This window comes from Rhinichthys klamathensis, unplaced genomic scaffold (genome assembly GCF_029890125.1).
Source record: "Rhinichthys klamathensis goyatoka isolate OS25496 unplaced genomic scaffold, OSU_Roscu_1.1 h1tg000386l_1, whole genome shotgun sequence".
Classification (NCBI taxonomy): domain Eukaryota; kingdom Metazoa; phylum Chordata; class Actinopteri; order Cypriniformes; family Leuciscidae; genus Rhinichthys; species Rhinichthys klamathensis.
In genome coordinates, this window is record NW_026606890.1 from 1,425,039 (window position 1) to 1,546,000 (window position 120,962).

Sequence of the window (120,962 nt, forward strand, 5' to 3'; positions counted from 1 at the left end):
AGATAAAACAATCTAAAAGCTCAAATCCTTCATTTAAATCTTAGATACATACTAATTTCCTAATTTATTCTCTTGACAACTGTCATTTTTATATAAGAACATGGATAGCATGGATACGTAATTTATGGAAAAGCCATGTAAATTTATAAAATCTTAAGTCATTTTGTTTTATATGGAATATAACTGGAGTATGATAAAATATTGTAAAATATTTACCTTGTACAAATTTTTGTGAGCCAAAAACCATTTTTAAAAAGTACCAACAGTTGGTTATAAACTAATTTTGGTTATTAGAAAAATGGAATTTAATTATTTTAAGTTTTATTAAAAACAAATGAACTATATTGCTATTGTAATAAACACATTTTGGTTATTAGAATTATGGAATTTAATTGTTTTAAGTTTTATATATTTTTAACTATATTGATGGTAATGAACTAATTTTGGTTATTAGAATTATGGAATTTAATTATTATACATTTTTATCATTTGTTTTAAGCATATTGCCATTGGTATTAAGCTAATTTTGTTTATTAGAACTATGGAAATTCTTTATATTAAGTTTTTTTTTTTTTTTTTTTACTATATTGGCATTATGTAAATAAACTTTGTCATTTTAGAAGTATCAGAGATAGATTGAGGGGCCTTCAGATATTATCTAAGACAAATATATAAGACAAAATCATAAGGCCGATAGTTTAATACTTGAGTCGCACCGCAATTAATATGCAATTAAGTTTTTGAAAAGATTACATTCAGTTTGCACTGAAGTATATTTCCAAACTCTTTTAAAAAGTATGCTACAAAGTGTACTTATTTCTTCACAAGGGTAATCTTAATACAAAATGATTATTATTATTTTTTTACTATACATTTCAAATATAGGTAGCCTATATACACTCACCGGCCACTTTATTAGGTACCCCATGCTAGTAACGGGTTGGACCCCCTTTTGCCTTCAGAGCTGCCTCAATTCTTCGTGGCATAGATTCAACAAGGTGCTGGAAGCATTCCTCAGGGACTTTGGTCCATATTGACATGATGGCATCACACAGTTGCCGCAGATTTGTCGGCTGCACATCCATGATGCGAATCTCCCGTTCCACCACATCCCAAAGATGCTCTATTGGGTTGAGATCTGGTGACTGTGGAGGCCATTTTAGTACAGTGAACTCATTGTCATGTTCAAGAAACCAATTTGAAATGATTAGAGCTTTGTGACATGGTGAAAGTAGCCATCAGAGGATGGGTACATGGTGGCCATAAAGGGATGGACATGGTCAGAAACAATGCTCAGGTAGGCCGTGGCATTTAAACGATGCCCAATTGGCACTAAGGGGCCTAAAGTGTGCCAGGAAAACATCCCCCACACCATTACACCATTACACCACCACCACCAGCCTGCACAGTGGTAACAAGGCATGATGGTTCCATGTTCTCATTCTGTTTACGCCAAATTCTGACTCTAACATCTGAATGTCTCAACAGAAATCGAGACTCATCAGACCAGGCAACATTTTTCCAGTCTTCAACTGTTCAATTTTGGTGAGCTCTTGCAAATTGTAGCCTCTTTTTCCTATTTGTAGTGGAGATGAGTGGTACCCGGTGGAGTCTTCTGCTGTTGTAGCCCATCCGCCTCAAGGTTGTGCGTGTTGTGGCTTCACAAATGCTTTGCTGCATACCTCGGTTGTAACGAGTGTTTATTTTAGTCACTGTTGCCCTTCTATGAGCTCGAACCAGTCTGGCCATTCTCCTCTGACCCCTGGCATCAACAAGGCATTTCCGCCCACAGAACTGCCGCTCACTGGATGTTTTTTCTTTTTCGGACCATTCTCTGTAAACCCTAGAGATGGTTGTGCGTGAAAATCCCAGTAGATTAGCTGTTTCTGAAATACTCAGACCAGCCCTTCTGGCACCAACAATCATGCCACGTTCAAAGTCACTCAAATCAACTTTCTTCCCCATACTGATGCTCGGTTTGAACTGCAGGAGATTGTCTTGACCATGTCTACATGCCTAAATGCACTGAGTTGCCGCCATGTGATTGGCTGCTTAGAAATTAAGTGTTAACGAGCAGTTGGACAGGTGTACCTAATAAAGTGGCCGGTGAGTGTATGTTCCAACCAGTGTGTCTCCTCAGCTCTATTGTGTTTAAATGACCTGCATCTGATCAATACATTGTGATTCATACATTCATGAGCTTCAGCAAAACAGAGATGAAGATAAAACAAACTCTATTTCTCTTGCAGAACGTGTGCTTGAACATCCCCTTCACAGGCCTGCCAGAGTCAGACAGCCTCTATATTTCAAGACTAGATGCAGTAAAACTGAGACAAGGATTAATGACAGGTTGTCTTTGGAGGTTATGGGAAAATATACATAATTAAGCTAGAAGTTTATGTTTGCTTATAGTAAGCCATCTACTGCTAAATTCTATCTAAAATGTTCTGTTGATTCACTTATGGTAGTTAAATCATGATACATTTATTGTGGAGATTGAAATGAAATTGAAAATGATAACAAACAGTGCACCAAAAACTATTACCAATCACCAAAGAACCGTGTAAATATTTCCACCCAAGTCATGAATATAATCATTCAATACCATGCATTACATTATGATGGTTAAGAATGGAGATTTGTTTAATGAACACCATCTGCCAATCAGCTTCAAGCGTGTGCAGCACATTGACCAATCACAGCACTGACACATTTACAGAAGCAGATGAATGTTAATTACACTGCCGCGGCACCAGAGGTCAGATCACACGTGTGACGTCACAGCGCCACCTACTGGAACATCTCATGTATCGCAGGGTGATGAGAAAACTTAAGTGCACTTTGTATTAATAAAATACAAAATCTACTTTTAAAGGAGGAAATGTTACGTAGCTTCGTCATTTTTTTAAAATAGCCTAGGCCTATACAATATTTATTTGTTTAAGAAAATTATTCTTTATTTCTCGTCATAGCCTACATACTTTGTATGAACCCTGTATACTTGTAGCTGGAAGACTAATAATAATCAAATAAATAAAAGAGAGGAAGCGGTTTGTAAACATGATCTAAATAGCATACTTTGCTCTGCATTTTCCCACGAGAAGGTCTTAGATTATTCATCAGCTATTTTCATTATTATCAGCATGACGGAAGAGCTTGTTAGTCCTAACCACATTATAAACAAACATTTGAGAGATCTCTGTTTGTGCTGTTGAGTCCAGAGCTCATCTCAAAGATGTGTCTCTCATCAACAATTCAGCTGATATATGTGGGACACATTCCGCACACAAAACTGGCCTACAAATAAACTGGGGGGAAAATAGGGCCAGATTATTTATTTATGAGACATTAACTCAACAAACTTCTAAAAAACATTTCCAACATGCTGAAAACCTAATTATCATAATTATGACAATAATTAGTTTATAAAAAAAATCTCCAAAATCTATTATTTATTTTAAATCTATTTATAATTTATCAATTAAAAATTTTAATGCATTTTTGTATATATTATATTAATTTACAAATACTTATTATTAATTCAAGAATTATAGTAGTCTAGACTGCATTAATAATATATTTAGGGCTAAAACAAATAACAATCTAATATTAATATATTTAAATGAAATATAATTCTACAAAATTTATATTATATTTAAAATATATAATAATACTAATATATATATATATATATACACACACACACACACACACACACACACACACAACCGTTATATAACGTATAATTCTACCAAAAACATTTCCAGAACGCTAAACACCAAAAGCCTCATTCTCATCAATAATTATAATGATAATATTTATTTAGCCTATACATAGGCCTAATGAATTTGCAAAGATCAATGATAGGCTATAATGACTCATGACGACTCTATTGGATCACTATGAGTTCGTGGCTGGTTTCTAAACGCTTCGCAGTGGCTGCTGCTGTTATTTGCAGTGTTTTGTCAGCGGTCGAGATGTTTTCCTGAGGACTACAGCGGAATTCCCACCACAGGAGTTTATTTTAGGACACCGGTGTCGCTCGGGCGCGTTTGGAGACGCTTCGGCCCCGCCGTGACTGACACAGACCCGGACCTCAACAGCAGCTGCTGTCATCCACATCACTATTGATCAAGAGTTCAGAGAGTCACGAGCTTCGCTTTCACATTCCCACACCTTCTGTCTGTCTGTCTGTCTGTCTGACTGTCTGACTGTCTGTCTGACCGACGCGCTCGACTCCAGAGTAGAACACGCAGAGTCTCCAAAGCGGAGTTCAGGTAAGACGCGCATCTGAAATTATTCATGGGATTATTGCATTTCATCTATGATGGTGTTAAATATGTTCTAGAGCGGGTTGGCTTCAAGCTGTGCTGGTTAAATCAGAATCTGCTATTTGCGCGCGAAAGTGTTTGGAATCTTATTACGCCGCAAACATTAGCCATAAAAAGATCAGCAGTTACACATTCAATTACAAACATCTAAAGATGCGAATGTTTGAATATCAACCTATCACTTCTTAAGCATCATGCACTATTGTTAGTTAGTGAAAAGTGCACAAGAAAATTGTGCGAGTATTCAAATCAAACTGATTCCAGTATTCAAAAAAGTGTGTTGCACCTTCTCAACCTTTTAATGTATTTACTGATTCAGTTAAACTCATAAAATCGATTATTGTAAAGGACAGAACATATTTTAGCTTATTATAATTATTATATTGCTTTAGTTCGATTTTACGTTTGTTATATTCTAAATGGTTAAACGCTGTCAGTGTCATTGTCACAGTTTGCCAACTGAGTGACTAATAAAAAGTGAATGAAAGCGTGCTGATGATATTTGGGCACATGAGTGTTTGGTTTTGAGCTGGAGGTCCTGACAGGAGGAACGGTTAAAGTGTCCTGCAGTGAAGGCTCAGAAATAGCCTCTCGCTGACATGAGCAGCACAGGTGGACAGAAGATCGGCTCAGGTTCTCAGCCTCATCACTCACTGCAGGGCTTTTACCTGCTGCTGCAGTGTGTGTGTGTGTGTGTGTGTGTGTGAAGTTCATTAAAGATCATGTTTACATAAAGTCAGTTTGCATCAGGGTTCATTTCTGGGTCAAAAATTACTCTTCATCCGGACAAAGTTCCTGAAAAACTAGAGAGAGAGAGATTAAAACATGTTTGGTTAACAGAAATTGGAACCATTTATATGTATCTAACAGATTTACAGTAGAAACATAATAATCAGACAATCTGCTTTTTTTTATATTTTTACATGCAATGTAAAAGGCAATTAAATAAGAAGCAAACTGATGTCATACAGATGATTTATGTGATTCAAACATTAAAAGCATTGTAAATAGATGGACTGTGATGATGCGTTTCTACAATTAGTTATATTGTAAATCCATTTTAATATTTTTTTTTTAATTAATTAATGCATATTAACAACACTGTACTTTGTATATTATGTATGTTCTATTACCTTGGCATAAAATAGAAAGAAAAAAACTACACTTAAAAATAAATGTTCTTTATTGGCATCAATGGTTCCATAATGAACCTTTGACATCCGTGGAACATTTTAATTCCACAAAAGGTTCTTTATTGTGGAAAAAAGTTTCTTTTAATTATTCAAATGTTCTTTACACTAAGAAAATATGTTGTTGTTGTTTTTTTTAGAACTGTTCATGGAAAGGTTATTTGGGGAAACGAAAATGATGAAAAATTTTGAAAACCTCTTTTGGAACATTTATTTTTATCGGGAGTGACAATGAATTTGACATATTTTCTCTTTTCTAACCCTTGTAATAAATCTCTTGATATTTTTTTCTTCTCTTTTTGAAACTCATGGAAACACTATCATGGATTTTAACTTTTTGCAAAAATGATATTTGCGGCCATCTCTCATTCTCCATTATAAAAGTTCGATGCTTCTGAGAACCACAGAAATGTGAAAATGGTCCATTGTTAAAAAGAAATGATGTTAATCTATTAATCATGACGAGGAGATATTTATCAAAAACAACCTCATTATCCCCCCTAAACATCTTAGCATATTTCAGTATCAAAATGCTTGAGGTTTACATAAATGTTCCTCATTGGTTCTGTGTAGCATTTTAGTTTCAAATAACCCTCTTCTGATCAAGAACCATTTTTGGGGAGCTTGAGTTGGTTATTGGTTCTTTAGAGAATACAAATCCCCTGATTTGGATAATTCTTCAGATCCATGTTTTGGTTTTGAGGCATGATAGTTTTCATAAGAAACAAGATTGAAACGTTATTTTTGGAACTCAATAGTTTCTCTTATTGCATCAAGCCATAAAACCCTTTATCCACTGTAAAGAAATTATATGACCAATAAGTTACGACAACATGTTATTAGATCGCTTTAATTCATCAAAATAAGTTAAGCAATTTTCAACTTTTTTTTAAGTTTTACAAGATTCAACTACATTTTTAAAGGGTTAGTTCGCTCAAAAATGAACGGTCAATGAAAATTCTGTCAGTAATTACTCTCCCTCGTGTTTTTCCAACCCCGTAAGACTTTCGTTCATCTTCGGAACACAAATTAAGATATTTAAAAAGCGCTTCTGTTGTACGTCACACGCATTACACACATGACCAGCGTCGGCCAATAGTGAGCCTACATTCTGACAACACAGAAGCGCTGCGCTGTTACACTACGTCAACTCACTCGAGGCCCACAGAGAAGAATATGAATAGTTGAATAGTCGTTTTGTTTTTGTTTTGTTTTTGCACAAAAAGTATTCTCGTCGCTTGATAAACTTAAGGTTGAGCCACTGTCGTCACTCTGACTATTTTAACAATGTCTTTAATAACTTTTCTGGGCCGGCAAGTTTCAATCCCTTAAGAAGCCTATGGAGGAGTGAGCCAGCTCTCAGATTTAATAAAAAATATCTTAATTTGCGTTCCGAAGATGAACGAAAGTCTTACGGGGTTGAACAACATGAGGTAGAGTAATTACTGACAGAGTTTTCATTTTTGGGTGAACTAACCCTTTAAGTCAGTTTAAATGTAATTTAAGTTGAAACGACTTAAACATCCAAGTTGATTATATACTTGAAAAAAGCCAGGCAGAAACTTCTTTTTTTTTACAGTGCAGTTCTAATCGCAATGCTTATTTATTTACAATAAATGACCCAGAATGAAGCCTGATTGTTTATACAGAATTCCATCCTAAAAAAGAGCAGAGAGAAGCGCTTCAGACGCTCAAACGCACCAGTGATCCTGCAGTGAGTTTGAAGCTTCATCACAATGCTTCGCTGTAGTCAGTAAAACCAGAAAATGCCTTGTGTGTTTGTCTGTGAAGACGCTTGTTTGTTTATGACACAGTGAAGGTACATTACACACTAATGTGTCTTCAGAGCCTCATCTCTTTTCCCGGAGAGAGCGCTTCTGTCCGGGATAATGGCGATTGATCGCTCTTGTGTGCCGTTTGCTTCTTTTACCTATTTCGTGTCAGCAACGTCTCTCCCGTTGTTCCTTCTTGCTCTCAGCTATGATGGGAACAGAATACTAGCCTTCTGCTTACTGCACAGTATGCTGTATACTATTTTTAAAAAGAGTTATGCAACATTTTCAAATAGTAGTATACATGCTGAAATCATGCTGTCATTTCATACGTTTGGCATCCAGATATCATGTAGGAAGTCCATGCTTTGCTTGTATAAAAATGTCTTAACTTTCATTAGTCAAATTAAGAAAGAGATATTAAAATGCATGCAAAAATTTGCACATAACATGCACAGGTATTCGTACACTATACTGTAGAAATACTGCCTTTCTGAACATAGGCCGCATCTGAAATCGCATCCTATATAGTAGGTGAAAAACAGTATGTGACAAAAGAACCATGTCTAAATTCATAGTGCTCATAAAAGAGCAGGGAAAAGACCCAGATGATGTACTACTTTCTGTGAAATATGCTGGACATTATCCCATGACACCACGAAGAGGATTTGTGAATGGAGGGGAAGTGACGCAGCTTATACTAAAGAACATACTTTTTTTAGCGCTCGCAAAGTAATTACTTATTCAAAATAAGTACGTACTCAAAAGAATATGTGATTTCGTCGTAGTCTCTTGTTATTAATTAGCCTGGGAAAACCCAGACAACTTCCGGCAAATTTAGATTTGCTCTGAAAGTTAGTCTGGCAAAGAGCTCATTCAAGCCCATTTCCAATCCGTTGAAATCGAGGCACCAATCAGAAACGTTGGGCCGGGCTTTACACGATGACGACAGCGCTGGGATTTTGAAGCAGATTTTGTAGCCTACATTACAAAGATGGATGCCGCCATCGAACATCACTCGTTCGAATCAGCTATCGCGTCTGTTTTAAGCGATTTGAACGTTTCCTTTTAGTTAAAAACTGAGCAAAGAACAACACTCGGAGATGTTTCTCCGCCGCTCTGCATACGTCATCTCCTTCATCGCTCTGACTGGGTTTAGGTCTATCTGCGACGTCCGTTGGTGACGCCCCTCTGGAAATGATTTGTCTATGACGCTTTGCCAAACCATAACTCAGTTACAACGGTTTTAACCAGGCTAGTTATTAGTAAAACAGGAGGCAGTTTGTGTGGGACTAGTGCATCTAAAACAAAGAGGCAGCTAAACAAATACAAATGACATGATACAAAAATGTAAAGACTTCAAATACAAACATAAACAGCAGATTTACAGCCTGGTTTCACAGATAAACCAAACTAAAACACTAATCTGAAGACCCAATAAAGAACACATGAAATGTCATGAACTGTTAAATCGCAAGATATGGTTTTTCAATGTTTTTGAAAGTGTGTCTTCTGCTCAGCAAGGCTGCATTTATTTAATGAAAAAAATTCTGTAAAATTGTGAAATATTATTACAATTTAAAAGAACTGTTTTCTATTTGAATATATTTTCAAATATAATTTATTCCTGTGATCAAAGCTGATCAGCATCATTCTTCAGCGTCACATGATCCTTCAGAAACCACTGTGATATTTGCTGCCAAAGAAACATTTATTATTATTATCAATGTTGAGAAAGTTCAAATGAACTGTGTGTGTAACATTATAAATGTCTTTACACTTTTGATCAATTGAATGCATCCTTGATGAGAAAGAAAGCAGTAATGTAGCACATTAAGAACCTCATACTGACAAAATGCATCCAATCATTCTCTATTCTGCTTCTCCGATGTACAGTCGCATCAGCGTCTCAGATCAAATTCATCACATATATACAGACAAAGTTGTTCTTGATAATAAGAGGTTCTTGTGTTGGAAAAGAAGAAAATGTAGAGGGACAAAAACATCAGTGATAATCAGCCACAGCTACCTCAAAAATATTGATTTAAAGGCACAATATGTAGGTTTTTTTCGCCACAAGAGGGCGCAGTTTCCAACAATAACAAAGGCGTAGGTTGATGACGCAGTGATGAGCTGAATGATGGGACTTGCTGTCAAGCTGATGGATCTAATAATGTTTATGGATGAGTGCAAACATTCATGTTTTTTAACATTGCAGTGGTATGAAGTAGGCCGCGATTGCTAAAGAGACAGATATCACACGCGAGTCCCGCGGATATAAAGGAATAAGGACATTTAATTCTACCGAACTACCAGCAAGTGCTGGATTACTCACACAGCCAGTTTATTAGACGAATTAAACTTGTGAGGGAACGCAGCGCTGCTTCACTTGGTCTAACGTTACACTATCACACTAAACGGCATTTAAATGTGTGTTGAAAGTTATAATGTTATACTACGTGTTAGTTCGTTTCCTATACGAAACTAGCAGTGAGCTAGATCAACATTAGAATAACATACTGACCATATTCTAACATTTCATCATCTTGAGCTAACGTTATATAACATTAATTTGTTTTATGTACATTTGCTCACCTGTCTAATAAAGCTGTCAAGTCGTGACTCGTGAAAATCTGTCGAGTCCAAGTTAGTCACGGACGCTAGCTCTCGACATCTCAAAAACCCCACGCTGATATTGATCCTCATTTTAGTTCACCTTGTTTGTCCCAAAGTCTGCTTGCCATGGTCTATGTTTGAAAGAAACAAGAACTGCGTGCCGCTAAACGTTACGCACTACGCAGTTGTCCACGTCTGTCGCCATGGTTACGTCATGGCTATGGCAGTATGAACGGAAACCGAGGATAGCGCGGATATTGCGTCATTGACAGGCGACATTTTTTTCCGGGACGGCCACTTATTTAAAATTGGAATTTCTCTGAAATAAAAAATCTTTGGAGACTTTTGGGATATTGTAAGTACACAACTGCAGGAAATATTTCACACTGCGCAAGTGATTTTTGGATATTTTATTACAAAATTCTTACATATTGTACCTTTAATTGCAAATTAATTTCTCACGGTTGTGGGAATTCTTTATCAAGAAACCGAACAGCTTTATTTAGATAAACACCCTTAAAACTGACTTGAAGTAACTAAGTTATACATAGTGAGAAAACAGCACAACACTAAACCAAACGACAGCATAGTGTATCATCTCGAAGAAAAATGCAAGACAAGATGAGAGGAGAATAAAATGTTCCCCTGGAGGCTGTTAGATCTTCTGTAAATAAATGATAGTGAAGCTTCATTATATAACAGGATAAAGCGAAGGTTTATCATGACACGTGTGCAGCTGAAGTTTGAGTTGTGAGAATAAGTATCATGGCAGACTGCGATATTTAGACTTGGCTTTCTCTTCAGCTGTTCACATGTTGCTTTTGCTGGACTAGGATTTTTTTTAAATTGTCATATATTATTCCATATGATCCTGCCAGTTTAACGATGTTATTTGCCTGTGTCTATGAACATATTCTGCTGCAGTGGTGGTTTGAGAGTCATTGTTTCTTGAGCAAGAACATAGATGACCAAACGTCAGAAAACAACCTATTAGTATAAGTGGAAAAAAAGTTGGATTATGAAATGTTTAAGGAAACTTTTTACACACTCAACACTGCTGTGAGAGTATGAATAGTCTGCTGCTTTGATTGGTCTGTTGAGTAAAGAGGACCTATTAGAGGACTATTTTTTTTACATGTTCATCTTTCTTTAGTGTGTAATGTTGCTGTTTGAGCATACAAAAAAGTGTTATTCTCTATATCAGTGTCAGTGTTTCTGACCTCCCTGAAACGTCTCCATTGTAGTCTTGAGTTTCTTCCGGGAACGAACATGTCACAATATTCCTCATTTAAATAATTAATACGCAGAATAAATGGGCGGGGCCTGGTTGAGTTAGTTAGTAGTGTGTTAAACTGGCAGTTATAGTAAGGGGTGGGGCATTTCCCAAACACACTCGAAGCGCTTGACCAATCACAACACACCGGTCCAGCCGACCAATCAGAGCACAGTGTGCTTTTCAGAAGGAGGGGCTTCATAGAGACAGGAACTAAACAGAGCGTTACTGACAGACGGGGGAGAGAGGAGCTGCAACAATGGAGAATATGAGGAAAATTTCACAATCGGCTTTTTCATTATAATTGTTTGCCACAATCTACTAAACAGAGCTCCACAAATCAGAATTATCTATCAATTTCCCTATGAAGAAATGCCAGCAGTTCTTCAGCTGTTCTTGTCTTCATGTCGGCGGTATGAATGCGGTTGAGCAGTGAAGGTGGCGTCTGAGAGCGGCTCAGCTGTTCATCTCTGTTTGTTCTCGTGTACGCAGCTGTAGATCCGTCAGTATACAGACACTCAGCACTGTCTGGGGTCACAGGGACCAGCAAAGAGCATCATGGGCACATTAATATGCGAATGAAAAGTGAAAATGATCCGAGAACATGAAATGAGCCCAAAGGCGGTTCTGGAATGGGCTGAATTTACAAATTAAGCAGTTAGACACTTGAGGCTGTGCTGTATTGTGTGTCCAGTCACGACTAAAGGGCATGACATGCAGCGCAGTGACTTATATCATATATTTTAGTTATGTTCAGCACATATTCTGTACATAAATTAAGTTATCAGCCAATGAAATTCCAGTCAATTTATACTGCAGTAGTTGCTGTAAGTTCAAAGACAGAACTAAAGCGTTTTCTTTGGCGGGGCTCTCGGGAAGGAGTTCATAACATTTGCCTTCAGATACAGGGAAGCGGAAGATGACATCCCATGATAGCATCTACAAGTCGTTCTGAAGGAGAAGGACAGCAGTATTTAAGTGTGGAAGCAAATATAAGACTAACTGTAAATAAAAGACACAGAACAACCGAGCAGTAACGAAACATTCAATTTCCCTCCAAAAAACTGGACTACGAAATAATGAGAATGAATTCCAGTTTTAAATTCCAGTTCAGTTACTCGATTTTGAAATGAGGCGGCAAACGCGACGCAAAGTTGCATTCTGATTTAGAATGTGAAGTAGGAGATTTGAAATAAATTGGAATTCAAATCAATTCATGTAACTGTCATTTTTAACAAGAAAAGGCTATGAATGTTGGTTTGACAAAGGTCTTGTCAACACCTCTGCATCTTTTTCTCCCCGTTTTGGCCTTCCGTCCACAGTTGTTTTGGTTTTTAGCAACGAGAGCTTTTAGAAAACACTCTCCAAAGTGGATACTTTTGAAAACTCTGTTTTCGCGTTGTAGTGTGGACTGTCAAAACGGAGGTATTTGAAAACAATGCCGTAAGTTTAGTCATGTGACCCATATTGAACCCATAGGTATTCATGTTTATACCGGTATTGTTATGTGCTAATCACTTTTTACACAGTTGCTAAAATATGTTACTTTGCACACTCTTCATATCACAGTCCTGAAAAGATGACAGAAAATCCACTCGCATCTGCTGTCCTGTGGCAAAACATAAGAGCAGTCGCGTTTTAGACCAAACATATAATGGTGAGTGAGTGCGACCTGAACGCATCAGTGAATGCTGAGATTTTTTGCTAAATAAAATGATGAATTGCGTGATAACTTGATTATGTCTTGTTTTGTATCTATATCTCAGTGAGCTTTTGTGAGAGTTTACTCGTGCTCTGTAAGGTGAATTGAGTGTTTTCCGGCGTTTCAGTGTGGATGAGAAACTTTTGGAAAACGCTAGTGTGGACGGAGAGCATTTTTAAATGAAAACTAAATATTTGTACATTTTCAAAACCCTGGCTTAATATTTTCTCAATGTTAAAGTAATAATAATCAGATTTGAGATGTTTTAACATTCCTTTATGCTCAGGGAAAATCTCAAAACTAAACCTCAGACGACACCAAATCCCAGAATGCCACACAACCACATGTGGATGTTGTGAAGGATATCATTACGTGAAAACTGGCCATGCTAAACAGCTCAAGTAATCCCTGATAGACGAGTGCTTCTGCTCACCATGACTGAAAATAGCACACGTCTCTCGGTGGATAAATTTACCGAGCGCAAACGAATGTCCGGGCAAGAGGAGGCAGATGCATAACTGTAACATTCCCGCCGTCTGTTGCATTACTGCATGTAATATTAACATCCCTGAGGATTATGACTTCACATCTGTGCACTCATCAACAGTCAGGAACTACAGTCGGATCTCTGATTAGACCAATCACACTGTTTCTCATCCATTACACTGACTGTACCTGCTGCTGCATGGGTGACCCTTTCAGAAACGGGTTTGTGAGTCATTATCTTTCTAAACAAGAAAAAGTATTATGATTTGGGGAGTTAGTTCACCCAAAAATGAAAATTGGCATCATTTACTCACCTTCATACCATTCCAAACCTTTCTTTTTCTGTGGAACACAAAAGAAGATATTTAGCAGAATGTTCAAGCTTCTCTTATTCATACAGTACAAGTGAAAGGAAAACAATAACTTACCTTAAATGCACCATTTGACTTTTGCATTATATTCACAATGCTGTTTGTGAGGAACAAACATGAATAAATCATTATTTGTGTTTGCAAAAAAAGAAAAATCATAAGAATTGGATATGGGCAAGTAGATGACAACAGAATTTCCTGTTTTGACTCAACCGCCCCATAAAGAGTAGCCTGGGAAAACCCAGACAACTTCCGGCAAATTTAGATTTGCTCTGAAAGTTAGTCTGGCAAAGAGCTCATTCAAGCCCATTTCCAATCCGTCGAAATCGCGGCACCAATCAGAAACGTTGGGGCGGGCTTTACACGATGACGACAGCGCTGGGATTTTGAAGCAGATTTTGTAGCCTACATTACAAAGATGGATGCCGCCGTCGAACATCACTCGTTCGAATCAGCTATCGCGTCTGTTTTAAGCGATTTGAACGTTTCCTTTTAGTTAAAAACCGAGCAAAGAACAACACTCGGAGATGTTTCTCCACCGCTCTGCATACGTCATCTCCTTCATCGCTCTGATTGGGTTTAGGTCTATCTGCGACGTCCGTTGGTGACGCCCCTCTGGAAATGATTTGTCTATGACGCTTTGCCAGACCATAACTCAGTTACAACTGAGAATGGTCTGGTTTTAACCAGGCTACATAAAGATGCCAAATGTGGCACTTTTGTTGCTTTTATTTTTCTTCCTCTAAAAAAGTACTTGTACAAACATATAATGCCTCTTGCCATGGTTATTAGTTAACTAAACCTATAAACTAAACATATATATAGGCTATGTATATATATATATATATATATATATATATATATATATATATCATTTCAGTTAGTTACCAAAGCTTTACCAAAACTTACCTAAAATTAATATGAAAATGAAACATACAAAAATAAAACTGTATTCAAAATATTAATTTAGTTTTAAAAACTATTTTCACCTCTCGATCTCATCCTTAAAATTTTACAGGCTGTACTGTACCTTAAAGGGTTACTTTCCAAAAATGAAAATTCTGTCAGTAATGACTCTCCCTCATGTTGTTTCAACCCCGTAAGACTTTTGTTCATCTTCGGAACACAAATTAAGATATTTTTGATTAAATCTGAGAGCTGGATCACTCCTCCATAGACTTCTATGTTATTGAAACTTGCCGGCCCAGAAAAGTTATTAAAGACATTGTTAAAGCTGCAGTCCGTAGTTTTTTTAAGTTAAAAATAATCCAAAATAATTATATAAAAAAAAAAACTTATTCTGCCAGTGGTCAAAACTATCTGCTTGCCATAGCTAGATTCAAAACGGTTAGCTTGTAATAATGATTTTAATTCCAGTGGTACTGGTGGGTTTCCGCGGGAGATTCGAGCATGTCTTTGCGTCATTACGTCACACCCGTACACATAAAGAAGGAGTTTCGGCTAGCCGGCTATACTGCGCGAGGCGAGATGTTTAGATGTATAGGCTTTTCTCGCAGCACTTTACATAATTAAACTTATGGCATCCAGAAAGATCCAAACAACAATCATCAGTGTCAACTGGAGATTCAGCAGTTATAAAACCCAAAAGACTTCGTACTTCGGATTTAAGGTGGCTAGAGAAAGAGAAAGAAACCGTCTCATGCGAACACAAGGATTAAACATCGGCGGGGCTTTTGAAAAGTGCGTGAACTCCGTGTTTTGAAGGGGTTCAAAACGGAAGAAGAGACGGCTTTTTTCTGCTGAACAAGTAAGACATTTCAATAGTTCAATCGTGTAACAGTACGTTTTCTTAATTCACACAGTTATGGAGTTTCCTTTGTTGTGCCTTTCTCGTTTTGCTATTATGGAGAATATGAATTCTGAACTACACAGGTAACCATAAAACACATTAAATTTAACATTAGTCACGCAATGCTGATGTGATGTTGTTAACATGAACAATTTGAGAACAAAGTAACTTAGGCTATAATTTGCACGGTTGCTGTAAATCGCGTTGATTAAATCTAACGAAGCTTATCATGTCGAATGCTTTTTCCCCCTTAGTTGATCAGAACAAAAATGGATGTTACTTACTTGTTCAGAAGACATTTTCTTATGAAAATTCTTATGTTGGTCAAACTTTCAAAAAGTGAATCTGTGATTCTGTATGACAGTATCCACACAGCGCGGTGACTGACAGCAGCACTCGCCTCAAAGCACTGTGTTCATCCGCGCTGTTTCATGCCGATTTACAACCCACGTAAAGATGATAATCCGCGAATCACTGCAGTTACAGATTTCTAACAGAGAGATGGCGACAAAGAGGAAAAGTTCCGGACTGCAGCTTTAAAATAGTCCGAGTGACTACAGTGGCTCAACCTTAAGTTTATCAAGCGAACTCACTCAGCAGAAGAAAATGAGTAGTTATTTTAGTTTTCTTTGCGCAGAAAAAGTATTCTCGTCGCTTGATAAACTTAAGGTTGAGCCACTGTAGTCACTTAGACTATTTTAACGATGTTTTTACTTACTTTTCTGGACCAGCCGAATGAAATTGCATAGAAGCCTATGGAGGAGTGATCCAGCTCTCAGATTTCATCAAAAATATCTTGATTTGTGTTCCGAAGATGAACGAAAGTCTTACGGGGTTGGAGCAACATAAGGGTGAGTAATTACTGACTGAACCTTTATCGAACCTTTAAAGACATCTATACAGTCTAAAGAGCTCTGATAAAATTGGCTGACCTCTTTGCAAATAACACTCACACAACCATGATGAATTCGGAAACGGCCCTGTTTACTTTACATTGAGAATGCTAAATATAACAATTTTTTTTTAAAATAGTTAGGCTATCTAAAGTCTTTTCTATGATACACGGCATTTACATAATCATTGTCAAGTTGAAGAACTAAACTTCATCGTAGTAACGATTGAGTTTCTGGCTGTTTCTTTAACGGATGATTCGTCTGGACTCCCCGGTTACAGCCGAACTAACTTTAGCGCTGTTGTCAATTCACTTCAGTTTACATTCTTACGTAATGTGAATTTGTCACGAGGCCAAGGACAGTCAAACCAGCACGACCAGCCGCCTCGGGCCGCATAACTCTCGCTCTCGCCCGCGCGGATCGGGTTTCAGAGATGCGCTGTGGCATTCCCGGTTCCCCGGAGGAGTCCGTGCTGGAGAGAGAGGAAAGAGCATCAGTCAGTGTTTTCTCTGTTAAGGTCACGACTGTTTAGATGTTCTCAGACGTGTGGGACCAGTGATCAGCTTTAATGTGCTGCTGTAGGGTGAACAGAGCCGATTCTTCTGCTGTCGACAACACCAAAGCATCACAATCTTTTGTGTGTGTGTGTGTGTGTGTAAAAGCCATAAACAAATCCTTTAAAAGAACTCTTGTTGCCTGAGGTGATGGAACCAAAGACTGAGGAAAAGAGGAAAACACTGTTTTTACTAACTGATTCTATCAAATTAATTTTAATTAAATTGCATTAACATTTCATAGTATTCACTTCAAGTTGCAATAAAAACATACATTTACTAGATTAGCAAATTTAGTTAAAAACACCCATTGAAATGGCTGAAAGAGCTCATTCCTTTAAAAAAAAAACAATAGACAAACTTGCTATTGCTATTGAAGTACATTATACTGTTAAAAAAATTAGGGGTCAATATATATATATATATATATATATATATATATATATATATATATAAATAATAAAAATGATCAGGCAAGGGTGCATTAAATTGATGCACAAAAGACATTTAATGTTACCAAAGATGTCTGTTTAAATGCTGTTCTTTTGAACTTTCTATTCATCTAAGAATCTACGAAACTGTATCACAGTTTCCACTAAAATATGAAGTCGCAAATCATCATATTGGAATGATATCTGAAGGATCATGTGACACTGAAGACTGGAGTAATGATGCTGAAAATTCAGCTTTGATCACAGGAATAAATAAATTAAACAATATTGTACATGATGTTTTTAATTCACATGGGGTTCATTTTGATATGCTTGACAGTGCAAGAGGACGACATCAGTATTTTTGTCGGCTTACCAGGAATAGAAAGACTGTACATATTTTAAAGCTACATATGGTTTGGATTTTTATACATATCTTAGCCTAGCTAAAAGACAAACTAAAAGCCTCACAATGTCTGTGTTATATCTTATAGAAAGCTATTTGACAACTTCTAATAGGTTCAAATATCAGATTTCAGTGTTTACTTTGAGGTCAAAATACTGCTGGAGATACTTTACCACACTGCCATATTTGACATTTACAATGGCCATGCATTACAGCCCAATGATTATGAATTATGGATCAATATGATTATTCCAATGTATTATTCAAAATAATTAACGTCTCCCTATTATGCTTTATCGGATATCGCCTTTCATGTAGTCTGTAATATAGCTGGGTTTAGAGAGACTGAATCCTTTATCGAACCGTTTCAGACACTGTGAGAAAAGGGCTGATACTGCAATGTATATTAAGAGCGTTTTTTGACCTTGAATGCAGGGAAACCTGTTGAGACTCCAAAACAAAAGTAGGAGCCTTTAAAATAGCATAATAGAGGCACTTTCATTCTTATAGTAGGCCTACACATAATATAGACATTAAACACTGTCTGATGTCATGACCCTTCAATAATAGTTTCCTGCTTGTGTCTAAACTCTCCGTGTCAGTTAAACACACACACACACACACACACACACACTCGCGCATCTGTCTCTCTCATTGAGTGGGTCGGGCCAGTTTAATGGCTGCTATCTTTAACTGCTATTTATCTAATGGATCTCTAGAGAACAGCAATTTCTCACTCAGCATGTAGAGAAATTACGAGCTGAGCGTCTACAGTACGTGTCTCTCTCTCTCTCTCTCTCTCTCTCTCTCTCTCTCTCTCTCTCTCTCTCTCTCTCTCTCTCTCTCTCTCTCTCTCTCTCTGACTAACATTTGCATTTCTGTGTATGTGGATTATATGAAAGATTTTTGTTTCTTAAATGACAAATTGTGTTTGCATGTCTTTTGCTGATTGCATTTAGCAAGTAAGCAAAGGATTTCTGGCTTCATGAGTAGCTGTGAGTCACGTAACGCTGTGGTTCTGGGGAATGTTCCTCTCATGAGGTCTGTGACTGTGGTCAGCTGTTATCTGAGGGATAACAAGCACTTGTTAACCGTTCGGCTGCTTTACGAGGTTCTTTGTCTCGCCTTGAGTCACGGATTTACATATGGTAACAACATTAAGTTTTACTGTATTGAAACTTTTACAGTATTTATATTAACGGTAATCTGTTAACTATTAACTTTTACAAAAATAAAGGTCTGTTAATCGTTTTTTTAATGGCAGTAAAGAACTCCCTTTTCATTAAGAATAGTTTGGCTTTATGGTTCATTGGAAATGTATGAGATCAGCACACTGGTTTCTAGGTTCTTTAAAACACAAGTAATACGATGGTTTTCTAAAGAATCAAACGTTCTCTGCAGAGTTCAAATCAAAAGTTCGTAGAATCAAATGTTCTCTTGAAAACCTTTTATGTTTTTTCATTTGAACCTTCGTTTGTTTACAATTTTAATCTGGATTCAGAAAAGCAGCTGAAAGTATGAAACTAGCAGCTGATACAACCGACATGGTAAATACGATTACGATTGACGTATTTTTGAATGAATAAAGAAATAAAGATTTTTTTTTTTAACTCACTTTAAGGTTGTGTGGTTGACGGAAAATAATTGTTATTAATGTGATCACTTTTCACAGTTCTATAAAATGCTGATTACATTATTGTACTAAATCTGCATTTTTATATGCACTAAATATTCATTAAATAAACATATTTCACTGTGAAATTTGTCACAGTATGAAAATAAATGCATTGCAAATGCCATTTCATGACGACTTTGCATTGAAGTCGAGTCCTTTATTTCTGTCATGACAACTGTCATATCCATTAGCATGTTAATATATGTTTGGTCTTGGTGGAATAGATCTGCTATACTGCTTCTACTGTTATTGCTGCTGCTGCTGTTATTGCTGCTGTTGTTATTGCTGCTTCTACTGTTATTGCTGCTGCTGTTATTGCTGCTGCTGTTATTGCTGCTTCTACTGTTATTGCTGCTGCTGTTATTGCTGCTGCTGGTGTTATTGCTGCTGCTTTTATTGCTGCTGCTGCTGTTGTTTATTGCTGCTGGTGCTGTTATTGCTGCTGCTGTTGTTGCTGCTGTTATATCTGCTGCTGTTTTTGCTGCTGCTGTTATTGCTGCTGCTGCTGTTATTGCTGCTGTTGTTATTGCTGCTGTTATTGCTGCTGCTGTTATTGCGGCTGTTGTTATTGCTGCTGCTGTTATTGCGGCTGTTGTTATTGCTGCTGCTGTTATTGCTGCTGCTGTTTTTGCTGCTGCTGTTGTTATTGCTGCTGCTGCTGCTGTTATTGCTGCTGCTGTTATTGTTGCTGCTGTTATTGTTGCTGCTGCTGCTGTTATTGTTGCTGCTGTTTTTGCTGCTGTTATTGCTGCTGCTGTTTTTGCTGCTGCTGCTGCTGCTGTTATTGCTGCTGCTGTTATTGCTGCTGCTGTTATTGTTGCTGCTGTTATTGTTGCTGCTGTTATTGTTGCTGCTGTTATTGCTGCTGCTGTTATTGCTGCTGCTGTTATTGCTGCTGCTGTTATTGCTGCTGTTATTGCTGCTGTTATTGTTGCTGCTGCTGCTGTTATTGTTGCTGCTGTTTTTGCTGCTGTTATTGCTGCTGCTGTTATTGCTGCTGTTATTGCTGCTGTTATTGTTGCTGCTGCTGCTGTTATTGTTGCTGCTGTTTTTGCTGCTGTTATTGCTGCTGCTGTTTTTGCTGCTGCTGCTGCTGCTGTTATTGCTGCTGCTGTTATTGCTGCTGTTGTTATTGTTGCTGCTGTTATTGTTGCTGCTGTTATTGTTGCTGCTGTTATTGCTGCTGCTGTTTTTGCTGCTGCTGTTGTTATTGCTGCTGTTATTGCTGCTGCTGTACAATACAGCATACATGAATTACCCGTAGCAGATCTATACAGGTGGAGCTGGGGAAGGTGGAGGGTTTCTGAAAGCGCACTGCAACTGCTACAACAAATGCTGACCAAGTATTTGAAGGTTGAGCAGTGAACTTATTGGCTACTGTGCCCTAAAGAGAATGATGTGATTGCAATCAGATTGAGTTAGGACCTATCAGCCGCCACCATCTAGAGTTTCATGAAATAACTTTGTTTTTATACATCGCTTTAAACAATACAGACTGTTTCAAAGAAGCTTTACAGTAACAAAACGGAAATTAACTGTGTTAATATTGTAAAATTCATAAATTATTAAACAAATTTAATTTTAGCTGTACATTATTGATTATAATTTATAATTTGTTATTTACACATTTAATAAAGCTCAGAATTTGACAGAAGAATTGTGGCTGGATGATTCTATACCACATTTTTTAGCCATTTACCATTGTATTCTTTTGAAGTATCATGTATAATCGGGTACATCCACCATTTCATTATTGTGGCACATTACTTTTAAAAGTACAAGGAAATTCCTGATTAAAGGGACTCTCTCTCTCTCTCTCTGAACTGTGGACAGCCCCTTTTCAAAGACATAGCAGACAGACAGAGGAATCAGAGTCCTGCAGTGTTCAGTTTAGACAGACACAGACAGAATTGATGGATCCGCTTAACAACATAAATCACTTACTTGCTTCAGAGGGACTTCAGAGATAGTTGACATGGAGGTTTAACTGGAGAGGAGCTGTCGTCTGGTCAGAATGGTACGGTAACTTTTTTTGTTCTGTATTCAAACCTTCTGCACCTGTGACTTCATGTCATGAACTATGAATGATAATGCAAAGAGATAATTTATAAACTGCCATTTCATTCTGCAAACCAATATGACATTTTGTGGCATTTTATAGAATACCTTCATGGCATGTATGGGAGTTTTAGAAAGACGTGAGAAAAGAGCAGTGTGTCTGTAAGTCGACAGTGAATCATAACGCATGACATTCCTCTGAGGAAAGTCAAGCGTCTCGTTCCTCATGCATCAGATGCTTGAATGCTCTTTGTTGCCTTACTGGCCTGGATAAACATGCAAATATTTGCTCCAACACGTGATAAAGGAACATAACAGAGTTACTTTTTGTTATCTAATTCTCAATTAATAATTTTATCGACAAAATCTATGAAAAAACAGATAATACGAAATCTGTTCTTGTTTTAGTCTGTCACTAAAGGGTTTCAAATGTGTTTTATTGTATTCTCCTGTGGTTTAAAAACAAATGTGACTGGATTTATTATAAGCACTCACTGACACAAAACAATTGGTGTAGAAACCATTTTCACTCAGAAATTGCTAAAACAGCAAGTAACACAAACTAAATGTGAAGTTTGAAATAGTATTTTCTTGTAAAACTCTAATAACTTTTTTTTCTAGAGTGCTGCAGGATATTGTTTATATTTGAGTGTCTTACACACTCAACACTTGCCAACACACACACAGAACATCAGTCTTGTGATTTGATGGATGGCCGCTGAGGTCAGAGGAGATTCGAGGCCGCTGCGAGAATATTTCAGCAAGTCCTCAAACGTGGCGTCGGTTTCTCGCTCGACATAAATGCGGATCAGTCAGAAATATATCAGGCAGGACAGATCCAGTATCACATACGTGTCCATTCTCACATCAGACACTTACTAACCCACACAAGATAAAACTCAAGAAATGATCCGAGCTGGATTCAATCGTATAGGAGCAAGGAGCAATAGTATATTAATAATAATAAAAATATAATAATAATAATGATGAAGGTAATCTATTCTCAAAGATTTCTCATTTTTGTTAGAAATTATCATACCAGTAAATACTGTAAAGTCACTCAAAAGCAACTGTAATTTGCGATCTCAGCAGAAATGGAAAGTTGATTTATTTTTTAATGAAAGTTAAAAGTGCATTATTTTGAAGAATGTTTTTTTTTTAATGGACATTCTCTCTATTCTAAGCAGTTTAGAGTCAGAAGTATTCTGATTGGCTGTCGATGTTTTTATCGTTCATCAGTTCCAACAATATTGTTGCTCTGTGTTTTCTGTACAGTTGCAGTTTGAACTTTGCTATTCTCATAAAATTAGAATGATTATTAAAACTTTATAATTATAGTTATGGATGGTGTGAATGGGCATTAAAGAGCCCCTATTATACCATTTCAAATATTACCTTCATGCAGTGTAATATGGCTGTTTGTGAACGTAAAAGGTCTGCAAAGCTTCAAAGATAAAAATGCATATAAATAGAGTTATTGTCTCCTAAAAGAAAAAAATAGACTCTGAACATCCTGAAACGAGTCGTCAGTAATTCCAGTCTCACTTCCTGCTCGAACCCAAGTTTTTTTTTTACATTTGCATAATGCCAGCCTATGGTCGTCATTGGCTGCCGGCGAACTACGTCTACTTTGATCCTCAAACACTGTAGTGGTAACTGAGACTTGAAGAGTTTGGTTTGTGTTGTTCATGTCGAGAAGACACAGTTTTTCTGTTGTGAGAGAAAATCCACTTTGATGCACTTCCAAAGGATGAGATAGATACAGTAAAACCGACGCCATCACTACTGGTCGACCAATCACAACAGACAGGGCCATCTGACCAATCAGAGCAGAGTAAGCTCACAGAAAGGCGGGGTTTAGAGAGACCGAATCTTTATTGAACCGTTTCAGACAGATGCTGCTGCAATGGATGTTATGAGAAAATTAAAGTGTTACAATGGATACATGCTAAGACTCCAAAACAAAATTATGAACTTTTAAAATAGTATAATAGGGCCAAGTAAAAAATATTACATTTAAAATTGTATTTCTTTTTATTTCTCCTTTTGGATTGTATATACAGTAATAATTCATCTAATAATTGATCTGGACAGTAAATCCTGTGTGATCTATAACAGTTGAGCGGTCCCCGTCTCTGGTTTCTCTAACAACTTTGGGCCCTTGCCCTTAAATGTACACCTCTATGGTGTGCGTATATGCGTGCGCATGCTTGAGCCCACTGGACACTAGGAATGTCCATTAACCCCGTTGAACCAGCAGAGTGGCTAAATCCAGATCCAGAGACTAAAGGGGAGGATTTGGGCCTGAGGGTCAGAGAACTCAATCTGAAACTGAAACTGAAAACTCCCTACAGACTGTCTCACACACCTGTCTGTCTGTCGGTGATACTCACTTGATTGAAGTCTTGTGTTTTTTGGTTGTAAGTCGAGCTGAATATTCAGGAGAGACAATTTCTCAGGACGAATCTTTTTTTTCCCTTCTGCAATTATCCAGTTCTGAGGAGCTGAATGTTGTAGTTATCGAAACAGACTCGCCACTTCATGTGAAGCCTTTTGGATCGTGTCCCTCCCTGCCCTCACTATATTACAAGCGGGTATACACGCGGTTAAAGTGTTTGTTTGAGGGCGGTGCATGCACTTCAGTGTGGTCTGACAGTTTCATTCCTAAAAAATTTCTCTATGTGTAGAAAAACACATGCACTATCGGAAGTTTTAGCTCCGCCCCTGTTGAGTCTTAACTAGCTCGGATCTCGCGCTTACTGAGGCAGTGCGTAGATTATGGGTCAACATGAATAATCAACGGCTCGAATCTCGCGTTGCAGAGGCAACCGAAGATTATGGGTCCACAATATAAAATATTATTTCTAAAGCAGAGGAAACTGAGCTCAATAAGGATTTCCCCTTTCTCTCTTTTTCCTATTATCACAACTAAAATGTGTGTTTGCAAGCTATGATTCTTTTTGTATTCAAATATGGATATTCAGTCTGTAATTCAGACTATGAAACACTTCTGATTGTTACTGGCTGCATTTAAATTTGAGAAATTAAATGAAATATCTTTCTGGCTTTTTAGCTAAATCCATGTTTATGGTAAGAGCACATGGCGAATGCTTCACGCCCTTTCTAAAATCCATGGTTATGGTAAAATGGATCTGAGGACCGTTATTATCTCTAAGTAGGCCAAGAAGCCCTGACGCCAGTGGTGTCGGGCGTCTGAGGGTACACCCCTCCGTGGGAAGACGGTTTCCACCTCATTATACATTGCCCGTCTCCCCTCGGTGCCCTCAGGGGGGCGTTCTGCTAACCCCGCCTTCATGCCGGGGCGGAGTTGGCAGTGCTTCAGGGCACTGTGCCTGCTGTTCGTAATACACCAGAGGCCAGTCTCGAGAGACTGGTATCCTTAGCAGATCTTCTGGCAGATATACCAAATATATCTCACTGGGTCCTGCAGGCGGGGTCCTACCCTCAGTGGTTGGCCCCGAGCAGGCTCTGGTTATGGAACTAGAAGTAAAAGCTCTTCTGCAAAAGGAGGCTATAGAATGGGTCCGACCTGTTCGCATCCCAAGAGACCACGCATTGTCCTCTGGGGTTGGATGCTATGGTGCAGATGTGGCCGAGGTCACGTCTGTATGCATTTCCCCCGATTGTTCTGCTCCCAAGAGTTCTGGAAAGGGTTCGCCAGGAAGGGGGCAGTCTACTGCTAGTAGCCCTGTTCTGGCCGGCCCGAGTAACCTAGTGTCTTTCCTTGACGGGTCTCCTCTGGAGATTCCGATCAGGAGGGACCTACTCTCTCAGGCCAGTGGGTTGATCCTTCACCCCCCGCCCATAACTGTGGAAACTCTGGGCTTGCCTCTGAGGGGGCCCAGCTCATAAGTTCTGGTCTCTAAACCGAGGTTGTTGAGAGCATTCTCCACTCCAGAGTTCCATCCACAAGGGAACTGTATGCCTTGAAGTGGAGACTTTTCACTTCCTGGTGTGGAAAGCACCAGTTAGACCCGGTTAACTGCCCAGTGGGTGCAGTGCTAAAGTTCCTGCAGGAGCGCTTCTCCGCAGGGTTATCCCCCTTCACACTAAAGGTGTAAGTGGTGGCACTAGCTGCTTACCACATCCCTTGGAGTGGAGTATCTTTGGGGAGACACCCACTAATAACTTGATTCCCTTTGTGGCACTTTGAGGCTGAGGCCAGCTGTCCGCACGAGGGTGCTGACATGGGACTTGCCAATTGTACTAGAAGGCCTCTCCCAAGCTCCTATTGAGCCCATTGACGAAGTTTCTGAGAAAATCTCTCTAAAGACTGTCTTTCTCCTCGCTATTTCTTCTCTCAAGAGAATTGGAGACATTCAAACACTTTCGGTATCTTATGTATGGAATTTGTCCTGGTATGGTAAAGGGTTTTTCTTCCCCCTAAGACCAGGTTGCATTCCTAAGGTTCCTACTAAAACTGTAAGACATTGAGTACTGCAGGCCTTCTGTCCTTCTCCGGACGTCAGACCTAGAGTAACTTTATCTGCTCTGCCCAGTTAGGGCCTTAGATGCTTACGTCCACAGAACTGTGGAGAAAGTCTGAACACTGTTCGTTTGCTTTGGGGTACCCACAAAGGGGTGCCCGTCATCTAAGCAGAGGATGAGGAAGTGGGTGGTCGAGGCCATCTCACTTGCTTATGATTCGGCCAGTCAGCCTTATAATTTGACTGTACTGGCCCACTCCTCTAGGAGTATGCTGCACCAATCCAGGGGCGCAGATGCTTTCGCCTAGATGTGCGCATTGATTTCTGACAGACGGACACTTGCTCTTATGGCGGCGTGGGTATTAGCTTTACCACAGCGTATCGACACAGCTCGAGTTCCCTTGAATATACTCCCGGCATGCCCGTGATGGACTTGCTTCAGCCTATTAGAAGTTGACGCTGTTTGGTTCAGGTGTGCTTTGTAGTTTCCTGGTCGATGACGTCACGTGACGTTTCGTCAAGCCATTGGACTGGTTTCATACGTGCTTCATGACGCAATCCCCCAGAGGCAGGGTTCCAGACTGCGACCAAATTGGTCGCATATGCGACCATTTTTTGAGAATGTGCGAGTTAAAATGTTATGTGGTCGGATTTGTGCGAGTGGGCGCTTGAGCAGCAGAACGCCGTTGTATCAGCTGCTGCAGTCCGTAACTTATGTTCAAAATGAACGAGTAGGCTACATCATGAATCCATTTTCCAAACCGTGTTTTTGACTTATTCTGAATCACTACGGTACGCCTATAATAAGTGTTTATATTCGGACTATTTTATCCCGGGGTCGTCTCGGCTGCGGAGTAGCCCAGTGCCTGCGTGACTCACCATAGACATTACCGGAGAGAAGTTCCGTCTGCAATGTTCTTCCGCAAGACACGTGCAGTTTATTTATTGACGAATGTAGACGTCACGCGCATTGCACACTGATGGTGAAACGCGCAAATTACGAATTCACACATTAAGGCATATAAAAATGGTCTCACGAAACACAGAGCCCCTTCCACCTACGTCTTTTCAGCGGTTATATTTTCCTCTGTTGAGCGATTACTCTCATGATCGCTCGACAGAGGAAAAGGAAATTATTATAAAATGCAGAAGGGACGTGCACAGACATTTTGAGGGGCAGGGGCTCAAGTGAAAAAAAGGGCACTTCTCATAATTAAGTTGTTGTTTTTTTTACTTTTTTTTAAACAAAAAAGTATATATATTAACTCAACTCTGACTTTTAAAAAAAATTAATTAAAAAAGTTAATTAATTTTATCTTCCTCAAACTCACACAATTGTTTCACGCATGACTGTATCATCATCATCAAATAAAACCTTCAAAATTCACAATTAGATGGAGTTTGTTTTAAACTATCCTCCATCTGTTTGCATCTGTAGCAGGGGTGTCACTAGGATTTTCATTTTAGGGGGGCTAAGCCCCCAATGAGGGTATATATATATATATATATATATATATATATATTTTTTTTTTCATAAAAAAAAGGTAACACTAGTAAGGATCTAATGCTAACTATTAATCAGTTTCATTACCATGCAAAGTCAGGGTTTTATAATCACTGTGGTCACAAATGTGAAGTACGGAAGAGGGTTCGGTGTTTCCCCGAGAAAATTTTGATTTCTCTGATCTACATAATTATGTGCATTTTAAGATGTTTTGAAGGCCAAAAAAATTGGATAACAGCTCTAAAACCATGTCAGTGGGCAGCTGATTATTTTTCTCTCCTCATCATCATCACACTCTTTTTTTTATCTTGCCCTGTCTCTTCCCCTCCTAAAGCTGAGCTTTGACTGATATAGGCTTTTCATTTTTTGTCTGTCATTGAAGAAAGTAAACATAGGGTCAACTGATTTTGCCTATGAATCCTTTTCTCAGACGCGTTTATTTACTGAAAGCTACTAAAGGTAATAAAGTTAATTAAATGCATTCACAATATGTAGGCTACACATTCATTATTGATCGTATGCCTAATACAGGGCCGTAGACAGGGCTTTATAATCAAAGAGGTCCTAAATTTGAGGTTGGTAGGGGGTTCAAATTTTTTATTTGTCAGATATGTGCATTTCAAGACGTTTGAAGACCCTAAAAAGGGATAAGAAATAGCTTTAAAACCATGTCAGTGGGCAGTAGATTATTTGTCAATACCTGCTCTCTTCTCATCTCCATCACGCTTTCTTTTTTTCTCAGTCTCTTCATCACTTTCTCTTCCCCCCCTAAAGCTGAGCTTTTTTTTTATTTACCAAAGGCTACAATTTGTATTATATTCTCAATATGTACACATTCATTATTAATCTTGTGCCGAACATGATGAAAACGGCTTTGTTAATGTGTCTTGTCCCCTCACAATGACAGTAAACTAATTATTACATTACATGAGTCACGTTACATAGGCCTATTTTCAGTTCAAAATGGCGAAATTAGACAAAACTATATTAGTTTGCCTGATTATTTTTAGTCATTCGTTTAACATTTACGACCTAAAAAAATGTCAAATATGAAATGTTAAGTTTAGCTACTTACTTATCTCGCACTTGACCGTCCGCGTCGAGTTGCACTGTTAAAATGGTTAAAATTCGCGCGCAGCAGCGTCTGTGAACATAAAGCCCGCCTACTTTGATTTGATTGGTCATCTCAAATATTCTGACATTGACGAGCAGTGACAGACCAATGAGGCTCAGATGAACACACACACCCTGTCCTCTGTTTCTGACGTGCTCTCTGCTCGGCGCCGCTGCGGAATGAAGATGAAGAACGCGCTGAATCTGATAATAACAAGACTGAAGCGAACACGAATTTGTGTAGCCTACATTAATCACAAATTTTTAGGGGGGCTAGGCAGAAGTTGGGCCTAGCGACGACCAACAATAATATATATTATTTTTTTTTAAATTAAAAAAGCACCTCAGAAAAAAGGGCACTTTCTCTCCAGGAATAAAAAGGGCAGGTGCTCAAGCCCCCTTTGATGTCTATGTGTGCACGTGCCTGGTAAGGAGTGTGAGATTTCTGCTTTTAGTTACAACTATAAACTTTGATAACGAAAATTCTGTATCAGTTTATTATAATACTCTAATCTTTTAAAATGTAATGCATACATTTGAATTTTTAATGATTTTTAAAAGATAGAAAGATGATAATAGACAGATAGATAGATAGAATATGATTCAAATGTAAATAGATAGATTGTATATAATTCAAATGTAAAATACTTAAAATTACAGATTAAAATTACTGTCCAAAATCCATGAAAATCCTGAAATTTGGCAATGATAATTAATATATTACAGGTATTTCTGCTGCAACCCAGAAAGCCTTTGCTAGCCTTGGTCCATTAAAACCACTATTCATCAACATGCATTGATTAATCCCATGGCATGTAGCAAAAAAAAAAAAAAAAGGTGCGACCAAATCATATGCTGATGCAACCAACTGAGAAAGTTATAGCACCAGTGCAACCAGTGGAAAAGTTAGTCTGGAGCCCTGAGAGGCGTTCCCACAGCGTTTCGACGCAGCGTCTCGTTCACTCTTCAGGGAGCTAGGGTTACATACGTAATCGAGACGTTTTCTCCAAAGCGGCTGGATATATAAATGAACTAAATTAATAACTTTTTTACAACAAAAATGAACCATCACTGAACTTACAGTACTTAAGCTGGACTATGATGCTATTTCCTTCTAAAAACAAACTTTGTTGCATTATTTTCCTGTTATCTCTGTAAAGCTGCTTTGAAACAATCTGTATTGTAAAAAGCGGTATATAAATAAAGGTGACTTGACTTGAGGACCAGATTCTAGTAGAAGATGCCCGTGTTTGAACTGATTTGGTTTATAGTTATATTTACATATACACAATATATTTTTTGTGTGTGTGTGTGTGTAACCAACATGCACATCACAGAAAATGTAAATGTGCAGTTTATTATTTTCATGGACTGCATGTCTGTGTGTCCCACAGAACCCAGAGTCCCTGGACTCGTATATCCAGAGCTGTCTGTCTGTCCTCTACCCACCGTTTGAGGTCACGGCCTCCTCTGTCCTCAGCCAGCTCTTCCAGGTCATCGATGCTCATTACCACGGAGACGCCCTCCAGTGTCTGACCGACTTCCTCATCCCTGCCAGGCATCTTCTGGAGAGAGTGCAGCAGTCGGCCTGTGTGAGTGTGGGGGGAAAATGTTGTATATTTAAGTAACCTTAGAAATTACAGTCAAACTAGTAACATACAAAAAATAGCGGCTAGTTACAGGACCTTCAGATGTTTCCTCAAGTATGGGCACTGTAGAAACTTATAAAATAAACTCTTCTGAAGGGGTCCTATTGTTTTTTTTGTTTTTTTTTTTTTACATTACACACTAACGAAAATGTAAAAGAGTTATTCTCTATATCAGTGTCAGTGTTTCTGAACTCCCTGAAACGCCTCCATTGTAGTCTTGAGTTTTTTTCCGGGAACGAACACGTCACAATATTCCTCATTTAAAAAATTCATACGCAGAATAAAGCGGCGGGGCCTGGTTGAGTTAGTTAGTAGTGTGTTAAACTGGCGGTTATGGAAAGGGGCGGGACATTTCCCAAACACACTCAAAGTGCTTGACCAATCACAACAGTCTGATCCACCCGACCAATCAGAGCACATTGTGCTTTTCAGAAGGAGGGGCTTCATAGAGACAGGAACTAAACAGTGCATTACTGACAGACGGGGAAGAGAGGAGCCGCAACAATGGAGAATATGGGGAAAATAATCAACATTCAAGTATGAAAACCTGTTCTAGTAGAGCCCAGAAACAACATCAAGATTTTTGTAAAAGGGCATAATAGGGCATTAAATGTGACCATCAATAAATATTCATATAATATAATAATATATTATTATTATAATGATTATTTTATAAAAATCAATCTAAGACATAAAATGCCCAAAGTTTAAGAAACACCCTTACACTTTCTTTTATACATTCATATTATGTTGATGGAAAACGTCCATGAAAACAGTATACATCGACTACTCTTATTCTCTTATACTGTAAATGCTTTGATTACTAAAAACACAACATTTTCAAACTGACATTAATGTCTGAAAATAGTTAGAAGCACATTATCTGATGTTATTCATCCGCATCTGTCTGAGCTCAGCTAATACGAGAGGCTCTCAGATATATCATCACTCCGATATCTTATTGAGATAAGTGTTTCAGACCGTCGTTTCATTCTCTAGAGTGCAGTATCTGAGGTCAATCAATGAGTGACTGTGATGTCCGTCTGCTCAGATGTTCTTCAGCACTGATTGTAGGACATATCAAGAGGATCGCTCCATGCTGTTCACATAATGCACTGTCCTTTAAAGCCCTTCTTCAGTCTGCTTCCACAGATATCATCTGAAGCCAGTGCCATGGGCTGCACTGCATACTTTTCAATTCATAATCACTATCTATATTAGTAAAAGAGGAATGATCTTGATATAATTGGCTGTGATTATTTAATTCTTGGCCGTCAGCATTTAACATTGGAATGTGAACACTTAAAAAGGATTTAAAATGATTAAAGCACTAACATGTGACATGTTGAGTAATATCAGCTGCTTCATTATTATTCTTATTGCTTCATTATTTAGAAATCAAATGTTGTTTTCAAAATGCATGAAAATGCACACGTTGCATTGGCGCTAAAGGTACTGTAGACTTTGGGAGTGAAGTATTTCTATCTATCTGGCCATCTACCCATCTATCTATCTATCTATCTATCTATCTATCTATCTATCTATCTATCTATCTATCTATCTATCTATCTATCTATCTATCTATCTATCTATCTATCTATCTATCTATCTATCTATCTATCTATCTATCTATCTTGCATTCTATCATTCATTTTATCATTCGTTCTATTGTTCTGTCCATTCATCCATCCATGCATTCATCTCAAAACTTTTTAACGTTGTAAAAAAGTATATGATCAATAAGTTATAACATGTTTTTACATTGCTTTAAGTAAACAATGAGTCCACACACCAGAAGATGCTCCTAAGCGAGTTTAATAGTTGCTCACCTCGTGTAACGTTTCGGGCCCAAGCCCTTCATCAGACAAATGATGTCTGATGAAGGGCTTGGGCCCGAAACGTTACACGAGGTGAGCAACTATTAAACTCGCTTAGGAGCATCTTCTGGTGTGCGGACTCATTGTTTACTTTTGCAAATATCTGTCCGTCCAGCACCCAGTTTTATTACTCTGGATGTGCGTGCTGCACTTCTTGAACTCTTTTACATTGCTTTAACTCATTAAAAAATTAATTCAGATACAATATACAAAATTCAACTCATTTTTTAAGTCAGTTTAATGTACCTTAAATTGATTGTACTTAATTTAAGGCAGCAACTTTTTTTTTAACAGTGACAAGGTTTTTATTTAAAAAAAAGTTTTTATGAATTTATTTTATTCATATTTTAAATTTTAACTGCTTCCTTAGGATGCAGCATTCCAATTTGAGTTTGAATTTGAATATGTTTGCCGCCTAATTTCAAATTTAAATGTTAAAATTCCAATTGGAATTCTCTGTGTGTCCTGAACAGGCTCCGTACTCTCAGAGGGTGTTCAGCTGTGCCGGGTGGCCTTTGTGTTTAAAGGATCGCATCGTGATCCAGCTTGCTCCCGTTAACCCTTTGCTGCTCAGACCGGGAGACTTTTACCTGCAGGTTGTGCCATCTGCGAACCAGGCCGCCCGCCTCGTGGTCAAGAGCCTTTTAGAGGTGGAAACCCCAATACCCGAGACCTCTTACCCCAGCATCTTCACTGAAGCCTGGCTTCGGGAGCTCAACGGCAGGAGACATGGAACGCCTTTGGCTCGCTGCGTCCTCAAAACTGAGCAGGGCATAGTCAAAATTCCCTGGGAAGAGGTGGCCAACCCTAAATTCAAGGACAATCGGAGTATGGCCTCCTCGTCTCCGTCAAACCAACGGGAGTCTTTGAGTTCGTGCCGTCCACACACACCTACCGCTTCTAATTTCTCCATAGAGACGAGGATTTGTCCTGCACGGGATGGTATAGCAGTGTCCTTGCGTTTGGTAGACAGCAGTAGTTTGAGACACGCTGAAATGGATCCGTCTGGGATGCGTCCGGTGGGATGGGTGTCTCCAAACACATGGGACAGCAGAAGTAAGAGCAGTTTGGTAAGCAATTGCAATGCTCTAATGGACCTTACCAAAGAAACCCAAGGATATTCACAGACTCCTCTGTTGAGGTCCAGCAGTGCGACTCGGGACCGAACTGCTTGTGTGCGCACCGTGAGGTTTGCAGAGGAACCCTGTACGCCGTGCATGCAGAGGAAACACGGACAAGGGACCAAAGCGCAAAAATGTCGGTTCACGGAAGAACCCATTAAACCCAAAGAAAGATCTGAGCGTCCAAATGAACCTGCTCAGGAAACTCCAGATCAGTGCAGCTCTTCAAAAACAGATTGGTTTGGACATTACTCCAGCGGAGGGCGTGAGGAACGAACCCAGAACAATTCTCAGGACTGTTTTACTCCACCTGTGGTTGGGACGTCTGAGAAATGCCACATTGTTGTCCAAGGACAGACAAGTGAGGGGGACAGAAGCAGCTACTTAGAGATGATCCCAAGGCTGCATGTGGTTCCAGGGAAGAAAACCACCACTTTTGGACTCGTGTCTCCGAAGTTAAACAGAAGACGATTCGTTGTGACTCAAGGTTTGGATTATATCGGTTTCTTCTAGGCAAGAAAAAAGGAGGAAAAGATCAAATATGTTCAATATGTTTTATTTAAAGACATGATATTACAGTCCTTATGATCATCATATTAAAAGCAAAACAATCTCTTTGAACATGTTTTTAATGCATGTTGACTTATTCCTTTGAAGATCTCTCTCAGGACCCCAAAACTCTGAGCCCTCCTCTTTCTGGACCGCGGATAAATCATTCAGACGCCTCAGCGCAAGCTGAAACAGAGAGACCACCATCCAGATCATCAACTCCTACTTCACTTAAAGCCGATGGCCTTCTTCACTCAGGAACCATGTGTCTAACAGGTAAAAAAACACAATTTATCATGCCAAATTAATGTAATTTGGTCATTTGAGTCAGACCTTTTTCTTACAATTTCTTTTGATCACGTAAATGCATTTTATGCCTTGCAAATTAAAATGGATGTGAAATGGATATGAAACCTTTTTGAAGTGTTGAATGATCTGGCTGACTGATATACTGTAGATAAGTCGAATGATTGGTCAGTCTTGGTGGTGGCATCATTAAAAATGAGTTAAAAATAACCAATCAGAAATGCTTTGCATTAAGGTGACCTATGCAGGGTTTTTTACCGCAGCATCAGGAAGTGTCGCGTGATATCAGGTCTCGCGATGTAACGAATTGCTTTACGGCAAAAAAGATCTGATAAAATTCTGATAAAATAAGCACCAAACAGAAATAACCCGGCGCCGTATACATGTGGTGTTCGAGGCGCACATACAATACAGACTGCCAGCAGTTAAACAGGGCGCGCACAGCTCTTAAAGGGGCCACACCTTATTTCCACTCGTTGCAGCGTCCATCCTACTGAACAGGTACCGGTGTACAGGGGGAGGGGATCCGGCCGTGAGTGCAGAGCCATCTCTGCGTGAGTGCTATTCACGACAGTACAAGTACTCCACAGCGACTCTAGGGGTCGCTGTTTGACAAAAACGGAATTCCTGCATAGTGCACCTTTAAATGCCATTATTTTCCAAATATTATTATAAATCATCTTTGTAAAGAAAACATTTGATTTTTTTTTTTTTTTATAAAAATTGTATAATAAATAATATTTTGTCAAAAAATATTTTTATATAAAATATATATATAAACTTTTAAATAAATAAAATTGTATAATGTTTTATAGATGTTCATATAATGGAGATGTTTAATGTTCAGAACGCAGGTTGTGATTTCTATTGGAATTGAATGCTTTATATACTCCGCAAGGCAAATGAAAACAGACGATCTGAGAGTATAGACTGCAGTCATGAAAGCATTACCCAGTGTCAGGCCAGCGCTGTGTCACATCTCACCTCGTCTGCCTCCTTCAGGTGGACAGGACCGCTCCGGTCGAGCAGTTCTGGAGATTTATGGAGATCATCAGGTCTGGACTTCTGCACACATGTCAAGCCAGGAGATCTGCAAACTCCTGCTGTACTTCCACACCATCACCAGGTACAACAGCACTCACACAAGTACAGATGCATGGAACTACATTCAATAGCTTTGCAATTTTAAGCATTCAAACATTTCGTGGTACTTTGGAATATTGTGTCAAATAAAAGTTTTCAGCAAATGTGGAAATATAATTTGCTACCATTAAATTACATGTATGCATTATATCAGCCAGCAATTTGAATGTGTTTTGTAGGAAAGAGATGAAAGATGTAGGGATGACGCTGGTGTTTGATGCACGGAAGAAGCCGCCGCATCCAGAGTTTGCCAAAGCTCTCCTGATGGTCCAGGTGGCTGTGTGTTTTTTGGGGTTAAAACTGTAGCTTAAGAACATTTCTGAAATAAATATTTGAGCACTAAATCTTGAGCGTTGTCCACAGGAACAGGATCCTCGTGCTGTGCACTGGCTTCTTCTGCTGGTGAATAAGGACACTCTCCACAGTCATGAGAAACGGCCCGGCGTTACGGTCAGAAGAGTTGTTGTTTTGCCCTACACACACCTGGCTTCAGTGCTTCTCTTTATAATAGAGTTGTGCAAGTACGATTATTTCTAACAGACTTTGCTCTTCTCGACGCTCTGCAGGTGGAAACACTGACGTCATTTAAGGCTCTATATAAAATAGTGGATGTCAGTCAGATAACTGCGGCTCTACACGGGTCCTTACCGTACAATCACTGTGACTGGATACAAATACATCAGGTACATTATTGTGTAGCCAGTCCGATTCCTACCAGCTTTATTAATAAAATATGAATTTAATAGTAATATTTATGATTATTATTATTCTATTTTATTAGTATTTTATACATATATTATAATAGATAATATAAAATATTTAATATAATATTAATATGAAATTATATTTAAATATAATAATATATTTAATATTATATTATAATATAATTTAAATTATATTGTATTATTTTAAATTAAATAATATTTTAATATTTATTATATAATATTTTGGTTATTTTTATATTTTAATTTGTATTTTATATATGTTTTTTTTAACAATTATAATATTTAAAATAATATTACAATTCATAATATTATATTAAATTATATGTAAAAATTATTGCAATATGCATTATATATATATATATTAATACATTATTTAAAAATATTGTATACATTTTTTAATAATTGTATTATTATTAAATATTTAAAAATTATTAAAAAATATTTATTATTATTACTACTACTACTATAATATTATATATTTATATTAATTATTATTATTATATATAACATTATATAATATATTAAAACTATTATTATTATTATAATGTCAATTATAATTATAATATATTAACATTATTATATTAAATTACATTATATTTGTAAAAAATAATATTGTAATATGTATTATTTATGGTTATTAGTACATGTATGAATTAGTATGTAATATTATATTTATAATAGTATTATATTAAATTATGAAATTATTATAATATTTATGATTATATATTTATTATTTTGTAAATATTAACACATTATTATTATTATTATTATTATAATTTTTTTATAAATTAGCTATTTTACTTTAAAGTTTCTCTAACCTTGCATATCTGTACAAACATGCGCCACTTTTTATGTTACAGAAACTGTATCCATTCGTGTCAGACCTGCAAGAGGCGTCCGCTCTGCTATCAGGAGCAATAAAGAAACTGGAAGGTGTTCATAAAATCGACACAGTGCAGGTAAGTGAAACATTTTTATCTGCTCTCGTCCTGTCATAAACTGACTGCATCCAAACAAAATGTATCCACAAAAAAAAGCATGCTGTTCTTACTTAAAGATGATGCACAGACCTCTGTGAATATGTAAAAGTCTTGTGTGGAAATCAGGATGTGCATCAGTGCATTGAGGAGCAGGGAGCTCTAATGAAGGAAGTGCTGGAAGACACGCGATTGGTCGGCTTGCAGAGGGGAGGCGGAGCCATGCTGGCCAGGCTGAGGCTGGAAACTGATGTGAGGTCACCACACTGTGAACAGAGCTGGTAAAAACACACACTTCACTCTGAAACGCATGGAAGCTTGTTTCCACCACAGAATAAAAAACAAAAAAGGTAATTGCGACTTTATATCTCACAATTCTGACTTTTATCCCAGAATTGTGTGATATAATGTCACAATTGTGTGTTATAAAGTCAGAATTGTGTGACATAAAGTTGCAATTAACTTGAATAATAAACTTGAAATTCAGATTTTTTTTCTGGGAATTGCATGTTTATTATCTCGCAATTCTGACTTTATAACACGCAAATGTGAGTTATAATTTCAGATTTGCATGATATAAAGTTGCAATTGCGTGTCAGAATATAAAGTCAAAATTGCGATATAATTGGACTTTATAACTAGCAATTGCAAGTTTATATCTCACAATTCTGAGAAAAGATGTCAGAATTCTGAGATAAAAAGTCACAATTATCTTTTTAAAATGTTATATTCTGTGGCGGAAAAACGCTTCCATACAAACTTGAGCTAGATTAATGACTAAGCAATTAAAGGTACAATATGTAAGAATTTTGTAATAAAATATCTAAAAATCACTTGCACAGTGTGATATATTTTCTGCAGTTGTGTACTTACAATATCCCAAAAGTCTCCAAAGATTTTTTATTTCAGAGAAATTCCAATTTTAAATTAGTGGCCGTCCCAGAAAAAAATGTCGCCTGTCAATGACGCAATATCCGCGCTATCCTCGGTTTCCGTTCATACTGCCATAGCCATGACGTAACCATGGCGACAGACGTGGACAACTGCGTAGTGCGTAACGTTTAGCGGCACAAAGTTCTTGTTTCTTTCAAACATAGACCATGGCAAGCAGACTTTGGGACAAACAAAGAGAACTAAAATGAGGATCAATATCAGCGTGGCGTTTTTGAGATGCCGAGAGCTAGCGTCCGCGACTAACTTGGACTCGACAGAGCTTCACGAGTCACGACTTGACAGCTTTATTAGACAGGTGAGCAAATGTACATAAAACAAATCAATGTTATATAACGTTAGCTCAACATGATGAAATGTTAGAATATGGTCAGTATGGCCTCATTCACACTGCAGGGGCTTAATGCTCAATTCCTATTTTTTGAAAAAATCAGATTTTTTTGCAAGGCCGTTCACATTTCGAATTAAATGCGACCTTTTGTGATCTCCTGTGTGAACGTGAATGTGAAATGACCCAGAAGTGACCCGCATGCGCAGAAGAGTACTCAACGGTCAACGACTTCACTTGTTGTTTGCGGAATTAGCTAAACATGGCCTGAATAGAGCTGTCCCCCCCTAATATTAATTAAATCAGAAACCTCGCTTCCCTTCCATTGACTGGTCTCAGCATCGTCCGCCATAGTTGTTGTTTATCTTCTCATTCCCGCCTACTTCAACGCAGAATTATGACGTTTGTCGCATATCAATGACTTGCGGGTCGAATACATGTGACCTGGCCGTTCAGATTGAAGTCGCATTTCAAAAGATCGGATACATATCGGATTTGAATCACATACCCAAGTGGCCTGGGTCGCATTTGAAAAGATCGGATGTGTGTCGTTCAGACTGGCATGAAAAGATCAGATACAGGCCGCATAGGGGCACAAAAATCGGAATAGCTGGGTTTCAGTCACGTGATTATGATGACGCGTGGAATTCAGATGGAGGGCAGGGAGTGAAGACCGCAATGGACGAGATGGAGGAAAGTCCATACTGTACTACTTTACACGCTATTACAAGAGAAAGATATAAACAAAAAATCTAAAATATGTTGGACGTGATCCTTACGTTATGAAGAGGAGCGATTTTTCAACTGAATTGAAAGATTTTCCTGCCATCGAAGCGGTAGATATCAGCAACTACCTCGTCTTACAGACATACTTTGACTTTACAAAGTTCGGAAATGTTACACATTACACAAACAGTCACTTAAGTTGTATTAACTCACCTTTGACGAAGTGATCACTACACACACGGGCATTTTCCCATTCGGCTCCTCCCGACTGTAGACGTAGGTTTGCAAGCCGTTTTTCCAGAGTTTTTCAGTCAATTTCTTGCATTTTCCCCCTCATGAACAACAACTTTCGGTACACGATAAAAACTCCTTGTGGTTTGATCGATTCAAGTAACCATAAACGACGCAAAACACAGGCATTTTGAGTTTGTCATAGTGCTTTCTAAATACAGCAAATCACTTCCTGCCCTCCATTTGTATTTCGCGCCATGGCAACGCAGTGGCGTGACGTCATATGAAAACAAGCTATTGGGTCGTTTCAGCCTGCAGTGTGAACGTAGCCTTAGATCCATCAACTTGACAGCAAGTCCCATCATTCAGCCCATCACTGCGTCATCAACCTACGCCTTTGTTATTGTTGGAAACTGCGCTCTCTTGTGGCGAAAAAAAAAACTACATATTGTGCCTTTAAACTACAATATAGTGTATTTCAATATCACTTCAAAGTACATGTGATGTGATGGAATCACCAGTAATGAAACTTTTATTCGGTGGAAAAACACATTCTACTGATCATGCATATAATATTGAAGATCCCTGATGGAGTAAATCATGTTTTGCTGCAGTGAGGTGATTGACACAGTCACACATCTGTACAACGCCATGGAGGAGCAGGTGCATGTTCTGGCCAGGAAGTCCAATGTGTCCCTGCAGCGCCTGGACTTCCTGTTACAGCTCCGAGAGATGGAGTCCAGGTTTGCAAAGGTACAGTCATAGAACTGCTCACAAAACACTAACGGAAAGGTTTTAGTACTACGGTAAGGCCACAATATACAGTACACTACCGTTCAAAAGTTTGGAGTCGGTATGATTTTTTGATGTTTTTGAAATAAGTCTCTGATGCTCACTAAAGCATTGATTATTTGATTTAAAAAAATGCAGTAATATTGTAAATCTTTAAAATAACTGTATTCTATGTGAATATACTGTAAAATGTAATTTATTCCTGTGATCATTTCAGCATCATAACTCCAGTCTTCAGTGTCACATGATCCTTCAGAAATCAGTCTAAAATGATGATTTGATGCTCAAGAAACATTTCTGATTGTTATCAATGTTGAAAACAGTTGTGCTGCTTCATATTTTTGTGGAAACCGTGATTTTCTGCTTTCTTTGATTAATAGAAAGTTAGTTTATTTAAAACAGAAATATTTTGTAACATTATACATGTCTTTACTGCATTCCTGCTGAATAAAGATGTTAATAAAAAATAAAAATAAACTTACAATAGTGCACATTCATCTTTTGCATTTGGACTAGTTCAATCTGTAGTTCAGTAAGCGTGTCTGTGTGTAGATGAAGGAATGGTTGGACACAGAAGGAGAAACGCAGCTCCTGCAAGCCGAATCTGTGGACGACTCCAGTGAACGAATGCAACACACACTGCAGAGTTTCCAAGCTTTTCTCTCCGAAGCAAACGTAAGTGAAAGCCAAGAAACTTAATGCTGTGCTGCTGCAGAAGTGACTTCATTAGGGATTGAACGAAATCTTTTCTCGTGTTATGCTTATGCATGTTTTAAAGGTCCCATTCTTCATGTTTTTTTGAAGCTTTGATTGTGTTTACAGTGTGCAATATAACATGTGTTCATGTTTCGCGTGTAAAAAAAACAGTATTTTTCACACAATTTACTTATCTGTATACCGCTGTTTTCACTGTACAAAAAACGGGCTGATGACTTCCTTGTTCTATGAAGTCCCTCCTTCAGAAATACGTAACGAGTTCTGATTGTGCCAGCGGTTCCTGTGTTTTGATTTGACAGCAGCTTTTTGCACGTTGCCCGGAAAGGTCATGCCTCTTACCATAAATGGGAGATGCATTATGACTTTATATTCTGATGCATTATATGTATTCCTGTAGGCGGAGATTAGTCAAAAAACTGTTCTAGTTACGTCATTAAAAAAGGAAGTTGAGGGATGTAGTCCGAACCGGCCGTTCGCTGTAGGCTTTGAAAGGGGACTTCTGTTAAATAAAATATCTCGCTAGGCATTGAACTTTGAGCTTTATAATTTTACAGGTATTATTTATGCTCTAACAGCAACATTACACACTAACTAAAGTTTGAAAAATGGAATCGCGAAGAACGGGACCTTTAAAATCATCAACCCAGCTAACAAATATATGTTAAGACCGTTCACCTGTGGTGAACAAAAGACAGTCTCAAACACACGGTTTGAAATCGCTGGTGTTTCTGACGTCACAAACGAGCTTGTAACCAATCAGGTCAACGTGTGATCGTCAACCAGTGGATCTCTGAGCTGAGTGGGTGAGTGGAGGCGGGGCTCATTTGCATATTCATAGAACCACGTACACTAAATGTGGTGAATGTACTAAAGGGTGTAGAGTTACATTCAGGATATTTTAAGGCATGAAGTTTTATTTTAAAGGAAAAGTTTTAAAGGAAATTTTGGTGACCAAAGAGGAGTTTTAAGGGATAAAATTATTGACTTTTAGGGAACATTCCATTTTATCATTTGACAATCATTTATGGGAATGTTACTTTTGTATGTTTTCTGAACACAAGAAATAAACATAATCATCCAACTAAAACATTTCAGAAAGAAAAATAAATCCAAGAACGACGTATATATAACATTTTTGTGCTAACGTTTTGATTAATATTATCAAAGACCAGATAACTCTGAACGAATGTTCTGTTAACATTACTGGAAGAACCTTGCCAGAACGTTAGCTGAAGTTCTGTTTTCCCTGTTCCTGATCATTATTAGGGTATGATATGCTTAAAACGGAGACATTTTTCCTGTGAGTTTTCCGCGTACAGACGACACCGTTGTAAAACCATCCCCATTCACACGGATCCGCGAAAACGACTAAAAACGCTGTTGCCAGGCCATTAGATGTTGATGAAACACTATAGACTGAACACGTAATATTCATGTGCATGACATCATCGTCTTCAGAGATTTCTGTTTTTGTTGTTTACACAGAGACCGTTTTCAAAAACTTGTAATTTGAAACCCATTTTCAAAAGTTTGTGTTTTCAGGCACCCATAACGCTGTTGTCGTGTAAATGAACGACCAAAACGCATCAAAAGTTTGACGCTTTTAGTTGAAACGGTGTGGTGTAAACAGTTACCATAATTAGTTCCTGCACCGGTTCTGTTTTACCTTGATTATGTGTATTTAAGCCCTCTGTTTCCTTTGTTTCATTGTCCGGTATCGTCTTTGTTTCATGTGGTTGTGTGTTAGTTCGTCCCTGCGATCTCCTGTATGTTCCTTTGTGGATTAATAAAGAAGTGTTTGTTTGGATTCTCTTGCGTCCTGCAATTACTACACCTACGGTAACTCGGTTCTAAAGAAGGCTTTATGCCAAAAAGGTTTAAGAAATGTCTTAAATGATTGCATAAGATGGGTCATTCACGTTTAACGAGTTATTTCAATTTATTCTAGTGATAAAGTATGTTTACAAGCTGCATTATTCATAAAAATATATTAAAACTAAATACTGTACAGTAAAATGATCCCATGATGGAAAGTATGAAGCGTCTGACAGAAAGAACCCTTTAAGATTCCATATAGAACCTTTTCTTCTACGAGTGTGGGAAGCTGTTTAACCGTGTGTATCTGTTGAAATATCAGGAGCGTAAGCATCAGGCGATGATGCTGGTGTCCGACGCGGAGAGAGTGCAGGGGCCGAACTATCCCGAGACCGAGGTGTTTCACAGGATGGTGTCCACGTTTAAATCCAGCCTGGCTGAGTTTGTGTCGCGGGCCGAGCGCTGCTGTGAGGAGATGGGGATGATGGTGTACATCTGCCACTTCTGCGAGAGGGTACGTCTGGCAGATCAGTCATTTCTTCACATATTTTATATATAAACTAAAACCAAAATATTCCCACCATGATTCTTTAAGGCCATATTCAGCATTTTTTGCATGTTCAGATTTTATTCAGATGGGTTTTTGAAAGTCAGGACAGCAAAAAAAAAAAAAAAAAAAAAAAAAAAAAAACATTATGGAGGTGGATTAAAATATGATTTTTACAGATGCGTCTCAGTCTGGATGCTCTGTCTGGCTGCTCAAATCGGATTTCAAATTGTCACTCTGAACATGACACACACAGATAACATCAAAACCAGTGATGGAAACACCACACCCCTCGCTACTAACTCACTATTAGTTTCCCCCTTTTTAGAATAAAAGGTTTTCAATTTATGAGCAAATTAATCTGTATTACACATAGTGTCAACTGGCCCCTGACGTTCTAAATTAAATCATAGAACAAAATATATCTTTAAAAATGTTAAGACTGTATTAGGCCGTGAGACAGAGGGTTGATTGGTACCATTTTGAGGGATTAAAACGCATGGTGATTTTTGTGTAGGTATTTGACCCTGTATTTGATAAATGTGTGACAGCATTAGATTCAAGGTAGTTTTTGGTTACGGAGGACGATTTTCAAACATATGTCAAGAAAAAGGATAAATTTATTTATTTATCTTTAAATAAATTTTAAATTTTATAAAAATTTTATAAAATTTTATGAAATGTTATAATTTTTTATAATAAAAAGGATACATTTTTCTCTCTTGTAGTCACTGAACACCTTACCTTGAGGTAGGATTATATAAGTGTTGATTTCTAATGAAAGCTACCATGGATCGGATGCATTTTCCAACACTAGAGATGTGTACCTTCATGAAAATCAAAAAGAAATTTAATCCCTCAAAATGGTACCGGTAGCCCAAATTTGGGGTCCCGTCTCATGGCCTATATATGAAAGGGACAGTTCACCCAAAAAAATGAATATTCTGTCATACTCACCCTCAAGTTGTTCCAAACCTGAACACAAAAGAAGATATTTTGAAGAATGTTGGTAACCAAACAGTTAATGGACCCCATTAACTTATATAGTATATTTTTTTCCCACAAAGTCAATGAAGCCCATTAACTGTTTGGTTACCCATATTCTTAAAAAATATCTTCTTTTGAGTTAAGCATAATAGAAAACGGTTTGGAACAACTTGGGTGAGTATAAATGATGACAATTTTCATTATTGGGAGAACTATCCCTTTAAGAACTAGTTTGACCAACTAGCCGTTAGATAATCAGTCTTACTTTCCCTATTCAAATTAGACAAATTTACCTTTTGATGTAACTGACTGTAAAATGTTAGCACCAGTTGATAAAAAAAAATGAGATGACTAACTTTTAAGACCACAGACCTCAAAAATAAATTTTAGTCACTCATAATAAGTTAACTATTTGTCTCATTCAAGCATTTAAACTCACATCTTTGTAGTAGTGGGCTGCCACATTTAAGTATTTGTTAGAAACACAGTGGCTTTAAAATTTATGTTTGAGGTTTGACTGTCATTTATGTTGTATAAACAGTAAAGCTAATTTAAGTCATGGTGGTAACAATAGTTAGCAGTGAATTATCAGCATCATTACGCCGGTCGTCAGTGTCACATGATCCTTCAGAAATCATTCTAATATTGCTGCTCGAGAAACATTTATTATTCAAAACAGATGTGCTGCTTCATATTATTGTGGAAGCTGTGATCTATTGATGGATATAATGTTCAAAAGAACAGCATTTATTGAAATAGAAATCATTTGTAACGTTAGAAATGTCTTTTTAGTGACACTTTTGATCAATTTAATGTGTCCTTTCTGAATAAAAAGTATTAATGTCTTACAAAAAAAAAAAAAAATCGCACTGACCCCAAACTTTTGTATAATGTATGTCTCCATAATGCATATTCTCTTCCAGGTTGAATCAGTCCTGCCAATTTAGTGAAAATTCAAATCATGAGCGTATGCTGCCATCTTGTGTTTTATGTTATAACTAGTCATCAAATATAACCTTGCCTTCTTTCAAAAAATACATCTGGTTAGTTCAACAAAGAAATTTCGCTAACACTATTTTACAGTGTCCATGTTACATTTGTTACATGTACTTAGTAATAACAGTAAATTATGCATAATTACATGCAACTAACCCTCAACCAAATCCTAATCCTACCCTAACCCTATAGTAAGTACATGTAGTTGCTTAATACTACTCAGTACTTAAATATATAATTACACTGTAACAATGACACCTTAAAGTAACCCAAAAAACATGACCTAATGGATCTTTTCCCTCAGGCTTCAGCCGTGGCCAGCGACTGCAGGAGATTTCTGGATCAGGATCAATATTGCGGTTCCCCAGATGAGGAGAGCTGGACCCGTCTTCACGCTCACCTGCAGAGGTTAGACGAGTTTTCTCCCGAGCACTTCCAGGACGTGAGAGCGCAGGCGTGCTCCAGCTCCAGGGCTCTGCGGGTGTGGGACGCCGCCTGGATCCACTGCCAGGACGTCCGGCGCCAGCTGGAGGAGAGACTGGCTCTTCTGGAAGGAGCTCCAACACCCGCTGGACGAGGCTCTGACTGGCCGGAGAAGATTCCAGGTGAGGATTCAGGAGCGTCTGTAAGATAGGCTGGGGCGGGATCATATGGATGATTGATTATGCCCCGGAATAAAAAAAATAAAAAATAATAATTGCGACTTCTCACAATTCAGGCTTTCCCCCCTGACAATTCCAAGTTTGAAACTCAAAATTGATTGTTTTGTTTTTGTTTTGTTTTGTTTTTTTACGCAACAGAATAATTTTGTTGTTGTTGTTATATTAACACAGAATTAATATAAAGTTATTATCCGCCACAGAATCTCACAATTTAGGCTTTTTTCCCCTCATAATTGTTCACATCTTGCAATTTTTTATTTTTTTTTCGCCTCACAATTCTGTTTTTTGTTGTTGTTTCTGCCACAAAATAGGAAAAAAGTTAATTGGTGATCTACCATTCTCTCTATTTTTTTCTCATAATTCTGAGTTTAAATCTTGATATTCTTTGTTTTTGTTTTGTTTTTTTATTGCACAAAAAATGTACTCTCTCACAATTCAGGCTTTTTTTTCTCTTGCAGTTTCTCTTGAGTTCATATCTTGCGATTTTGTTTTGTTTTTAGGTTGTTGTTTTTCCTGCCACAGAATAAAATAAAATAAAAGATAATTGCAAAATTCAGATTTTTTCTTGCAATTCTGACTTTTTTCTCAGAATTATGAGTTCACATCACACAATTCTGTTTTTTTTTTTTTTTGCCACAAAATAAATAAAAAAATCATAAAAAAAACTGAATCGCAACTTTTTATCTCATCATTCAGGCTTTTTTTTCTCTCACAATTTTGCATTTATACTTTACAATACTGACTTTATTCTCAGAATTCTGAGTTTACATTTCACAATTCTGTTTTTGAGTTGTTTCTGCCACGAAAAAAAAGTAATAAAAAAATCTCACAATTCTGACTTTTTTCTCTCTTTTTCTTTTTTCTTTTTTATTCAATGGCGGAAATAAGCTTCCATATTTGTATATTTGTTCTATTGTATTTATCCTAATATTTGTACATATTCTTATTTTCAATAACAAAAATAACTATATTGTGATTCATCTAATTTCTCTAAGATTTTGGTCCTATCGCCCACCCAGTACAAGATGAGCAGGAGTTTGTGCCCGATCCGTCAGAGAGCAGGGCGAGTCGATCGAGAGACAGCATGCACACCACCGTCACCTGCTTCAACTTCAGATCCAACCACAAAACCCGGAGAGAGTCTAAAACCGCACAGACCGCCAAGGAAAATCCGGCAGACTGCGGGCCAAGAGGCAGAAACGCTGGCAGAAAAGCTTCCCAGGACCAGAAGCCGGTCGCAGGCTCGGGTACAGTGGGCTGTCAGTGGTTCCCTTGGCAGCCAGCGGCGAACAGAAACACCAGGAGATCTGAGCTCCACATCACTGAGCCCGTCTTCTCACAGGTCCAGGAGTACGGGAACCCTCGTCGCGGCAGCTTCTGCTCTCAGACGGCCCGTGGAGAGACCGGCTGGAGGACTGATGGAGAAACCACTGCATCCAGCCCAGAAAGCCCAAACAGAACCATGTGAGTTATGTGTTCTTGTGCCCATTTCAGACGCTTAAAGACAACATCGAGTTAACATTGATACTGTTTACTTGGTAACACTTTACAATAAGGTTCATTGGTTACATTAGTTAACTACATTAGTTAGCATGAACTAAGAATGAACTGCACTTATACAGCATTCATTAATCTTTGTTAATGTTAATTTCAACATTTGCTAATATTTCATTTAAATCCTGGGTTACACTTTATTTTAAGGTGTCATTGTTACAGTGTAATTATATATTTAAGTACTGACTAATGTTAAGCAACTACATGTACTTAGGTTAGGGATTAGGATTTGGTTGAGGGTTAGTTGCATGTAATTATGCATAATTTACTGTTATTACTATGGTAAGTACATGTAACATATGTAACAAGGACACTGTAAAATAAAGTGTTACCAAATCTTTTTAACATTAGGTGAACTAACATGAACAAACAATAAACAGATGTATTTGTATTAACATTAACAAAGATTAACAAACACAGTAAATAATGTATTGCTCATGGCTAGTTCATGTTAGTTTAATAAATGTTTCCGGTTTAATTGTAAAAAAAAAAATCATCAGAGTAAGTTGTTCTAAAACGTAGATGTTTTTTATATTCTTTAATTAAAATGTAATAATTTTCTCTGCCTTTAAAACAACTTTTCTTTTTCTCCAAACTTTTAAACAGTAGTGTATAACAGGGGGGAAAATTCTCAATATTTTTCATTTGCCATTTCTTTCTCTGTCCAAAAGCTTTCACTGATGTCAGAAAGGTAAAGTTACGGTAATTAAGAACAAAATATAGGACCATAAAAGTGACAACACAGAGTTGTTTCAGATTGCACTACTGGAAACCATAATTGTTATTCTAATGGTAAACAAGATTTTACCATTATTTACATACCATGTGTAAATAGTGTAGATTTCAATAGTGTCATTGTGATCATGACCAGATATTTTGACCATCCAAAATAGCTATAGTATTACCATGGTGCCATGTGCAAAAAAAACATGGTAATATAAAGATAATTTGGATTTGGATTATTTCAGAAATATATGATTATCTTTATTTCCCCGTCAGGAAGCTTCACCGTGTCATGGAGGAGCTCCTGCTGACGGAGGTGGAGTACGTCCGCTCTCTGGGATACATCTTGACTCATTACTTCCCCCTGTTGGCCAGACCAGACGTCCCGCAGGATCTGCGCGGTCAGCGCGGACGAATCTTCGGAAACCTGGAGAAACTGTACGACTTCCACTGCCAGCACTTCCAGCAGGAACTGGAGTCCTGTCAGGCAGAACCACTGCGAGTCGGACGCTGCTTCCTAAATCACGTAAGACAACAGTTTCATCATAGGCACTTTCACTTCTTACAACTTACAGAATATCATTTTGACCTTGTACAAAAATCTATTTAAACAGAGAGAGAGTTTTGGACTTTACGCACTTTACAGCAAGAATAAACCCCAGTCTGATGCGCTCATTCAACATCATAGATACTTCAAGGTGAGGAACCTACAATTGGTTATACATAAATTCAACAATATATATTATAAGGTAAGATTTTTTAAATATATTTGAAAGAAGCCTCTTTTTTTGCTAACCAAGGTTACATTTATTAGATAAAAATTGTTAAAACAGTAGTATTGTGAAATATTATTACAATTTAATATAAGTTTTCTATGTGAATATATTGTAAACTAATTTATTCCTGTGATCAAAGCTGAATTTTCAGCATCATTACTCCAGTCTTCAGTGTCACATGATCCTTCAGAAATCATTCTAACATGCTGATTTGCTGCTCAAGAAACATTTATTATTATTATCAATGTTAAAAACAGTGATACATTTTATTTTTTTCAGGATTCTTTGATGAATGGAAAGTTCAAAAGAACAGCATTTATGTGAAACACAAATCTTTTGTAACATTATAAACGTCTTTACTGTCACTATTGATAAATTGAATGCATCCTTGCTGAATAAAAGTATCAATTTCTTTACAAAAAATATCCTGATACTGATATATATGAAATCAAACTTCTTCCCTTCCTGTCCAGCGTAAGCAGATGGAGTTGGGTGACAGCATGGATCTGTCCTCATACCTGCTGAAGCCCGTCCAGAGGATCAGTAAATACAGCCTTCTGCTGCAGGAGATCCTGGACGAATGTGTGCCGGCTCAGAGCGGAGAACAAGAGGAGATCCGGGCGGCTCTAGAAGTGGTGCGATTCCAGCTGCGGCACGGGAACGACCTGCTCACCATGGACGCCATCCGGGACTGCGATGTTAGTGGTGAAGTTTCAAGTTGAATTTTAATAACCTGTTAAAAAAAAATATTTTTAAGGTATAGTTCACCAAAAGTTGCACTTTGGTCACCATATATACACTCACATTTATGTACGGTGGTCAAGAGAGCTCAACGTTCTGCAACTGAACACATGCAAATGTAAAAAAACACCAGCAAATAAGGAAAACATCTTCAACAGTTTGACAACACATGCTGCAAATATTCACAACTTAACCAAATACAGAAACGTACAAAAACTCACATTGTAACCAAATACAGAAACGTCCAGCAAATACTCACAACGCAACCAAATACAGAAACGTGCAGCAAATACTCACAACGCAACCAAATACAGAAACATGCTGCAAATATTCACAACTCAACCAAATACAGAAACGTACAAAAACTCACATTGTAACCAAATACAGAAACGTGCTGCAAATACTCACAACGCAACCAAATACAGAAACGTGCAGCAAATACTCACAACACAACCAAATACAGAAACATGCTGCAAATACTCACAACTCAACCAAATACAGTAACATGCTGCAAATACTCACAACGCAACCAAATACAGAAACGTACAAAAACTCACATTGTAACCAAATACAGAAACGTGCAGCAAATACTCACAACGCAACCAAATACAGAATCATGCTGCAAATACTCACAACGCAACCAAATACAGTAACATGCTAAAAATACTCACAACGCAACCAAATACAGAAACGTGCTGCAAATACTCACAACGCAACCAAATACAGTAACATGCTAAAAATACTCACAACTCAACCAAATACAGTAACATGCTACAAATACTCACAACGCAACCAAATACAGAATCATGCTGCAAATACTCACAACGCAACCGAATACAGTAACATGCTAAAAATACTCACAACGCAACCAAATACAGAAACGTGCTGCAAATACTCACAACGCAACCAAATACAGAAACATGCTAAAAATACTCACAACTCAACCAAATACAGTAACATGCTACAAATACTCACAACGCAACAAAATACAGAAACGTACAAAAACTCACATTGTAACCATATACAGAAACGTGCAGCAAATACTCACAACGCAACCAAATACAGAAACATGCTGCAAATACTCACAATGCAACCAATTACAGAAACATGCTGCAAATACTCACAACTCAACCAAATACAGAAACATGCTGCAAATACTCACAACTCAACCAAATACAGTAACATGCTGCAAATACTCACAATGCAACCAAATACAGAAACATGCTGCAAATACTCACAACTCAACCAAATACAAATACATGCTGCAAATACTCACAACGCAACCAAATACAGAAACGTGCTGCAAATACTCACAACGCGACCAAATACAGTAACATGCTACAAATACTCACAACGCAACCAAATAAAGAAACGTGCTGCAAATACTCACAACGCAACCAAATACAGTAACATGCTACAAATACTCACAACGCAACCAAATACAGTAACATGCTACAAATACTCACAATGTAACCAAATACAGAAACGTGCAGCAAATACTTACGACGCAACCAAATACAGTAACATGCTACAAATACTCACAACGCAACCAAATACAGTAACATGCTACAAATACTCACAACGCAACCAAATACAGTAACATGCTACAAATACTCACAATGTAACCAAATACAGAAACGTGCAGCAAATACTTACGACGCAACCAAATACAGAAACATGCTGCAAATACTCACAACGCAACCAAATACAGTAACATGCTACAAATACTCACATTGTAACCAAATACAGAAACGTGCTGCAAATACTTACGACGCAACCAAATACAGAAACATGCTACAAATACTCACAACGCAACCAAATACAGTAACATGCTACAAATACTCACAACTCAACCAAATACAGATACATGCTGCAAATACTCACAACTCAACCAAATACAGAAACATGCTGCAAATACTCACAACTCAACCAAATACAGAAACATGCTACAAATACTCACAACGCAACCAAATACAGTAACATGCTACAAATACTCACAACTCAACCAAATACAGATACATGCTGCAAATACTCACAACTCAACCAAATACAGTAACATGCTACAAATACTCACAACGCAACCAAATACAGTAACATGCTACAAATACTCACAATGTAACCAAATACAGAAACGTGCAGCAAATACTTACGACGCAACCAAATACAGTAACATGCTACAAATACTCACAACGCAACCAAATACAGTAACATGCTACAAATACTCACAACGCAACCAAATACAGTAACATGCTACAAATACTCACAATGTAACCAAATACAGAAACGTGCAGCAAATACTTACGACGCAACCAAATACAGAAACATGCTGCAAATACTCACAACGCAACCAAATACAGTAACATGCTACAAATACTCACATTGTAACCAAATACAGAAACGTGCTGCAAATACTTACGACGCAACCAAATACAGAAACATGCTACAAATACTCACAACGCAACCAAATACAGATACATGCTGCAAATACTCACAACTCAACCAAATACAGAAACATGCTACAAATACTCACAACGCAACCAAATACAGTAACATGCTACAAATACTCACAATGTAACCAAATACAGAAACGTGCAGCAAATACTTACGACGCAACCAAATACAGTAACATGCTACAAATACTCACAACGCAACCAAATACAGTAACATGCTACAAATACTCACAACGCAACCAAATACAGTAACATGCTACAAATACTCACAATGTAACCAAATACAGAAACATGCAGCAAATACTTACGACGCAACCAAATACAGAAACATGCTGCAAATACTCACAACGCAACCAAATACAGTAACATGCTACAAATACTCACATTGTAACCAAATACAGAAACGTGCTGCAAATACTTACGACGCAACCAAATACAGAAACATGCTGCAAATACTCACAACGCAACCAAATACAGTAACATGCTACAAATACTCACATTGTAACCAAATACAGAAACGTGCTGCAAATACTTACGACGCAACCAAATACAGAAACATGCTGCAAATACTCACAACGCAACCAAATACAGTAACATGCTACAAATACTCACATTGTAACCAAATACAGAAACGTGCTGCAAATACTTACGACGCAACCAAATACAGAAACATGCTACAAATACTCACAACGCAACCAAATACAGTAACATGCTACAAATACTCACAACTCAACCAAATACAGATACATGCTGCAAATACTCACAACGCAACCAAATACAGTAACATGCTACAAATACTCACAACGCAACCAAATACAGTAACATGCTACAAATACTCACAATGTAACCAAATACAGAAACGTGCAGCAAATACTTACGACGCAACCAAATACAGTAACATGCTACAAATACTCACAACGCAACCAAATACAGTAACATGCTACAAATACTCACAACGCAACCAAATACAGTAACATGCTACAAATACTCACAATGTAACCAAATACAGAAACGTGCAGCAAATACTTACGACGCAACCAAATACAGAAACATGCTGCAAATACTCACAACGCAACCAAATACAGTAACATGCTACAAATACTCACATTGTAACCAAATACAGAAACGTGCTGCAAATACTTACGACGCAACCAAATACAGAAACATGCTACAAATACTCACAACGCAACCAAATACAGTAACATGCTACAAATACTCACAACTCAACCAAATACAGATACATGCTGCAAATACTCACAACTCAACCAAATACAGAAACATGCTGCAAATACTCACAACTCAACCAAATACAGAAACATGCTACAAATACTCACAACGCAACCAAATACAGTAACATGCTACAAATACTCACAACTCAACCAAATACAGATACATGCTGCAAATACTCACAACTCAACCAAATACAGTAACATGCTACAAATACTCACAACGCAACCAAATACAGTAACATGCTACAAATACTCACAATGTAACCAAATACAGAAACGTGCAGCAAATACTTACGACGCAACCAAATACAGTAACATGCTACAAATACTCACAACGCAACCAAATACAGTAACATGCTACAAATACTCACAACGCAACCAAATACAGTAACATGCTACAAATACTCACAATGTAACCAAATACAGAAACGTGCAGCAAATACTTACGACGCAACCAAATACAGAAACATGCTGCAAATACTCACAACGCAACCAAATACAGTAACATGCTACAAATACTCACATTGTAACCAAATACAGAAACGTGCTGCAAATACTTACGACGCAACCAAATACAGAAACATGCTACAAATACTCACAACGCAACCAAATACAGTAACATGCTACAAATACTCACAACTCAACCAAATACAGATACATGCTGCAAATACTCACAACTCAACCAAATACAGAAACATGCTGCAAATACTCACAATGCAACCAAATACAGAAACATGCTGCAAATACTCACAACTCAACCAAATACAGAAACGTGCTGCAAATACTCACAACGCAACCAAATACAGTAACATGCTACAAATACTCACAACGCAACCAAATACAGTAACATGCTACAAATACTCACAATGTAAACAAATACAGAAACATGCAGCAAATACTTACGACGCAACCAAATATAGTAACATGCTACAAATACTCACAACGCAACCAAATACAGAAACATGCTACAAATACTCACAACGCAACCAAATACAGAAACGTGCTGCAAATACTCACAACGCAACCAAATACAGAAACGTGCAGCAAATACTCACAACTCAACCAAATACAGAAACAATATTTACAGCACGTGTTGTCAAACTGATTACGATTTTTTCTTAATTGAGCTCTCTCTGCCACCGTAATTATGACTAAATATATTAAAAAAAATATTGAACAAAAAATATTGGTCTTTTTTTCCCACACCTGAAACAGTTTTTCCATAATATGTAAGTTGCAATCATGATTTTGTCATTCTATTTTTTCAGCTGAACCTGAACGAGCAGGGCCAACTGATTCGCCAGGATGAGTTCTGGGTAATTTTCCGCAAGAAACGTTCCCTCCGGCGAGTGTTTCTCTTCCAAGACGTCATTCTCTTCACCAAGACCAAAAAAAATGACCGTGGAGATGATGTTTATGTTTACAAACTGTCTATCAAGGTATGTGTATGGTAATATTCATATTTTATGTGGTCCGTTTTTACCTTTGTGAAACAAACTGAACTCTTAGCATCAATACGCAATGATTTGCTGTGGTCATATTCAGGTTGTTGTTTTTCTAGCATGAAACTTACAAAACTTTACATTTGATTATATTCAAAGCAACTAACAGCTACACTACGGTAATACTTTTATGTAGCAAAGACACATTCAATTAATCAAAAGTGAACGTAAAGACATTTATAATGTCACAAAACATTTTTATTTCAAATAAATGCTGTTCTTTTGAACTTTCTAGTCATGAATGAATCCTCAATAAAAATGTGAATATAAAGCAGTTTAAAATTAAGCAATTAAAACGGTTTTCAACATTGATGTTCATAAAGAAAAATTCTTGAGCAGCAGAAATCATTAAAACAGAATTCAGTTATTTTAAATTGTATTATTTGACAATATTATTGTTTTACTGTATTTACTATATTAAATAAATGCAGGAAGGAATGCGTATTTCCTGGAAATCAAACCCACTCAGAAAACATGAGTTAACACTCATTTTCTATTTTCAAATAAAGGTATTAGTAAATACAATCAGCGTTTGTTTCATTTGCACGATTTGATCCATGTCTCCTATGATTAAAATTTAAGCTTGTTTAATGTTTCTCTGTAGACCTGTGAGATTGGAATGACCCACTCCTGCGGTGTGAGTGGCCGGAGTTTCGAGATCTGGTTCAGGAGGAGACGATCCCAGGACACCTACATCCTACAGGCAGAGACACAGGACGTCAAGGAGGCCTGGACCAGAGACCTGGAACACATACTGTGGGAACAAGCGCTGAAGAGCAGAGGTCAGAGCACAACACAATACAATATATGGTAAATAATGTAAATGAGTCATTTAGAGACAAAGTCTAGCAACTTTAAATGTTTACTTAGAGGTTACTGTACAAGTTGTCTGTGCTTGCATGTCCTTGTAAGATCCACAGAACTTTGTTGATATTTGTGTTTCAGAGCAGAGACGACAAGAGAGGTTGTTCATGGGAATGAGTTGGAAACCTTTTATAAACTTTCAGCCCAGAAATGCAGCCGTTAACAATCACGCCGTGAACGGTGATGTTACAGGAAGAGGTATTTATCAGCCAATCACAAGCTGACGGTTGAATCTCTTTGATGCATAACTCTCATAGTAATAAACTCAAGGGCATGGTTTGAAAAAGAGGGTGGACAAAACTATCCTGAAATTAGTTATTCTAGTATATTTATCCTTTTAAAATCCCACAATTAGGATTAAAACACTATTGCAACAGCTATGAACAAAATGCAGTTTTATCAAAATATCTTTCCTCAGTTTTATTTAGTTTAGTCAGAGTCTGAGCGCACAAACTCTAATATTCATGACCCACGCTGCACCTGATAATTACAATGTAACTAATTCCCGTACAAATATCTAAACCTTCTTAAATCAAGACAAATTTACTTGAGAAGCAAAATGACTTAAGATATTAAGTCTTGTTTTTTGAGAAATATATCATAGTAAACATAGTGACTCCACGCTTAAAAAAAGAACAAATGTCTGCCAGTGTGGAAAGAAAAATAAACTTGTTTTTCCTTTAAATTAAGTTTATTTTTCTGATCCCACTGGCAGATTTTTTAAAATAGTTTTAAGCATAAACTCACTTAATTTTGATAATTATTTTCAGAAAATAAGACTTAATATCTTTATTCATTTTGCTTCTCAAGCCAATGGAAAAATCCTCTTGAGTTTTTGTTGAGGGAACAAGGGTGATGCTGAATTCAAACATACATCACTGCAGCTCTCAATAATAGTTGCTACGCCGCTGAAAAAAAATACTGTACTTATTTGACTTAATAAAGTAAAACACCTATTCGCTGATTACCTGAACTTTCTGTGACTTGACAGAAGTTGTAGGAATTCTGAAAACTCCCAATCCCTTGGTGTCCAGCCTTCAAAGGGGCGTGTCTCTGCCACGGCCTGATTCGATTGGCTCTGGCAGCAGCACGTCAACCGCCGGCAGCCACTCATCATCCTCGTCTGGGCGGGGCTCCATGTCCCCAAGCGTTTTCAGAGGAAAATACGGTATCAGAGCAAAAACATCTACTTACTATTACAGGAAAAAAAATGCAAGTGTCTGTATATTAAGGGTAAGGGCTTAATAATATGAAAATCTCTCTCTCCATCCATTCTTCATAGACTCCAATGCGGAGAACGCAGGTTTATTTAGCTGCGCGGATCATAATTGCCCCACAGGAAGAAGAGCGTCTGTGTCGTCACTGGTTCACTCCAGACCTTCAGCTCCTCCGTCGTCTCCTGCTCGTGCTCTTCACTACAGCTCACCTACCCTGTCCAGAAAGAAGATCAGTCCACAAACAGATGCTCACGGCCCTCTCAAGGTTGAGACATCAATGCAAATCACCTCTTTTCCAAAACTCAGTGAGCTGCCTACCTAGACGACATTATTAGGCAAAATGATGCTGACCTGTCCTAGAAGATTGTAGAAAACATATAAAGATTTTTTTTTTTTTTATGCATTGGTCAATTGTGAGCTAATTATTTCAGACAAATGGACAGAAAATATCCAAAATAAAGTTGTAAATGTTTTTTTCTTGAACTACATCTTTTTGCGTCTGTAGATTTCAATTACAGTTAAAGGGATACTCCACTTTTTTTGGAAATAGGCTCATTTTACAACGCCCCCAGAGTGAAACTGTTGAGTTTTACCGTTTTTGAATCCATTCAGCCGATCTCCGGTTCTGGCGGTACCACTTTTAGCATAGCTTAGCATACATCATTGAAGTGGACAAGACCATTAGCATTTCTCAAAAAAAAATGACCAAAGAGTTTTGATATTTTTCCTATTTAAAACTTGACTCTTCTGTAGTTACATCGTGCACTAAGACCGACGGAAAATGTACAGTTGTGATTTTCTAGGCTGATATGGCTAGGAACTATACTCTCATTCCTGCGTAATAATCAAGAAACTTCAATGCCGTACCATGAGAGCAGCAGGCGTAATGATATGACGCAGCGCCTGAAAATAGGCCACCTTCCGTCAACACAACGGAACTATTTTCAGGCGCTGCGTCATATCATTACGCCTGCTGCTCTCATGGTACGGCATTGAAGTTTCTTGATTATTACGCAGGAATGAGAGTATAGTTCCTAGCCATATCAGCCTAGAAAATCGCAACTGTACATTTTCCGTTGGTCTTAGTGCACGATGTAACTACAGAAGAGTCAAGTTTTAAATAGGAAAAATATCAAAACTCTTTGGTCATTTTTTTTTGAGAAATGCTAATGGTCTTGTCCACTTCAATGATGTATGCTAAGCTATGCTAAAAGTGGTACCGCCAGAACCGGAGATCGGCTGAATGGATTCAAAAACGGTAAAACTCAACAGTTTAACTCTGGGGGAGTTGTAAAATGAGCCTATTTCCAAAAAAAGTGGAGTATCCCTTTAACAGTGTTAACACTTATGTGTACAAACTTAAAAGTTTTTTCAACTCCACTTCAGCAGCACTTATATACACCAAACTTTACAGTTTTATTCCCATCTATATGTTGAATGTTATTACTGAGGGGTTTGTTCATATATCATTCGCCTGATTTTATACAACGTTATTTCTAAAAACATCGTTTTTTTTCCTGGCTGTTGACAGTATTTTCTGATTTATGGAGTGAAAAAAGGAGATGGTCCTAACTGCAGAACACAAAATCCAGGGGGAGGAGTTGGATCCAGATCCAAATCCTCCCACCTTACATATACCTAATCCTACCCATCTCCATCCCTTAGATCTGGATCCAACTCCGCCCCCTGGATCTCGTGTACTGCAATACTCCAAAATCCCCTCAGTAAATTACACCCCTCTGACTCTAATATGAATTACTCTTATATGACTAATTCAAAAATGTGTTCAGATTTCTGTTCTGGAATTGTATGCAAATTAGTGTATATTTAATTATATAATGCCTCATTTGCATATTTTAACATATGACTTTCCTATGGCTGAAACAGTACACCATATTGCTTGCAACACCAAAGTCAAGGGTTCGATTCCCAGATAATGCATGAAGCAATAAAATGCGTACCTTTAATGCAATGTAAGTACCTTTGGATAAAAGTGTCTGCCAAATGCATAAATGTAAATGTTAAAATCAATTGTGAGCGCTCATTTGCTGCCTTTGTAGACAGTCACATGGTTTTATTTGATTTGGGTGGTGATTAGATCGCATAAAAAACAACAACAACAACAACAACAACAAAAAAGGATTTGGAGAGTTTAACTGATATTTCAAGAGGAAAATAAGTTCATATTTTATGTTAATGATGTTATTCTGTGATTACCTCAGTGTCAGTTTCAAGAGCCGATTCGATCCAAAGCATCAACAGAAGTTTAGCTGTGATAGAGGTAAGTTTTAATACAGATACAAATAACATAAAGTACTTAGATAAAGCGATATATTTCAAATCTCAAATCTTCTATCATCGCAAAATGTAAACTATATTATCGCACAGCTCTAATGGGTTTAATGTGACTATATTTAAATATAGAAATTAAGATATTATCAACATCATGCAATTTCTGAATTATACTAATGATGCAAAATTTCTGCTTGTATCTTGTAGTTTACTGATGTCAGATCAGGTCATGTGACGCTCTAACCAGTGAAGTCAAGAGGTCAGATGTTACAGTTTGGAAACACCTGATGCAGAACAGACCAGAAAAGATATCAGTTCATATTTTGAAAGAATTGCAGTAAGAAAGAAGCAAAAAGCAAGATGAGTGACCAGACCTTTTTGGAGGACCATTTGTTTACTTCATCATCATCATCATCATCAGAAAAGGCACATATGAGGAACTACATGGACATTTTCCTGTTGCAGTTCTGGAAAAAGAACAGAAACATTCTGTTTAGGCTTGGCCATAATTTAGCATGAGACAATTTCTTGATGAACTGTAAATAAAAATGTATTTAAAAATCATATTGCACAAGAAAATGCAATGTTTAATATTACATTAACCAGAATATGAATTTATAGCCAAATATTCTATGTGTCATGATCATCAAACTTCCTGCTATACCACTGAAATGCTGTGCTTTGTACATTTAACCAGCTCAAAACCCCTGTAAAGTTTGTGGGGTTCAGGGAATTTTGAAAATACATACATAATGAAAACAATTGCTTGAAAATTTGTTTTGAAAATTAATTTGGACTGTCTAAGGGTTTTATGTTCATGTTGTGTACTGTAATATGCAGGATGTCAGTACCTCACTGGAGAGAGAAAACTGTATTTTATTATTTAAAAGATTTATGATAAATAAAAGAAGGTAATTATAATTTTCTGTATTGTGTCTTGCTTTCGATAGACAGTCAGATAAACAGACAGACAGTAGCCATACAATCCAGTGTTATTTCCAGTGACTTCCAGCACTAAACGGATTGCTTTGAACACAGTCTAGTGAATGAATAAATTAATATATGTAAATAAAGTTCTAGTAAACATCCTCTTATCCAAGCGGCCTCTTACATAATGAAAAGAATTGTAAGACGTTCTACATTCTAAATTACAAAAAATATGAACTAATCAACCTAATGCAGATCTGATGCAAATGTGCCTTCTACAGCACTAGCAAGAGGAAGTAGTGCAAGTAGTCTTTAGTTTAAAACGTTTATTCTTTGTGACTTAAGAGGTCCTATTAGCATTATACATTATTTTTCCAACTTTCTTTAGTGTGTAATTTTGCTGTTTGAGCTTGAAAAAGCTCTGCAAAGTGGCAAAGTTATTCTCTATATCAGTGTCAGTGTTTCTGAACTCCCTGAAACGCCTCCATTGTAGTCTTGAGTTTCTTTCGGGAACGAACACGTCACAATATTCCTCATTTAAATAATTCATACGCAGAATAAAGGGGCGGGGCCTGGTTGAGTAGTTAGTAGTGTGTTGAAACTGGCGGTTATGGAAAGGGGCGGGACATTTCCCAAACACACTTGAAGCGGTTGACCAATCACAACACACCGGTCCAGCCGACCAATCAGAGCACAGTGTGCTTTTCAGAAGGAGGGGCTTCATAGAGACAGGAAGTAAACAGAGCGTTACTGACAGACTGGGAAGAGAGGAGACGCAACAATGGAGAATATGGGGAAAAAAAACAACATTCAAGTATGAAAACCTGTTCTAGTAGAGCCAAAAAACAACATCAAGACTTTGTAAAGGGCATAATACGTGATCTTTAGTACACCTACTGTAACACAGACACAACACAGCAAGAAACACCTTGAGGGAAACTTCTGTCAGATCTAAAACAGACCACATCTTCAAATGAATGAAAGAGACTCTCTGATTTACAGCTTTACAGTTGTAAGCAGACATGTACACGGGTGAACATAGATAGATCATAATTAATGTGCCTCTATGACCCCCACAGAGACTGTTCGTCAGAAATAGACTCATATAACATGACATGCTGTAATGTGATTTAATGCCATCAGTCTTTTGTAGAAGATAGGAACTGTCATAAATAACAGCAGGGGTTCAATGTCTACGTCCTCTGACACCACCGTAACATTAGGACACACCGCCCGAAATATCTCTCCAGTGACCCCAACACCAGCTGAAGTCACCCAACACGGAGTCACACGCCGCGCGCAGGCCAAGCATTACCGCTGGGACCATGGACAAAGGTAGGATCAACTTCATGGTAGCATTTGAAGCAAATACAGCACGTTTTTGTGGTACATTTGTGACCCTGGACCACAAAACCAGTCACACGGGTATATTTGTGGCGATAGCCAATAATACATTGTATGGGTCAAAATTATTGATTTTTCTTTTATGACAAAAATCATTGGGATATTAAGTAAAGATCATGTTCCATGAAGATATTTTGTAAATTTCCTACAGTAAATTTATAAAACATTTATTTTTGTGAGTGAACGCAGCACAATCGCGAACATAAATGGACGACTTTAAAGGCGATTTTCTCAATGTTTAGTTTATTTTTGCATCCTCAGATTCCAGATTTTCAAATAGTTGTATCTCGGCCAAATGTTGTCCTATCATAACAAACCATAAATAAATGGAAAGCTTATTTTTTTCAGCTTTCAGATGATGTATAAACCTCAATTTAAAAAAATGTACCCATATGACTGGTTTTGTAGTCCAGGGTCACATTTGGATACTTATTGGGAAAATGCATGAGAAATCGTTTGCAAAATGTGTCTTAACGGGAACTGCGAAAGCATGGTCAATGTACATTTGGTTGCAATGTAAAGATCATCCACAGCGGTTATCTGAAGATGTATTCACGTGTCAATCGAACAGATAATTGCATTGCAATACCTTAAACATGTTTGTCTCAGGTTGAAAATATACTTAATCCTCTATACTTTTCTTCTACAACAATCAGTATTGGTGACCTTGTGCGATCACTCGTGACTGAGGTGTTTATCTGTTTAAAATGTCGACATATCTTCATGGCTCAGAGTGCTAAAGCGTGACGATGCTTTTGCATCAGTTTCTAGCTGTGCTAATGTTCCTGTCCATTGCAAAGCATGCAGACCCATTTATTCTGATTCCTCAAATGCTAGTCAAGAATCTATGGGTCATGTGCTAAAAATAGAAATGCTTAAATGGCAGCATGTTGTGCATGTGCTTCGTCACTGAAAATGACAAACCCAAATTAATATTATTAATATTTGCACAAAGGCATTTTTTTAAAGATTCAATGACTGCAAGTTTTCTATTTCCTCCCTTCACAGTCGTGGAGATTGAACGCATTGATCTGGCGTGTGAGGAGAACAACACGGATCACCACACACTTCTGAACGGTGTGGACAGACTGATCGCGAGGAGAGGACAGCCGTTCAACATCACTCTACACCTAAAACCGGGATCTCACTTTCAAAATGGGGCCGATATCAATTTCATCGCCCAAACAGGTTCCTCGATCACTTCCATCCTATTCAGACTTTACAACAAACATGCATATCTGAACCATTAGGCACCAAAGCCTAGCATCAGCAACCACTGCCAATGCAACAAAGTTGAGCAGACTTTAAATTTTAGGCAAGCAGCAGCAACCAATGGCAGAGCAGAAAGTGAAGCTCAAATGAAAGTGAAGCCTGGAAACTGTAGCTGACAAGGGTCAGAGTTTAACTGGCAGATGCTGTAATTAAATATATAAACACACAGAGAGACAATATATATACCGGTATATATATATATATATATAAACGTGACATTTACATCTACTAATTAAAATATATTAAATATTTGTGATTTTAAATGACGTTTTTTTTTCAAAATGCACATATTTTTGAATGGCTATCAATAGAAAAAAATGACATCTACGAGCAAACTGTATTTCTTTGGTAGTCTAACACCTACTAGCAAAAATAACTTGGTGACCAAACACAATTAAAATGCTGTCAGTGTGAATGCACAGTAATATGTAAAAAAGCAGATATTAGTATAAAAAAACACTTCTAGATAGATCATCACAATAAGCATCCACCACTGAGGTCTAGCTTGGAGACATTGGCTGAAAAAGTAATTATTTGATCATTTTTTTCCCTATGCACTAATAAATCATTCACAATTAAACCAGGAACGTCATGAAGAGCATTGAGGCTTGTTTCACTTTCAGTGCTAATGATTTTATTAAAACACTTACAATAAATCAGGGCTGGTTTTATTACGGGGCGTCCCATGCCAGTGAAGTTTACTCCTGTATTTAGAGGATTTACAGTGCTGAAAGGCATGACAGTTATGCTGCACACACAGTCATCAGATCGCTAGTATATAATTAGAAACATGATGTAAAGGCTTCATGTCACATTTAAAAGTAATTGAGTTTATCCATTCATGTCTTTCTGTTTGATTTCAGGTCCGATACCCTCAGTAGAAGCACAGACCAAAGCCAAATTCAGCCTTAGTAAATTCTTCTCCAGATCATGCTGGAGTGCCACTGCAGAGACAGCGTCCGACAGCACAGTCTCTCTGACCGTGTGCTCACACCCAAACGCCCCTATTGGAGTCTATAAGCTGATCCTGGATCAGGGAGAAGGAGTTGGCCTGGGAGATTTTGTCCTGCTCTTTAACCCCTGGTGCAGAAGTAAGCTGTTTTATCATGAGTGATCAATACTGATGATGAGCACATACAGTAATTAAGCAGGGGCACACAATGAAAATGACTAATCTTTGGCTTTCAAAAATCTTTTTTTTTTTTTTTTTTTGTCGTCTAAACAGCGCATATACCTTCAATGGTATTAGTACAAAGCAAGGGTTAAAACTGCCATAAAGACATGATTCCTTTCTTCCTGTGAGCCAGATTACAGCTATTTGTTCAATCCTCAGCCCATTTTGACATTTATGAATGATCCTGAAGACATGGCTAAAACTGATTTTTCTGATTTTACTGATTAACACTTTTTTTCTACTGTTTTACAGATTATAAGGTAAATTACTTATGACATTTGACTGCTTTCATTTTTATACATGCATTAAAGAGAATACATATATATATAAATCTTCATTCTTATTTTGTAAAAAAACAAAAACAAAAAAAAACATACGTGATGGAAAGTATTACTTGATATTTTTTTAACTCATCTTCCTTAAATTAGGTTACATTAGGCAAATCCAAATTATAATTTTTTTAAGTCAAATCGTAATGTCAAGACACTGCTAATATTGCTTGCGTTCACATTTCACATTAGTTGTAAGTCACTTTGGATAAAATCTGACAATAAACAAGTTCAAATTAATATTGCCAATCTGTGTTGGCCGTTTCAGAGGACTCAGTATATCTGGCGAGTGAAGCAGAGAGGGAGGAATACGTCCTCTCTCAGGACGGGCTGATCTACCGTGGGATACCCAAGCGTATCACGGCCCTACCGTGGTCTTTTGGACAGGTTCTGCTTTTCGCAATATCTCTATGACTGCTTTACTGTGGCAGCTACCCTTAATTCAACTTCCTTTAATACAATCATTTTTAGTGGCAGAAGCAGCCAATAAAGCATTGAGATGGTATTAGTGCACAAATAATTTACAATTCAATGACATGTTTGGCTTCTGTTTCCACAGTTCGAGTCTGGCATACTGGATATCTGTCTGAAGATTTTGAATGAAAGTCCAAATTACATAAGTGATGCAGTTCTGGATTGTTCTGAGAGAAAGAACCCTGTGTACGTGACTCGAGTCCTCAGTGCCATGGTTAGTAACGGCCCTCAAACATTACTGAAGTTACTGTACTAACTGAACTATAGTTTAAAGTGTTCTGCTTGATTATCACCAGCTCAACTGCTATTCAGTTACAATCGAAAACGTGACGTTTAGCCAGAGGTGGAAAGAGTACTGAAAATTTGTACTCGAGTACAAGTACAAGTAGTTGCTAAAAAAATACTCAATTACAAGTAAAAGTACTGGTGTTAAAAATGTACTTAAGTAAAAGTACAAAGTACCCCTCTCAAAAACTACTCAAGTACTAATTACTTTTTAGCCTGTGATATTTATTGAATAAACATCAAATCCATTAAATCAAATCAGAAATATGAATGGTTTAAACACAGGCAATTTGTGTTTTATACGAATAAACATGTAGTACAGGAATTTTGTCTGTTTAAAGAATGTTAAATTAATTTTAAACATGTATAAACAGTATAAACTTTTCACTGCAAACCAACAACTGAAAATATAACAGAGGAAGTATATAAAGGAAATTATATATTATTTCATATTATTTCTTCATATAATTTTTATGGGAATCAAGTTATAAAAATGGTCTAATATTATTATTAATGAATTATAATGCAACATAAATGAGCTTGTTGGGTTATTTTATTTATAAAATTTTCTTTTTTGTTTTTTTACATTTAAAAAAATCTGACTGGACAAGAAAGCTTTCCAAAAGTACCCTACTAATATTTCAAAAGTTATCAGCATTTAGCACTGACACATGCGCAATCTAGACAGGCTGTCAAACAGTGCAGTTACACTGTTACGCCAGTGGGTCGCGGCAAGAGACTGTTTTTATGAAAGAGTCATTATTATAGCCTACCGTTTATTATAAGTTTAAAACACAGATTCAATATGAATAAAACAATTTGTTGACAATGACATAAAGCCACTTTACAATGCTAAATATTTTTTTACGCTCTATGTGCTCGTCACCTGGTAACGCTGAAGCTCATGTTTCAAGTGATGTTTTTAGTCAAATTATCGTGAGATCTACCCAACATTAAAAACGAAAACAACTATCACATAAATATAGTTATAAGTCTTCGTACCATAATGTGTTTTTTGAGATTAGAGGCTGAAGTCTTGTAACCCGAAATCACTGCAGATGGCAAACAAAGTTTGCATTGCATTTGTGCGCCCAAGGGCACTCGTCATCCGGTATTTCTTCGGAATTTTCAATGAATTCAGCGTCTCGAATCTCCATGTCCATAACGCCAAAGTTCTTTGATAACACTAAAATACACCTTCACAGTCAAGGACGTGCGAGGACGAATAGCTCTCCAGAAACCGGGCTTTTTTCCCGGTCCAAATACAAGGGTTTTTATTGGCCCGCCCACGATCAGTTATTTCTATTGGATACCGAAATGCTGGTCAAAGATTTGAAAATTTATTTAATTCAAATTGTACAAGTACTTAGTAACGAATGTGATTTTTAAAGTAGCGAAGTACATTACTTAACTTAATTTGTACTTAAGTACAAGGAAAATTACAGACTTAAAAATATACTCATAAAAGTACAAGTACACGAAAAAACTACTTAATTACAGTAACGTGAGTAGTTGTAATTCGTTACTTCCACCTCTGCGTTTAGCTAATGTAGTCTAGTAGTATATAATAATCCAATGCTTACAAGAATACAATTATTATATACTACTAGACTACATTATGTTGTTTAAGTCTTAAAATAAGCAGAATTTGATTGTTTTGCTTAATGGAAATTTAGATTAGAAGCTAAACGTCAAGTTTTCCTCCTATCTTAAAGCGCAAAACTCCCTGCCATGTGTTGTCTTGTATTGTTCAGATCAACAGTCGAGGAGATAAAGGAGTTCTGGAGGGTAGGTGGTCAGGTGACTATGAGGACGGGGTAAAGCCCACCGTCTGGAAGGACAGCTGCTCCATCCTCCGGCAGTGGAGTAACAACGGCTGTGAAGCGGTGCGTTACGGACAGTGCTGGGTGTTCGCAGCTGTTGCCTGCACAGGTGATTCATTAACTTCTGCAAAAATTATCACAAGTCTATTAACAACCATTTAACCAATTAGCAAGCAGATGCATCATTGTACTGTATTTTTCAACAGTATGGAAAAGGTTTGTTTGTGTTAATTTTATTTGTATGCGTGGTTCTGAATATGTAACAAAAGGAATAATTATAATTATGGTTGGGGGCATTTCTAGATACATAAATGTTATGTTTGCCCCATTTAAATGTTTTTAATAACCCTGGTTCAGAACCTCCACTTTTCAGTAATCATGTCTACTTTTTAAAGGCCCATGCCTGTCCCAATTATTATCCTACCTGTTAGGTACCAACAATTATTTACAATCTCAGTTATGATAGATTCTGATCCCCGTCATATGCTTTATTTGTGTCCCAGTGTCCAGAGCACTGGGAATCCCATGTAGAGTCGTCACTAACTTTGGATCAGCACATGACAGCAATGGCGACTTAATAATGGAGCGTTTCTACAATGAATTTGATGAGAACATTGCTGACGACTCCATATGGTATGTATAGTGAAGTCAAAATGAATCCAGATAAAGTTAAGTCGTACATTCTTAAAAAATTAAGGTTCTTTATTGCCATATATTGTTCCATTTAACATCCATAGAACCTTTCCATTCCACAAAAGGTTCTTTAGATATTAAACTTAAGTATCACTCTTAAAAAAATAAAGGTTCTTTATTAGTGTGGTTCCATGTAGAACCTTTAACATTCATGGAAACTTTCCATTGCACAAAAGGTAGTGGAAAATGGTTCTTCAGAATATTCAAATGTTCTTTTAAGAACTGTTCACTGAAATGTACTTTGGGGAACCAAAAATTTATTTTATGGTTTCGCTGTTAAAACCCCATTTTGGGACCTTTATTTTAAAGAGTGTAAAGCAAATTTGAAAAAGGTACCTTGTCCTTGCTCAGGAACTTCCACAGTTGGGTGGAGAACTGGATGACACGTTCAGATCTGGCACTCGGGTATGAAGGTTGGCAAGCGAGCGACCCAACACCCCAGCATATGAGTGATGGTGAGCCAATAATCAATGACTGATAGAAGAGAAAAAGCACAGTCGATGAAGAAGGACTACAATTCTGTTGTCCTCTTTCTGTCAGGTGTCCTCTGTTGTGGTCCGGCCTCTGTCAGAGCAATCAAAGAGGGCGAGCTCACTTTCCAATACGACGTCCCGTTCTTGTACGCTGAGGTAAATGCAGACGTGGTGGAGTACATCAAACTGAGAGATGGAAGAGTCTTTAAGATAGGAGGATCTACTGTGGAGGTTGGGAAATCCATCAGCACTAAAGCAGTGGGCAGAGATGAGAGAGAGGACATTACACACAACTACAAGTATCCAGAGGGTAGGGCAACATTCTGGGTTTTTCATTCATTCATTGTTAAGGATTTAGATTGGTAAGCAACAGGTTCAATCCCCAAAAGGGAATCCATAAACTTGGTTAGAATGGGTGCATCTGTTCTGGTGGGGGGAAAAACAGGGCTGAATGCAACAACAAAAAAAGGACTCTTAACATCTTTTGATTGCATTTGAAATCCTTTTCTAATTTAAAAATTGTTTTTAAAACTTTACAGCAGTAGCTCAGAAGTATGCAAACACAACATTTAACTGTAACTGTAATTGTAACTATTAATCAGAGTCTAGTTGAAACACAACTGAATTGAATCAAATCAAAAAGCTACTGAATTGAATTCTAATAAAGTAAATAACAGCTTCAATTGTTTCAATACTGGTTTAAGCTACTGTATGTTAGTTGGTTGTAGTTTGGCACTGGTCTAGTTGGTGTATTAGCAATGGTAGACTTGAGCCGCGTTTCCACCGCAGGAACTTTCCCCAGGAACTAGGGATTTTGGGGTGGTACTCGGTGAGTTTCGACTGCAGGGACTAGGGTCTAAATGAAGTTCCGGGTAAAATATTTCCCCTCAGAAAGTCCCTGCTCACCATATAGTACTTTTTCAATGTTCAGGATCTTTCGGTGGTGGGACTTGGGCATTGAACATTCTGATTGGTTGAGGTGATGCAACATTTTATTTCAACCACCATTTTTAAAAGTCTGTTGCGGTGCTTGCAGTAAGAGTTGTTTGCTATTCGAATCAACAATTGAGTTTAAAAAATAGCACAGATGGACCGAAGTCGAGATTTAGGCTTTATTAAGCTTATATACAGAGAACGAAATCCAGCTGGAACTGGGAAGTCGCACACAGTCCTACGTTACCGGACTAATTTGCCTAATTTTCACGGTACTTTAGACCGCAATCGAAACACAGACAGCAACAGGTCTGGGGGGGATTGGTTCCAGGAAAAAATTGTTCAGTGTAATTTCAGTGGAAACGCGGCTTTGGTGAGGCTAGGTTAAAAGCGTGGTAGAGAAACCAGCATACAAAACATGGGGGAAAAAAATTCCCTTTTTTTTCTTGGTCTCAGTAGTGCAGTAAGACTGAGCATTGTCGGGTACCAATAAATTGTGACGTTAACAAATTTCCCTCGCCCTCGTCATGATAAATACTGCATTCTGTTCAGGTTCTGAAGAGGAGAGAAAGGTTTATGAGAAAGCGAATCATCACAACAGACTGGCACAGGCCGGAGAGGGTCCAGGTTTACACATCAAGATCAGAGTGACCCCGGATATGCAGATCGGCTCTGACTTTGACGTTTACGCAGAGCTCAAAAACAACACTATGGTCACAAAATGCTGCCGGGTCATGTTTTACGCTCAGGCGGTGTCCTACAACGGTAAACTTGGAGAAACCTGTGGACTGGGCGAGTTTACGGAGATGAATTTAGCTTCTGCTGAGGGTAAGACTGGTTCATTAAGTTGTAACTTGTACTTTGTGTATTCATATGTATTAAAAAAAAAAACGTTTTATGTTTCAGGGGGAAAGGTAACTCTTCGACTGGAGTACGCGGATTACAGTAAAGCCATTACTCAAGACAGGATGATCAAACTGATGGCTTTACTCATCGATGCAGAGACACGGGATTTCTACAGAGCAAAGAAGACCATCCTGCTGGACAGCCCTGAAATAATCATCAACGTAAATCTAATGTTATGGTTTCATTATACTGATCTTAACAATTTACATTTACAGTATATGGGCTTTACAAATTTAGCATATTGTTGGTCAGAATTATTTTTTGTCAATTAAATCCCAAATACACACCAAAATGGTGTACAGTATTCAACTCGTGGAGTTTACAAGCAAGATCCACCAAACATGGCACAGACCTACTTCCTGTTTTACTCCCACTTTCATTTTTATTACATTTATGGACTTGCATAGTGGATCAAACATCTCCAAATCTAAATAGAAATGTCCATCTAACAACTTTTTCTATTAAGTAAATTAAACAACTACAAACTAATGTTAATGTCTCAGTGGTTAAAGCCAAAACCCTTAATCTTTTATGAAAAAGCACAGTGTGAAATAACTTTTGGTTCACATTTGGACTTCACAAACATTCAGGGGCAACTTAGATTATGCTCATTTAGATGAATTTGCTAATAAGGGCTGGACTGAATCAGGAGAGTCTCAAGTTACTCGCTGAATTGAGACAGCCAGGACATATTAAATCTGAATATGTATGCATGACTCACAGATTTAATAAGGCGAATCGTTCCCCCGCAGATTCTGGGCGTGCCGAAAGTGGGCCAGATCCTGGTGGCAGATTTAGCGCTGCAGAATCCACTGCCGGAGCCTCTGGAGAACTGTGTGTTCACTATACATGGTGCCAACCTGACCGACGGGAAACCCATCACTCATGAGTAAGTCATCTGATCACTTAGGACTGGGGTGTGAAACTACATTCCCTCGCTCTGCCAGCAGACATACTTCATCATCACTTGACCAGTTTGGGAGACAAATGCGTCATTTATTCAGTGGTAATGCATTAGTGCAACACATATATATATATATATATATATATATATATATATATATATATATATATATATATATATATATATATATATATATATATATATATATATATATATATATATATATATATATACACAAGGAATACACTGTTGGGAAAGTTACTTTGAAATTGTAGAAGCTACTAAATAGTTAGTTAAAACTACAACTACCGGTATGCATGACCAACCAGGAATGTTGCAATTAAATTGTCCTACATCTATATCTATCTGTATATCTATCTATCCGTCGATGTTGCAACCATTCAGAAAATCATAGCAATCACATAGACCCATCCTAATTTTGTAGCATGTACTGTATTACTGCGCTGTTTTTAATTCAAAATATAAAATTAAATAAACGCATTATTGTAACTTTTTTTTTTCCTGCAGGGTTGGAACAGTTGACGCTAAAGAGTTTGCAACCGCCAAAGTGGAGTTCACACCAAAGCTGCCAGGACAAAGAAAAATAATGATAGATTTTAGCAGTGATAAACTTCACAACATTGAGACCTACGAGAATCTAGTCATCTATGAATAAAGGAGCTGTTTTTACTTACGCTTGTGATATCTTATTCTGTTAATGGTATCTAACTTGGACCGGTGTGCAGAGGCCATGTTTAGGGCCAGACATTTTTGATGCCGGCACTTTTGAATTTTCTGAAACATGACTTGAACTTCCCAAATGCCACTTTTAGTGCACAAATTGTTTCTGAATATTTTGCATTGTCGCAACTATACTGTTGATTTATTATATTTACTGTGAACAACACAGAAAAAATTATTCCACTTTACAAATAGAAGTGTGGTTGGAATAAATTGCCTTTCATTTGCATGTCTGGTGTGCATTTCTCATGTTAGAAAAAAATTATTTGAATATTGCATCAATGCAAAACTGCTCAAAAAAGTCTCAAACTCTCCAATAAGTCACTGTAATGCAGTTCTTCTGCATTTAAAACAAATCACATTCAGTCCCAACTTCAATCGTCTGGAGTCAAACTAACATCTACCGTATCAAGAGCTTCTTGTGAGGAAACATTCTTTATACTTTTTTTTTATGCTTACATATTGTTTTCAAATTATCTCTCCACTTTTTACTTTGCTTTCTTATAGATTAAAAAGAAAATACAAAAATGGTGACTTGGGATGCAACCAACACTTCAACATGCAAACAATCGATTTTCTCAGCGAATTCTAGCTCGTGCTACGTTATACCCTCCTATTTTATCACCGCTTCTCTCGGAATCAACCTGGTTCTTGGTCTTCCAGCAAACTGTTACATACTATGGCTGAGCGTGAAGGAGATGATTCAAGGACAGTCCACCGAAATCTTCATCTTCAATGCAGCACTTGTTGAGGTTTTCTTCTGCTCTTCCTATGTTTTTGTCATAAAGCAGTATTTCTTTAATTGTACTTCTTGTAAGTTTGGCATATACTTTCCTGCACTGGTGCTTTTGGTCGGTCGTCCTCTGTTTCAGAGCTGTACCTGTGTGGAGCGTTACATAGGGGTTCTCCATCCTGTGACCTTCCTGAAGCTCAAACCCATGAAATACAGGATTGCCATATCTGTCATTGGATGGATTCTGATCATTAGCTCAAGCTTAATAGTTTCAGTGAGCATCATTGAACTTCATAGCTTACTCTTGCCAGAGCTCCTTGTTTTTTTCAGTATCAAAGCGTTCAGCTGCTTGATGGTCCTGAAGGCTCTGAAGCATCCTGGACCTAGTGACGATTTCAAGAGGAAAGATGAAGTGAATCAAGACAAACTCAAGGCTTTTCGCATCATTCAGATCGTGCTGGCGTCTGCAGTGCTGATGTATGGTCCTATGATTATCTCTCTTGTGCTTTATTACATTATGGATTTAAAGACGTTTCTTTTGTCCTGGTCTGGGGCCTCGTGCATTGGGATCATGTCAGGGTTTGTGCAGCCTTTCCTCTATCTCAAAAGAGTTGGAAAACTGCCATTTTGCTAGAGGCAATTCCCATATAGTGTAGGAGTGGGTAATATGACCAAATTCTTATTTCACAATAACGATATAGTTATTTTGTGGTATTTAATCTCATTTCTGTTAGTCAAGCCTATACATTAATAGGCTTATTTCCATAAAAAAAAATCTGCTGACAAATGCCTTTTTCGCCATAGCTCAAGCTGATATAGCTTTATAATTATGATGTGTCTATCAATCCCTTTTGACATTATTTGTATATATGTCTATCATCTTGCAAATCAATTTTGATAAATGTAAAAAAAAAAAAAAACTGTGGTTTTAAGTCCATCATTGTATGTCTATATTTTGTGTGTCAGTTTCTCTCTGCAGAAGATGAGATTCTGTCAGATAACCGCATCTGAAATACCGTAGACACTTGAGTTTAAAGTTACAATGTGTCTTCCATTTGTTCATGTAAAAGTAATTAGCCCATGTTAAAATATTATAATTATAATAATTATTTTTTTTTAAATGTAAAAAAAAAAAAAAAAAGAATATTGATTCAATTCAATATCTTTGTTACTTAGTGGAGAAGCGTAGAGAGGTATCCTCAACTGAACAGAGCTGGTTCTAATCAACTAAAATGAGAAAATGACATCATTAGGAAATGAGTTTCAATTTGAAAGTGAAATTTATAGACATTTTAAGAAAGAAATCATTTACCTGTTGAGACTGAGAGTGTGTTGATAGTCTGTGCAGATGATGGTTGAGTTTCAGAAAATGAATAATGAGGCTTTGGCAGTTACAGAATTAAAAAACAAAAAGGTGGGAATAAAAAACCCTAAACCCAAACACAAAGAACCATTTCAGTTTTTAAATAAAACCGCTACTACATGAACCTTTAAGAATGTCTTTAAATGCCAATCCTAATGCATCTTTTTCGTTATCTACATGTATATTAAAAATAAAATTAGTATATTAAAATTACACCAACAATTAGGGCAGTATCTGCAGCCAGTACTAACTCTGATAGAAAGTCAGCAAATTCTTTGATAAAGTCTGTATGGTGCCCTGGTGGCCTGAACACAGTAGCCAGCACAAATCTCAAACGTGATTTATCATTTACACTAGATATTGTTACATTAAGCACCAACACTTCAGAAGAATTATATTTGAAACTACACTTCTTCGTAATTCTGAAAATATTACTATACATTACAGCAACACCTCCCCCTTTGCCTTTCAGACGAGGTTCATGTTTATAATCCTGGGGGGGTGGATTCATTTAAAGGTGACCTATAATTCAAAATTGAATTTACCTTGGTATAGTCAAATAACAAGAGTTCAGTGCATGGACATGACATAGAGTGAATCTCAAACTGGACTGTTTTCGCGTTCTCATTTAATTCACGTTTATGAAAAACACCCCTGAAAAACGGTTGGTTCTCCACACAATATTGACTGTGACGCAATAGTCGGGATCATTAATATGTACGCCTCCAAATATTTGCATAATGCCAGCCCTCAATGCCAGGCGGAACTGCGCAGCCGAAGCATGGCAGTTGCTCAGTGTGGATGTACACATGAACACAAAAGTATTTTTTAGTTCCTTCATCTGAGCCTCTGAAGAAACAATGGGTTAATTTTATTTTCTCTGGAAATTTCCAAACATTTCACCGACTGTTTCCTCAACTTGGGCCAATACAGAGCTGGCCTCGGATCAAGCTACCAAGCAACACTTTCTGATGTGTAATTGTTCAAGTTCAGACAGGTAATCTTTCTCTCAAAATCGTTCAATACTGTTTATGCATCAGTAAGTCAAGCCAGTGACTAAAATATCAGCTTCACATCGTTTCTTTTAGTAGGATGAAAATAATCGTATTTAAATTGTGAACAAATTATATACAGAAAGCGATCAAAGAACAATCTTTCCACACAGCGCGAGTTTATCTGGACACTTGCCAAACTCGTTATTGTCACAATGATGAGTCTCAAAATCCAAGTGCAAGTGAAACAGTTTATTGACGACGGAACAGACAGGGAAACTCAAAACGCCACGTTTACAGGCGGGCGACCTGGAAGACACAACACAAGAGGAGAGGAACTGGACTGGAGATCAGCAAGGACACAAGGCAGCGACAGGAACAATCTCCTGGATGATAATGACTTTAGTGACCGTGAACGGGCCGATAAATTTAGGAGCTAGCTTATTAGACACGGAACGGAGCGGAATATTCTTAGTAGAAAGCCACACTTTTTGACCCACAACGTACACGGGAGGCTTTGACCGGTGGCGATCGGCCTTAGCCTTAGTGCGCGCCCCCACCTGGAGCAGAGTCTCTCGGGCCCTGGTCCATGTGCGGTGGCACCTCTGGACGAAGGCGTGAGCAGAGGGGACCGCGACTTCAGATTCCAGACTGGGAAAAATAGGTGGCTGGTACCCTACGCTACACTCAAAAGGAGATAGGCCCGTGGATGACACTGGTAACGAGTTATGTGCGTACTCAACCCATGAGAGTTTTTGGCTCCAGGAGGAAGGATTCTGAGAAACCAAACATCGCAACACTCTCTCTAAGTCTTGGTTGGCACGCTCGGTCTGCCCGTTGCTCTGAGGATGAAACCCAGAAGATAGACTGACACTCGCCCCCAATAAACGACAAAACTCTCTCCAAAATTTGGAAATAAATTGGGGACCCCTGTCAGATACCACGTCCATCGGGAGGCCATGTAACCGAAAGACGTGATCTATAACAGCAACCGCTGTCTCCTTGGCAGATGGTAATTTGGGCAAGGGAATGAAATGAGCCGCCTTCGAGAACCGGTCCACTACGGTCAAAACGACCGTCTTGCCCTGGGAGGGCGGGAGGGCAGTGACAAAATCTAGCGCGATGTGGGACCAAGGTCTCAAAGGGACAGACAGCGGTTGGAGTAACCCATCCGGTGGGCGATTGGAAGTCTTACCACGAGCACAGACCGAACATGCCAATACAAAACTCCGAATGTCGCGAGCCATAGAGGACCACCAGAATCGTTGCCTGACCAAAAAACTGGTGCGATTAACTCCTGGGTGACATGCTACGTTGGAACAATGACCCCACCGAATTACGTCGGACCTTGACCCCTCCGGTACAAATAACCGACTCGGTGGACAACCGGGCGGAGGCGTTACCCCTTCTAAGGCCGCAAGGACCTTCGACTCGATCTCCCAAACGAGTGTGGAGATGAATAGAGTCTCCGGTAAAATGCACTCGGGAGTAGACGGGCGTTCGGAACGATCAAAAATGCGCGATAAAGAATCGGGTTTGATGTTTTTAGAACCCGGGCGGTACGAGAGAGTAAAATCAAAACGACCGAAAAAAAGTGCCCACCGAGCCTGCCTGGAGTTGAGTCGTTTTGCTGATCTGATATATTCAAGGTTCTTATGATCAGTCCAGACAATAAAGGGTACCCCTGAACCCTCTAACCAATGACGCCATTGCTCCAACGCTAGCTTGACTGCCAGCAACTCTCTGTTACCAATGTCATAATTACATTCCGCAGGAGACAAACGATGAGAAAAAAACGCGCAAGGGTGTACCTTGTCATCCGCGGGAGAGCGCTGGGAAAGAACCGCTCCTACCCCCACCTCTGACGCGTCGACCTCCACCACAAACTGACGTGAAGGATCAGGGGCTATAAGAATGGGAGCTGAAACAAAGCGGCTCTTGAGGTTGGTAAATGCAGCTTCAGCTACACCACACCACCTGAACGTCGTCTTGGAGGAGGTCAAGGCAGTCAGAGGAGCGGCTAGTTGGCTGAAATTGCGAATGAAACGCCGGTAAAAATTGGCAAACCCCAGAAACCTCTGTAGGGCCTTACGGGAATCTGGAGTTGGCCAATCCACCACAGCCTTAACCTTGTCGGGATCCATGCGCGTCCCCTCGGAGGAGATGATATAACCCAGAAATGGAACCGACTGTGCATGGAACGAACATTTCTCCGCCTTGACAAAAAGCCCATTCTCTAACAGTCTCTGGAGCACTCGTCTGACGTGCTGAACGTGTTCCTGGAGAGAAGAAGAAAATATCAGTATGTCATCCAGGTAGACATATATGAACTGATCTACCATATCTCTCAGCACGTCATTAACGAGTGCCTGGAAAACCGCAGGGGAGTTAGACAGACCAAAAGGCATGACCAAGTATTCAAAGTGTCCCCTGGGGGTATTAAAAGCAGTTTTCCATTCATCCCCCTTCCTTATGCGGACCAAATGATAAGCATTGCGTAAATCCAATCTTGTGAAGATGGATGCTCCCTGCAACCTCTCGAAAGCCGAAGACATCAACGGCAAAGGATAAGTATTCTTTACCGTGATGTTGTTCAACCCTCGGTAGTCAATACAAGGTCGCAGGGAACCATCCTTCTTCCCCACAAAAAAGAACCCTGCCCCCGCTGGAGAAGAGGAAGGACGGATGAACCCAGAGGCTAGAGAATCAGAAATATATTTCTCCATGGCCTCCCTTTCAGGAACGGAAAGTGAGTATAACTTGCCTTTCGGCGGAGACATACCTGCCAGTAAATCTATGGCACAGTCATAGGGACGATGCGGAGGGAGAGAAGCAGCCCGAGACTTACTGAACACTTCCCTCAGGTCAAGATACTCACGTGGCACGTTAGATAGATCCGCGTGTTCATCCTGAAACACAACACAAGACACTGGAGAACACGCAGACATTAAACAAGAAGCATGACAATATTCACTCCAAGACAAAACTGAATTCCTGCACCAATTAATATGTGGGTTGTGGAGTACCAGCCAGGGATGGCCAAGTACCACAGGAGCAGAAGGGGAGTGAATTAAAAGAAACTCAATCTCTTCAGAATGGTTACCAGAGGTAACGAGTCTAATTAGGGCCGTGGAATGAGTGACAGAGGGTAACCGTTGGCCGTTAAGCGCTACTACAGAGATGGGTTGAGTCAGTGTCACCATCGGTATCATGAGTCTCTGAGCGAGGTCAAAGTCTAAAAAATTTCCCTCTGCTCCCGAGTCAATCAGAGCCTCACAGTCAAAGCTCTGAGCAGGAAGTTTTAAACTGACAGTGAGATGAGTAGCAGAAAAAGAGGATTTAGTCAGTGTAGATCCACCCGTCAGTAACCTCTTACCTACTGGCGGGCGCTGGCTTTTACCGGACATTGGAGGGCAATGTGGCCAACGGCTCCACAGTACAAGCACAATCCCTTCTCTCTCCTTCGCTGCTTCTCCTGTTGCGATAGACGAGATCTGCCCATCTGCATAGGCTCCGGACCTGGAAAAGACTCTGCAGTTTCCACAGCAGGAAAGGATACATTAGACTGTGCAGTGGCCAGCCATCCTCGCTGTGTTCGCGGTCCCCGTCGTCGTAGTCTCGAATCCACCAAAATGGCTAGGTCGATGAGTCTATCCACCCCCGTGGGTAAATCCATGGCATAGATTTCATCCTTGATATTATCGGAAAGTCCATGTAAAAACATGTCCCATTGAGCCTCCGAATTCCAGCCACACTGTGCGGAACTCAATAGAATAGTCCGTCACTGGACGATCTCCTTGACGCAACTCCGCAAGAATTCGCGCTGCGTCCCTACCGGAAGCTGCGCGATCAAAGACCTTTCTGAGCTCGTGTGAGAATTCATCAAAAGAGTCACAACAAGGAAGTCGCTGTTCCCACACAGTAGTTCCCCAAGTCACGGCTCTCCCCGATAAAAGTGTGATGACAAAAGCCACTTTAGCCTCCTCAGTAGGAAATGATGAAGGTTGAAGAGAGATATGCAGGGAACACTTAGCCAAAAATGAACGACATAATTTAGGCTCACCGGAATAGAACGCTGGAGGCGGAAGACGAGGCTCAGTAGCACGAATGGTCTGCGCGACCGAAACGGAAGCGCTTGTAGTCACTTGACGTTGCACTGAAGCCGTCTCGGTTCTTAGCTGTTGCAACTGGGTAGTTAATTCGGAGACCTGGGTCACCAATGCCTGGACAGCACGACCCGTGGCCGTCACCTGTTCCTCCTGTTGTTGCATGCGCACCTCACTCTTCGATAGAATCTCCGTCAATTCGGCCACACTTGCTGGATCCATCTTGGTCGGTTCGTTCTGTCACAATGATGAGTCTCAAAATCCAAGTGCAAGTGAAACAGTTTATTGACGACGGAACAGACAGGGAAACTCAAAACGCCACGTTTACAGGCGGGCGACCTGGAAGACACAACACAAGAGGAGAGGAACTGGACTGGAGATCAGCAAGGACACAAGGCAGCGACAGGAACAATCTCCTGGATGATCCCTCAGCAAACTGGATGTTCCGTGGAAAACAGCAAGAGCCCGCAAGGAACTAGGACACAGGTACTGGGTGACAGAATACAAAAACATGAACAACGAACCGACACCCTGCATGAAAACCTCCAGCTAGATAAAGGCAGCTAACAAGTAGTAGATTAGTTGCAGCTGACGGCAGTTAGCGTAATCAGCCGGTGCTAAGCAACAAACAAGCACTACACACACACACAACCCCACACCCAAAAACACACCTACAGATATACAAAACGAACACATGGATCGATGAACCGTGACAGTTATGAAATCAATGACGCACGTTACTGCACAACGAAGCTCTTACTGTATTTACATCATCGTGTTTGCATTGGTGAAAGCCTTAGAGAGAGTGCAGAAACTGCTTTGCAATGATAAGATCGTCATTCTCGCGATCAACAGACTGTCATCTGCTCAATGCTCATCACGGCAACATTTTATGTGATGGGAATAGATCTAAATACTTTAAAAACATCTCACGATTCGTTAATCTCGATAGCTGTTATAGTAAAAACGTATAATAGCAGTAGTAAAAGTATTCGGGAGAGAGTTTCACATGTAATGCGTTGCTATTTCATATGCAAGCATGTCAGCCAATCACAGCAGTGGCCGCGGTTACACTGAATCCCACAGCCAATCACAGCAGTGGCCGCGGTTACACTGAATCCCACAGCAGACACGCCCCTTCAAACAGAGTGTTCAAATCAGAGGCTAAAAGCAGGCTAGGAAAAATGCCATTTATTTCTAAATTATGATTATTTTTTATCTAAAAAACATACTAACATTATAAGGGTAACCCAGGAAACATTATAAAAAAAAAAAAAAAACATTCTAGGGCACCTTTAAAGTAATGTAATCGTTTGGTTTTAGCAAGGTTTCTTTCAAACAGCACATCTAGGTTATAGTATGTAATCATACCATTAACAATAAGTGCTTTTGAAGTAAGGGATCAAAAATTCAGCAACCCAAGCTTTATCATTTGTTCATTTGTATTATATCTGTTTTTTATTTGTTGAATTTTTACTCTTGGATGGATTTGGAAGTTTGTTGTATTTCCTAATTGGGGGAACAGACACAGTCTCTATATGATGATATCTGGTTGAAAGTCTCTATGTGATGGGATTTATCTGACCTCAGTGACGTAAGACAGCTAGCAGACTGCGGTTTAGCCAGTCTGTCTGCTTCCTGACCTGAGCCTGACTATGTGCCATATTACTAGAGAAAAGAGCAGCACCATCCCAGGAGGGATGAATACCATCTCTTTTCAACAGGTCAGGTCTGCCCCAAAAACTTTTCCAATTGTCTACGAATTCAATATTATTTTGCGGACACCATTTAGACAGCCAGGCATTGAGTGAGGACAGTCTACTAAGTATCTCATCACTCCGGCAAACAGGAAGGGGGCCAGAGCAAATTACAGTGCCTGACATCTATCAGTGCTAGCACTATCCCCTATGTCAGTCCACTAATACAGTTAACTTGAAGGAAAAGGAGTGAGCGAATTCGGACAGCCGTTGAACGTACATCGTCTGTACACTCATTATTGCAGTGCAATATAGGATTGAAAAAGTGCACTCAATAACATCCACTGTGGTTTCGGACACCACTACAAATGGCTGTGCCACAAATGACTGTGCCCTCAAATAACGGCCTATTTGAGGGTATAGGGGACCGATTTCAGATTCAGCCTTGGAGATACACCTGGTAAGCGAGTGGTACAAACTATAGTTCCTACCCCTCAAAACTGAATCTGGCATAGTGAATACAATCATCAGTCATAAATGAACGTATGCATGACTCACAGCTTTAATGAGGTGTGATTCAATCCTCCGCAGATTCTGGGCGTGCCGAAAGTGGGCCAGATCCTGGCGGCAGATTTGGCGCTGCAGAATCCACTGCCGGAGCTTCTTGAGAACTGTGTTCACCATTCATGGTGCCAACCTGACCAGCAGTATTGTTTCTTACATTAGTACTAATACAAGAAAACGCAGCAGTAACAAGCGTGTTGGAGCTCAACACTCCACTTTTTATTCTTCCTCTTTTTTCCTCAACACCCCAGGTTATTAATACCAACCCCCAGTGAGCAGAGCATATTAACCGAGCACAACAATTACGGACTTTAGCATATTTTAACGCAAACAAATACAAATCACAGAAGCAGCAAAACAGTGCAGATACACTATTCAACATCAACATGTAGCCTAACCTCTTAAAATTAACAACTTTATGGTAGTGGTGTACTATCGTGATGAGTGTCCTTGTGTGTACAGTTCATGTGACAAAATCTGTGTGCCAGACTAGCATGCGTCTGATTCTGGGCTGTTTTTGAGCTACCGGTGCGACAACCGGTTTTGGAACCTCTGTAGGTTCATTATGGCTTTGACCTGGACATGGTATCGGGTGTATTGTATTACACACTTCCCTGTCATCAAGGATACACGTGTCCTGACCTTTTTGTCCCAGCACTGTACAAGGGGGACTGAATTTCGAGCTGCTCTTTATCACATGAGTGGGTATTCTCACATGCTCTCTCTCACTTGGTCGTAAAGCAGATGGTTTTACTGCACGTTTGATGTCCGTGTAGGTTTTGACTTGAGACTGGCGAGCATAAACGCGAGCCCGCACTGTAGCATCAGTACAAGGGCCGGCTGGGTAAAATGTGTAAGGTCATTCTCAGTTTTGCGTCCAAGCAAGAGTTCACTGTGTGCAACACCTGTGGTGGCATGAGGTGTGGCACAGTAATGCAGCACAAAGTCCCACACCGAAGTTTCCAAGGGCTTTCCTTTCAAGCTTGCCATTTGAACACAATGCTTCAGGACACGGTTCATGCGCTCCACAGCCCCATTAGCGTGAGGAAAGTACAGGTAGGTAAGAACATGTATGTTTTCTGACTACAGCAGTTTTTCACACGATCAAAACATTTATAGCTGTTTTTTTTTTTAAATACAAAATATATAAATAAATAAATAAACGCATGGTTGTAACAATAGTTGTTTTTTCCTGCAGGGTTGGAACAGTTGGTGCTAAAGAGTTTGCAACCGTCAAAGTGGAGTTCACACCAAAGCTGCCAGGACAAAGAAAAAAATATTGATCGATTTTTCCAACAATAAACATTGAGACCTACGAGAATCTAGTCATCTAAGAATAAATTAGCTGTTTTTACTTATGCTTGTGAAATCTTATTCTGTTACTGGTATTGAGTTGTTGTTGTTTTAACTTAGGCGTATAGTTTACATTTACATATAGGCGTATAGGCCCTAAACATGCAGAGGCCATGTTCAGGGCCAGACATAATTTTGATGTGGCATGTTTGAATTTTCAGAAACATGACTCGAACTTACCAAATGTCAGTTTTGATGCAAAAATTGCTTCTGAATATTTTGTACTGTCACAACTATACTGTTGATTTATTATATTTACTGTGAACACAGACTAAATTATTCCACTTCACAAATAGAAATGAGGTTGGAATAAATTGCCTGTCTGATGTGCATTTCTCATGTTAGAAAAACAGAATTTGAATATTGCATCAATGCAAAACTGCAAAACTCTCAAAATCTCCAATAAGTCACTGTAATGCAGTTCTTCTCCATTTAAAACAAATCACATTCAGTCTCACCTTCAATCGTCTGAAGTCAAACTAACATCTACTGTATCAAGAGCTTCTAGTGAGGAAACATTCTTCATACTAAATAAAAAAAAAAAAAAAAAACGTATTGTTTTCTATTGATCTCTCCACTTTTTCCTTTGCTTTCTTATAGATTAAAAAGAAAATACAAGAATGGTGACGTTGGATGCAACCAACACTTCAACATGCAAACAATCGTTGTTCTCAGCAAACTTCAGCTCGTGCTACGCTATACCCTCCTATTTTATCGCCGTCTCTTTCGGAATCAACCTGGTTCTTGGTCTTCCAGCAAACTGTTACATACTATGGCTGAGCGTGAATTAAAGGACAGTCCACCGAAATCTTTGTCTTCAATGCAGCACTTGTTGAGGTCTTCTTCTGCTCTTCCGTTTTTGTCATCGAGTATTATTTCTTTAATTGTGCTGATTGCATGTTTGGCATATACTTTCCTGCACTGGTGCTGTTGGTCGGTCGTCCTCTGTTTCAGAGCTGTACCTGTGTGGAGCGTTACATAGGGGTTCTCCATCCTGTGACCTTCCTGAAGCTCAAACCCATGAAATACAGGATTGCCATATCTGTCATTGGATGGATTCTGATCATTAGCTCAAGTTTAATAGTTTTAGTGCAAATCATTGAACTTCCTAGCTTACTCTTGCCAGAGCTCCTTGTTTTTTTCAGTATCAAAGCGTTCAGCTGCTTGATGGTCCTGAAGGCTCTGAAGCATCCTGGACTTAGTGACGATTTCAAGAGGAAAGATGGAGTGAATCAAGACAAACTCAAGGCTTTTCGCATCATTCGGATCGTGCTGGCGTCTGCAGTGCTGATGTATGGTCCTATGATTATCTGTCTTGTGCTTTATTACATTATAGATTTAAAGATGTTTATTTTTTCCTCGTCTTGGGCCACATGCATTGGGATCATGTCAGGGTTTGTGCAGCCTTTCCTCTATCTCAAAAGAGTTGGAAAACTGCCATGTTGCTAGAGGCAATTCCCATATAGTGTAGGCGTGGGTGATATGACCAAATTCACGATATTAGAAATTTTATTTCACAATAACGATATATATCATGCTATAGTTATTTTGTTTGTATGTTTAAAAAAATATATCTAAGAATATGGATTATAAATTCAATATCTTTGTTACTTAGTGGAGAAGTGTATAGATGTATCCTCAACTGAAAGAGCTGGTTCTGTTAAACTAAAAAGAACAAATTACATCTTTAGGAAACCAGTTAGAAACCATTTATAGATATTTTAAGAAATAAATCATTTACCTGTTGAGAGTGTGTTGATAGTCTGTGTAGATAGTCTGTGCAGTTGATGGTTGAGAGCCAAAAAATGAATAGAGGCTGGCAGTAACATAAAATAAAATAAAAAAAGCTGGGAATAAAGAACCCTAAACTCAAACACAAGAGTCATTTCAGCAGAAAAGGGTTCTTCAGGCTGACATGGTTTTAAATAGAACCGTTACGACATGTAAAGAACCTTTAAATATATCTATTTAGAGTCCACTATGGTTTTTCCCTCTTCAATGCACTGTTTTTTATCTAAGTGTAACCCTTAGTTTTAAGTATAAAAATACCCGACTACGCCACCTAGGTTCCGTCTCTACCCAGGAAAGTATAAAGTAATAAAAATAACCCAAAAAGAAAGTTAAACCAAAAAGAATTACAACAAAAGGAAGGACCCTGCTGGTTCGGTTTGCACTGAAGACAGAGACGTGACTTTCCAAAAATATACCAAATTTATTTATCACAGGAAATAAAATAATTCACTTAAAAACATCAAGATGGATCTCAAATACAGCTTACCAATTAATACCGACAGGAACAAGAGACCACAATTTGACCACTTTAACAGAAGGGAAAAACACAGCAAATCAGTGAGTAAAACAACGTAAAACACGTGTCACACCAAATAAAGAGAATACCAAAAGAAAACAAATACACTCCCCCTTCTGTTAAGCCTCAATCACAGCCATGTTAAGCTTCTAGCCACCAGCGAATAGAACTGGCAAATAGATTTAATGAAAAGAAAATAATTACAACAGTAACATCATATTTCACTTCACAATTAAGACTAATGTTAATATTGTTTGCGCTGCTTAACATGGACCAGGCTACCAGCCTATCAGTGTACTATAACTTAATAGCCCGAACATAAATTAGGCTCAGTCCGTCTTTCAACACATTTCTTACGAGCAGCTCGTTGAAGAGCTCGATCGTTAGCGGTTCAAAACCGCAATATCCGCAGCCGTCAGATGCACTAAGACCATGAAACAGTGACAAAATAAATATAATAATAAAAAAACACACAAAACAAAACAGCAGCTAGCGCTCTGGGCCGCATCTGCAATAGGAATACAATAAAAGCACAAAGTGCATCAATTACAAAATATTTCCCCCCTCAAAGAATGAGAAAACCCACAATAAAGTTTCTTACCTCATAGGTGAAATTTAGACTACAGTGAGCTTTATGCTACCTGCGCTCGCCATTTCACGCACACGTTCCTGATGACAAACACATATTTACCTCGTGATCTACTACGGCTAGGATAAAAAAAAGAAATAAAAATCGACGGACTCACCAGGGAAAGCCACTGGAGAACGGGTAACCCGTTACAACACAGAACGGAGAAGACGGACTATCCTACACTTACAGGCTTTTTATCACACTACTAAAAACATGACGCACCTCCATGATTGAGCCACAGGTGTGCTCAATATCAAGCCGTGGTTCAACACCAGTGGGCGGGTCTTCTCAATTAAAATACACAGAACCATTAAAACTGGAAAACTACTTCTGAGAAGGCAAGAAAAATAATTAAAAATACTTAACCTGTCTGTCACATAAGCAATCCATGACATTATAAGCGTCCTCTATTCTTCATTATACATTTATTTAGGTACTTCTCCCAAAAATTACATAAACTTATCTTGTCTATTTCTTTTATAACATTTTTCAGAGACATTAGAAAAGTATTCAATTCATTTGGTTCGTGCATTTTTTTTAAGGGTTAATGTCTTAAAGGAGAACTCCGGCGCAAAATGAACCTTTGGTCTAATTACACATTGTTACCTAGTCAACCGTTTTCTGAGATTTGTTTTCATGTTTATCGAATGTAAATAGTTTTATCTCTAAAAACAGTTTAGCCTATAAAGCTAGTATAACGCTAGTATATTGGGCATAGTGTAATGACAAATAAAAATCGCTTGTTAATACCACTAACAAGGCTCAAAATAGCCCCACACTAACACGGTAGCATAATGAGGGTCCCTACCTTCAAACCGAAGCATTGAGAACTTTGTCAGTGTCCAGCCAGTTTAATAAGAAGATATTTTAAACATACAGTCAACTTCGCGTATACAGACAGGAGCCATCTTTGAAATACAGCCTTTACCAGTCGATCTACGAACGCCGATCCAAGCCTGCTGTTCGCGCTCACCTTATCACAACTTATAGCTCGTTCACATCTCACCAGCGCACTTGGATCGGCGTTCGTAGATCAACTGGTAAAGACTGTATTTCAAAGATGGCTTCTGCCTGTATACGCGAAGTTGACTGTATGTTTAAAATATCTTCTTATTAAACTGTCTGGACACTGACAAAGTTCTCAATGCTTCGGTTTGAAGGTAGGGACCCTCATTATGCTACCGTGTTAGTGTGGGGCTATTTTGAGCCTTGTTAGTGGTATTAACAAGCGATTTTTATTTGTCATTACACTATGCCCAATATACTAGCGTTATACTAGCTTTATAGGCTAAACTGTTTTTAGAGATAAAACTATTTACATTCGATAATCATGAAAACAAATCTCAGAAAACGGTTGACTACGTAACAATGTGTAATTAGACCAAAGGTTCATTTTGCGCCGGAGTTCTCCTTTAACTTCAGTCATTTTCACAACTCCTTCCAAAATTCCTTCCAAAGATCTGTTCCCATTTATTATACCAAGAACATTATCTGCCCATGTTCTGAAGCCACACACAGGAGGAAACTCGATAGGCTACCCACTATAGGTATTGTGACCGTGAGAAATGAATTGATTCTGAAATATGAAACTAAATAGCCACCAATAATCTTAATGAGTCATTATTGATCCATTCAAATTATCCGTTTGGAACAATTTCCAGCAATTCTACCTACATATTTCTCGAAATCTGGTGGTATTTTTTAGTGGTGTCATTTATGCCCCCTATTAGTCTGTGCTACCCTGTAATGACTTCCTGTTTTTTTAATTCAATAATTTAAGGTATACTCTTCATGTATGCTTTTAACATTGTTCAATTATTGTTGTGCATGCCATCTTTGAGCAACATCAATCAGTGTGTAAATAAATATTCTTGTATACACATGACATGCTTAAGGCAAACAGCATGCGAGCACCACGGACTTTATATAAATAATGAAATGAATGAGTAAATACATACGCAAATAAGCAATACTCTCTCATTCATCTCACAGGCAGAGATCGTGGGTGTGTATTACCAATGTGCAGCATCTCTCTACTAGGTTAATATTGAAACAGCGAGTTAAATTACTTAAAAAAAACAATGAAATATACAGAGAAATATAATAGCCTATAATAAACTGTTTAGTAGCGAAGCTTTTTTTATATATATATATACTGTAACAACTCACAATATTAGCGAGATTACACAAAAGCAAATAAATACGGTTCAGCCACTTTCATGTGCAAAATTAGTGTATTGTACAACCCATCCATAACACCCATAGTCCAAACCCCTTCACACACTGATGATAAATGCTGAATAATGCTTGTGTGTACAGTTCATGTCTCAAATCTAGTTTTTTTTTTATTGAGCCCTTTCCATTTCAACGTAGATCAAAGGACTGTACAGTTAAAACCAGTCTACAGATAATAGCAAATCATAATAAAAGTTAAACAGAATACAAGACAACAGTCAATAGTAACAAAAAACAAACAAACAAAAATAACAAAAAGCAATGAGGAAAAGATCTAACATACACATATTAAAACAAAATACAACTGCCAAGATTTTAAGAATTAAAAGCCATAGAAAACAAATGTGTTTTCAATCGAGATTTAAAAATATCAATTGAAGGTGCAGATCTGATGTCAGGTGGAAGGGTATTCCACAGTCTTGGGCTGGCAACAGAAAAAGCCCAATCCCCTTTAGTTTTCAAGCAAGTTTTAGGAATTTTACATTATTTAATGACTGTAAAATTGTGCATGCATTAACATGTCATTATCTGCAACTGAAAAATGTATCCCAGTTACCATTTTTGCATCTAGTCCCAATATATATCTTAAACAATCACTGTTTTCTGACTACAGCAGTTTTTCACATGATGTCAATAAATGTTTTCTAGCTGTTTTTAATACAAAATATATTATAAAAACACATGGTTGTAACAGTTGTTGTTTTTTCCCCGCAGTATTGGAACAGTTGGTGCTAAAATTCACACCAAAGCTGCCAGGACAAAGAAAAAAAAAATACTGATAAATTTTACCAGCGATAAACTTCACAACATTGAGACATGAAAGCTCTAGCGTAAAGTTCTGCCAGGAAGACTCAAATGTTACGCCACTCATTAGTTTCTGGTCTATACAATTAATATCTAATACTTGGAAGATCGTTACTTACAGGTTTGAGTTCACAGATGAGGACGCAAACATTCACCTCCATCCTCCCCACCAGCACCAGGATGGTCCCCGTCCATACCTTCCCGGGGGTCGGCTGCGCCCCTGCCTTCATCTTCGGGCAGGATATGCAGAGTCCGCTACATGATGTTTTATTAACAAAGTTAGGGAGGAGCACGTTCAGATAATTAACACGGGTGGAGAGCACTCAACAATCAATGATAAGAGGTGTATATATAGACTCAGCAGTCTCATCTCAATCCATTGACAGTTTAGCAGCACCCCTCCACCGCCCTTCTCCACTCTTCTAGTCCTAACTACTCACATGCGGGGGAGTACTCTGGGTCCGGGCCGAATCCCGAGCTCGGAGCCCTCCCCCCAGACAGCACGCCAAATACGCATTAAACCCCTCTAATTGTATGTAAGTGTGAACTCGTGAACCTCCGAATGTGAACTATGGACGGGTCCTGCACCAAAGAACTTTACCATCCAATATTGTTGTTTTCATTTTCTGGTCTATTAATTAATAAATGTCATCGTAATATCATCTTCCCTTCCGAGTCTTTCTGGTAGAACTACGAGAAAATAGTCGCTTGTGATATCTTATTCTGCTAATAGTATTGAGTTTTTTTTTACTTAGGCGTGTGTGCAGAGGCCATGTTTGGGGCTTTCAAATTTTCAGAAACATGACTTGAACTTACCAAATGCCAGTTTTGATGCAAAAATTGCTTCTGAATATTTTGTACTGTCACAACTATACTGTTGATATATTATAATTACTGTGAACACAGGCAAAATTATTACACTTTACAAAAAAATGCCTTTCGTTTGCATGCCTGGTGTGCATTTTGTCATGTTAGAAAAACAGAATTTGAATATTGCATCAATGCAAAGCTGCTCAAAAAGTCTCAAACTCTCCAATAAGTCACTGTAATGCAGTTCTTCAGCATTTAAAACAAACCACATTCAGTCCCACCTTCAATCGTCTGAAGTACAACTAACATTAACCATATCAAGAACTTCTTGTGAGGAAACATTCTTTATACTTCATTTTAAATAAGTTACACATTGTTTTCTACAATTATTTATCTCTCTTTTTCCTTTGCTTATAGATTAAAAGGAAAAAAGGAAAAATGGAGATGTTGGATGCAACTAACACTTCAACATGCATACAATCGATTTTCTCAGCAAACTTCAGCTCGTGCTACGCTATACCCTCCTATTTTATCACCGTTTCTCTCGGAATCAACCTGGTTCTTGGTCTTCCAGCAAACTGTTACATACTATGGCTGAGCGTAAAGGAGATGATTCAAGGAAAATCCACTGAAATCTTCATCTTCAATGCAGCACTTGTTGAGGTCTTCTTCTGCTCTTCCTATGTTTTTGTCCTCGAGTATTATTTCTTTAATTGTGCTGATTGCATGTTTGGCATATACTTTCCTGCACTGGTGCTGTTGGTCGGTCGTCCTCTGTTTCAGAGCTGTACCTGTGTGGAGCGTTACATAGGGGTTCTCCATCCTGTGACCTTCCTGAAGCTCAAACCCATGAAATACAGGATTGCCATATCTGTCATTGGATGGATTCTGATCATTAGCTCAAGCTTAATAGTTTTAGTGCAAATCATTGAACTTCCTAGCTTACTCTTGCCAGAGCTCCTTGTTTTTTTCAGTATCAAAGCGTTCAGCTGCTTGATGGTCCTGAAGGCTCTGAAGCATCCTGGACCTAGTGACGATTTCAAGAGGAAAGATGAAGTGAATCAAGACAAACTCAAGGCTTTTCGCATCATTCGGATCGTGCTGGCGTCTGCAGTGCTGATGTATGGTCCTATGATTATCTCTCTTGTGCTTTATTACATTATAGATTCAAAGGCGTTTGTTTTATCCTGGTCTGGGGCCACATGCATTGGGATCATGTCAGGTTTTGTGCAGCCTTTCCTCTATCTCAAAAGAGTTGGAAAACTGCCATTTTGCTAGAGGCAATTCCCATATAGTGTAGGAGTGGGTGATATGACCAAATTCTTATTTCACAATAACGATATTTATCACGATATAGTTATTTTGTGGAGGATTTTCTAGAGGAAATTTCCATATAGGGTATATTTTGTTGTCTCAATAAGCATTTTAAAAAATGTGTTTCTTGTGAAAATTATGTTTAACGAAATTAAATGAATATTTCCCCCAACTTCAAAATGTTGACATTACATTTGCTTTTGCTTTATGTATTTGCAGTATCTTAGAACAGTAAAACTTACACACCCTCAGTATATACACAATATATACGAGTCGAAATCTGTTAAGGGGTAATTAATGGTTTTGGTTATTTAAAACTGGATCTGCATTTTCATGGGATTTTTGTTATGAGACAATAAAAACAACTTTGTGCATTTAAACTACTCCAGTAAAACTTGATTTTCACGTAAACTAATTGTGACAGCTGAATGTAACATTTTTTGACAAGCCAAAAATGTCAGTTTCTGAGTAGCATGCAATTTATTTAAGCCATGAAGTAAACCTCATTCCATAAAATAATGAACTACACAAAAAGCATTTTGAAAAAAATCAAACAGTTATACATCCCTCATTAACTTAGGCTGGCTGTCGGTTGGAATATTAAAACTGAAAACATCAACATAACACACTCATGGGTATCAATCACCATGCATTCTGATTCTGACATTCCCTATTTGAATAATTTGACTCGCATGATGATGTAATACATAGGCAATTATAAACTTGACAGGTGATTTTTATAAAATGTGTGTGTCTATATACACTCACCTAAAGGATTATTAGGAACACCTGTTCAATTTCTCATTAATGCAATTATCTAATCAACCAATCACATGGTTGCAGTTGCTTCAATGCATTTAGGGGTGTGGTCCTGGTCAAGACAATCTCCTGAACTCCAAACTGAATGTCAGAATGGGAAAGAAAGGTGATTTAAGCAATTTTGAGCGTGGCATGGTTGTTGGTGCCAGACGGGCCGGTCTGAGTATTTCTCAATCTGCTCAGTTACTGGGATTTTCACACACAACCATTTCTAGGGTTTACAAAGAATGGTGTGAAAAGGGAAAAACATCCAGTATGCGGCAGTCCTGTGGGCGAAAATGCCTTGTTGATGCTAGAGGTCAGAGGAGAATGGGCCGACTGATTCAAGCTGATAGAAGAGCAACTTTGACTGAAATAACCACTCGTTACAACCGAGGTATGCAGCAAAGCATTTGTGAAGCCACAACACGCACAACCTTGAGGCGGATGGGCTACAACAGCAGAAGACCCCACCGGGTACCACTCATCTCCACTACAAATAGGAAAAAGAGGCTACAATTTGCAATAGCTCACCAAAATTGGACAGTTGAAGACTGGAAAAATGTTGCCTATCTGATGAGACATTCAGATGGTAGAGTCAGAATTTGGCGTAAACAGAATGAGAACATGGATCCATCATGCCTTGTTACCACTGTGCAGGCTGGTGGTGGTGGTGTAATGGTGTGGGGGATGTTTTCTTGGCACACTTTAGTAGCCTCGTGAGACCATCCTGATCTCGCGAGCTTTCAAGGTTTCACTCGCAGATCAGTCTGGATACTTTCCGTTAAAGAAAATTTGGGAGCAGTTCACCAAACGAACGTCCAATCAGCGTTGGCTTTGAGGCGGGTTGAGGTGTGACGCAATGAGAAGCGCGACAGTTCAGTCTAAAGAACATGTCGGCTTCAGCGGATGAAACTAGCATCAGCGTGGCTATCGAGCAAGTTTAATCGGAATTACAGAGTATTTCTTCACTGAAAGAAGAGCAAAACACTGCTCTGGAGGCTTTTCTCAGAGGAAAAGATACGCTCTGTTAGTACGTCATATGCTTCGTTGATCTGATTGGTTGATTTGGCCCGTCTATCACCAACATAGGCCAATCAGCTAACCAGTATTTTCGCCCCTTACCAAAACTACTTCAACGGAAGGTTTCCAGATGGATATGCGGAGCAAATCCATCTGGCGGAGTCAGGTTAACACTTTAGGCCCCTTAGTGCCAATTAGGCATTGTTTAAATGCCACGGCCTACCTGAGCATTGTTTCTGACCATGTCCATCCCTTTATGGCCACCATGTACCCATCCTCTGATGGCTACTTCCAGCAGGATAATGCACCATGTCACAAAGCTCGAATCACTTCAAATTGGTTTCTTGAACATGACAATGAGTTCACTGTACTAAAATGTAGAGATGCACCGATTGATCGGCTGGTGACCGGAATCGGCCGATTTTCATGTGATCGGCCATGATCGGCGACCGATCGATATATATATATATCGTCTGACATGCCGATTTTATGCCGGTCAAATGCACTCGGGCGCCGCATGATTAACATCGCGCAACATCAGCATCACACGTGCACACGGAACACACATGTAGGAAACCTCGTGAATTACGACCGTTTCACACCGCAAGCGTGAGCAGCGGGGTTTTTTTTTTTCTTCGGCGTGCATGTTAATCAATGAGTGCATTCACACCGGGAGCCGGAGCAGCGCGTGAGCGTCGAGCAGGAGTGGCGCGTGAGCAACAGTGAAGCGCGGGTTTCGGCGCCGAGTCTATTCTGCTCGCGCTCAATTAAAGTGAAAGCATACTTTTGATGGACAAAATAAATATGATTTCACCCCAAAAGTGCCCAAAATGCACAGAATTTGCACGTCTGGTGTGTTTTAACAAGAACTGAAGTAGCCAGGCTTTGTCAGAAAAGAAAATTAAGACTCAAAAATATTTATAGAAAATAACTTGTTTTTCCCAATCGTTTCCCTGCACATGCTCCACTTGTCCTGTTTAGCCTGGCTGGACATGTGTCAGAGAGAAAAACTGTTTGAGAAATATAACTTGCCATTGATGTACAAGTGATTGCAATAGGCAATGTGTGTGTGTGTGTGTTGAGATATATATACTGCAAGGGTAGGCTATATTTATTTTATTTTTATTTGTTATTTATATATTATTTTATTGCCATTACCTGTTTTCATACAAAAGTTTAGTTTGCTAAATATATCAATTTTTTTTAGTTGGATATTGGATGTGAAAAGGAAATGGTTCTTCCATAACACTGCACTTAGATGGGTGGATTTCCCACACCAGGAGTAATTTATATAGTCCTATTTTATAGTGATTATCTGTTAAAAAAAATGTTCTATGCAAAATGTTCTATTAAAGAGAAGATAGAAAATAAATATTTGTGTGTGCTGTAAAGTGGTTTAAAAAAAGGAAATCGGAGTCGGCTAAAATCGGTATCGGCAGGTCAAACTCAAGAAAAATCGGAAATCGGAATCGGCCTAGAAAATTGTAATCGGTGCATCTCTACTAAAATGGCCCCCACAGTCACCAGATCTCAACCCAATAGAGCATCTTTGGGATGTGGTGGAACGGGAGCTTCGTGCCCTGGATGTGCATCCCACAAATCTCCATCAACTGCAAGATGCTATCCTATCAACATGGGCCAACATTTCTAAAGAATGCTTTCAGCACCTTGTTGAATCAATACCATGTAGAATTAAGGCAGTTCTGAAGGCGAAAGGGGATCAAACACAGTATTAGTATGGTGTTCCTAATAATCCTTTAGGTGAGTGTATATATACACAGACATACATATATATATATACACATACATACACACACACACACAAACACACACACACACATTTACAGTATTTATATATATATATAATATATTAGAGTGTTAACGCATACGATTCATTTTCAGTTTAATGCGTTAAAAATATTTAAAACAATTAACGCAGCATTCGCTTTTCCCCGTCATCCTTTGGCTAGTATTACATTATTTGATCTCGCTCTTTTTTATGCACATCTTTTTAAACTATTCATGCGAGACAAGAAAAAAGAGAACACGCTGTTTGTGAATGTCCTGACACACACAGTGTGCACAGAAAGACGCGCACCAGAATCAAGTTCTCTTTCACGCTTAAACAATAACTCACACAATTATGCCAAAATGTCCTGTATGTCGAGTATCCTCATAATAGCAGTCTTATATGAGTTAAATAGAGTATTGAATGACCTTAATGCATCAGATCTGCTTCATTGCTTAAGTGCGGCAGCAGCAGATCTTAAAGGGCCCCTATCATGGCATTTGAAATGTTCCTATTTTTGTTTTGGGAGTTCCCAAAAACAGTTTTACATGCATGCAAGGACAAAAAACACTTTCATTATCTTATAATATGCATTTATTTTTACCTGATTCGTTCAACGATTCATTTTCCCAAACACCTCCTTTGCGTGACGCTAATCTGCGGTGATTGGTCAGCGGTGTTTACAGACAAAATACTTCTACTGGTTAACACGGAGTACAGTATACAGTGCTTGCATCACTTACATTGTGTTATAATAATGATGGTGTCCCGCTTTGTTGTCAAAAATAAAAACTCAGAGAGGGAATAAGTTGATTTATGTTTAATTATGTTAGCGCCTATAGCCCACAGCTCGGTGGTAAACACCCATTCAAGTCATTGTTTGCGTTAGCCCAACGCAGAAACATATTGATAAAGCACTGCAGTAGTAACGTTACACCAAAGTATTGCTCTATTCTTTATCACAACTCCAAATAATAACAACGACAAACATTTGACATATTTCTAAACAATTGAGAGCGAACACATTGCCGTTAGATGGAGACCTAGAAGCTGCGCGGAGCGTACACAACAAAATACGTATTGAGTATACTACAGAAAACATTACAGCAAAAATGATTAATAATACTACAGGTTCTGATTCAGAGGAGGAAGAAGCTGATCCATATAAACTGGGTACTGACACCTCCACAATCGTAAGTAAAATGATGGGAACACAGAACAAGGTTCGGCCTATACTGCTCTGGTATCGTTGTAAATATTAACTTTAACCACTGATTCTTCACATGCTCATCCCTGGGCAGTGAAAGCAAACTGGCTCTAGTTTTGCATTGTAGAACACAGCGTCATCTCGACATGATGCTATTCAGCTTTAAGTTTTCACTTGACTTGTGTCTGCGCGCACAATAGGTGGGCGGGCTAATGTTTCGCATTGACGTCACTACGAAACGGCCAATGACTCGTTTGAAAAAAATCATTTCATTGACTCAGAGTCGACTCTAACTTTTAAGAGACAATAACTTTATATACGGTGCACTTTCAGGTTTAAAACTTTGCAGGATGTTTTCATTCACTTATATTACACACTACATGAAAGATCATTTTCAAAAAATCCATGATAGGGGCCCTTTAAAGTAACAGCAGCCTAATAAACCAGTTGCTGTGATGTCTGTCATTAATGTTAATCAAAGAACAAAGGTAACAGAGAACATTGTAGCTTAAATAAGGATTAATCTATATTTAATTTCAAACTTATGTAGTTAAGACTGTAAAGTATTTATAATTCATTCAATTTCTGTATATTTCCTACCTGTTAGACCGGTAGGAAAAGCCACAGGTAATGGCTAATGGGTTCATAAGAAGATCGTTTTAATTTAACTTAAATTAAGAGATATTTTTTAAAGCCTATGGTTGAAATTGATAGACATTCAGCATTACAGAATAATTGAAAGCTATCAGTGATGTAAAAAAAAAAAAATCAGTGAACTGGCCTTCATTCATAAAAAGATGATATTACAACAAATATATAAAATATATTGTCTTTAAGTTGTTTCTACATTAATTTGGAGAGTAACTGTGAAATAAAAATAAAAATATTAAAAGCTTTTACAGGAAAAATGTGCGAGACTTGCAAAAAGTTACTTTAATCAGTTGACAGCACTAATACATATATATATAGTTTTAATGTACTAAAGTATATCAGAAATTTATAAGCAAATAATTTCCTTTGCTTTCACATCAACCAAATGCCACAAAAAAAAAAAACACTGCATTTTTGTTCTGACATTGATTGACTTGAGTTTATGATATAAATGCACCACATGAAGTCAGACCTCTTTAAACAACCAACATGACCAACAACCAAACCAAATGAAGATGCGAGGGTTCAGGTTTCTGCACAATTTACATAGTTTCCTGTCATTTAGTCTGGTGCACTTGTATGGTTTATAGATTGTGGTCTATACCATGACAGCTGTGTCAATAATAAGTGTGTTTATCCTAGAAAACCATCATGCAATATAATATTCTAACATCACAACACATGCCTCTCAACTTTGAACATTTACCATCTAATTTATAAAACAGCAATCTGCATTGAAACGGCATTTAAGAATCACATGATACGTGCAGTCAAGCACACCTGCTATCTGCAGCAGATCTCAAATCTCACCTTGCCATTATGATCAATCACAAGAACCAATGCGTTTGAAATCATTGAAGTCAAATATGTTATGGGATCTTGGCTATTATTATGTTTTTGCAATAGCTTGACACATGTCATGCACAGGTCGATTACAGAGAATGAAACGAAGGAAATAGAAGACATATCTGCTTTTCTTGTAATTATCTTGGGAAATAATTGATTGATTTACAAACGTAATGGCATGGTGTATAGTAAAACAAATTGTCCAACAACAACAACAACAACAACAACAACAACAACAACAAAAAAAGCATGTGGACGTGCGGTCAGTATTTCGCTAATGTAGACCTATACTGCACACACTGTTATTAGAGTCTGTAGAAAGTAGCCTACTTGTACTTGTACTATCTGAAAGTAGCTCAGCTTCAACAAACGTAAACAAAAAACTCATCGGCGGTGTCCGAAATCTCCCACTACTCACTATAGTGGACTATATAGTGAGCTAGCCATTTTGTAGTGCTGTCCGAATGTATAGTGATGATTATTATACCCTATATAGTCCACTCAATGTATCCCAGAATGCATTTTGAAAAGTAGTGTACAACCGATGGTCACTAACCCAAGCCCCAAAATTGTCGGATGGACGTCAAGGAGAGCAGCGCGACAATACGAATTTGACAGTAGAATGTGAAATGTGTAAGTTTCCCGAGGAGAGGGCGCAGTCTGACTGAGGGTTTCCTGTTCACAGAATACTACATCAATTGTGTGTCTGTTGTAAATATATAAATATAAAGACCAGAGCCGGACAGTAACAGAGTACATTTACTTGAGTATAGTACTTAAGTACAATTTTGAGGCATTTGTACTTTAATCGAGTATCATTTTTGGGGAGTACTCATGACTTTACTCAAGTACATTTGAGAGGGAAATATAGAGGGAATGCATTAACGTCACTTCCCCGCCGGAACACGCCCCCCTCAGCGGGACTGAGTGGCAGAAGAGCTGCTGCGTGACTGGAGTTAAAACCTGTTAACCGTCACCAGTGCGTGGGCGCTCTGAAGCGTTTTTTTTTTAAATAGTTCAAAGTTACTATCATATTTAATGTTATTAACTTGACAAACTATACATCATTAAAACGATATAAGACTCAAGTTTCAGTATTTGACCACTATTGTATTCTGAGAAACTTATAGTGACAGTTATGTCTTAATTTGTGTCAGGAGTTATGAAATTAAAAAATGAGTCGTTACCTTTAATATGAATTATGAGCGTCAGCCGGTCTCATTCAGAATAAAACTCCCGTGCGATCGTCATGACAGCGATTCACAAAACAACGTCCCTCAGGGCTTTTAGCTCAAACATGTGCAGATTTGGAGAAATATTGATAGATTATCATAGGTTTACATCAGATTTCTATAGACAGGAATAATATTTATTGAATTTATACCCAAATGCGTCGATGTAATCATTTTGAGCGCTGTATTCTCTGATGTACTGAGTTATCCATTCATACTGAAGTCTGAGGGCGCTGTTTGCACAGTAAAGTCCATATATGGATCACATGAAGAAGAGCCATAATCATGTGACATTCAGGAAGTCCTGATACATAAACAAAGCTATCCGAGATCGCTGTAAAGTGCAGATAAAGATGTTTTGAAGACAATAAACATGATTGCAATGATATTTGATTTACCTGTGTTCTTCGAGTCATGTCAGGTATTTTCATAATAATAGATTATATGTATAATGTAATGCTAATCGAGATAGACTTTCAAATTGTGCAGAATACAATAAAATAATATATTTTCTATCTGATTTTTTTATCTGAAGCCAAATCAGATTACAGAAAGTTATTTAAAACACTCGACTTGCGCTATAAAGTAAGTTTAGAGCACAAACATAGTTTTATTCTCATAAATTGTCGTGTATTGATGGTGTGCTAAGCTAACATGCTAGCTAGTACTGAGCACCTGCTACCTAACTTCGGTGTAATTTTTATGATTTTTTTTTCTAAATAAGAATGCTTACTGAAATGTTTCGTTTTTCAAAAAGGGCATTTGATACAGTTTCACTGTGAAGTGAGAACTTTTATAAAAGAAATGAGGGATTGAAACATTGTGAATTGCTAGTCGTTAGTGATTATAATGCAGACAAAAGAAAAGCATATTTAGAGCAATAATCAGGGTGGAGAGGTGTGAATATGTGCAGGGGAGACTGAGACTGAATGGGGCTTGTTTTTGCATCACAAAACAATAGAGGCAATAGACTGAATAGATGCTTATAAGATGACAATAAACCCCAGTCTAATCAAAATAAAGTCATATGACATGATCTTGAAAAACATTGAACTAAATACAGAGTTTTAGACTTATCATCTTCAGATTTTAAATATAACATGGCCAGACATGTGGCTTTAGCTGCAGTGCATTTCTAGATTGCTACAATGCCAACTTCAATTTTATTTTCATGAATATGTTTCATAAAAATAAATGTATAATAACTTTACAAAACTTTGAAGCTATTTATAACTATTTTTTTCATTATGACAATAATTAATTCTACATTTACAATAAACTTCCAGGTGTCAGCTTTCAAATGAGATCTTACTTGTGCTTTTAGTACAAAGGGTTCATGAACTGTATCTGTTTCAGTTTGGGAATGCCATATCTGGGGATTTTTCAAAAATGGGGTTGCAGGTTAACAGGTTAATAGGGGAAACTTTGTTAACGCGAGTAAAACAAACTATTATCAGTTTAAACTAAAAGTTGGACTCGATATAGTGTTCCTTACAACTTATCAGAGATCCAGTGATCCATGGATATTGACATGCAGCCAGGAATCGTGCTTCCTGACATTTATATGTGCCTGATTTCGACGCCGGGGAAATAAATGAAGATAATTTGCCTGTAAACGTTTTATACAATATAGATAGGTCTAAATCCGAGTGATCACTTACATTAATGTTATACTGTATATCATCATATCGTCCAGCCCTAAAACTTGTATAGTTTTTTGTCAGTGTTTATTTAAAAACATCCAATTATGCAGAATATAGTCTGTTCTGTAGCTTTTTGCAGTCTGTAAAAATATACAGTACCTCAGATTTCTGGTCAAATCTAGTTGTACAGTCAATCGCAAAGCTCTTTCCCGTTTTAGATGTGTTTTGTGTGATTTTCACGGCATTCACGCTGAAAACAAATGCTGCCGCTCAGTCTTTTTGCCACTTGTGGGCGTGACCGCATTCACTCCGGCCGACGGTGACGTCATGCGCATACCCTCTATTGTACTCTTTACTCCACTACATTTCTATCCATAACCGTGGTCCGTGAGTACCCGTTACTACTTCAAAAAAAAAAAAAAAAATAATAATGGAAAAAAGAAAAATCTCGGGAACCCTTAATTTGTTGTTTCCCTCTCAAACGTGATTGGATTGTGCACGAGAACAAACAAACAAAAAAGATGAATATTGAGTGGTATCTCCACAGAGTCTAAAAGCTGTTTTAAGAGTATTATGAGCAAGGTATTTGATAACGTAGATCTGGGTTTTTTTTTTTCCTAATGTCGAGAGGCAAGAGAAAACGGTGTGGCGCGAAAATGAAAATAAATGAAATATGTGTTTTATTTTTTATATTATTTTATTTATGTTTATAAGTTATAATCATGTGTGGAGTAACGCATTATAACAGAAACGCCCAGGGCCGTCCATAAGGGGGGATAAAGGGGAACGTTTTCTGGGGCCCAGCCGCTAGGGGGGGGGGGCCCATGCAGTCCAGCAATAATTATGTTCATCCTAAATATAAGCAAAGGTTACCATATTTTATTTTTAACCAAAATAGCACCATTTATTGTTGAAAGTGAGGGAAAAAAAATGCATTTTATTTAATGTTGCTTGAGTAAAATGTAGCCTGTGTCATAATAAAACACCCCTCTCCTGAAAATGGTCTGAGTAGGCTATTTTTTGTTGTATGTAAGTCAAAACGCCAGTGCTTCGCGCCAGTTCGCGGTCAGCAGCGCAAGTGAGCAATAATAACCAAGTGAGTGACACACGATGGAGTGCGCGAATTGACACGGTAAGACCATAGACAGTAAAAGAAAAAGTAAGACCTATTGCTCACCACCTCCCCAGTGTGATTGAAGCAATCGATTGCCTAAAATCGTCCTGTAAATTATCTAATGAGGCCTTATCAGATGCGCGAGGACTGAGAGAATATTTCATGTCATTTACAGCAGTTGTCATGTGCACTGTCCGGCTAAAACTACCAGGCCCGTCGGAACAGGACAGGCAAACCAAGCAATTGCTTGGGGCCCCGAGCTGGACTGGGGCCCCAAGACAACGACTGTTTAAGAATAAAATGCAACGACAAACTGTGAGCGCCCCTTTGATAGTGAATGCAGTAAAGTGCAATGACACTGTTATCGGAATCCCCCTCAAAGGGGCCCCCTCAGTAGTCGCTGACAGCAGCCAGCCAACGTGATCTCTGCTGCCGGCAAAATACAAACCTCCTCGGGAGTTATCATGAAGCGGAATTATGCTTCAGGAAGCCAGAAAAGAAAGAAGAAAAAGGAAGAGAAGGTTAAGAAAAATACCAGATAGCGGTAAAGTAATAAATTACACTGCATAAAAATAGCTCTACTTGTACAAATGTTGTAATTTTGCAGCAGGAAACATTAAGCTAGCAAAAATGTGTTTATGTTAGCTACCTGCCTGACGGCAAATGCTGCTTGTAACGAACAGTTAGTGCAATTTTTTTTTCGAACGGACGGAATATGGTTAACGTTACATACTGTAATATGTTTTTTAACGGTTTAAGGAGTTCCAGAATCACTGTTTATCGTATTTAATGACATGACATTGCTATAGCTAATAGGTTTTGATGAAAGTGGCATAGCATAACTATTCCACCGTGATAATCTATTTACCAATGGGGGTTAGGAAAACCACACAATAAATTCCGTGCATCAAACATTAGCTTGGGATGTTTTTAAGCATTGGTAGTGAAAGCAGCATCCCTTCCCTTCTAATATCAAAATATGGAAATGGTAACATATCTTTAAGTTTTCTGTAACACTTTATAATAACAATCATTAATAGATGGTAAATTGTTAGTTATTTAATATTTAGTTAATTGTAATTTAACTGTTAGCAAACAGTCTTTAAATAATTTGTAACCTTACCCATCTATAAACATTATTTAACCTGAAAAAGGCAGAGGAACATGATTTTTTCATAGCTTATGTCACTGTATTTTTTTATTTTTTTTATGCACAGTATGCAACAGCCTCCATGTCCAATTTGCTTGGGGCCCCCAAATTCCTTCAAACGGCCCTGAAAACTACTACAACATATCGAAGATAGGATGGAATTTGCTTCTGCTGAGTGGCAACCTTATGGTGTGTTCACACACCGAACGCGAATAGAGCGTCAAATACGCGTTTATCGCGTCTAGTTAGACGTTTGAACATTCGCTCGAGTTCAAATTTTTCAACTTGCGGGGAAGACGTTCGCGGCAAACGCGTCGCCCAATTCGCGTCATTCGCAACGCCCGGCGCGAATGATGCGTCTATTCGAGTCTTTGCATTGACTTTGTATGTAGCCTAATCTACTCTCGGAAATAATTAAATATGCGTTCGGTGTGACACCATTAGATATTGGACAGACAGGTCGCGGGAATGGGGTTGTTTCATGACAATTTTCTTTTTTTTTTCATTGGTTGTTGCGTTTAATCATACCCAGATACAATAGTGCTATTTTCTGATTGGCTTTTGTGTAGCTCGACGAACAACACAGGAGAGACGCGCTTGTTTCCTGCCGGTGTGGTGAATAATCCGGTCACTCGGTGTGAATAGTCCGGGCGTAGGACCCAAGCAATCCGATTGGTTCAAAGCACGTTTTCTAGGTAATCGCTTTGGTGCCTGGTTACAAATCATACAAAATCACTTTATTATAGAAGACGTTTGTACTACGGTATAACGAGTCATTAATGTATTTAATGTATTTTAAATTATACGTTTCATATACTAGTATTTAACCGAAGCTATAGATTGTGAAATTAAACATTTCTCGTTGTTAGTGTGTTTTTTAGTTAGCTAAGATAGTAGCATAGCATACAGCTAACGTTATCCGATGATCGTGCTATGAGCTTTACCTGAGCTTATACTGCACTGATACTGCCTTACCGTATTCACAGCAGTTAGTAGTGCAATTATAATTATGTCATCATTTTTTATCGCAATAATCGGCACAATATGTTACAGGTACACTTTTATTTATTAAAAGAGCCATAACATAATGTTTATTTGTGTATATTACTATTTTCTTAATAACAGTTTAGACATTTAAATAAATTACAGAATGCAAGCTATGTTTTGTGGGTATAAATATTTAATTGGTTGTCAAGCCTTGACTAAAGAACAGTATAATAATAACATTATGGAATCACAAATCTTAATGTAATCAAACCCCTTAATTCATATAATAATCTTTTATTTTAAAGAAATACCATTTTTAAGTGTGTTTTGTGACAAAGTTATTTTTTATTAAGCAATAGGGCATAATATGCTTTTTTTTATTTCAAGCATGCCATTTGTGTACTAATGCATTATGATTTATGGCATAATTTAATCTTAATACAGAACATCATACAATACAATACCATTTAATGTAATAAAATTAGTGAACCAAAACTTGTATAAAAAAATGTAATTAAATTTCACAATACATAATGAATTCAACTGAATTATGAGATGTAATATATTACATTTTTATTAACACAAAACTACAAGCAAAATGCACATCGTTTTAGGACATTTATAGAGCTTTTAAAAATACACAACAATACAAAGCAGCTTTAAACAGAAATACTTTTGTATGTCTTTACTTTCCTAAATACTTTTGTATCTGATCTGATTAGTAATTAGATAAGTGAACCCCTCTGGGTGCCTGTCAGAGCACAGTTTGATATAAGGATGAGGAGACAGTTAAGCAGTTTCGATGATGTATTGATAAAAGGACAATCCACAGTGGTACAGGTATTTCACAGGTAGGTATCAATTACAGGCATTAGAGGCATTCATCTGGAAACAAGAAAAAACCATAAAGGATAGTGAATAACAAGAATAGCTGGGCATATATACAATAATATACATCCATTGGTACATAAAGGCAGCCAAAACATACTAAATCCTCATCAGTAACATTTCTCAGTGGAATATACCATCCAATAAAGGAAAATAAGGAATCACATTGTACATTATAGACCATAAGCAATCATCGAACATAATAAACATCACTCTATATATGGATAGCACAGCATATCAGATTGCAATCGCTCGTTTTCATTTTATGGAGTCAGATGAAACGAGTTAATACATAAGATAAAATGTATTGTATTTAATTAAAAATACTTTGCCTTGAGAAAAGACGGAACACGTGTGAGACCTTCACCTCTAATTTGAATGCCGCCATTGGATCAAATTAGAAGGACTTACAATAGCAAACAATATCTAGCCATTTTAAATTTTGTAAAGTCTTATATGTACCTGAACTTCAGTATCACCGACAAGAGAACAAATTCCCTTTTTTTCCACCTCCTCGACTGTCCTATATTTTAAAATTTATTTGAATGAGGACACACATTTTACACATACCTTTTATACGTCATATGCTGAACAGCATATGCTGCCATTGATGATGCGTGATATCTTCTCAGATGCCACAGATCGTCTCCCTGTATCACCTCGTTTTTCATAGAGGTCCATTTGTCCCTCACCTCCATTTCTGCCATCTAATGCAATAAACACAGTTGTTAAAGTAATGTAGATAAAAATAAAATAAATAAATAAAAGCATTTGTTTAACTTACTGTACAAACCAAAACCCCACAGTTGTTAGAGTCAGCCAGCCTCCACTGTTCTGGGTACTCAATAGTCCATTTTCCCAAGTATTTCGGAAGGCATTGCTTTTGTACAAAAGAAAAAAGAAATTAATAAATGTACATTAGTAAATAAAGATAACCATTTTGACATTTACAAAGCACATAATACCATAGTATAGCCAGGTCCATCGCAGAAATTGACTTGTAGTTGCCAGTGGGGTTGTAAACGCGAATACGATTCAGCAAACCATCCAAGACCTTTACAAGATAAACAGAAACCGCTGTAACCAGAGTAACAACTGTTGAGCAAAAATGTAATTGTTTTTTTTATCCATACATACCCACAAAATGAAGTGGTTTCCCTTTTTGGGGCTCTGTCCACCAACAATTCTTGGAATAAGGACTGTGTCAATCTCACCAAGGTCCTTTAAAATATTTTTAAGTAAATAAGTAAGTAAATGTGTCCCCTGCCCCTGAAATGTATTTGATTGTGACTGTCATCCACATGTTTCTTGATAGTGAAGGATCGCTACCAGAGAACGAACGTGTGCACCTGTAAAGCAGTTCCACCATGTGCTTTACAGAGCTGTGCAATCCTTGTGTCAAGAATCTAAAAGAAATAGTAGATATCAATAAAATTTTTGTTGAATAATATAAGAAGTACAAATAGGAGGTTTGAATCCACGGTTTCGAGAATATCCAAGAAACTTTATTTTTCGACCCAAAAAAACTATAAGGTGTACGTACGTTATAGATATTTTGGGTCTAAAAAAAAAGTTTCTTGGATATTCTCGAAATCTTGTATTCTGTTAGAAGGTGCCGAGACATGAATGCATGTCTATGCCTTCCAGAGCTGAGATATGGAGATCCCACAAAGCATTCCATTGGGGCAAATAGAGACTCGCATACTCGTGAAATTTTGGGATGAAATTTGGCCCTTTTGCAGCTTTTTGTCTGAACAAAGACATCTCACACAATGTCATATTTGCATTAAAAATGTCATAATTGAGCGAATGACACTTAATGACAGTTGTCATAAACATGCATAAAACTTCCTTCATATTCATAACATGTGTCATGCCATGATTATGACGGTGTCATGTTACACCCTTTCAAGTAACGTGTTACCAATGAGGAACTAATCTTTTATAAAATATGAATATGCGTTTCATACGGGGTTAATAAATAAAATAAAAATGTGTGTAGCAATTAGAGGGTGCAGAAAGCGTTGTAAATGCCTTGAATGCACATTCAGATAATTTTTAACAGGTAAGTATCATTTGTAAAAGGTAAATGTAACACATTAACAAGTAATTAATAGTTTACACTTTAGATTGGGGGATGCAAAAAGTGTTGTAAATTATTTATTCATCCGTTTACACATCTATAACAGGTGTTGAACACTGTAGTGTGTAGTGTTGTGTGTAGTGTGCACTGGAATGTAAGTGCTGACTGGTGAGGGTATAGACAGCTGTCTTCTCTGAAACACAAGAATCTTTAACCACTGTGCACCTAATGTGAGCAAAACATACCAAAAATTTAACATAATGAACATTTATGAGACGCATAGTGATATTTTGTAAATTATTAGTTAATCATTAACTAATCAATTGTAAATGACTTGTAACGAAATGTACAAAACATACATAAAAAGTTAGTATATCACTTATTAATCATTTATGAACGCATAATCATGTTTCATAAATAATTAGGTAATCATTTACTAATCACGTGTAATGGAAATTGCAAAAAAACATACATAAAATGTTGGTATATCACTTGTTAATCATTTATGCATGTTTTGTAAATGATTAGTTCATCATTAACTAACCACTTATTAATGGCCTACAACTGAACATTATTATTAAGTGTTACCCAAGTCTCTATACATTTTTACTATATTTTATCATTTAATCACTTCACATTTAATCTCCAGATTAATGTAGAAAAACATAAAATAACTAAATATATTTATTTTATATAGAGACAATATATTTTAACTACTTGTTCAATGACATATTTTTGAAGGCCAGTATCACTGATACTAATAAGGCTACTGATGTCTTGATAAATATGGGAAATAAAAAGAAATTGAATAAAGCGTACAACACTCTGCACTGCATAATGTATAAATTAGATATAAATGAATCCTTTTTAAAGCTACAAAAGTTCTTTAGTTAGGAGCAGTGAGTAATGTTCTCTGTTCCAACGTTACATTCTAATAATACAAATACATTTATTTACATAATATAATACTTACATAAATGTCACTGCAGATTAAGTATTTTCAAAAACAATATTCACAGTATAAGTATGAACTGTAGCTGAAATATAGCCATTGATTGATGCATGAGGTCCACTACAGTGGACAGATGATTGATTAATCAGATTTTTCTCCCAATCTAAAATCAAAACTTGGAAAATTTAACTGTGATATGATTAATTAGATATTGCTTGATGCTGCAATATGTTTTTATCTACAAGAGTCTCCTAGGAAAGAAGGAATGGTTGGACTAGCCGAGGTGGGCTGGTCCAGGCGGGGTACTTCAGCGCTGAGCGTCTGGTGATCCCTTGAGTAGCATCTGCCTGCAGTCCCGGAGGCTGCATTTTCAGGACCCCACTTCTAGGACCGCATTTCTAGGACCCTAGTTTTTTAGTGACAGCGCCACCTACCGAATTAGAGGACCAGCGAAGATGGATGACATTCAGAGTGTGAGTATCAAATGCGAATCAATTTTTATTTGTTTAACTTTAAAAACAATTGTGATGCATTTCATTGGAAAGTTAACGTTGCCAACGTGCTGGTGATTTGCTAAACAGTCTTGAATGCATAGCCATCATATATTAGCCTCTAATGCTGGAAAATGAATTATTGAACTGTTGCATGATAAGCATGTGTTGACTTATTTACAGCACAATAAACTGTAGCATGTTCGTTCTGAAAGCTTGTTAATTACTCATTGTTTTTCCATTTTAATTCAGTTAAAATAATCTTAATGTTTTCACTGTCACATGCTCACAGTCAGCCTGTTTAACGTTACCCACAATACATGTTATGTGTCTCTTCATTTTGACATGGTTTTATAAAGTTGGTAGTGCTGCTGCATACATCACAATGTGTGCTTTAAATATTATATATGGTCAGGAAAAGTCGTGTCAATAATGTTATTTCTATTCAGATTTCTTGCATCTCTCTCTTATTATTATTTTTTCTCAGTTCAGATGGGCTTTATTGACATGAGTGTTTCTAGAACCTTTGTTCCCACAACATCAAAATATTGTTTTTCCCCCCAAATCTTTGAACAGTATGCAATAATTGTATTATGAACATTAATTGGTATGAAGATTGATATCATTATTTTTATCATTACTCTGTGGTAACTAAGATCTTTTAAATATGAAATTTAAAATTAGAGAGTAGAACATGTTCAACTAAATGTTCCTTATTTAATTCACTTCTCTTTCTCTCTCTTAGGAGTCAGTGATGATGTTGTCCATGTGTTTGTCCATCCATTGCAGTTCTGTCTATGTGGTTCACATCATGATCAATTTTGTTTTTGTGTGTTCAAGTTCAGTTGTTATATATTATTTTGTAAAATATTTAGTGTGTTCAAGTTCAGGTGTTATATATTATTTTGTAAAATACACAATCTTAAATCTACCCCCAGAGTCATCCTTGTCTTCCCTCTGTACTTGAAAATGTGGTCCATCTAGTGACTGAAAAGGCTATAACATGATTCCTTGTTTATTTTACTTGAGTTATTATAGTATGCTACTTAGACCCAATCATTCATTTCTCAACATTCCTAGGAACCTGGTTTAATTGCAATAAAGAAAGTAGTATGTGGGTGTAATACAACTTTAAAAAAAACTCTAATGTAGTTCAAACTGGGTGGAAATACTGCCTTGGTGGCACTTTTTTCGGTCCTCCAAAACTAGGATCCTGGAAATGCGTTCCTGGGACTGCGGTTCTCCGACTCGGTAGGTGGCGCTGTCACAAAAAACTAGGGTCCTAGAAATGCGGTCCTAGAAGTGGGGTCCTGAAAATGCAGCCTCCGGGACTGCAGACAGATAATATTGGATCCCTTAGATCTCACATCTCCGAAAACGTCAGATCATAATTTTAAATAGGCGCTATCTGTATAAACAAACAACATATTTGAGATTGAAACAACTTCATTGTCGACTGAAAAACTCTTAAAACTACATTTCATACACAATAACAGTAGTATTTTTAAATTTCGCGGTCTTTCTCCTCTGCTATTGACGCAACTTGAGATTTTAAATATTAGATATAGAATATACACAATTTACATATACAATATGCAATTTAATTTAATCTTACCTTGCATATAGCAACGGGAGTTAGCATTATACATAAAGCTACCACATAATAACACTAAAACAGCTCACGTTAGCTACAAGTTATCGCGAGAACAGATTCAGATCAGGCATACTACTGGCATACTAATGGGGTCCTACGCCCGGACTATTCACACCGAGTAACCTGATTATTCACCACACCGGGTCCAAAGTGAGAGCGGCGCGGCCAGAGACATTTTGGGCGCTGCGGCATATTAAATATATTATAAATCGTTTTTCCGCGTGAGAAATACAATGTGTGGCGGGAGTGTGTGACAAAAGACCGAAATGAGTGACTGTCATGCTCAATGCGTGACACTTGAGAGCCCTGTGCATGTGTGTGTGTGTGTGTGTGTGTGTGTGTGTGTGTGTGTGTGTGTAAATAGACCCCATCACTGAGTAAGTCTAAACGTAGGCTATGTGTTAATGTAGAAGAGAGCACACGCATGATATGAGTAGCCTATTGCAGATTTGGGGAGGGCCCATTCACTGGACCTTTTCAGGGGCCCAGTCATTTCTGTGGGCGGGCCTGGAAACGCCCAGAAATGACTTTAAATTTTACAATTTTGGAGAAATAAGCTCAATATAATGTAGCTAATGTAGCCTATTTATAAAAATAAAAAAATCTATTTAGCCCAGAGCTGGCTCGGCACCAGCTGACAGATGATGGCGCGTTTAAATAGTGCGACAGTAATCAACGGCGCCGTGAGACGATCGAGTAGGCTAGTGTCCGAAAGTGGAGTTTCTATTATGCTGGTGAGCTCACTATAGTGCTCTACTCCCTACCCCTACATAGGGGTTAGGGAGTAGTGGTTTGAGTGGAGATTTCGGACACAGCCATCTAGGCTAACTTCAGAGTTGGAACGAAAGGCTGGAATAAGCTACAATTTGCGGCATTTAATGCGCAAGATTACGTCTTATTCATTGAGCAGAGTGCAGCACTGAATGATTTTCGATGTGACAAAAATGACCTCACATGAAAACTTTGTGAAAAACATTTGAGGGGTCATAATTTTAAAACCAGTCGGCCCACACTAGCACCGCCCATGTCTTTCAACAGGCTATCGTTTATGCTTTGGCGGGTCTCGTGTGTTTTAATTAGTCAAAGGCAGGCTACTCACAAACCAACGATAAAATCCCGTCTCGATCTAGACATCCATGACGCAAATAATCCTTCAAGCTTCAATGAGGTAGTAGGCTACTTCTGAAAAACGGCTCTCGTGTCACGTCACTTTCTTTTTTTTCTTCTTTTTTTTTTATTGTCATGTCACTTCTTCGCGCACTTTTTTTTCTTCGCGCCCCTTCTACTGTAAACCAGCTGTCCAGGTGATCATCCAAATAAAAACAGTTAAAAAACAGAGAAAAAGTTTTTTTTTTTTTTAAATAGCTCAACATATGCAGCATTCTGAATTATTTTCTTTAAAATCCACATGAATTTAGTTCGATTTGAAGCGCCTATACATTTACATTCAGATTTATTTAATTATTTGTATTTATTAGCCTATTCGTTTTAAAAATGAAGAAATGATATTAAAAAAATCCCCCAAAAAAAAAAAAACAGTCCAAAAATAAAAACTAGGCTAACAAATTCTTCTAAAGTTAATATAATAAAAATGCTACTAAAGTTAATATAATAAAGGCTTAGTAGACTAGTTTTCGCTATTCATTTAAACATAAATCTTTTCCTGAACAGTCTGTCTTTTCCCTCAGACATTATTGTTAGAAGGCAAAAGGAATACAAAACTAACACATTACCATTAATTGCTGCTAAAAACAGAAACAGCTAATCATACATCTGTCTGTCTGTTCGGTTAGTTTCTTAAACCGCCATGTTTATAAGTTTTAATCTCAGGTGAAAACAATTAAGGTAGGAGTTTTTTAGAGTCAGTTTTCAGCCCTCGCGCACTGCCATCTTTTGGTGGGACCTGTAAGTGAATTCATTGCAGGAGTTCATCCTGCTCAGTGTAGCTGCAGGCGCAGTATCGAGAGAACAAGAAGAACAACACATCACAAACATCCATCAGTATGTGGGCTTTCATCTTATATTTCATCTGTGCAGAGGGTAAGATACACACATTTTTAATTGTATCCTAAAGTTAAGTAAGTGAATTGTCTTTAATTGTCCTCAATATAAAAGCTATCAAATTTTATCTGGAAACTCAAAGAAAAATCATGAAGAAGCAAACATCCTGCTTGACTTGCATAACCATGAACTTTTGTGTTAAAATGCAGGTGAACATGACAATAAGCAGCATACTTCTTCATCTTCAGTAAATATACACAATTTATTATAGCCATTAATCAATATGCACAGCAAATAATTGTTCTGACTGTTTTAGTAAATGTTTAGTCAAATTTGTCATTGAAATCATTCTCCTGATGTTCATAGATCAGGAAAGAAAAATGAAACATTTACTTAACATTATACACAAGTCACCTAAACGGAGAGAGTGATATAACCATTTCCTGTCAACTTCTGGGCTTACTGTGTCTTTGATGTTCACACAAATCTCTTCTTTTTTTTTCAAATAAGATTTTTGTAATTCCTGGCAAAACTGTAGCATTGCTTAAACTAAAATGTGCCATATTTTTTATTTGTTGGTTTCACTTTTCATAGAACAGAAACAACTTCTGGTCAAGTCATTTATATGCAACACTGTCTGAAACCACAAGAAGAACGACTTACTTTATCCCTCCTTAGATCATGTCCTGTCAGACCGCAGACCCGCTAGTGTTGCAATGCTACAAACATGCATGAAAAAGTCATCAAAGATCTTTTCATTTATTACATAACATAGTTCATCAGTTGTTTGTTGTTCAAGCACCCCTTCTGATTTTAAGCCAATATGCGACACTTCAAGCCAACTGGTGCACAAAAGCTTAAACCTGAATTAATAAGAAATTAATTCTACAATCTCTTTTTTTTCAAGGATAGTTCAGCTTGAATCTGTGCATCTTTGGTTGCACATAAACTACAACACTTAACAAGATTACAGTGACAATCAACATATAAAAGATAAAATCATCTGCAAATGAGTAAACAAATAAAACAAGTTCCTATCATCACCACATCACAGTGATGACAAAATATACAACAGTATAAACAAAGTCAGTTGCAAAACAATAATCCTATTATAGCAATGACATAATTTATGCATGCTGCAATGTATTTTTGGAGATTGCAACAAATGAAATCCACAATATTTCACAATATGAAATTGTTCTGACAACAGTGCATTGTTGGTCTTAACATGCTTTATGCAGATTCAAAAGGTCCTAAGATTGGTTATTTGTTATTGCTTTATTTACAGTGTATGCAAAAATAGAAATGACCCAGATTACATCAGGTTTGTTTGGTCTGTGTCGACCACAGTGTGTTTAATGTGGTGAACTATTGGCTGCCCAGAACATGTAACCATTGAAAATACACAGGAACCAAAATTGTCAATATCATATTAATAATTTGTTTACCTGTATATTTAACCTGTTTTCATATTGTTTCAGTGGGAGGAGAGGTTGAAGCCATTGAAACAGTTCAAGTGAAGGAGGGAGATTTCCTCAATCTGCATCCAGGACTTCATGATCTAAAAGGAGACGTTCAGATACTGTGGACGTTTGAAAGCGGCAGACAAAGTACTCGTGTCGCACAGATGCATCAAGGGAAAATTTACACACATTATGACAAGAGACTCAATGGCAGAGTACAGTTAGACCGAGAAACAGGCATTTTAACCATCTCAGACATCAAGACTAATGAATCTGGACTGTATAAAGCATTAATCGTCATAAATACACACATCTCAGGATGGAAATACAAAGTTGATGTTTATGGTAAGTTACAACTGCAGCCACTGTTGAAAAATAACTTTAATAATATAGGATCTATCTTTGTCGCCATTTCTGTTAGAAACCTGAAATTGCAGTTATTTTGTGGAGTTATCTTCGTTAAAGGAATAGTTCACCCAAAAATTAAAATTACCCCATGATTTACTCACCCTCAAGCCTTCCTAAGAGTATAGGACTTTCTTCCTTCAGACGAATACAATCAGAGTTATATTAAAAAATATCCTGGCTCAGCTTTGTAATGGCAGTGAATGGAGGATGAGATTTTGAAGCCCTAAAAAGCGCATCTATCCATCATAAAAGTAATCGATTTGGCTCCATGGGGTTAATAAATGCCTTCTGAAGCGAAGCGGTTTTTAATGAAACAATTTAATTTGACCATTTATTCTTGTCATGCGCTTATATTACTCTCACACTGCAGACACGTTTTAGAACGTCAGTGACTACCAGCCGAACGGATATATTGGTAAAACAAGGATGAATTCATCACACTTTCCAAAATGAGTTGTGGCGACGATGTATCATCAGCACCAACCCCTAAGAAGTATAAAATTAGGTCTGATTTTACGATGGCTGGGACAGATGCTGAACTGGTAACCCAGAGTGTTATATGAGCAGATTTGCTGGCAAATGATAGCATGAAGCCATGCAAGCCGAAGCGCCATTCAGAAACCAAATACCCATCCCTCAAAGACAAACCTTTTAATTTTTTCAAATTAAAGTTATCTTGCCACAACAGCAAACATGCATCAGTGTCTAACAGGTGCCTATAAGTGTCCTATCACATCTCGCCAAATTAGTTGCCAAATAAGGAAAACCTCACACAATTGCTGAGACGCTAATCTTACCTGCTGCCAGGGCTGGACTGGGACAAAAAATCGGCCCGGGCATTTTTGGCCCAGACTGGCCCACCATATAACACAACCAAACTTTGCACGCCCTTGAATATGTATACCAACTCCTATTAAAACCACTAATGCCATAAGTGAATAGGAGTGAGTAAGAGTTAACCGATGAAATAACTACTAAGTTGAACTATACTCCACAGTGATGAATCCTAAAGAAAGCTATAAGCTGGGATAGCAATACCGTTTTTTTCCCACAGGTTTTTGTGAAATCTGTGGTGAGTGCACCTCTGTTCCTCTATGGGTTCGGGGGCATGCTCCCCCGTAAGAAAATGTTGTGCTTTTTAATGTTAAATTCATCAATCTGGTGCACTTTGAGAGTTAAAAATAAAGAGCTCCAACTCATATTCAGTGTGCAAATTGAACAAAGAAAAACTCAAAACTCTTTTAGTTGTGATATAGGCCTAGTGTCTGTCTAAATTAAACTACTGCATAATAATAGTTATAATATTAATCCCATGGCAGTAATAGCCATATGTTGTAAAACAAATGCACTGAAAAATAAAAGCAACTTTCATAATTAGTTTCGTACTAATTTCTATACAGAGAAGCACATGATCTATTATTTTGACGGAAACGGCATCGAGCTTTTATTTTGAAGAAAAATATGGTTTACAAACTCATTACTCATTATTGTCTCATTACAATTCTAATAAAATGCGTAATCGTCAAATATGCAGATGTGTAAATAATGCGTAACTGGGTAGTGGGTTCCTACATAGCCTAATGGTGTGTTCACACCGAACGCGAATTTAATTATTTGGGCGAGTAGATTACATACAAAGTCAATGCAAAGACGCGAATAGACGCATCATTCGCGCCGGGCGTTGCGAATGACGCGAATTGGGCGACGCGTTTGCCGCGAATGTCTTCCGCGCAAGTTGAGAAATTTGAACTCGAGCGAATGTTCAAGCGTCTAACTAAACGCGATAGACGCGTATTTGACGCTCTATTCGCGTTCGGTGTGTGAACACACCAAGTGTTGTTGTGACAGTAGCCTAGTTCTGCTTACCACAGTTCTCTGCACTCACTCATCTCTCTCCTTATCCTCCTCACTATCCTCATCAGACACTTGAAGGGCCTTTGAAGTTTCTTTTTCACGCTATTTCTCTGCACATTCCTTGTGTTTCTTCTCCATCGCTCTGACTATTTTGACAGATACACACTGACATTGCTCGCTCACTCAGAGCTCAAAGGGGGAGGAGTTTAAAGATGTGATTGGACCAGCCCAGTGTCAATCAAGAAAATAACCAATGGGCTGCTGATTTACGCGTTTCATCATGCGCCGGTCTGTGAGAAAAAGAAAAAACTACGTGGACTTTTTTGTCCAATGCATTACACCGGCACAAAGATCCCAGAGCCGCCAATTAAACAAAACTAAACGCAATGGGCCGCCGATGTACGAGTTTTATGGGCCGTTCAGACAAAAAAAAAAAAAAAAATTAAGTATGAGATACATCGGCCCACAAAGCACGTCGGCCCACCGGGCAAATGCCCGGTATGCCCAATGGCCAGTCCAGCCCTGCCTGCTGCCAAAGATATCTTTCAAGTTATGTTTGGAGAGAATTTTGCACAACAGATTAGTGACATCCCCTTTCAAATAATACTGTTAGCCACCGCATATCTGACATGGCAATCAACGTTAAGGAGCAATTGCTAGCTAACATCATGCAAAGCCAGTACTATGCCCTGCAGTTTGATGAGACAACTGATGTTGCAGGACTAGCACAGTTGCTTACCTCGGTCAGATATATATAAAAATGGTAATATTGAGGAGGACATTCATTTCTGTTGGTCTCTTCCATTAAACACAACTGGCGAGGCATTGTTTGAAGTTCTGGATGGGTATATACGGGTATATACTCATGTCATGGGATAAATGTATTGGGATGTGCACGGACGGGGCCAATGACTGGGATAGCGGTCTGGTCACTCGTGTCCAGCATTTAGCCCTTTTTAGCCAAGTGGACCCACTGTATGATTCACAGCGAATCACAATAACAGTGAGTATCTGGAGTCAGTTTTAAAGCAGGCAGTGCAAATGGTCAATTTCGTTAAAGCATGGCCATTAAATGCACGCTTTTTCTTGTTTAGTCAGGAAATAGGAGCCGAACATGACAATATCAGCTCCTATTTCACACTGAGGTTCGCTGGCTCTCCAGAAGTCGGGTTTTACATCGCGTCTACAAATTTTCGACAAGTTGAATTTGTTGAACACATCTATGTGAGGGAGAGATACCAACATCTTGCTTCTTTCAGAGTCAGTGCATTCATTGGCAAATTGGCTCTTTGGCGTGATCGGCTGATTAATAAAAATGTTGACATGTTTCCCAACTTCGCTGACTGTGCAAGAGACAGGGATAAATATCTCTCCTATAATGGACACAGTCACTCAACATGTTGAAGGACTGAAACAACAATTCGACCTTTATTTCAGTGAGGTCATTTTTTGCTTGGGTCAGAGATCCTTTCAGTTGCCCAGGAAAAAACCCTTCAGTTGACATGGATGAGCAGTTAGTCGAATTCAAGAGCGACACCTCTATAGCTCTTGCTTTCTGCCTTTGTTTTGGTTGAGTGTGATGACTGAATATCCTCAGTTGTCTGACGCCACCCTAAAATTACTCCTTCCATTCGCCTCAACTTATCTGTCCGGGTTTTTAAACCAAGTACCAAGATGACATCAGGCTTGCGCTGTCCAACGTTGAACCACGAATTGTGCTTCTTTGTAAAAAGAAGCAAGCGCAGATGTCCCACGGATTGATTATGTCATGGATAACGAGACGCGCCCTTTGTCCCAATTTGCTTAATTCGTATGCTACTGTTTTTACAATGCAAGATTAATCTAATGCAACATGTTTTATATGTAAAATAGTACATTATTACAACCTAGCTCTCTTGTTCAAAGTAGTAGAAACATTTGTGCCACATGATAGGGGAGCCTTGGAGGGGCTTTAGTTCCAAAAGCTTGAGAACCTCTGGATTAAGCAAAGTGTGCTACTGTTAGGCTACCTAATAATTACCCAATGAACCATTGAAATGTCTTACCTGTCCAGCAGAAGAAAAGCCATCTCTGCGTCCGGTTTCAACCCTTTTAAATCACAGAGTTCACGCCACCTTTCAAAAGCCCTGCCGGTATTTATTCTTGTTTTTGCACAGGCCCGGTCGCTTTTTTTTTTTTTTACCTGTATAGCTCTCTGGAGTACGTTTTTTTACTTTTGACAAGGCTACTGGTGATTCCCCAGTTGTCAGCGATGATGCTGCCATCAAAACGGCAAGTTTAATTTCAATCCAGCAGTGCCTATGTATACGGACGTGAGGTAATGACTCAAATAGTGAGGTAAACGGCGGCAAACTAGTATTTCCCACAAAAACTGACCCGACCAATCAAATTAGAAAACATTATTACAAGCTTCCTGTTATGAATCAGGCTAAGGTAAGGAGATAGTTTTGAACACTGATTGGTTATGTGCTTGCTCAATACATGAAGTTCAAAACGTAGGTTCTGGAGGACATAATTCAGTCCTGTCAATCATCATTACAAGCATATATAAGCAGCAGACACCACGTCATCTCATTGACAAGTTCTTCCGGCAGCCCTCCTTCTCCCTTCCTCCTCCAGTAAATGATCTCTATCCTCTTATGCGCAATTCTATCATGGGGGGTTTTCACTTGGAGCTCAAGCCGAGACTCGGGTTCGAGTCTCCTCCACGGACAGCAAGCCAAGTTAGTTTACTATTAACCTTTAAGGCTGAATGGGCAGGCGAACTAGTGAATTGATTTTAGATAATTTTTAACCAGTTATGGATTGGAGCTTTAAGATAATAATTGATTAGATATGGTTCAATGGTGATTAAGTCACAGCAATATTGTCCTTTTAAAGGTGATGTACATATTTCCTCTCGTCCTAAAGCACCTGTCTCTGTTCCTGCCATCAGGAGCGGCTCAGCAGTTACTGTGCACCAATCTACAGGTGAGTCTTTATGATTAATTATACATTTAAAAAAATATAGCCTATATAAAAAAGTATATGGATTCTTTGTGTACATTATGACAGTACTAGGAATGTAAGCGCTCTGGAGAATCAGTCTATCATGTCTTTCAGGAGCATCAGAGGAAATCTGCTCTGTGCTCTGCTCTGTGAGAAATGATCGAGACGTGTCCATCTCATGGTATAAAGGGAGTGAAATGATGAGCCAGACCAGCAATCCTGTTCTCAACATCATCCTCAGTTTACCATTAGAGCTTCATTATAATGATTCAGAGATCTACAGCTGCATGACTGCAAATCCAGTGAGCAACAAGAGCGTCCGTCTTCTCATGAAAGAGATCTGCACACGACATGAAGGTACGAACTCACTTACCACAAAACTCTCTTCCTGCCACAGTGACCTCTGTGCAGCGTCTGTTTTTCCACAAACAAAGACATATGATGAGACAGAAGATGTTTATGAATAAGTCTCTTCTGTTTCAGATTGTCTGGATCATTGTTGCGGCACTGAGGCTCTGATTCGACTGGTTCTGTCTGGTCTGGTGGGAATCGCCACTGTTGTATTTCTGGTTGATCATGTGAGGATCTGCTCAGAGAAGAGAAGAGCTGCTGCTTCTGTGTGATGATGAAACTTTTGTGTAATTACCTTTCTCACTATTAAAAATAACCAGTTCCCATCGAGAAAACTAGAAAAACATGAAAAAAAATTGATTTCTATTATAACAAAGAGTCTTATTCTTTTATGGTCTGATAAATATATTTGCAATACACTGTAAAAATGTACATAATGTGGTAACAATTAAATTAACTGGTAAAATATAGAATTGAATTGGAATAAATGTCAATGAAACAACCTGAATACATTAGAGTATGCAAATAAAAGTCATTTTAACATATGAAGTAGAAATAGTTCCTTAACCCAGTGGTTAACCAGTGTTTAACTGGTAACTAGTCCCCACATTCACTTCATGCATACCACTTCTTATTATAGAAAATATGCACAAATGTTTTATACATGCGTCTTTTAGATTAAATATATTTAGTAAATGTTAAATAAATGTATAGACAGATACAAATAGATTTGATATTGATTTTTCAATTAGTTAATTAGCACATCTCACAGCTAATGATCAATGACGCTAATATGAATCTGATCATTTCTGCAGCGATTCAAATGTTTTCACAATTCACAATGTGATCAATTTAGTCAACTCACTTAAGTAACAGAAAGGACAGCATTTAAGGTAAAACTGTTTTATTCAATCTTTTATCAATTTTTTACTTCTACTTTTATCCTCCAATCAATTGACTATGTTGCATAACCAGTTTCAATCTGTCCTGTAGGATTGTAAATATATTGCATTGTATGATTGTGCAGATATGTGACATTCTCTTACTATATATCCTGTATATGTCCTATATATATCATGTGCGTGTAGGCAATTGAAATTAAGACACCATAGTAAATGTCTTTGTTCATAACAGTCTACGAAATATAGTCTTCAGTAACACTTGTTTATTTATTTTAAATAAATTACATTTTCATACACTAAAATAATTGCATCAAGTCAACAATAAGCAACACATATTTCCACAAACAGCAATGATCTTGGTTCAAAACTGATAGCTCATGTAAATGATTAAGTGATACAACTGCCGTGTATCATCTCAGAATCAAATACAACAATCTTGAATCTTGAAATAGGGTTTGATGAAACCGCTTATAAAAATACATATTGGCCCCAAAAAAAAAGCACTTTTAAGGGGGAAAAATCACACCTTCTTACTGTTAGACTAAAATAAATGCTTAAATATAATAAAAAATATATAAAAAAAAAAAAAAAAATTAGTTTACTACTAATTTACAACAGCTACAACAAAGAGATTTGACCATTGCTTAGCTGTTACAAGAGAATGCAACTGCACAGTCTGTATGAATACTTAAATAATAAAGTTACCCATCTCAAAATGAAATGTGTGCTTTTACAGAAATATTATTCTATATACACTCACCTAAAGGATTATTAGGAACACCTGTTCAATTTCTCATTAATGCAATTATCTAATCAACCAATCACATGGCAGTTGCTTCAATGCATTTAGGGGTGTGGTCCTGGTCAAGACAATCTCCTGAACTCCAAACTGAATGTCAGAATGGAAAAGAATGGTGAGAAAGGTGATTTAAGCAATTTTGAGCGTGGCCTGGTTGTTGGTGCCAGACGGGTATTTCACAATCTGCTCAGTTACTGGGATTTTCACGCACAACCATTTCTAGGGTTTACAAAGAATGGTGTGAAAAGGGAAAAACATCCAGTATGCGGCAGTCCTGTGGGCGAAAATGCCTGGTTGATGCTAGAGGTCAGAGGAGAATGGGCCGACTGATTCAAGCTGATAGAAGAGCAACTTTGACTGAAATAACCACTCGTTACAACCGAGGTATGCAGCAAAGCATTTGTGAAGCCACAACACGCACAACCTTGAGGCGGATGGGCTACAACAGCAGAAGACCCCACCGGGTACCACTCATCTCCACTACAAATAGGAAAAAGAGGCTACAATTTGCAAGAGCTCACCAAAATTGGACAGTTGAAGACTGGAAAAATGTTGCCTGGTCTGATGAGTCTCGATTTCTGTTGAGACATTCAGATGGTAGAGTCAGAATTTGGCATAAACAGAATGAGAACATGGATCCATCATGCCTTGTTGCCACTGTGCAGGCTGGTGGTGGTGGTGTAATGGTGTGGGGGATGTTTTCTTGGCACACTTTAGGCCCCTTAGTGCCACTTGGGAATCGTTTAAATGCCACGGCCTACCTGAGCATTGTTTCTGACCATGTCCAACCCTTTATGGCCACCATGTACCCATCCTCTGATGGCTACTTCCAGCAGGATAATACACCATGTCACAAAGCTCGAATCATTTCAAATTGGTTTCTTGAACATGACAATGTGTTCACTGTACTAAAATGGCCCCCACAGTCACCAGACCTCAACCCAATAGAGCATCTTTGGGATGTGGTGGAACGGGAGCTTCGTGCCCTGGATGTGCATCCCACAAATCTCCATCAACTGCAAGATGCTATCCTATCAATATGGGCCAACAATTCTAAAGAATGCTTTCAGCACCTTGTTGAATCAATACCACGTAGAATTAAGGCAGTTCTGAAGGCGAAAGGGGGTCAAACACAGTATTAGTATGGTGTTCCTAATAATCCTTTAGGTGAGTGTATTATACTAAAAGAGACAAATAATATTGTTTCTTCATTTTAATCCGATTGCAATCAATCTAATCACGTCTGGCAACTTGACAAATATGTATTCAGTATCACTAGATCAAAACATTTAGTGGTCTATAAGAATTTGAGAGAGCATATTTCTTTGCACACTAATTAGAAAATCAAAGGATATTTTGT

At 38.0% G+C, this 120,962-nt stretch overlaps 2 protein-coding genes across 2 annotated transcripts; both read left to right on the forward strand.

Annotated features, from left to right (window-relative positions):
• The first annotated feature begins 21,376 nt into the window (after positions 1-21,376).
• si:dkey-65j6.2 (pleckstrin homology domain-containing family G member 4B) lies at positions 21,377-59,435 on the forward strand. The gene is made up of 25 exons (XM_056234016.1): positions 21,377-21,527; positions 30,028-30,225; positions 32,633-33,767; positions 33,938-34,105; positions 35,138-35,261; positions 35,458-35,551; positions 35,642-35,728; positions 35,845-35,961; positions 36,864-36,962; positions 37,110-37,261; positions 39,831-39,969; positions 40,561-40,683; positions 42,863-43,054; positions 45,375-45,675; positions 46,752-47,196; positions 48,286-48,535; positions 48,624-48,707; positions 49,259-49,483; positions 54,474-54,644; positions 55,312-55,489; positions 55,653-55,769; positions 56,563-56,739; positions 56,854-57,053; positions 59,011-59,069; positions 59,288-59,435. Exons 1-24 carry the CDS (start codon positions 21,525-21,527, stop codon positions 59,056-59,058), a joined length of 4,827 nt encoding a protein of 1,608 aa, XP_056089991.1. The 5' UTR covers positions 21,377-21,524; the 3' UTR covers positions 59,059-59,069; positions 59,288-59,435.
• Positions 59,436-61,215: 1,780 nt separating this feature from the next.
• Positions 61,216-71,372, forward strand: tgm2a (transglutaminase 2, C polypeptide A). Its single transcript, XM_056234013.1, has 13 exons — positions 61,216-61,342; positions 62,420-62,599; positions 63,547-63,774; positions 64,455-64,573; positions 64,746-64,874; positions 66,700-66,877; positions 67,272-67,401; positions 67,813-67,916; positions 68,002-68,244; positions 69,420-69,695; positions 69,774-69,934; positions 70,526-70,662; positions 71,206-71,372. The coding sequence occupies exons 1-13, from the start codon at positions 61,333-61,335 to the stop codon at positions 71,351-71,353; spliced, it is 2,043 nt and encodes a 680-aa protein (XP_056089988.1). The 5' UTR covers positions 61,216-61,332; the 3' UTR covers positions 71,354-71,372.
• The last annotated feature ends 49,590 nt before the right edge of the window (positions 71,373-120,962 follow it).

Coding starts and splice junctions, on each gene's coding strand:
- si:dkey-65j6.2 (XM_056234016.1), top strand. Junction 30,226..32,632: donor GAGTGCAGCAGTCGGCCTGT/GTGAGTGTGGGG, acceptor TGTCCTGAACAG/GCTCCGTACTCTCAGAGGGT. Junction 35,552..35,641: donor AAGCTCTCCTGATGGTCCAG/GTGGCTGTGTGT, acceptor CGTTGTCCACAG/GAACAGGATCCTCGTGCTGT.
- tgm2a (XM_056234013.1), top strand. Junction 63,775..64,454: donor CTTTAACCCCTGGTGCAGAA/GTAAGCTGTTTT, acceptor TGGCCGTTTCAG/AGGACTCAGTATATCTGGCG. Junction 66,878..67,271: donor CGCAGCTGTTGCCTGCACAG/GTGATTCATTAA, acceptor TTTGTGTCCCAG/TGTCCAGAGCACTGGGAATC.